Genomic DNA, 144179 nt, shown 5'->3' on the forward strand with positions numbered 1-144179 from the left:
TTTGCTTACTCTAATGTAGCATTGTAAGCATTGACAAGGTTCATACTATCCTTAAGTTGTATTCCTTGCATCCATCTTAGCATCTTCAAAAGGATAATTTTTTAACTTAATAAGATACTGTCGGATAATCTTACCATGTCGTAGTACCTTGTCTTCATGCTGAAGGATAGCTTCGGGTTGTAGCATCTCTTCTTGGTCTTCAACCTTGGAAGGGTCTTCAATAATTGATTCACTTGGTGGCTCTCCTTTGTAGGATTTAAGTAGGCTCACATGAAAAGCATTGTGTATGAGCAATGGGTGGGCAACTTGAGTTGGTAAGCCATCTCATTAATGGGCTTCAAGATCTGGAAAGGACCATAATATCTTTTTGCTATCTTAGAATAATACTTTTGATGGCCCGTAGGATTTTTGCCCGTCGTTTTCCTCAATCGAGCCTTAGGAAACTTAAGTAAGACCCAATCATTCTCTTTGAATGTTAAGGCCCTTCTGTGCTTGTCAGCAACAACTTTTTGCCTTTGTTGAGAGATGGATATAGCCTCCTTAATCTTTTGAAAAGATTCTTGTAGGTCACGACTATACTCATCTGTAGTAAAGATCTTCCCATGTACTTTAAGTAGCAAGGGACTTTTAGGTCTTCCCTCAATTATTTCAAAAGATGCCTTTCCCGTAGAAGTATGTACAGTATTATTGTAGGTATACTCTACAAGAGGTAAGTACTTTTCCCATTGTGAGCGTTAATCTACTTGTGTAACATAAGTCTTTAGTAGATCAAGTATCGTAAGATTGGCTATCTCACTTTGGCCATCCCTTTGTGGGTGATAGGCCGAGAAGAAATTCAATCTTGTTCTTAGATTTTCAAAGAGACCTTTCCAAAAATTACTAGTCATTCTAGGATCTCTATCTGACACGATCGATGTTGGTAATCCATGGTGTTTGAAAATCTGTGATATGAAGAGAGTTGCCATTTGGTGTGCCTTAATAGTCTTTTTGACAGGAAAAAAATGTGCTTGCTTACTAAACCTATCGACTATTGTCTATATTCCCATATTCCCATGGATAGACTTGGGTAATCCATGGATATACTCTCCCATGGTGAATTTGGGATAGTCAATGGCTGGAGTAATCCAAGTTGCTTCCCTCTATCATACTTGGTCTTTTGGCATACTGCACATTTTGAAATATACTCTTATATGTCCACTTTCATGGTAGGCCAATAGAAGTATGTTTCTACTCCTCGGAGAGTAGGTTGAATGCCTCTATGCCTCGCATAGGGAGGAGCATGGGATTCATACATGACTTTCTCACGAAGGAAGTGGGTAACACATAGCCTATTGTCGTGGAGAAGATAACCATCCTGCAAGGTGAATGGTTCCTCTTTCTTCCCAAAAGTAAGGATTGACATTATGTCTCTATAGTCAAGGTCAATAGCATACTCATCTATCATAGAAGATAGATAATTGTGAGTAGTTATAGACACCGCATTAACTTTTGGTCATCATGAAAGTGCATCGGCCACTTGATTGCGCTTACCAACAATGTGAGCAATATGAAAATTAAATTGCGAAAGAAAATTTGGCCGCCTCATTTGTTTGTTAGAAAGCTTGGTTTGTGTCATGAGGTACTTGAGACTTTGGTGGTCAGTTCGTAGAATAAATGGAGTCCCCAGTAAATAATGCTTCCGTGTGTTTAGGACATGTAGAACAACTAATAGCTCTTTCTCATAAATGCCTAAGACACGTTCATCTGTATTTAGCCTTCGGCTCTCATATGCTATGGCCTACCCTTCTTGAAGTAAGACTACTCCAAGGCAATCACCACAAGCATCACATTGAACCTCAAATGGCTTTGAGAGATCCGGAATCATGAGGATTGGTTGGGAGGTAAGATTCTCTTCGAGCTTGTCAAAAGCATTCTGCTCCTTAGCAATCCATAAACTCTTATCATTTTTCTTAGTTAAGTCATGTAATGGTCCTGCTATTTGAATTTTTTTTGCTATGAAGCATCTATAGTATGCACACATACCAATAAAGCTTCTTAGCTCATGTAGATTCCTTGGATTAGGCCATGCTTTTATTACCTCTAACTTTGATGGATCCATACGGATACCATCTTGAGAGATAATATGACCCAGGTATTAAATCTCTTCAAGAAAAAATTCATATTTCTTTTGGTTGAGAAAAAGCTTGTTCTCCCTCAATGCTTGAAAAATCACTTGGAGATGTTGCTTATGTTCCTCCAAAGACTTGGAGTAGATGATGATATCATCAAAGAACACTCCACCAGTGAATTTGCGGTAGGGTCTAATATTTTCTCCATTAGACGATTGAACGTGGCCAGTGCATTAGTCAGCCAAAAGGCATGACTAGATATTCATAAAGGTCAAACGTTTTCCAAAACACGGTCTTTAGAATATCTTCATCCACTATCCTTATTTGATGAACGCCACTTTTAAGGTCAATCCTGCTAAAGTAGGCAGAGCCTTGTAGCTTATCAAACAAATATTCTACCTGATGCACGGATTTTATTTTTTTAATATTGATATGGTTTAGTGCTCGATAGTCCACACACATACGGTATGTACCATCTTTCTTTTGTACTAAAAGGACTGGAGAACAAAAGGGAAAGGAGCGAGGCCTCACCATCCCTTTGTCAACCATTTGTTGTAATTGCCTCATGATCTCCTCTTGTTGAGCTTGAGAAACTCGATAAGGAGGCTTGTTAGGCGGTGAGCTTCCTGGAAGGAGCTCAATGCGATGGTCATCATCCCCTCGTTTTGGAGGTAAGTCCATAGGGATTTCATCGATGAACACATCTTGGAATCCTGTTAGAAAATTAGACAAGTCTAACTCTTCTTTATTCCTACCATTTACATTTGATGAAACATTAGGATCTTTTAGGGACTCTTTGAGAAAAAAATGTGCACGCAAAAATTGAGCTCTTCATTGATTTATCAAAAGCAGGAGGATTTACAAGTGGTATACTACGACCACACTCACTAACATCTATATACATGTTATTTCCCTTGTAGGTGAAGTAGATAACCACCCATGACGCCCCTAGGATAGCATCCTCATGTTGGAGAGGAGAGATGTAAAAGTCTTCTTTGTCGACATAGCTTTGGGACATGAAGCCTCAACTTCCCAATCAAGGGAGTAACGGAGGCTTGCTATCCCTTGAAAGTCGTGTCAACCTTTACAATATCTCCCATCTTGAAAGCTTGAATGCCCAACTTGGTGTCCAACTCTGTTGATATGAAGTTGTGAGTAGAGCCAGGGTCAAATAGGATGAAGGCATCATGCTCCCTTACCTTTCCCCAAGCATAGGAGAGAGATAATCCTTTGCAATGAGCATCCTCTTTTGGAGCTTCGATGGTGGAAGCCCTAGGAGTCTCATTGCGAGCATTTTTCTTGGGGCAAGAACGATAGCCATGTCCTTGCTCCCCACACTTAAAACACTTATGGTCCTTGCGAAAAGCTTCGAGCTCTTCAGGAGAGAGTTTGTTTTTGCCTTTGTAAACTCCCTTCTCCTTGGACCGATTGTTGTTGTTGGAAAAGCCTTGGGAAGAATTTTGGGCATTGGTTTTCCCCTTTGCATCATTTTTGTCTTTGTTTTTCATGGGCTTGACATTCAATCTAGCCCCTTGTTGGAAATTGATGCGTGAAGCAACCATGATGTGATGGATTACTTCAGTGATAGAACCAGGCCGTTGAGAGTTGACGTATTCGGCCATCTCTTTAGGTAATCCCGCATAGAATTGTTCCTTTTGCTCGGCGAAGTCTATCTTTTGGAAGACAGTAGCCTTGAGATGTAAATCCCAAAACTTGTCTACATATTTTTGGATAGACTCATGAGAGAGAAGCTTCAAAGTGCGCCATTCGGTTAGCACTTTGTCCTTTGTATCGCTTGCAAGGAATTGCTTCATGATGGAAACTCATAGAGTTTTCCACATCTTTGGGACTTCCGCCTTGCCATGAAGGCTAGCCCACCATTGACGAGCCGCTTTTGGTCTGGGACCAATGTTATCGAAATGGCCTATTAACTTAGAGAGTAGCGGAAATTAGAGAAGTACTTTTATGCAATTACTTTGTGAGCATAGCGGGTGAACTTAATTGATGGTAGCAACATAAACATATCATTTAGTTAACTTGGCATGAACAATACTTTTGCAAGGGAGAGTTTAGAGAACATGACAACAGTTGAGGACCGGATTTATATGGAGCAAGTCCCCCCTCCAATCGGCATTTGTATTATAGTTTCTCCCATCAAGAGAGACTTGTTACAATACAATCTTTGAGTTCCTTGTGAACTAGGTGATGCAATGAAGATGGAAAGATTCATGCATCACAAGCATAACATAAACTTTGTTGAAAGCATTAACTATCCCAAGCCTTAGTCCCAAGACCTCAAACACCTTCGAAGGTGGAGAGAGCTAGCAGGGAATGAGGGTAGGGAAGAGGAAGAAGAAACATTTCATAGGAGAAAGAATTAGTTCCTCACTTATCATCACTCTTCTTGCTAGCATACATAATAGCATAGTAATGAAGATGGCAAGCTTAAGCATTGAAGCATGGCTCTTGGTTGGATTTGCATTCCATAGCCAAGAGTGCTGGTGTAGGATCTCAACCTCTCTACTTGCTTAGAGAAGGAGAGGGAGCTCTTGCACAATACACAATGAGTGTGTGTGTGTGTGTGTGGGAGAGTATACCCCCCAAGCATGCCCCTAGCTTCCTTGGTCAACCCTCCCTTGTAGCTCATGCTTGAAGCTCATTGGACCCCTCCATGCCTAGCCAATCACAAGCAGGAGGCATTACAAGCAACAAGGGTAGTCTTGGGAAAAGTGTCCCCCTTTCCTCTTTGAGAGAGAGGACTTGATAAATGCAAAAACAATTAATTAAATCTACCAATTTATTATTGGACCCCTTGGGTGGCCAACCAATAGGCTTTAGGCACACCATGAGGGCAACCTGATGAGGAGCTTGACAAGTGTCCCTTTTGCTTTCTTTGTACCAAGCTTGCCTCTTTTGTGAGGGTGTGTGTGTTCTCTCTCTAGCCCCCTCTTGTAGGGCTCGCCCCCTCCTTGTAGGGGACTTTTGCACACCTTACCTCAAGCACCTTAGTCAGCAAGCATGACAAAGCACCTCAAGCTTGGATTGTGTTCCCACAAGCACCTCAAGCTCCCTAGTCGGCAAGCACGACAAGCACCTTAGTCATCAAGCACGACAAGCACCTCAAGCACCTTAAGCTTGGGCCGAGTTCCCACCTCAAGCACAACCCTAGCTTACCTAAGGTCAAATGACTTTTAACACTAACTATTGGAGGTCTTCAATGAAGCTAACCCTAAGTTCTTTAAGCTCCATTTGTTAGCCTTGCTTTTGACATACTATCTCTCATTTGGGCCCCTTTATCATTGGCCCCGTGTTGAGATACATCTATAAGCACATGTCTATATCATAACCCTTGTTCCCGTTTATTCTCCCACATTAAATGATCAGTTAAATATGAGAGAATCATTTGGGTTGGTTAGATATTAGATTTTATAACAAAGATAGTCCGACTGTCAAGAGCGAATTAGCTCAAGCCATAGTGATCGTCAAAATGGCACTTTTAGATAGCTGTTCCAAGTTGGTAGTTAGAGTTAGTTCAAACCAGTCATAAGACTTCAAATCAGACCAGACAATAATTGAAAGATGAGATTGGAACTGAAAAGAGATTGACACTGAAACTGAGAAGTGAAACTGGAGTTGTATTGTTCAAATTAGACAATTGTATACAAGTGTATTCAATGAGACAAGTAAGCCTTCAACTTAATGAGAATTACAAAGCATGAACAACTCTTGGCTAAGAAGTAATGAGCCCTATTTATAGCTCTCTACTGGCTCTCTGACTGATTGTTCCTTGTGCTAGTTACCCTAGTAGCCGATTCTGGTAATTACCAGCCTAGACACCCCAGTTTGGTAGTCGTTCCCACCATTTACACATTCCATAAACCACAAAAAGTGCTTGAGGAGCATCCTCTCTGGGATGTCTTCTCTTTGAAGTAGTGATTGCGGGATATGCCCAACTTGGGCAGGGCCAAGAAGATGTGGGCTGTTTTTGACAAATGCAAAGCGAGGGTGTCTCTCTAGATTCAATCGTATACACTTGCATCTTGAAGGCAAGGGTCAAGAAGCTCTGGGCTATTTTTAGCAGATGCATAGAGAGGGCATTCTCCAAATGCAATCACATACACTTGCACCTTGAAAACATGTGGCATTACACAAGATGCTGTGATATGGGCAAAATAATTCACGATCATATTGTTGAAAGAAAATTCACAGAGCATCAACGGAGGTGGCGGTATCGTACTGTCTCTAAATATAAACGTAAGAATTAACATGGGCTATTGTACCCTCTATATAGAAAGGAAAAAGAACATGAGGTCACCTATAAACAAGGAGAAAAATGAGAAGTATATTTTGATTGGTTTAAATATTCTATGTAGCTAAGGCGGTATTGATTGTATTACTATTTTCTTGGGACGTGTCTCACTAGCCTTAGTAAAGCAGTAATGTTAATGTGTGACATATATATAAGAATTTTGGCTTAACACCACAAATCTCACTAGAGCATAGCGAGACACAACTCTAAGGCTGGGTTGAGACAGGGAGGCGACAAAACACCTGGTAGGGGCGTTAAGCTTCTGTGGCGAGAAGGAATTGGCTGAAACTTGACAATGTCTATCCGGACCCACCTTGGGAACATGTGATACCCCCCCCCCCCGAAAGAACGCCTTGGGCGCCCTGCTCAACTTGAAAAAGGGGCGGGAGTGTTGACCGCAGGCCAGTGTGCAGGTCCACTGCTCTGCAAGTCTACACGTCGAGCCTTTTATTGGATGCAAGTGTTCGAGTCGATGCTTTATTTCATTGTTGTCGCCTGCTGTGAAGAGGGGAGAGGAGTGGATTTCCACCGTTCCCGTCTGAAACTCAGGAGTTCCGTGAGGTGTTGGGTTCAAACTTCAACCTCTATTTCCAGATTGCAGCGCGCGAGCTGTCTAGATCGGTTTTGTGACGTCAGCGGCCTTCCTTTTGGCACACGTCCGAGCGGGTATGAATTGAGCGTCGGTCGTGGACAGCCTACCGGACACAGAGAGATCCCAGGCAACCATAAGCGAGCGCTCCAATGGATCTACCTGGGCTCGCCTTGATGGTGGTTCGCGTCTTGCATTCTGCCCGCTACGCTTCTGCATTGTGCTAACTCGTGAGGGAGAGCCAGGTGCATCCATCTCTCTCTCTCTCTCTCTCTCCTCTCCTCTCTCTCTCTGCGCGCGCGCGCGCTTTCATTGCCTGCCTCGATTGAACTCTCTCTCTCACACACACACACACACACACACACTCATGGAGGTATAGATCTTTGGGAGATGTTACTACCTCTCACAAGTCCCCCTTGTTTTTTTTGGAGCTCACTTGCAGACAAAGCATTGGATCTGTGTAGTGAAGTGAACCGATTATGCTGTGCTTGAGATGGTCAGAGGATCCGACATGTGTCTCACTTCGACTACATTGAGTTGTGTGCACCGAGCTCAACATCTGTATGCACCTTGGCTACCGCATCAGCTGGTTCCTGCATTTGGATCTTTCTGCTCTCTCACTGACGTCACATTCCAATCAATGGTGCAACAATGCTTCTTTTGCAGGGATATCATCCAGATGGATCCTGGACCTCGTGGCCATTTATTTAACTGAATTTTGGGCCGTAGTGGAATAGATGAGGGTACCTGGGTAGGTGTGTAAGCCTATTCTACATCCTCATCATCATCAGCATCACATAATACATCATCTCAAAACAAAACATGAGGGCCAATGAGGTGTACAATGGAGAAAGTGGCCATTGATGATAATACAATAGTTAGTTGGCAGGGTCGGATCTCCAGACTTGAGTGGTGGTACAATCGTAAACGTACTCTAAGTCTGAGGAAATCCCTCACACATGCCCTATTGAACATGAAGGCCAACAAACCATCAATATAATCGCGTGGCACTAAAAAAGTGTCTTTCGACCAAACTTAGATACAGGCTGCCATCGTAAATATCATCCAGTAAAGTTCTGTTAGAGGGCACCCCCATAGACCCTCCAAAGGGGTGGGGAGTTCAACACCAAAGGCCCTCAGGATTTGACGTAGAGGCCCATATTCCACAGTGAGGGGAAAGGCACATCTACTGTGGGTCATGAAGCTCTATATATTTGGAAGAAGAAATCACAACATGATTTATACAACCTGCTCCTTTCAGTTAAAAAAGCTTGTGAGATGTATGGAGTGCTTAAACGAGCCCCCATTGAAAATTCAGGGCAACCTCCCAAGCTCTGCGCAGTAGCTCACCCCAAAAACGTATGGGGCTGCCACTATTTAATCTGAGGACCCTGCATCATGATCATTAGTGGGCCTCTAAGGGAGAGCCTCATTTGATGCCCGTATAAGGCGCTATGAGTTCCTTTCTCTCTCTCTCTTACCCTGTCGAATCTTCTCTGCATGCCATAGCTTGGGTTTTTAGAGCTCTTTACACACATAGTGCCCTTTAGGGGTTAATTAGGCGCCTTTATTTTGGCCATCCTCTCCAAGGGGGCATATTCACACGCAACAGGGATCTGAAAGGCTTCCGTAGCTCCGATCGATTGAGGCTCGAGGGATAATTGTTTTCTAGAGGCATCCCAAGATCAGTAAGAAAGTCAAAATTCAGCGAATTTAATCTTAGGACTGTTAAATTTTGCAGAGAATCCACTTTTCAAGCACAGCGAGATGTCATCGGATCAACCGCTTCTGGCAAGTCATAGATTTGATTTTGAGACTAGAGGAGCAGCCCGAAGTAGAGGAGACAAAGGAGATTCTCATATTAGAACAGGTTCTGTCTCACAAGGAAAGGAAAGTGCAAATTAAGTTGACACGATGGTATTGAGTCAAGTTCACGAACTATCTGGCTTTGGATGCCAAGTGGATGGAGGAGGAGGACCTAGCAAATACTCGTCATATTTTACAGCTTTACCTTGAAGCTTTTGGGTCAGCACCGACTATTCCAAGAGTTACCGATGAATCGGCAGGTTGAATGTCACAAAGTGATGGTGTGGCATGGCCTAAAGGGTAGATTGCCACAAAGTGATGACGTGGCAGGACCACCTAGCAGATGAAAAATGACTTTATAAGTTGTCCCAACTTATGGTCCCTTTTCGACGGGGTCCAAGGGACACAAGGCTATTAAAAATAAGCCAAAAAGATGAAAATCGTGTAGGAAGTGTTGACGTGGCAGTTGTACGGACGTTCCACGTTTTGCATTGAGTGATGATGTGGCAGCTGTATGGGTTTCCGCGATTTGTGCTGCCAGCTTTTGGGAGCGCTAATTTTGGGACAAGATGCTTTTGAGTTTGAAGCTTTTCATGTACTGCTTTTGAGAGGCCATGGGCCTTTAAATACCTAGGGCCTCTCTTCCTCTCAGGCTTGCTGAAGAGGACTGAGTAGAGAGGACCCTCGGACTTTGTAACTTTGCTCAAGCATTAATATAAAAATAAATGTTGAAAGGGGCGCTAGACTTTGGGGCCAATACCTTTGGGCACGGAACTACGCCGAGCCGTGTCGACTCTTTTGAATTGTGATAGTTTGTGTAGTGTTTCTCTCGTGTGTCGTGCCAGATTCCGGACTTGGGGTGTCCAAGTCTGTTACAGTGGTATCAGAGCTCAATCGATTTTCCTCCTACGAAGAATCCGATCCCTTTAGTGGCGACACGTGGATTTAGTCGACGAATCCTGCAAAGCCCAAAGCAATCTTCTTGACAATTCAGGGTTGGGTGAGTGTAACAGGCTTGGACACTCCAAGCGAGAAATCAATAGCAACACACGAACAAAAACTTCATAATCACCGAACTTCAATAGAGAGAGAGAGAGAGAGAGAGAGAGAGAGAGAGAGAGAGAGAGAGAGAGAGAGAGAGAGAGAGAGAGAGATTGATTATCGTCCTTGGAGGTCAGATATGACCTATGGGACCAAATGGAAAACATTACAAAGTGGCTCATCATATGATTGATACAAATCAGTTGGGTGAAATATATACTGGAAAATCTAGCTTTTGGGAGACTAACACAAAACGGGAATAAGGAGGGGTAAAGTAAGAGAGAGAAACCTAAGGGGTATCTTTAGCCAATTGCGGTGCGGTCTTCTTAGAAGTTCGAAAATCTTGGATGATGGCTTGTTCATCTCGATAGACTGCCCATTTGCCTTGTTTGTGGGCGTCCTGCATCTTCTTGAGCTCGCTTCCTTTGAGTTTGAGTTGATTAGTTGTCAATTCCTCGGCAATCCAGAACTTTGTTCCCTTGAGGAAGCGTGATTGGCGTAATAGCTTCAGACGCTTTTCTTTGTCCTTGAGGGTAAGGGTGCATTGCCCATGTTGCAAGCGCCTATTTGTATCATTGATCCAGGAGATTGCGTTGGGCTCGATATTGACTGGTTGAAGTATTTCATTAAGCTTGATAATTCCTTCTTCAAGAGTGTCCTCGTCGGTACACCAAGGTGATGGGAGCCCCCCAATCCTAACCTTAAGGCGGAGGGATTCCCGCAACTGACGTTCCGTAAGGGCTGCTTGTAGCTTGATGTCGATCCTCTTTGTGATACCATGTGTAACTTCATATACTCCTATGTGACAGACTCGGTAAGGGAGGCTTTAACTTCTCGTGCTTTCGCAATAAAAGCTTGACTTTCTATTTCCTGCGTGTTCTCAAGCTTCTGCAGCGTTGCTTGAGAGCCACATTTTTTGCCATGAGCTCATGAATTTGGGCCTCAAGGGCCGAGATCCGTGCTTCCTGACGGGCAACATGATCCTTCTTGGGTGCGGCTGCCACGGCAAGAAAGCTCTTTCGTGGGCGAAGAGCTGGTGTGCTAGGGGTGGACATGGCATCGGGTTAAGAAAACTGTCGGCAACCAATCACTTCGAGAAAGACCAACAAGTTTGTGTGAATAGCCTCTTGTAGGCTTGTCAAAATGTGAAGCCAGTGAGCATCTCGATGATGTGTACCACAGAAACCTCGACAATCTGACTCTGTCGAGGGGTGAGGTAACTGCAGGTAGGGGCGAGACAGGTAATGGCGAGACAACTGCGAGACTGGTAACGGCGAGACAGTAGGACTGCGCGCGGACCTGTACTGTTGCGTTTCTGTCACAAAACGTGGGCCTCTACTGCTGTGGACCTGCTCCCGGACAGGTCATGACCTGTAGCTGCTGAAAATCTGTGGGGCGACTGACGCGGACGTGCTTGTCTAGGGCAGGGCAAGGCAGGGCTAGATCCTAACGCCCTCCCACAGGGCCGCCCTTCACCAGGGGAGGACCACTTCGACGCTGCTCGTAAACCCTACATATATATATATATATATATATATATATATATAGAGAGAGAGAGAGAGAGAGAGAGAGAGAGAGAGAGAGAGAGAGAGAGAGAGAGAGAGAGAGAGAGAGAGAGAGAGAGAGAGAGAGAGAGAGAGAGAGAGAGAGTCGACACGGCCCGACGTAGTTCCGTGCCTAGAGGTATTGGCCCCAAAGTCTACCGCCCTTTCGGTATTTCTTTATCATTAATCATTGCAAAGCACAACTCCCAAGGGACCTTTGCTCTCAGACTCTGCGTCTAGATGCCCTGGAGAGTGAGGCCCTTAGGGCTTATTTATTCTTACAAGGGATGCCCTAAAAGCAGAGCCCCAGAAACAGTTGAACTCAAAAGCAAATTATCCCAAAAGCTTTTAGGCCCAAAAACTGCAAAAAAGTAGTCAACGTAATTTGCAGAATTCCGTACAGTATGCCACGTCAGCACCTGTCAATGCAAAACTCGAAAATCCGTACTACCTACCACGTCAGCATGTCATTGCATTTTCTGGAGTTTTCGTATTGTTGCCAGCATAAATCGCAGGTCTATTGTATAGCTGCCACATCATCAGCTGTTTGCATTCGGGTAGTGCTGCCACGTCGTCATTTTGTGACATACCCCCTTCTTGAAAGAATTGTAATTGCCCTCGATTATGCCTGCAAAATAGACAAAGTCCATAAACCAATTGAGTAGACACTGACTCTAAGTGGCGATGCACTAGACACAGTCACTGAACATTCACATCTCATTCAAATCAAATCAATCACAGAAAATTTCATTCCAAATCTCAGACCATGACTGCCAGCAATGTATTTAGTAATCGCATCTAGATCCATCCCGAACCTCGCTCATGTCGGATTTAATAATTCTTATTGCGATTATGTCTATAGAGATTCTCAAGACCATGATTTTCTTGCAACATATTTAGCAATCGCATCTAGATCCACATAGGACCTCACTGATGTCGGATTAACTAATCCTAATTGCGATCATGTCCATAGTCTCGCAAGACCGAAATGCTACAGCCATTCCGTCTCGCAAACCTGCACTCAGATACAATCACATGAGTGAGCACAAAAAAGTAAATTCATTCTCTGAAATTTCCATTTCGAAGTACTTCTTTCATAAAGTCATCTAGCAGAATACTGTCAGCCCATCAGTATCCCTGAAATCCAAAGGAAAATCAGTGACTTCCATTCAGTTAATCTGTGACAAAGGAGCGGAGTGACTCCCCTCTTGTGCAGTCCCGTTTGCACCAAATTCAACCTTGCTGATCCACGAGATCTCTCAGAATAGTCGAAGCTGAACCGAAAATCTCAAGGTAAAGTTCCAAATCTGAGGAGTATTTGCTAGGTGCTTCTCCTCTATCCACTTCGCAGTTAATGCGAGATAGTTCTTGACTAAGAATCACCGTTCACTTTCCTTTCCTTCTGAGCCAGTATCTGTTCCGAAACGAGTATCTCCTCGCTCTCTTCTACTTTAGGTTGCTCCTCTGGCTCCTTGTCGAGTGCACCTCACCCTTGAAAGGTTTCAAAACACTCACATGAAAAGCATTGTGTGTTGCTAAATTGGCTTTATCTTTATCTGACAGAAAAATAATTCTAAATGAATTATTGGATTTATAAGTGAGATGGTTTTCTCGCTTGGTTACACCAAGGAAAAATAATTCTGAATGAATTATTGGAATTGTAAGTGAGAGGGTTTTTCTCACTGGAGACATCCGATGCTAGGTGCAGCGGAATGATTGTTTGCGCTTTGCTCAAGATGAGTGCTTCGAACTTTGCTCAAGGTTCCTTTTAGTTCTTATGGAAGGGAGAGCCTTCCGTTCTTAATGGAAAGTGCTATGATCACAAACAAAGTAAATGGACACTATGCGTGCAAGTGTTTGAGACTGAGAGATAGAGAGAGAAGAGAGATACGACACCAGAGATGTTGTAAAACCCTCCTTCGAAGGCCCCACTCTCGTCGGCGAGAGTGGTCTACTTATGATTGCACAAAGTGGTACAATGCGGATGCAATGGACTGATGCAACTTGGGACTATGCTGATGACAACGACGGTGATGACGACGACGACTTTAGGGCTGAAATCTGTGGTCTTCTATCTGCTGAAGTTCGGGACTGTTTTAGTGGCTGAAAATGACTGTTTTGGTTGCGTTTTTGTGGGCTGAAATTGGGGGTCTTCTGCAATGCTTCTAGGGCTGAATTTGCTACAGATCTGAAGGCTGAAAACGCTGCTGCATTTGCTTCAAAACAGGCTGAAAATGAAAACGCTGAACTGATCTGCTAGCGTTAGTAAAAACGCTAGGCTGCTTGGTAAATCTGCTGGTGATTTCCCTTGATAAGGCAAACGCTAGGGATGCTGGTGATGGCGGGAAGATGCTGGTGCAAAAACGCCAATGATCTGGTACTGCTGGCGATGATCCAAGCTGAAAACGCTAAGGCTGATGTGTAGCAAGGATGGGACCAAAAACGCTAGGGGTTCCTGCTGGGTTCTGCTGAGAAGGTGCATGTTGAGCATGTGCTCCTGCTACCTCTTCTACCAAAAAGTGCTAACTTGGGTTTGCTTATATATTAACTTAGCAAAATTACCCTACCTACTTTTGTTGGGAAGTCACTTAAAAATAATAAGTGAAAATACCAAAAATAGGGAAAATAGGTTAAATGCATTGGAAAATTCACCTGACTGATTCTGATGGGAATGCTTATGATCATGCTATGTGCAACCAGAGGATATGCATCTACACTAAGTGACTGGGCATGCACGGTCTACGAATAGACTCACAAAAGTGCCAGATCACTGCTAATCTAGACTTGATTGGATTGATTGAACCTTGATCATGCTGTAGCTTGTCCACGTACACATAGGGTTGGATGTGTCACGTGACATCCCCTCCTTTTCAAAGTGAGGTACTGGTACCGAATTGTATGGCGTCGAGGGAGATCGCCAATAGCATCCAAAATCTTGGAAGGGACTCTTCGCCGGCCCACTCTGTCGTGTGGGTCGTGCGGTACTTGAACTTCATAAAGGTTTGCAACGCTTGCTTCTTTGGGCCGCGCCGAAAGCGACACAAAGTCTTCTGTGGCTCCTTCGATGCTTCAACGTCGTTTCGAGTCCTGCTTCTTCCTTCTTCAAGAATCTCCATGGCTGAAAATTCCTGAAACCACTTTTAACACAAAACCATGAACATACCTATTCCATGTAAAGTGAGTGGAAAAAATCTTGTCTTCCTCAAAGACTGTGTATGCAATGTAGATGAACATAGAGACGGAGTGACAACCCGTTCATCAAACACATGCAAACAATGAGATTGAATCATTCTCTTATGATCTAAAGCAATCAACTGTGGCAATTCTCAACGGAAATGCCCATGCTTGGTGCTCATACTTTCATGTGCTCGTTCGGAAACTGTGTCATGCCAAGGAAGAGACATGGAATGTGACTTCCTGACATACATACTTTTCAGCTTTTCATGAAAAATCCGCATACATTTGAATTTCGTGCTCATCCATGAGAGAAACGTGCTCAACATACAATATGGCATGCCTAGGAAAAGGGATCACATAACGATGCTGACTAAAATATAGGAAATGATCACGAATGAAACATTCGAACAATGTGTGCATATCAATCATGCGAACACATAATACTTCCTGTGAGGGTTCTTGAGACCGAGGCTCGAGAGCCAAAATCGCTTCGTCGTGATTGATCGAATCTGCAACGAGGTTAGCTTCGCTAGAAAAAGCATCCACTAACACATCATCCTTGTGAACAATCACATCTTCTTCATGCAACTCATCATGCTTGTGAGAAATCACATCTTGATCATGGAAATCATCATACTTGTCATTATCATCCAAATCATCATGCAAATCATTGTCAATCAAATCATCATGCTTCTCATAATCATGCAAATTCTGTGTCATGCTGTGGAAAAAAAAAGACAGAGAGTCTCTTTCTCTTGAATCCTTGCAATCTTGTCCTGCATATTAGCAACGAGAGATGGAGAATGAGCAATGTCCTCTCCATGAATGACAATTGGAGAACCACTTGTGGCATTGAGAGTTATAGTGTTAGTCTTAAAATCCATGAGAGCGTCATTATCACGAAACCGTCGAATGCCCAAAATCATATCACATCCTGAGAGAGGAGAAACAACAAATCTTCTAGTGAAGGCAGTTTGTTGAATTGCGAACAACACATCAAGGCACTCCTCGGTGATGAGAGCGTCCATACCGGGACGAAAGCCAGAGATCTCGATAGGAGATCTCAGACTAACTTCGAGGCGGGCTCTCTCAACAAGAGAGGAACGGATCACACCATGCATACTACCTGGGTCAAACAATATGACAAAACGGTGCCCCGACGTACGACCATAACATTTAATGAGAGAATCATCAATGGGAGGGTCCTGAGAAACTTGGGGCACACTCGTGTTATCATTCATTGCATTGACAGAGGAAGTGGGTGCTGTAGGTTCTGTAGATTCATTCGATTCAAGCTTAGGATATGCTCTTTTTATGTGACCCTTAATGTGACAATGAAAACAACGACCTTCTTTAGAATAAGTGCTTTGCTCTTCCGACGTGATGTATCCTCCTACAATTCCTTGTGCTACCTTTTCATATGGAGTAAGCTTAGGTTTAGCAATTGTGTTAGCCTTACCCTTAGATTCATTGGAAGAATTCTTTGCTAAGAGACTGTTGGAAGATTGGTTAGAAGAGTTATCATTCCTACCATTCTTACTGTTCTTACCGTTCTGAGGATTCTGAGAAGTCTGCGAGGTACTTGTGGAAGTCTTGTTCTCCTTAGGCTTTCCCTTGTTGCGCTTCATCTCCTGTGCGAGAGCAATCGCTATCGCCTTGTTGAGATCGATTGGATCGAGAACCTCGACATCATACTTGATATACTCGTCCAATCCAAAGAGAAAAGCCTCTTTGCGCTCATCTACCGATTTTCGTAATTGAGTGCCTAGCTGCGAAACACGATTAGAAAAAGACATGATTGGCATACCATTTTGCTTGAGAGAGCGCCAATCGTCCTTCAATCGTGCGAGGTACTAAGGTGGCATAAACCACGCCTTGAGCTTGTCTTGGAAATCAGCCCAATTGAAGGAAAGGGGCGTGAATCCGTCGGCTTCCTTTAGGTGCGCGGCTAGCTATGCCTCTTGCCATGCGTGGTACCAATTGATGGCATCACCGGCAAGGTACATAGCTGCCGTCAAAACTTTGCTAATTCTTGTCTTCTTAGTTGTTGCAAAATAAGCGTTAAATTGATGCAACCAAGAATGAATAACCGTAGCATCCATCTTACCGTTATACTTACTGAAGGGCAACTTCTCTGTGACCGGGTTGTTGGAGTCCAAATCGTGGCTTGCGCCACTTGATGAACTCCCACGATCTTTGGGTAGCTCGGACTTTGAAGCAAGTACTTCCCGAATCAATTCTTGAGTGCGGCGTTCTCGTTGAGCTTCACGCTCAATCTTCAAAGCCACTCTTTGAGCTGCACGCTCGGCCTCAATGGCTGCGCTTCGTGCCGCCTCTTCTGTCTTTCTTTGTTGTTTTCGTTCTTTGCGTTCGCCGCGCTCGCGTTCTAAAGCAAGGCGAGTTGCTTCTTGTCAATCCATCATGGCCATCATTTGCTGGACCATTGTCTCCATAGGGTTTGGTGCACTTGGTGGCGTAGATGGCGAAGGGGGAGGGTTGAAGAAATCATCTCCTGGTGGGGAAACGTCTTCGTCGCCTCTCTCATGCTCATCACCTGTATGCGAAGTATCCATTCCGCTGCGCGTGACGACCATGCACTATGATCTTGGGTTCTTAAGTTCGCGAGAACTTGGGTTCTTGAGGGTCTTGAGGTTCTTGAGGTTTTCTTTCGCTTGCAAACCGCGTTTGAGAAGGATCTTCTCTTCACCCGAGTTCTACTCCTTTCTGCGGGTGCACCCCTTGGCAACCTTGCGCTCACACCAAGGTTGCTTTTTCCCACCTCACGTTGATTGGCCGGCCGCTAAGTGCACGGTCCGCTTTCAACGAGTGAAAAGAGACACAAGGGGAGGCTGGACAAGCCCTTCTTTCTTGGGATTCTTGTCACTCTTCAAGAAAACACGATTAGGAATCGACACGCCCAAGCGAACTTGGGTTCGTGCGACCTCAACAAGCAAAAACAAATTCTTGTGGTTCTTCCCTTGAGTAGTACAGAACACTTCCAAAGCTTTGATACCAATGTTAGGTGCAGCGGAATGATTGTTTGCGCTTTGCTCAAGATGAGTGCTCCGAACTGTGCTCAAGGTTCCTTTTAGTTCTTATGGAAGGGAGAGCCTTCCGTTCTAAATGGAAAGTGCTATGATCACAAACAAAGTGAATGGACACTATGCGTGCAAGTGTATGAGACTGAGAGATAGAGAGAGAAGAGAGATACGACACCAGAGACGTAAAACCCTCCTCCGAAGGCCCCACTCTCGTCGGCGAGAGTGGTCTACTTATGATTGCACAAAGTGGTACAATGCGGATGCAATGGACTGATGCAACTTGAGACTATGCCGATGAGGACGACGGTGATGACGACGACGACTTTAGGGCTGAAATCTGTGGTCTTCTATCTGCTGAATTTCGGGACTGTTTCGGTGGCTTAAATTGACTGTTTTGGCTGCGTTTTTATGGGCTGAAATTGGGGGTCTTCTGCAATGCTTCTAGGGCTGAATCTACTACCGATCTGAAGGCTGAAAACGCTGCTGCATTTGCTTCAAAACAGGCTGAAAATGAAAACGCTGAACTGATCTGCTAGCGTTAGTAAAAACGCTAGGCTGTCTGGTAAATCTGCTGGTGATTTCCCTTGATAAGGCAAATGCTAGGGATGCTGGTGATGGCGGGGAGATGCTGGTGCAAAAACGCCAATGATCTTGTACTGCTGGCGATGATCCAAGCTGAAAACGCTAAGGTTGATGTGTGGCGAGGATGGGGACCAGAAACGCTAGGGGTTCCTGCTGGGGTTCTACTGAGAAGGTGCTTGTTGAGCATGTGCTCCTGCTGCCTCTTCTGCTAGAAAGTGCTAACTTGGGTTTGCTTATATATTAACTTAGCAAAATTGCCCTACCTACTTTTGTTGGGAAGTCACTTAAAAATAATAAGTGAAAATACCAAAAATAGGGAAAATAGGCTAAATGCATTGGAAAATTCCCCTGACTGATTCTGATGGGAATGCTTATGATCATGTTGTGTGCAACCAGAGGATATGCATCTACACTAAGTGACTGGGCATGCACGGTCTACGAATAGACTCACAAAAGTGCCAGATCATTGCTAATCTAGACTTGATTGGATTGACTGAACCCTGATCATGCTGTGGCTTGTCCATGGACACATAGGGTTGGATGTGTCACGTGACATCCGAGTACATAGTATTCCTAGTGCGTCATTCAAAGTAACGACGGGAGCACTGAGAAAGGGAATATCTGTAAGGCCACCAAGAACGGGTACTTCCGATGCGTCACATTGGATGGGTGACAGGGAGCATCGGGAAGAAGTATCCGACCATCCGGGAACGGACATCTCTGATGCGTCATAGAATGGGTGACATAGAGCATCGCGAAGGAGATTGTACGGTAAGTTCGGTAGGAAGTGACTAGGTGATGGGTATTCCTGATGCGTCACAAGGTGGGTGACGGGTGCATCGGAAAGGGGATATCCATAGTCGAGAGGAAATTCAAACTGTGTTAGAATTGTGCACAAGAAAAAGCAAGCACTTGAATGACGATGTGTTCAGAGGAAACTTTGAGGAAAAACAGATGCTTTTTTGAGAAAGCGGGATTGCCTTTCGGGAAGCAGATGCTTTCCCGCGAGGAAGTCTATGTCTGCATTGCAACTGTGCATGTGATTGCATCCAGGGACGCCTGGGAAGTGCTGTGAAAGCATTGTTTTTAACGTATAAGGTTTTATTGAGTTTTTGGGTAGATTCAGACTATTTTTAAAAATACGCCGGCCGTCCACCTAATAAGTGGGCAGCCATTTGATAAATAAGGCAACAAATCAGCTAGCGTTTTCTCTCTCTCTTTTTGTGGCAGAACAACGCAAAAAAAAAAAGAAAAGAAAGGCAACGATCTCTACGCGAGCAGCTATTTGTGCCCGTGGCCAAGAGCTATAAAAGCATCATATGCCCTCACTCAGAGAGGAGGATCAGCTTTTGCAAGAAGGAGATGCTACTACAGAGTTCATCCGCAAAGAAGACGTTTACTACAGATCCGCAAAGAAGACGTTTGCCGGTGATGCCCATGACTGTCCCAAGTGTACCCGATGTCGCCAAGACGAGTTCCCTCGCAAAGAGGTGCCTACGGAGCGTGTTTCCATCGCGACAAGCTGCTGTTTTTTTCTCTGTTTTCAGCCCATAAATGTCGTAGACGGGGCTGATTTACGAGAAGGAACCCGAGAACACACCTCTTTTGTGTGTAGGATTGGAAGAGAGGATTTTCTATGTAGAAATCTCTTTCGGGAAATTGCTTTTTCAAGAACCGAGTTGCGTTTCGAGCGTCGAGACTTTGAAGGTAATGATTTTCATGTTATGAACTCTGAGTATTTGTTTGCAGGTGTACTTCCTCTTAATGAGGGAGTAGGAGCAGAGGAGGCAGGAGCCTTTGTAGGAGAAAGCGCTCTGAGGAACCAGAGCCAGATCAGCCCAAGGGTTTCGTACCCAAGTTTGGGAAGTAGATCCACGGATCGGAGAGAGGTAGTCTCTCGAGTTGTGATCCGGAAGTTGAGATTCTCAAGGCAGGGCTTCGTGTCCGGGAAAGCAGAGTTGTTCTACGGGAAGAGGACTCTGGAACAAAGTCGGAAAAGAGTTGCAGGGATGCCATGCCCTGAGTCTGGAAGGTGAGATCTAGAGGCGAGAACCTTGATTCTTGAGAATTTGGAATAAGGAACGGAAGTTCCTTGGAATAGGGCTTTGCCTTAGGAATAGGAAGCCGAGGCTGTCGGGAACCATCAAGTCTTATTCTAGGTCGAACGTGGTAATATGTTCGGTTCAAGTGCTTGTATAGACTTCTCCTCAGTAATAAAGATACTATTACGGGTGGGGACCAACCCATCTTCTGGTCCCCAATATTGTGTCAATCTTCTCACTATCTATCTCTCTCTTTATCTATTTCTCTCTATATCCTCTGGCTTCAGTATTAAGTGGTAAATTCTATTTATCCGAGTATATTTTATATTGTTATGCGCTCTCGTTTGTGATATTGTGAATCTTCCAAGTATCTGGCAACTTCAGTCTGAAGGACACATCACTTATCTTTTCTTGAATCTGGAAACAGCCAAAGTACCACATTTTTAGCTTTGGAAAAAGCTACTCCTTTCCCTTCCATTTTCTTAGGCGTGCCTTCTCAAACCATAAGAGCACGCGGTCTTCTCCCTTCAGTTGCAAGTCGCGTCGAAACTTGTCGGCTCCCTTCTTATGCCGTGCTTGAGACTTCGCAAGAGGCGAGCACCTTGGCAATAGAAGTATCGAGATCTAGATCATACTGATCCGCTTCAAAAATTTTATCGTGGGTTTGGGGAATTCTATGATCTACGAGCTAATTCTCATTTTTCTTTCTTTCCTTGTGCCCTGGGACCTTTGGGTAGCTTTGCTAGCTTCCCCTGTCCATTGACACGTCAGTCTCAATCATCGGAACCCTGAGACGCATTATCATCTGATCCCCTTTCTCCGGAATCCTCTGATGAACTTGCATGTGGCTCCCTTAGTTCGTCGAAACCTTCGGATGTGCTACCATCTGATTCTCCAGAATCCTGCGAGTTGTCATCCGGTTCCCCTGATTCATTCTTTTCGCTGGCAGACTCTTGCCCTGTTGAGGTGGATACTATTCTGTCCGTAGGATAAGTCAATCAGCCGGCATGCGTTCCAAATTGTTCCTTAGCATGTTGCATAAGTCTTTGAATAGAGTCAAACTTTTGGTTTAGACAACAGTCTCGAATCCCTTTTAGAAAATCACAGCAAAACCTCTCAATCTGGTCTTTCGAAGTAATCTTCCGAATGAAGACACTAACAAATAAGTATCCCAAAACCTATGGCAGTAGTCATCCAATGTATTTTTATTAATCATTTTCAAGTGATGCCAAGCCGTAATGACATCTTGTGCATATTCATCTAATATCCAAGTTGACGTGAAAATTGTCTTGAAATTTTAATCACGTCGCAGGTGCTTCTCTGCGTAACAACAGAGTAGACCACCATGTTTGTACAGTCCTTTCAAGTAAGATGCCGCCTTTTGCATCCTAGAGTGTTCTGTGAACCGTCCTTCAGAGAAGGCGATGTCAAACGGTTGTAGAAACTCAAGGGCTCGATGGGTGTCCTGGTAGCGAAAATGTCTCAAACCTGACGGCCTGACTCCCTTCCTTGAACTCCTTGGTTTTCTTGTTGATTTGGTCATTGTCAAAAGAGGACGAGCTCTCCTCCTTTGAATTATCAGATGGCCTTCCATGCCTTCTAGACTTTGTCAAAAATCTTCTTCAAAAAGAATCTTGTATTTGGTGCTTAGAAATTTAGGAATCTTAGCACCCTCGAATACTTCAAATGGATCCTTCCCCGTTTGTTGTTGTAGGCAAACTCCACCAAGGGAAAATACTTTTCCCTGTTAAGTCTTCTGATCCGAAGTATAAATCCAAAACCATTGAATTGGCTATCTGAAATTGCCCATCTGTCTGTGGGTGGAATGAGGAGGAGAAGTGCATCCGCGTGCCAATGTTCTCCCAGATTGCCCTCCAATACAAACTAGTAAACCGGGGATCTCTCTCCAAAGCAATGGACTTAGGCATGCCATATATTCGAAAAATCTGTGAGACAAACAGTTTCGCCAAATGATCAGGCTTAACTGTGTTCTTTACTGGAATGAAGTGGGCCTGTTTGCTGAATCTATTGATGACTGTCCAAATGCCAGCATGCCCACTTTGAGTCTTGGGAAGATCGAAAAATAAAATACATAGCAATGCTTTGCCAAGGACGGCAGGATATGGGTACAGGCTGTAGAAAACCTGGTGCCTCATGCCTGTCAAACTTGACCTTTTGGCATACTAAGCAACTGCCAACAAACTCGTCCACATCCTTTTTGAGCCTCGACCAGTAAAAGTAACGGTCAACACCCTTCAAGGTGGTATCTATGCCGCAGTGGCCGGAAAAAGGTGGACAATGGCACTTTGTCAAAACCTTTTCCCTCAAAGGTTGCGTAACGCACATTGTTTCCACATCAAATAGCCGTCCCGTATGGCTTAGCCTGCAACTATCTCTCCACTCTGTATCTGGTGAAAGATATCTGCAAAATCAGGATCTGTGGCGTACTATCCTCGAAGCTTCGATGATGTATCGCGGAAATAGCCAGAACCAAGGGGTTCCGAGACAATACATCTGTCACAAAGTTGTTCTATCCCTGAACATGGACTATCTGAAACTGTGACAAGATGTTAGCCCATTGCATCTGCTTTTCCGAAGGTTGCTTCCGCAACAAAAAGTAGCGTAAACTTTGATGATCTGTAAAGACTGTAAAATCAGCTCCGAGTAAATAGTGTCGCCATTGAGTAAGACTACTATTAGCTATTTTTTTCATAAATCTGTGCAACCATGACGTAAAAACATCCTGCTCTCGTAAGCAGATGGCCTTCTTGCATCAAGGCTGCTCCTAAACTGCGACCATAAACATCAGAATAAACTTCGAAATGCCAACACGAGTCCAGTAGGCAACGTAACATTTCTTTGAGAGTCTCAAAGGCTGCAATCTCTGTCGTCCCTGTAAAAGGAACTCCTTTTTGAGTCAGCAAAGGTGAAGCTATCTCTGCAAACTGTTAGGGTTACACCACCGTTGCTTCGCCATTTTGTACGGCTAGTGATTGTCCCGGGCTGGCCACCCGTTGCACACCACGTAGGTTGCACAGGCGGACACTTTAGCACGTGTTCGGCTGGTCATTTTTGAGCCTGGCTGGGTGTACACACATCTTTAGCCATTTTTGGGCTTTTATGTTTTTTTGTATCAGTTACACATTTTTGCCCTACCTTAACCCAACATTCTGTAAAAGCAATGCTTGGGGTCTTGTAGTCATCATTGTGTACTGAGAGCATCATTTGCAGAGCACTTGTGTTTCTAGTGTTCTCTCTCTCTCTCTCTCTCTCTCTCTCTCTCTCTCTCTCTCCAGCGTTTCCGGAGCGCCTGGCTCTCACCCTCTCCGCTGGTCACTCTCACATGGTATCAGTCGCCAGCAAGTGAAGACACCATCGATCTCAGCAACCAAGGCTAGTGCTAGCAGTTCTTCACACTTTTGTCGTGGGAACACTGAAAATTCAGCCTAGCGTTCTTTTGCATCAACCTGTGTTTTCTGCAACCATCAGCATTTTTGCAGTTTTGCCTTGCATTTGTGCTCTTGCGGCCTTGATCTGCATCCCTTGCAAGTAGCACTCTCTCCTCAGCCACAAATCGCATCAGATTCGCCCCAGATCAGCCCTACGTTTTTGCTGGCCAGATTTGCGTTTTTTGGTCAGTTGGCGTTTTTGGTGTCTTGCTGCTTTTTATGTAAAACTCTGCCCTTGTGCACCCGAGGGAGTGGCCTCTACCTGCCTGATCTGCCCTTGCATCGGCAGACACTTGCAGTCTTGCAGATCTACACCACGGTCAGGTACCTACATGAGATCGGCATTTTTTGGCATCTTTTACCTGCTGTTTTTTCTCTGTTTTAAGCCCCTCGACGGCTGCAAACTGCAAGAATCCCCTCATCTGAACCTCTACGAAGCTCCCTTACCGATCGGTGGCGTACAGGCACGCTGAAATCTCTGTTATAGCAGTGTTTTCAGCACCCTTTGCAGCATTTTTTGGGCGGATAGCAGGCTGATTTTTTTGCCTATTGCGTGGTCGATCACTCCATTGCTCGTTAGGACACCATCCGGTGGTTGCCCGAGCGGTTATTGTGGACTGCTACAGCTTTGGAGACGGTACCTTCTACGGCGACATGAGATCCTATCCCTTGATCCTTGGGACCACTCTTTGAGCACGCAACATGTCGGCTCCGAAGCAGAAGGGACAACAACAACAATCCCAGAAGGGGTCCAACACGTCTTCTACGACTAGGCCACTTCCACTCCTGCGACTACGTAGTCATCTGCCAATGCAACATCCAAGAATTATTCCCTCACACAGTTTGCTGAGGAGAAGAAGTTGGATTTACACAACTATGCTGTGTGGAGGACACGAGTCCGCACAATCATTGCCTACGATTGACTTGGGGAGTGGTTGAATGATTTCACTCATTCGGCTACCAAGCCTACTCTTCCCACCGCCACTTAGACCAGATCGACGAGTGGGTGGATCGGCACATACGAGTCTTCACCTTTCTTATGATGAACCTCTCGGACCGCATCACGAAGGAAGTTTCCAAAGAGGAGCATGCACATCCATTGTGGAGACAGATTCTTGACGAGTTTGAGGAGACCTCGTTTGCCAGACAATTCACACTTGAACAGGAGTTGTACAACGTTCAGTTCAAGGATTTCAACTCACTCGATGAGTTGACCCGGCGCATGCAGGAACTCTGGGACGACCTTGTCTCTGTCGGAGGCGAAAACACCTCGGCACGTATGACTGGCCTCTTACTAGTCAAGCTTCCCCCACACTTTTATCCCTACTTTCAGAGTTTGCTCACATCTGGACGTACCTCTTTTCCCACCTGGGACGAGATTCTCCCTTCCCTCAGACAGATCGAGGGGCACTCCGCATTCAAAGCGGGAGGTGCTGTTGATGCAGAAGGAGCTTTGATAGCTCAAGGAGGCAACAAGAAAGGCAAAGGTAAGAAGAAGAAGAAGAAGAAGGACATTGAATGTCACCATTGCCGCAAGAAAGGGCACAAAGAATCGGAATGCAGAAAGAAGAAGCGAGAAGAGGCCAACAAGGAGAAACAGACAGCCTTGACTGTAGTTGTGGCCTCTCACGAGACGGCGGGGACCGCTCTTGCTACATCGCAGTCACGTACTTGGATTCTTGACAGTGGAGCCACCACTCACATGACTCCCCAACAATCTTGGTTTAGCTCTCTCAGGGAGACTCATGGGTAGACCGTAGACTGTCACTATGGGTGACAAGCACGAGGTTCAAGTGCCCCCCGCAAATAACCATCTTGAGCTGTTCAACGACTCCCTCATCACTCCTCCCGCAAATAACCTAAAAAGGTCCGGGCCATGAGATATAGAGGTCTTTTACAACCGAACGTCCCCCAGACCCCAGCTTGCGTCGTTTGGAGGTCGTGAGAGTAACCACTGCTCAGACTTCTGAATACTCCCTTCGCAAATAACCATCCAGGTCCGGGCCATGAGTAACAACAATACTCCCCCCGTAAATAACCACAAGGGTCCGGGCCATGAGTAAAAACAACATTGTTCACACATTTTAATACTCCCCCCGCAAATAACCACAAGGGTCCGGGCCATGAGTATGAACAAGTATTCTCAAACATCATTTCTCAGTATTCCACCCGGAAGTAAAATCACCAATCATTGAGACCAGTATTAAAACCTGAGTCAAACAATTCAAATCGGCACCAAGACAGGTTTAAAACAAATACCATCCATTTCAAACAAATTCCAACATGATCATCAAACAAGTTCTCAAACAAAACTCAACTTAAAAAAACAAGCTTCACATTAGCCAAGCTCGAAAAGTCAACTGACTTTCCATCCCGAAACCTGCACCAAATTTTTTTTTAGGGTTAGGTTCCTTCCATAAGGTCGTAGCTGACCGCACCATGGTCGAGAAGCTCTTGGACAGACAGTGTTCCTGTGGCGGTGATGGTAGTCTCAAGACATAGCAGTCACACCGGACCTTCGAGGTTATCTACAAGAGACACCTGGTGAGAAATGTCTAGAAATTTCAAGTTATAATCTGCTAGGGTTTCCATGGCAAGCATTTCAGGATACCCCACTCTACCAGAAGTTGCACTCCGAAGAAAGATGTCAGAAGCCATATAATTTTGGGAAAATTTTTTCTTGAAAGCTTGCCAAGTCCTTGGAGTGTGCGGCTTGGTAGCTATAGACATCAACATTTGCATGGCACTGCTTTTGAGAAAGACAGTGACTCGAACAAATATTGGATCCTTCTCTTGCAAGTGATCTTTTTGGCTTATGCCCTGCAAGACATAAGCGGTGAAGACGGGAGCGCGCCTGATGCGCGATGAAGTAAGGGTGGGAGTCGCTAAAAAGTCTGGGGTCGGGGCACAAAGATTCTTTAAATGAAATTCCAGTAGTCTCTTGTTTGCTCTGTCTGCTATTTTGTAGGACCGGTATGCTTTCAGAAAAGCACACACGTGATGCCTGATACCACTGTCAAAAGACGGGCACCATGTGCCAATAGTAAAGAACAGACTGAACAGACTTTTAGCACTTCAATAACAACTGAATTGAGAGAGGGACAACACGCGACATGGAATGATGGAATTCCACCCCAGAGAGTATTGGCCCAAACCTTGGCGCCCCTTTCAGTATTTCTTTATATTGCATCAACACAGTACAAGCCGGTACTCCACACTCTGCACCTTCTCTAGGAAGCATGCCAGAGAATGAGCCCATGGCCTCATATTGAAAGGCCCTAGGCCCCAAAAGCAGTTTACAGGAAAAGCCTTCAAACTCAAAAGCATCTAGTCCAAAAGCAATGCCAAAAAGCTGCCAACGTAAATCACGAAAATTTGTACAATTGCCACGTCAGCAATCAGCGCAAAACGTGGAAATCTGTAGAGTCTGTCACGTCATCATGTCAATGCAAAATCAGGGTTTTTCGTACAACTGCCACGCCATCAGATTCTATGTTGTGTGTGAGGGTCCAACTTTATTTCAATTCCTTTATGTCACTCGGCCCCATCGGATTGGTTCCCATAAGTTGGTAGGACTTCTTCCGCTTTTGCTTGTTCTTCTTAGGGTTTAGGCCCCTCGGCAAACACAAGGCCAGACTTGTTACTTGGGGTTTCACACAGCGACCATGCGTGGACTTTGACGAGACTTTTGCTCCCACCGATCGCATGACTACCATACGCACAGTGTTTGCTCTTGCAGCCAACTTTGGTTGTCCTATCTTCCAGATGGATGTCAAAAGTGCTTTTCTGAACGGAGATTTGGATAAAGAAGTTTATGTGGAGCAACCTTCTGGGTTTCGTATACCAGGCAAGGAGGACTGACCTTCGACTCATCTGTGTTGTCTCAGCATCCGGTGCTGAGAGGGGAGGGGGTATTAGAGTTACATCACCGTTTCTTTGCCATTTTGTATGGCTAGTGATTGTCCCGGGTTGGCCACCCATTGCACAACACATAGGTTGCACAGGCGGACACTTTCGCACGTGTTCGGCCGGTCATTTTTGAGCCTGGCTGGGTGCACACACATTTTTAGCCATTTTTGTTTTTTGCACCAGTTACACATTTTTGCCCTACGTCAACCCAACATTCTATAAAAGCAATGCTTGGGGTCTTGTAGTCATCATTGTGTATTGAGAGCATCATTTGTAGAGCACTTGTGTTTCTAGTGTTCTCTCTCTCTCTCTCTCTCTCTCTCTCTCTCTCTCTCTCTCTCTCTCTCCTGCATTTCCGATGCGCGTGGCTCTCACCCTCTCCGCTACTCACTCTCACACGAACTTCCAATTGAACCACCAATAATAGGAGTAGAAGCCGAGATAAGCTTTGATCCTCATGAACATTCTTCAAATCAGGCCAATAGTCTGAATTTTAAGCGGGTCCACATTTATTTTTTCTGCTGAGACAATGTGTCCCAAGAAATGTATCGTAGGGAAGAAAAACTCGCTCTTTTTCACATTTAGAACCATTTTATGCTTCCACATTGTCTAGAAAACTCTAAAAATCCTATCCATCAAGCGATTGAATGTAGCAGGAGCATTCGTAAGACCATAAGGTATCACCAAATATTCATGCAAACCATAAGTCGTTTTGAAAGCTGTCTTGTAGACGTCTTCCAGAAGCAATTCGGATTTGATGATAACCACTCCTTAGATCGATTCTGCTAAAGCAAGTAGACCTCTGAAGTCTGTCGAGTATATCATCGATCCATGGGATAGGGAATTCGTTCTTCATAGTGATTTTATTGAGAGCTCTATAATCAATGCTCATTCTCCAAGATCCATCTTTCGGGTTCATTGTTTCTTTATTGTGGGCTCGGCTAACTGTGTAAGGTGGCTGGTTCGGTGGTGTACTATCGGGAATGAATCATGTGATCTTCAAGACTTGAAGGAGGCAACTCGCCTGGTAAGCCCTCAAAGAAACAGTCAGCCTGAGCTGCAGAAAATTTTGGGGTTCTTCTTTGAGGTATGACATATTCGACCTTTGATCATCATTTAGATCTTTCGGGTAAACAAAAAAGAAGTGGATTTCATCAAGTGGGATGGACTTGCCGTTCAGTTTCCATCAAGTACAATCTCTTTGCCCTTCTCATTCTTCAAGATGGCTTTCGTGGCCCTATAATTGACCACGACACTGTTCTTGGGGAACCAAGGGATTCCTGGGAGGACGTCACACCCTTTCAAAGGCATGATGTAAAAGTCTGCGTGCCCTAAATACCCTTGACAATGCAAATGTAGTTTGCCAATACAGGTGTAATGGCAACATCCCGTGCGGGTTCTGCTAGAACAGCCTCGGCCTGTGGTCCCATTTCCTTGGGCGTAATTCCAAATAGAGCTGCCAATTCGGTTGAAGTTGGCCTTGGCTTCTCCATCAAAGAATATAAGGGTTTCGTGGTTTCGCACTTTGCCCCATGCTGTGCAAAGTTTGGTATTTTTGTTCATCTGATCAAGGTCGGCGGTCTCCACAAAATCTGGCACCAGTCCTGTCCTACTTTCATCTTTCCTTTTCTTCCACGCTCGGCTGCTGCTTTGTAACTCTCTGCTTATCTTTTGGTGGTCCTTTGGTTCTTCTTTTCAAGAATACTGTCCAACTTCCTGCAAGTATAGGTTCCGCTTTTTTTGCACTCGTATGTCCTTTCAGCTTTCCTCCCTACGTGAGAGGAGAATCAATGGCCGAGAGTTTCGCCATCTTGAGTCAATCTCATCAATCGGGTAATTCTTCAAGTGTTTCGCAAATCTTGGATCTCTTGAGTACTTGATCAATCTTTTCATACATGTATCAATCTGCAGTTGCCGTTTGTACTCCGTTCTGGCAAACTTTTCTGCAAAGAGTTTGTCCAAATCTTCATTCTTTTCTTCAGTACCCACACCGGATTTCAAATTTTCTCTGCCTACCGACTGAGAAGTGTTATCTCTGTCAGATTCTTCACGAAAACCCATGTGTAATGTGGAATTCTTTATGGCTTATGCCCTGTAAGACAGAGCAATGAAGAGGGGAGCACGCCGAATGCGCGATGTACGAAGGGTGGGGCTGGCTTATAAGTCCGGGGTTGCGGCACGAAGATTTTCTTTCAGAAAAACCTGTTGTGTTGCAAAAAGGATCACATCCTCCGTAGAAGAAGATTTTTTCTGAGCTCTGATACCACTGTAACATGCTTGAACACTCCAAGCGAGAAATCAATAGCAACACACGAACAAAAACTTCATAATCACCGAATTTCAATAAAAAGAGAGAGATAGAGAGTCGACACGGCCTTGCGTAGTTCCGTGCCCAGAGGTATCGGCCCCAAAGTCTGGAGCCCCTTTCTGTATTTCTTTATCATTAATCATTACAAAGTACAACTCTCGAGGGACCTCTGCTCTCAGACTCTACGTCCAGATGCCCTAAAGAGTGAGGCCCTTAGGGCTTATTTATTCTTACAAGGGATGCCCTAAAAGCAGATGTCCCAAAAGTTTTTAGGCCCAAAAACTGCCAAAAAGCAGTGAGTGTAATTTGCTGAATTCCGTACAGTATGCCACGTCAGCACCTGCCAATGCAAAACTCGAAAATCCGTACTACTTGCCACGTCAACGCTTTTGCAAGGACTTCCGAACTGCTGTCAGCGTAAATCGCGGGTCTGTCGTACAACTGCCACTTCATCAGTTGTTTGCGTCCGGGCAGTGCTGCCATCATCCATGTCATCATTTTGTGACAGTCATGTGGTTTGCCGAGGCAAGAGCCTCTTGCATAGGTATTGGATTAGCTAATTGCTAATTCCCCGCAGGTACAAGTGAACACCGAGAGATTTCACGCGAAAAATCTTGTCCGATTCAAAGGGCAAGTAGCCCTATAGGTGCGGGAGCTCGAGGGCTTGCTACGGATGCGACGTGCATGCGAAACGGAGCGTGAAACAGATTACAGCCTGCTGTGTATTTTTGCAGGTTTAGGGTTTTGACCTTAATTGATCCCTAATATCCCCAAGAGCTTCGGGAAAGCGAGGGGATCAATGTGTAGGTGTTATGGTGCATTTTCGGGGCATAAAACAGAGAATTCAGCGTGCTGCAGATTCTCGCCAGCTTTGAAAAAGTGCTCAAATGTGCTGGGAAAGTCACCTTTTGCACGGGGATTTTGTCTGTGAAGCCTTCTGCTGCAATTATGCTGCTGAAATCGGGCTAGAGTATGCCATTTTCAACCCGGTAAAAAAGGGACAGCTCGTAGGAACTTGCAAGTTTTCTCCCAAGTTTAATAAGAATAAAGAAATACCCAAAGGGGCGCTAGTCTTTGGGGCCTACAGGGTGTCACCATTTTCTTGGAAGCACTCTAGCTTCCAGGCCATGCTTTGTTTGAAGTGTTAATTCCAGTCATAGGTTTATTCATGAAGTTTCTCTATGTTGCAAAGTTCAAGTAAAGAATTGGGTGAAAGCTAAAGTCTACCGCCCTACGGGCCGGTTTCACTCTGATGCATCTGAATAGAGAATGACGTCTGTCCCTCTGAAGGAATCCTCAAATGTTTCCAATCGCAACGAGCCATAGCAATTCCACAAGATTGGTGACCCTGTTCTCTCTCTCTCTCTCTCTCTCTCTCTCTCTCTCTCTCTCTCTCTCTCTCTCTCTCTCTCTCTCTCTCTCTCTCTCTGAGGTGTATTTGGCTACTTAGTCGGACGTTCCTACGCTCGGGTTAAAATCTGAGAGTGGCGAACGGGTTGTTTAGCCACTGCGAATGAAGGCTAAGTGGAGGACATCATCTTGTTAGATAGAGGTACTTTCATTGCTATTTTCTCATCATAGGAGTTGCCTCTATAGTTGCGAGTTGCTTTCCTCACCTTAGGACATAAATTGATTTTTGTTTGCGTCTAGGGTACGAAGATTGTGACATTAGCGCTTTTGAAGACAAATGTCAGGTCTCGAAATATCGTGTAAAAATTAGTTTGGTTACCTGACATGTTGAGGCAGATCGGGTCCATATTTGGTATACCTTTTATGTGCGGAGTTCAGACCCGGACATTTGTGCCATTTATTAAGGTGGCTACCACCCCTTCCACAGAGTTCCCAAACACTCACTTTTGAGTGGAAATCCGTATTACACTCGCGAAGGATTGTGGTTACAGGCAGATTTTGGTACCTTCCATTGGCTTTTTGTGATGGAGGACAAATGGGTCCCATCTTCCTCTGATCTTATTTTGGGGTGCCACATCTAGACATGATGGAATGGATGCGGATGATTTTAGAGGCACAACATGGGGGTTTTACAGTTCCTTAGCATTTTTGAGCTTCAACAGGAGGTTTCTTTGAGTGGATACTTTATATCATTTTAGTAGCTAGCATTGGTTTCGCTACATTGCCAGAGGTGGAGAGAGCTTTTGGTGGATTTGTGTAGACTTCCTACAGCGAGATAGAGCTTCGTCACCACTTAATGATTTAAGTATCTAATCCTTTGATGCATCGTGTGGTTGTATGTCTATTTTCTATGGCGGAGAGCTTTTGGTGGATTTGTGTAGACTTCCTACAATGAGATAGAGCTTCTTCACCACTTCATGATTTGAGTATCTTATCCTTTGATGTACCTTGTCGTTGTATGAGTTTTCTTCCCCATGATCTCGTTGTATATCTTTGAGGGTTTTTCCCATATCTCTTGTATATAGACCTTTGGTTGATTGTATGTGATGATGCAAAAGGTCACAAGCCCCGCTTTTTACTGAGTCAAAACTTTGGCGTCATACTTTGGTTCGAGCCATGTAGACGAGAAGAGTTTCTGAAACCCCACCAAATTGCAAGGTGATTTGTTGCGCAACACTAGAATTGACTGAGCATTCCCCTTAAGATGCGAAGCTGTTTTCGGCACTTTGAAAGCTTCTATACAATTGCCTTTGGAGAAAGCGGTGTCAGACTGCTTGATAAAAGTCAATGTCTTGTTCGTATCTTAAAATCTGGAGAAAGTATCAGACTTGACACTTTCATCGCTATTCTTAAATTCTTTCTTAGGCTTATGAGGCTCTATATCATCATACATAGTCGGCCGAAGTATGTGGCTCAGTTTAGGCCCAAAAGTAGATCCAAGGGTAGCGTCCTATCATCCTCTTCCACATCCTCATTAGAAGAATCATAATGCCTTTTGTGCCTGTGAGGCTCAGGTATTCTATGCTTTCTTTTGCAAGACTACCATAGTTTCCTGAAACCCCTTCCAAAACGGCAAAACATTTTGGGCTATTTTGGAGTTTTCGAAACGTGTTTCAAGACGCTTATTTTCCCTCTTACCTGACAATTTGCAGCTTGTAGTAAACTTTGAAATACAAATGGTCTTATGTATATAATGGTTATTGAGAAATGTTAGTGGTTTATGAGAAATGTGTGTGTGTGTGTGTATATCTCTATATCTATCCATATATATATATATATATATATATACATAGAGAGAGAGAGAGAGAGAGAGAGAGAGAGAGAGAGAGAGAGAGAGAGAGAGAGAGAGAGAGAGAGAGAGAGAGAGATATATATATATATATATATATATATATATATATATATATATATATATATATATATATATATATATATACACAGAGAGAGAGAGAGAGAGAGAGAGAGAGAGAGAGAGAGAGAGAGAGAGAGAGAGAGAGAGAGAGAGAGAGAGAGAGAGAGAGAGAGAGAGATGAAAATGAAATGTTATATTTAACGTCTTCAAAAGGCGAAAATGACCTATTAGGCCAAACTGATACAATCTTGGTGGATCTAATACAATGTCTGGGTACAAAAATAAAATGAAGTAAAGTGAAAAACTAAAATCTTAACTGCTAGATGTGAACTAAGCAGATAGCTGGAATTGTGTAGGATACGAGTAGGGAGGTGAAAGTAGTGACTGGGGGACTAATACAACACAATGTGGGTGTGCGCGTGGGAATATAATGGGTGAGAGCTGTTACAAAGGCTGATACAAGATGAGCAGGGTGTACAATCCACAAAAGAGCTAAATAATAGGAGACACATCATCGGTCACTGGCGGATCTCATCAATCTCCTCCATGGTCAATAGTTTGACCGTGCGTCGTGCATGTCGGGCCAAAGTGATTCGAATCCTCTGATGTAGCCTCTGTTGATGCTGTGTAGTCCTCCGTAGTCGTGGGCGTCTAGATCTCCCTAGCTCGTTCGCTCGATCGATCAACGTGCCTTTGTTGTGAGGAGAATGTGAGCTCTGTTGTGGTAGCTGCTCCTCTGGCTGCCCAGTGTCCTCTCTAAAGAAGTCTGTGATTCGTCTTTGAGACTGGCTAGCCTCACCTCTCATCAGGCTCTCTCTGTGTCTGCGCAGCTCGAGCAAAAACGGACCCAGACATCTCTGGTCTTCATACCCCATGACTCTAGAGAGTGGTCCAAAGCCCTCTTTGAACAGCCAATGAAAGTGGCCTCGTATCTCATAGTGAACTGGGCAGTGGCATGTGTAGTGCAACTCTGTCTCAGGCTCCATGTGACATAGGGGACATGTCGTGGCCTCTGTTGGTACTCCGCTGTATCTACCAGTCTCTATCCGAAGCTGGTGTGAAGATGTGCGTATCTGGCCAATAGCACATAGTATCCCATGAGATAAGTGGGTGTCCATGTATCTGGGCCTCGTCACAAAACCATCCTTGGTAAGCTGGAGAAGATGCTCTCTATAGAAAGCCATCTTCGTGCCCAACTCTTGTGCTGAGTGGATCCAAGTCCTCCTAGTATCTAGCTGAGTCAGGTCGTCGCAGATGAGCCTGGTGATCTCAGACTGTGTAAGAGTCAGAGATGGTGCATCCAATGAGTACTGGAAGGGGGGCAATCTGTCCATGTTGAACCCATGTACCTAAAACAATGATGTCATCTCTCCATGCCACCTGTGTCTTCCTGCAAAGCTAAATGTTGAGAGGACTCAAGTGCTAGGCGGGCATACTGTCTCTGGGGAAATCCCACAAGCGGTGTAAAACAGAGACTGATCTGGTAAGCACCTCAACCACTAGTGGGGGGGCAGCTAGCTCTGCTTGAATAATGTCATGGGGTACTAAAGCCTTGACTCTAATAAGCCGCGAGGTCATAGAGACTAGAGGCTTCTCCATGTCTCCCCATCCATCAGTGAAACCCGACCTCTCGTGATGGTTTAATGAAGGCCCCCATATCTGAACTCCATAGAGCAATGCGGAAGCCACCAATGTGTCAAAAAGCCAGAGCTTCGTCCGAGGCTCCTGAAACTGAATCTGTGAACACATCCTCTCCAATCCACCCAATGCTACATGTGCTCTAGTCAGTCTAGTGTCTGCTGCTCTCCTCAATGAAAATGCTGGTCCACTAAAGACCACCCCAAGGTAGGTGTGAGCATCTGTATACTCCACTGTCTCATGGCCGTATGTGAAAGTGGGTGCCGATCTCCTGGTCTATTGTGCGGTGGTGTTGAACACCATAACCTTGGTTTTACCAAGGTTGACAAACATACCACTATCGTGAGCAAACCTATGCAAAGCATCCAAGTGACGTTGCATCCCCTCCGGAGAGTCGGAGATCAACACAATATCATCAGCATATAACAATAGTGGAATCCATGTCCCTACCAATTGTGCACCTCTATCACCCTCTCTCTCAATATAGTTAGAAACCTCATCCACATACATACCAAATAGAGTAGGAGAGAGCGGGCAGCCCTGCTTCACCCCGATAGTGGAGTGAACTAATGTAGATAACCCCTTTGGAGTGCGTACATGCCCCACTACAGACCTGTTTAATGCCATAATCCCCCAAATCAGCTCTGTGGGTACTCCCATCTCTTGTAGTATGCGCATCAATCTACCTCTAGGCACTGTGTCAAATGCTTTGCGGAAGTCCACAAAGCTACAATAGATCCGTCTCCCATGTGATCTGCCCTCCTCAATAATGGCTCTGAGTGTCAGAATGTGGTTAAGAGTAGAAAAACCTCTCCTGATCCCTGCATGCCCGGCTGCGCGTATACCCTCCCCTCCCTCTTTGCCCATCTACTCAGCTGTTGCTCAAGAATGGATGCGTACAACCGTGCCGATGTGTGTCCAATCAGGATAGTGCGATAATCCCCAAGCTCCATAGGGTCTCCTGACTTGAAGATAGGTACAATAGTAGATAAACTCCAAGTATCAGGCAAACCTTCACCCATGGCATGGTTGAACCGTTGAACATCACTGCTAGAAGCTCTGCAAGCAGATCCCTGGCATGTATAAAATGCTCAGCCACTAAGCCATCATGATCATATGCTCTCCCGGTCCTCATGCTATCAATGGCCTTCTTCACCATCTTAGCGGTGAAAAAAGCACATGTATGTGGGGGGGGGGGGGGGGGGGGGGGGGTTTCGGGAAGAGGCAGATGTCGAGCCAAAAATGCCCTCTTCTTCCGCCGCACTAGGCGTCTGAAGGCAATCTGTGACTGTCTATGAGCGATTTCCCCCAAAAGCACCTCCCTCTCAAACCTGGCTCGCTTCTCACGGCACTCCTCATCATACCAGCCGTTTTGGGGCATGCTCCCAAAACGTAGTCTTTGCTCAAGCTAGGTGTGTGGGTATGCCTCTTGTCACATATTGATGATGTGGCAGTGCTCGAACACACACTCAGAAAGTGATGACGTGGTTGACAGTATGGACGTGCTGGCGTGGTATGACTGTACAAACGCCCCGAATATGTGCTGACAGACAATACGGATGCCCAAAAAACGTGCTGACTGGCTGACGTGGCAGCATATGGATTTTCCACGTTTTACGCTCGCTGCTAACGTGGCCTAGCTGTACGGATTTCCGCAAACAACGCTGACTGCTTTTACTAGCAGATTTTACCCAAGATGCTTTTGGGAGCTCATTGCTTTTGATTTAGTGCTTTTGGGGGCTCTGCTTTCGGCATCCCTTTGCAACCCTTTATAAGTGACCCAAGGGGCTCACTCTACAGAGCATCTGGACGCAGAGTCTGAGAGCGAGCACCCACGGGCAGTTGTACTTTCCTCAAAGGTTAATATAAAAGAAATACCGAAAGGGGCGCCAGTCTTTGGGGCTTATCTCTCTTGGCACAGAACTACGCCGGGCCGTGTCTACTCTTAAATTTGTGAAGTGTTTTGAAGTGAATCTCTACTGTGTCGTGACAGAATCTTGACTTGGGGTGTCCAAGTTTGTTACACCTTTGTTGCTGCTACTGCATTATGCAATGTTTGTGTCAATAAAGTAGTAAGCTCTTCCAGAGGTCGCTCTGGCTCCTCAATGCACAAGCGTCTGTAGATCCCATCCATGTAGATAGAGTCCGTCTCCCATGTAAAGGTGTAGTGAGTAGGGGCTGCTATCCGTGGTATGTGTGCTACACTAAATTGGAAAGAGATGGTCATTGACACAAGGGCATGATCTACTGCCACACCAACAGGTCTAGGTCTAACTCTGAGGTCCTGATTACTAGAGATAAAGCTCGGAAGTTCTTCTAGCTCTTCCGACTCGAGTGAGGAGGACAAAAAGGGCAAGAAGTGAAACAAAACGCAAAGCTTTGGAAAGAACAAGAAAAAGGCAATGAAACTCAAAATCCGACCAGTTTCTGATAGCTTTACAGAGGAGTCATCCTTTGACAGTTCAGACTCCGACGACCACATGTTTTACGCGAAGAAAAAGCACTTTTATAGAGCCAACCAATACGAATTCCTCGAAGATAAGAGTAAGAAGAATAAGGAATTTAAAATTTGAATCCTTTTCTGGATTTTGAGATGCTGTGAGATGCTCCGAGAGCCTTGGCCTTCATCCAGCAATTTGACATAGCCTTCTCTTGAGGGCATTACTCAGAGCATTCCAAGATCAAGAGGGCTACATCTTTTTCTAAAAGGAAATTCTCGAACATGGTGGTCCACTCTTCTTCGGAGGAAAGAAGCCCCAGTCAAGTGGTTAAAATTCAAACTGCTCTTTATTTCTTCTTGGCTGATCCGGGAGTACGAACGAGATGTAAGAACCGCTTGGAACCATCATCGGATGACCAAGGGAGAAGTTTCGTTATAGAAGTTTCGAGGATATGGTTGATCAGTAGGCCACCGATCCGGATTTTTCCGATGTGTTTACCCTGATACAGAATGGGGAGATAGTGCCAAGGTATTCCATACGCAATGTCTACTTGATGAAGAAAACAATGTTGTGTGCTACACAACCGTTGAGGGAAAAGGTTTTGACTGAGTGCCATTGTCTACCTTTTAGGGGCCATGACACCACCTTGAAAGGTGTGGAGCGTTGTTTCTTTTGGCCGAGACTCAAGAGGGATGTGGACGACTTTGTTCGCAGTTGTTTAGGATGCTAGAAGGTCAAGTTTGACAAGCATAAAGCACAGGGATTATTACAGCCTTTACCCATTCCCACCCGCCCCTGGGAAAGTATTGCAATGGGTTTCATCTTGGATCTCCCGAAGACACAGAGTGGGCACGATGGCATTTGGACTGTCATTGACAGATTTAGCAAGCAAGCTCACTTCATTCCAGTGAAGAAAACAGTCAAGCCGGATCATTTAGCAAGACTGTTCATTGCACAGATATTTCGATTACATGGCATGCTTGAGACAATAGTCTTTGACAGAGATCCCCGATTCACGAGTTTGTTTTGGAGGGCTATTTGGGAGAACATTGGCATATGGTTGCAGTTCTCGTCATCATTCCACCCGCAGACAGATGGGCAATCTGAGATTGCAAATTGAGTTGTTCTGGATTTATTGAAGTCTTACATCTTTGATCAAGAGACTCAATGGGAATTTTTTTGCCTTTGGTGGAATTTGCCTACAACAACACGGTTCACTCTTCGACAGGGAAGGCGCTATTTGAGATAATTGAAGGTGCTTAGAAGGTTCCACCCTTTCTCAGCACTAAAGACAAGATTTTTGAAGCCGACCAGTACACGAGGGACTTGGACATTGCTTTTGCCAAGGTCCGGGAGGCTCTAGAGAAATCTCAAGAACGACATAAGAAGGAAGCAGATCAACATCGACGAGATTTGAAATTAAAGGAAGACGATTGGGTGCTCTTACGTTTTGAGAAGGTCCACCTAAGGAAACGAAAGGGAAAGGAGCGGCTTTTTCCAAAGCTTAGCATGAGGTAATATGCCCCTTTCCAGATTAAAAAATAAATAAATGATGTCTCCTTTAGACTCAAGCTGCTCGATACTTGGAAGATCAACAATGCATTCCATGCGAGTTTCTTGAAACCTTGTAAAGGTGATGTGCCAGTTGATGGGGAGCCTGATCAGCAACCCGAAGTGAAAGAAAGCGAGGAGATACTCGTTCTTGAACAGATTTTGGCACACAAGAAAGAAAGATGAAAGGTAAAGTGTTTCATGGGTTCTTGGTTAAATTCAAGAACTATCCGACATTGGATGCAAAGTGGATGGAAGAGGAGGACTTGGCAGATACTCAGATTTTGGAACTTTACCTTGAAGCATTTGGTTTAACATAGTCTACTCCGATAGAACCCCGAACTCAGTAAGGGTGAATCTGGTGCAGCGGGTTTGCACAAGAGGGGAGTCACTCCGATCCTTTGTCAACAGATTACCTCGATTTGAATAAGGTCAATGATGTTTCCTTTGGGTTTCAGGGATACTAATGGACTGACAAGTATTATGCTGTATGACTTTATGAAACGGAATTCCCGACATTGAATATGATTGATTTGTACTCTCTTACTTGACTTGTTTGAGTGCAGGAATTGAAAGACGAAATGATTGCAGCATTTTTCGGTCTCATAAATCTCTATAGACATGATCGCAATAAGGATTAGTTAATCGGGCATCAGTGAGGTTTGAAATGGATCTAGATGCGATTACTAAATACGTTGTCGGCAGTCATAGTGTGAAATTTGGAATGAATTTTTTTGTGATTTGTCATGTGATATCCTGTAATGTGACTATCGTTTTTGTATAAGTGCTAGATGTGTCGTGTCTAGTACATCGGTACTAATAGTCAGTGTCTACTAAGACAATTTATGGCCTTTGTCTGTTTTGTAGGCGTAATCGAGGGCGATTACAATTCTTTCAAGAGGGGGGTATGTCACAAATTGATGACGTGGCAGTGCCCGGACACACACTCACAAAGTGATGACATTGCTGACAGTACGGACGTGTTGACGTGGCCTAATTGTACGGACAATTGGAATATGTGTTGGCAGACAGTACATACGCCAAGAGAACGAGCTGACTGGCTGACGTGGCAACGTACAACTTTTCCGCGTTTCACGTTGGCTGCTGATGTGGCCTGGCTGTACGGATTTCCGCAAACAGGGTTGAATGCTTTGGCAAATTTTGGGAGCTCATTGCTTTTGATTTACTGCTTTTGGGGGCTCTGCTTTTGGCATCCCTTTGTAACCCTTTACAAGTGACCCAAGGGGCTCACTGATCCAAGGGGCTCACTTTGCAGAGCATCTGGACGCAGAGTCTGAGAGCGAGCACCCGCGGGTAGGTATACTTTGCTCAAAGATTAATATAAAAGAAATACTGAAAGGGGTGCGAGTCTTTGGGGCCTATCTCTCTTGGCACAGAACTACGCCGGGCCATGAAGTGTTTTGAAGTGAATCTCTGCTATGTCGTGACAGAATCTTGACTTGGGGTGTCCAAGTTTGTTACACCTCTGTTGCTGCATTATGCAATGTTTGTGTCAGTAAAGTAGTAAGCTCCTCCAGAGGTCGCCCTGTTCCTAAGTGCACAGGTGTGTGTAGATCCCATCCATGTAGGTAGAGTCCGTCTCCCGTGTAAAGGTGTAGCGAGTAGAGGCTGCTATCCGTGGTAAGTGTGCTACACTAAAGTGGAAAGAGATGGTCATTGACACAAGGGCATGATCTACTGCCACACCAACAGGTCTAGGTCTAAATGTGAGGTCTTGGATACTAGAGATAAAGTTCGGCTATGCCATGACATAATCCATTGTGGTGGCTCCATGTCTATGTGGAAAGCATGTAAAACCTCTCGCAACAGAAAATCTTTGAAGGCCATTCAAAATGGCCAATCCATGTGCAGCCCCATTTCTATCAAGTGCCGTCCATACTCAGTATGCTCCATCTTTGCAACATCCAGCTTCCTCAGCATCTCCTCTGAAGTATCATAAAATACTGTCTGGTTATGGGTCCTCCAGGATGATAATGTCACCGTCCTCAGAGAACTCCCATATGTCATCATTCAAAATAGAAAAGGGGGGGATTGTCTTTTAGGTGGTGCATATACTGACGTACTCGGAGGAAAGTAGCAAATAACAATGTATAGTGTCTTTGCCCTCAATCTCACCCATATGTACCTAGCCTGCTCATCCCTGCAGGCTATAGTATCAATGGCTGCAACTCCTCCCCTCCCTGAATAAGACTGCCCTCCCCCTGAGCCTCGTCCTCTGTGCTTTGATCGAGTTTCCTGTCTGCAAGCTGTCTCCCATTTGTATCCATTGACATGTGGCATAGACTGTCCAGGGGCCTGATGTGTCTTAGGATAGAAGATGATGTCCCTTCCAGTGAAACTATCCGCAAAAGCACCCACATCAAGGCATAGAGATCCATTACAATTCCAAGTAGCAACTTTGAGTGTGGTCCCATAGGTCTCACGCCGTCATTTGGAGCGCCTCTCCATAGTAACAATTCATAGAAGGCCAATTTCCCTTTCTCTCGGGCTGTCCTTATCTCAGGCATAACTTCTTGCACATGAGCAAGCTCTGAGAGTGTGAGGTCGTCCCCAAGGAATATCCCGCTGTTGGTTATTTCCCTTTCGCTTTCTTGGCGGTTTCTATCCATTTCTCGGCCTCATCTACCTTCTTCTGTGTTTTCGTGATTACATCTACCCACGATGACGTCTTCGCCTCATGTTGCTCCTCTTCTTCTTTGATCTTCTGCACTTGTTCTTTGATGACTTTGAGTTCCTCATCGAGGGCTGGATTTCTCCTTCTTCAAGTCCACTCCCCGCTCTAGTTTCATAGAGAGAGAGAGAGAGAGAGAGAGAGAGAGAGAGAGAGAGAGAGAGAGAGAGAGAGAGAGAGAGAGAGAGAGAGAGAGAGAGAGAGTCATTTTGTATGCCATTTTTAGGCATGAAAATTGGAACCATGAAGATTTTTCTAGTACTCCTGCTATGCATGCTTGCAGCACCGCAATGGTTTTCATGTGAAGCTTCAAGAAAAATTCTCATGGTAAGAATGGAGGCAGAGGATGATGAAGCCCTATTTTCTGTTCCGACTAAGATGTTATTGGAGACTGTTGATGAAGGGATTGGGATGGAAACAGAGCTTATGTTGCCAGATGAGAGTGATGATGAAAAACCAGAAATCATGATTGAGGTAGAAAAAAAAATGACCAAGCAGCGGGAATATTTAAGGATGGACGCCTTTCAAGAGCAAACATCTGAGGAATCGAAGCAGGAGAAGCATCCAGAGGATGAGCCAAGTCTATCAGGAATAGGCGAGGGTGATCTGCTATTGGAGGAAAGCAAGGAAGAGAAGTGGGTGGGAGACAAACCAGGGAAAAAGAAAGAAAAGTACAATGCAAGAGAAGCTTCTGCAGACAATAACTCAGTTTCATTGACAGAAGAGACATGGCAAGAAGAGGGGGAAATGAACGTGACGAAAGAAAAAGCTGTTATGGATGAGAAGATTTCAGGTCAGCGAACAGAAGACAAAACACCTGCTAATTCAGATGATGAAGAGTTGGTTGAAGGTTTGTCAGGGGAAGCCTCTCTGACAGACGCAGCAATGGAAACTGGCTTTCTATTGGAGACTACAAAAGAGCAAGATGGAAGTTCTAGCATTGAAGAGGAAATTCAAAATGATAGTGCCAAAGTAAAAGCCACTATAAGACCAGAAAAGCTGGAAAATAAGGGATCCAACAGCAAAACATCGGATGATGAAACCTCAGAAGCTAAGGAAAACAAAGTGGAAGGAGCTGTAATAGAAAAAGAAGGGGAAAAGGGAGGCATGTTTAAGATGTCTAAGAGAAAAAGTTCAGACGAGAAAGATTCGATAGGGGAGGCTATGGTTGAGGAAACCCCAGCAGACTTTATTGAAAAGCAAATGCAGGGAGAGGTGGAAGATTCAGATATCAGCACCAGTAAAGCGAGGAATGGCAAGGGGAAGAAACAGGAGCGCACAGAGAAATATGTCGGTGCAAACGAGAATGGAGACAAAGAGAAGCCCACAAAAAAATTGAAAAAAACAAAAAAACCCAAGTTAGAGGTCTTGCAAGAGGCTGATTCTGAACCCAAGGGGTCAGATGCCAATGAGAAAAAAATAAAAACGAAGGTTAAGAAGAAGAAGGATTCTCAGTCAGAGTCAGAAAAAGGGTCAGATGTAATGAGTGCAAAGGCTAAGCAAGACGGCATGGAAGATACAGCTAAATCACTGGCAAAAAAGAAGAAGAAAGTCATCAAGGAGGAGCATGTGAAAGATAAGGAGGAAGAGGAGTTTCTTAACAAAGCAAACGAGAAGTATTCCAGCAAGAAAGAGAAGTCTCCACAGAAAGAGGAAGATAAGTCTTTCAAGAAAGTTGAGAAAATGGGGAAACAAAGCACTGATGAGAGAACAGAGCGCTATGAAAACAGCAAGTTTTCTGATGATAGCGGTGGGGAGGATACACAGGAATTGAAAATATTAGAGGTTGTAGACCACAATATTGCTGAGGAAAAACGCAAGGAAAAGGGTCATCCAGATAACAAACACCTTAAAAGAAGCAAAGAAGAGCTTCCGAACACTGAAAAACAGGAAGAAAAGCTCGAGATAGAGGTTCAAGGCATTGCAAAGGAGGCCCAGGAAAAAGCTGAAGGATCCAATAGTGTGTCAACGTCAGCGGCATCATCAACTGAAGGAGCTGACGAGGAAGAGGATGAGCACAGTGACTTTATGCAAGACTTCTCTGACTTGTCCACAAAATTCCAAGATACTGCATACAAGGTGGCTGACCACCTCGGCCCCAACATACAAAAGCTCACCGACACCTCTAAAACTTACTTCAACAAAGCCAACCAGCAGATCACGAAAAGCTTTTCTCCTTTGGTAGGAAAGCAGTTCGCCCCTTTTTTTGCATCTCTCGTGTCATATGGGCTTCTTCTCGTACCCCTTGCTGTGGTTATAGTACTGGTCGAACACATACGGGCAATTCTGTCTTTACAAAAAGTTGTCCTTTTTGTGAACATCTATCTTGCAGCCTATTTTGCCACCCTTCTCTTGGCAACATTTATCATGGGAGAGCCAATGACTTTCTTTTACAGAAGCTCTGCAAGTGGCTACGTCCATTTGCAGCTTTTGCAAGCTTTGGGCTACATCATCTACCTCATCTTACAGACTATTGATTTGGTTTCCGCTTGCTCGTCAGAAGCATGGTCCACAAAGGTAACTGTGGTTTTGCAATGGTTTGTAGCGGTGACAATTGGCTTTCACTATTACGTCACCATTTTTCATCGAGCAATGGCCTTGAAAGGCCCCCACACCAACTGGAAGATTTATGGGATCTACAGTTGTGCTTTCTTGGTTCTTTGTCTTTTTGCGAGGATTAAAAGAGTCAAGAAGGGCTATGTGCAGGTTGGGCAGGCAGATACAGACAAGAAGCATTAGAGATAACAGTGAGAAAAGAAGTTAAGGGGCCTTAATTTTGTCCAAAGGAGCTGCAAAGCTTGTTCAGCGTGTAAGCACTTATGTATTCAGCTCGTTGGCAAGTTTATTTTTTCCAAATTTCCCTACGTAATGTATCTTTACTATATTGTATGAGGGTGACATCTCTTGCATTCTGTATAAGCTGCTCCTCTTGACTTAAGCCAATTGGCTTCTATTGTTATGTTTGCGTTACAACTGGTGTGACTTCATGTCCGTCCTGTTTCTCTTAATGCCGTTGTTGATTACAGGTGCTTATTTGGCGTTGCTTATAAATTGAAGAGCCTTGTGTGAAATGCTACAATCGTTAACTGAAACAAGCTTGCATTTCGGCGTTCTTCCTGCACTGACATCGGATTACAATTTAAGATATTTCATTCAACAGCTTGGGCCAGCTTGTGTCAGTTTTCTCCGAGTTTGAGTCCTTAGATGTCTTCTGTAATGGGTCTGCGGAAAAAATAAATAGTGGCCTATAGATGCTGCATTCATGCCAATTATTTGTCGTCCATCAGAATAGAGTTTGCCTTTAAACATTGTGAAAGGGAATGGATATCCACATTGGAAGTGGCAACTTGTTTCCTGTTTCACCTTTCATGTCTCTACATATTGACAAGACTTTCCTAACATTTGCCGCTCCCATTCCATGTGTCGGATATGTGTTGTCTTGTTACTATGGTTTTAGGTTAAGCTTTTGCTCATAGAATCAGCAAAGCATTCATTGCCTTGGCCTCATTTTGTGTTGCTGTCCTTGTTGAGGCGCATGTTCAAGTAGCCACTTTCCAAATGCTATTTTGACGAGTCCCGAGTGCGGTAAGATTCTAGCTACTCAATGGACTTAATAGCAATGGAATTTGGTGATGCTTTTGACCATTTTTGGGATTATTGACGAGGCAACCTAGGAGGTCACCAGCCTATGTCGTCAAGGACTTTTATCATTTAATCTTTAAGGCAGCTACTTTAACCTCAACATTTGTATGTGTCAAAGAATGTGCCTTAATTGATTGGTACGTGACTTAGCCGGCTGGTTCGTTGCTCTTAGTTGTTGTCTGCAAGAGTTGTCTTGTGCCTTGTGCCTCAAGATTCCTTGAATTGCTAAGATCGATGACTGATTGTGAGGATTCGTGACGCAGCTCTGAGAATATGTGAGCGCTCATATATGCAAGACTCTCTATCTTAGCTTAGGATCAGAGAAGCATTCCAGCGCATACGAGGACATGGCAACTGAAAGATGGTCTATGATTCCACGTATCTGAGATGTCATTGACACAGACGAAGAGGGCTCTCTCTTGCTCTTTTTCTATTATGGGAGCCATGCCAACGAATAAGTATGGGTGCGCGATTTTAAAGAAGGCGAGAACTGAAGTTAAACTTCACAAGGGCCTGCCATGTGTCAATGGCAAGACAAAGAAAGTGATGGAATGATCAGACCAATAGCAATAGTTTGTCCCACATGAGAATTCGTTTACGCTTGAGTTGATCCAAATGTGATCCAATGTTGAGTAATTTATTGTTGTTGGTTCTTTGATTATCTGTTTAAATCCATACAACATTGTGTAATGTTGTAGAGGGATATAACAACTATTGCTGCTGTTTGCGTCTATGTTGAAATCTCTTGTGATTATGGTTTCCATGATCATGTTTCTTCAGTGCTTCGTAAAAGGATGAGAGTTTCGATGAAGGATGTCTGTATAATGAAATAATGTTAATTTCTTGTTGCTCATACTTAACATGTTCGACGAAACAATTTCGATTCCATCTGATATTAATCTATTTGTGTTAATAAAGTGAGACTTATTCTTGTGCAGTATAAGAATACCTATTGATCCTTTGGAGAATTTATAATCAAATATGGAAAATGGATTTCTTAATTTTTGTGTGTGTGTGTTTCTTGGATGCACAGGATGTTAGATGACATAAGGCTCGTGTCTTTTATAATATCAGAGTAATGCACAAATATGGACACTGTGTTTATAGATTGAATAATGATATTTTTTCTTGTGAAGTCTTAAGTTTTTTCCATGTTGCTTCTTGCTTATGGCGTTCTATTTCTTGTAGCACTATCTTATCTGTTTTTATTTGGTTTGGATCAATTTTGGAGAGGAGAAATAGGTTTTGGGGATTTTTAATTCGTGCCAATGCTGTATATTTCAATCCATGACTTTTTATTTTTGAAGGGTTGAAAATTGATGTGTGAAGTGTCAATCCTTGAGATCTATGAATAGTTCGAGCTGATGCATGTTGGAGAGGATATTGTGTTCTTGATACTACATTCAATAAATTTCTTTCGACTTGAAACTCTCTTATGATTTTTCTTATGGGAGTCCACTCTTTTGGTATAGATTCTGTGTAGAGATGTTGGTTTTCAAATCTTGTTCAATCTAAATTATTTTTTCGTTTGATGTCTGTGAATGGTTCTTGTAAAGTCCATCAGCTCCATTTACGAATCCGTTTGTAATGTTTAAGTTTTTCAGCACATAGTTCTACGACTAAGCTTGGTTTCAAATGCAAGGTTTTTTGTAGGCCTCCACATTGTTTCGGATCTTCTGGAATCTTTATATATTTGTGACAACTTTTGGATTTTTTGTCAGTAGCTTCAAATATATACGGTATTCTTGGTGTGATTTCAAATATATACTTGTTATACGCGTCTTTGCTTTTATTGTCGTAAAACAAATAAGAATAGTTACTGCGGTTCACGGCAATAAGAATTGTTCAAGTGTTTGATATCTTCCTTTGTGTGTTCATTTTTACATATTCGATTTAAAATTTCAATGAGTTTTATATTTTCTTGTCGCATTGGTTGTGTTAATTCATATCGTTTGATATGTGATTGCCAAAATGAAACTAGTAATGTATCGAGTATGTTCTTGTGGTATGAGAAGATCAAGGTATCACGAACATAACTCGCTTGATAAAGATTTTCACAGAGGATAACGTCCATGTTTGCAAATGGTTTATCATGTATTCTTTTGATTGTGCGGAGTCGTGCATCATCTTGTTGGAAAATATTTCGTCCAACGAGGGAGACCTCATCGATAATCACTAATTATAAATTCGCATAGTGTGAAGAGAGTTCATTTAATTTTTCTGTGCTCAATGAGGTTTGGTCACTCGCTATCAGTGGGAGACGGAGAGCAGAATGTATTGTGGTTCCACCAATAGTAAATGCTGCTTTTTCAGTGTACGTCATTAGCAAAATTTTAGGAGATTCAATGTTTGTGGGCAATTTAAAATTGTAGTATCGCAACAAGCCTTGAACCAACAGTAAGAACAAAAACATTTTACCAATTCCAGCACCTCCAGTAAGAAATAGGTGTATTGCTTTGTCTTGATTTATTCGTTTTCTCAACATGATATAATCGAACAAAAGACGTTGCTGAGTATCTAACATTCGTAAGCCTTCGTGAAATTGTTTATTTGAAATCACGATTATCTTTGTTATTGTTAGCATTCTATTGTTGACAATGTTTAAGTTTGGGAGATTTGAAGCGATGTTGTCGTACTTTTTTTCAATTAAAGAAGCAGAGGAAGGTGATGTCGATGTTGTTGCAGTTTGTGAGATACTGTTTTCGTCTACAATATCTTTGTTGAATTTTTTCTCATTGTAGGACACAAAATCTAGATGATGTTTATATATATATTTCCATGTTTCGAGGTAATAAAGGTGCTGGTTCTCGTCGTTGTGCCAAGGTAAATATAACAGACATTGTTCTCGCGGTTAAAGTTGTTAGGATCTTTATGCTTGTTGTATCGGATATAACGAATGATTGGTTGTCTCTTAATGAAATAATTTTGCTTTCACAATGCTTGTAGCACGAACAAAATTTTGCCAAGCAAAAATATTATGCAAGTACGTTTGTCTTTTGCTATATTTGTCGACGATGTTCTCGAAGAATATGTCTATTGTTTGGATCTAATTGTTTGAATGTTTTTTTTCTTTTCAAGATGAGTGAACGTTGGTTCAAAGGATTTGTGTTGATCAAAATAAATTCTCTAGTAGAAATGTGCAAAGGTGAAGATAAAACAATATAAGTAGCTTGTTGTGCACTTAATTGTTGCATATTCAAAATTGTGTTTCCAATGCGTCGTAATCTTTTTACAATGTTGGCATTATTGACAATACAAATATCGATCTCAACTTTAATATCTGTTATCAATGTGCTATCCATTTTTGTTATGTATGATGAGTAGTATGCAGCAGCTCCGTACGCGTTCATTATGTATTGGATGTCAGTGTTAGCGTTCCATAATTATGAAAATTTTGGATCAAAATTGTTTGTTAAAATGTCTTCTGTTTGTGGTCTCATCAACACGGTCGGTGTTACAATTTTTGATCGAATTGCTAATATATAATTGTCGAAAGGAAGATCTAATTTTTTGAGTCAATCCTTAAAATAAGTTGGTAACTCTTCAGCTTTGGTTGTTTCGAAGAATTCTTTGATTTTCTTAAGATTTTTTTTTTTTTTTTTTTTTTTGTGTTGTTTGTTATGCTTCTCTTATTCTTGTAATGGTCTAAGTATACAAGTATAAGGCATCAGGTATCGAAAAAAATCAAAATGACATGTTTTCTTTTGTCAAACAAGTTTTTCGATGTGCGTGTTGTTGAATGTCTCTTAAATCTTCCCGAAGAAGGTTCTTGTCAGTGCTAATGCACTTGTCAATGAATGTTGTTACACTGTTTGCTTCCGTATCAATTAGTTGAGACGCATTTTCAATCCATATTAGACCGTGATCATGTTGACTACCACAACTTTGGAACTCGTTCACAAAACAATAGTCTCTCATTTTTTCTCCTAGTATGTTACTGTCTTTATTGAGTAGTTTTAAAAGCTTCAAAATTTGTGTAAATATTATCTAGAACATGTGATTGGGTCTGATCGCACAAGACATCTACTGTAAGAACTGTTTTATTGTCATCTTTGGTTATAAGAGAGAGTTTTTCTAAACAGTTGATTAATTCTTTCCAACGACACTCTGCGGATGAGAAAGTGACAAAGAAGGTAGGAGGACTTAACTGTCTTATCATCGCGAATATATTTTTCTTTATTTTTTGTTTGTAATATGGAGAAGTTCTCAAAACTTGGTTATCTTTGTAATCTATCTTTGATCGAATAATTTTGTTGACGTTTGTATCGTCCATCACATCTCGTGCGTAAAGAATGGTCTCTTCGAGCTTAACCTTTCTCAGACGAATCCATATAGACGAAATAATTTGTTGGGTCATTATTTTCAGTGAGTTAAAGAATAAGTTTTCTATATCCAATACAAATCGTCTATCGCTATGAAGTAATTCTCATTTTGTAATTTTCTAATAGTTTTTAATTGCTAGATCGTGATACTTACGTGGTTCGCCAAAGAATAACCTTGCAAAACCTAGTTTCTCACAAAACGTGTCTTTCAATAAACCAAGTGGATGATTTCTTTCACAAGGTGCAATGTGTAGGATCTTATCATTGTAGTCAATGATTTGTTGCCCGGATGTGAACTGGTGAATGAGAATATCGTGATAATTCTCGTCGTCTTCGTCACTGTCATTGTGCGTTGCAAGATGAATGGAATGTGCCTTTTACAAGAGGGTGATATGTCGTAACCAATCTTGATTTAAACTTATGTTTTCTTTTGCGTAAAGATCGGAATGTAGAAGCTCTTTTAGTGCCCAATGGACCCACTAGTCCGCTCAAATAACAATCGTTATATTTTAGTTTTCTCTTTAAACCTATAAGAATCAAGTTTTCCTCATTGATAAATCGTGGTAAACTTCTTTGTGTTTCGGTAACATTCGCTAGTACATCATAATGCTTCCACGTAAATTGTATTGTCTGTCGTATGTATTTTTGAGAACAGTATTCGAGGGGCTATCAGTCTTTCTTCTAACTTGTTTAGTTTTTGTACAATTTCGTTCTTGTCATTTAATTCAATTTCTTGTAAAAATTTGTAAATTATCATTAGTTTTCTTCTCTTTTCTTTGCAAGCTTCACAGATTTGCACAACACGGTCGCTAGCTTTCTTTTTTTTCGTTAACGTTATTTGGTAACTGAAAAGCATTCTATTGCAGTGCTCGCATAAGATCGAAGGAGTATTTCCTTTAAATATGTTTTTGTAGGTGTATCACTAAAATGTAATCTCTTTCGCGAGTATGGTTCATTTTAATATTTTGACGTGACTTTCTTAAGCGTTTTACTTTTGTTATTATCGCTATTTTTGTACAAATTGTGTTAGTTTTTTGACACAAATACTCTTTGGCGATACATTTGTTACTATCATTAGGATACGAAATTAGCAATCTGTGAAGTTTTGAAATCCCCGAAGGTGTCCATATTTCAAATTTTTTCGAGCCTAATGCAGGTTCGCGCATTGGATACATGTATAAAGTTCCATCAATGTCTGTGACTAGTATTCGTTGTTCCATACAAGCATTGCTACATACACCGACAATGAATTTCTTTTGCTTCTTACACCATCCACTTTGTAATGTCACCTTAATGCACAAGTGATTTGCTACACAAAAAAACTCAATAATCTGAATAGTTAGTGCCAATGAATTGTGAGGTGTTTTTAGCAAACTGTAGACTCCATCGTAAGTTGTTTTGTTTGTGCCAGTGTTGTTTTCTAAGAGAGTGTCTATTAGGTTTGTTGATGTGATTTGTAGTCCCATTTGGAAGAGGGTATAAGCAGCTAAGTTTGTCAGAAGATCTGTTGGTGCAAGCGTTGTTATGTATTGAAAAACAGTAAATATATCAACATTCAGACCGTATGTATGCAAGAAATATTCATCGACACCAAGATTTTTCAAATCGTCCAGAATGAAAGTAGGCATTGTTTGAGTGAATTTAGAGAGAGAGAGAGAGAGAGAGAGAGAGAGAGAGAGAGAGAGAGAGAGAGAGAGAGAGAGAGAGAGAGAGAGGGATGGGGGGGGGGGGGGGAGGAGAGGCCAATCCAGATAGTAAAACACGAGTTTCTTATCCTGCTGCAGTTAAGGGAAAGGGTAGTGGGAGGAAGATGTGGATAACCGAAAAGAGAGAGAGAGAGAGAGAGAGAGAGAGAGAGAGAGAGAGAGAGAGAGAGAGAGAGAGAGGAGAGACAGAGAGTGGACACCGGGAGAAATGGAACTCTATACACAATGCTCAGTGCGAGAGAGCGAATAAGCGAGGAAGAAGGAGAAGCCAACCAAAAGGAAGCACGATATTTTTTATTTTTCCTCCCCAATGTCGCATCCGAGGGATAGGCAGAGGGAGGGAATGCCAGGAAGGGAAAAATGAATTGATGACTACAGGGAGTCTTCATGGACAATATTGAAATAGAGAGAGTCGAGAGAGAGAGAGAGAGAGAGAGAGAGAGAGAGAGAGAGAGAGAGAGGAGAAAAGAAAAGACAAACGAGTCACTGACGACACTAGAGCTCTATGCACAACACTCAAAGAGAGAAAGAGGGAAAAGAGTAGAGAGAGAGAGAGAGAGAGAGAGAGAGAGAGAGAGAGAGAGAGAGAGAGAGATGAAATGCGAGAAGGAAACCTTTAAAAGCTTATGACAATCCATTTGTTAAAATCAACTAGTTTGACTCTTTAATTATGCTTGGCCTTGCTCTCCTAACTAGTGGTCCTCTCTCTTGCAACTACTGCACTTTTAGAGTACAAGCTTTGAAAATTCTTGCCCAAAGCCAAGACCTCATCAACAATGAGACCAACCAATTGTGCAGAAATGAGAGGGCCTTCGCTTGGCTTGATCTTCACATGAAGCTTAAAAATCTCGTAGCTTGTAGTCGTCTTTTGGTAAGTAATACAGAATAAACTCTGTGGTTTTATGAACCTTATTTGATTTGCAAATGGCACATAATGTCTCCAAGAGCACCATTTATGTTAGAGAAATGCAAGACACCGAACACCTAAAGGTCAAAAGAGAGGATTGAGAATCACAAAGAAAGTCAACAACACAGTTTCTAGGCAACGAAATTATCCAACATTACCTGTTTCCAATAAGCGAGACTTTCAACATGTGTCTTGTAAGTCTGTAAGAGATCAGATTGGAGACGCTTGCTCTGGCCAGGTACCAAGATTGTGAGATCCAAGACAGACAACGTATTCTCATGACCTAAGAAAGCCCCGATATTCCTTGCAACAAAAGTTTTCACTTCTCCATTGTCAATATTCCTTTTGATAGATGTGTACTCTTCTTTGCAATCATTGACAAAAGTCAACTAAAACAAGCACATGTTAATGTTTTGAAATCTTTTTTGACTAGAAAAGCATAAAGAATTTTAATATATGAGACTTACAGTTGCTCGATCCTTGGGAGTGGAACCGTCAGCCACCAGTAGCTCTCTATGAGTGAAGTTGGAGTAGATTTCAAAATTCTCACTCTTAATAACAACAAAAGCAAGCGTACCCAAGTAATTTTTTGCACCACATAGCCCCACACTTGCCGCCTCATCTAACAAAAATCTTATTTTCGTTCTCGGGTAAAAGCTCAAGCGGATTGGAAATGAAGCAATGCAATTGACGATCGAGGTAGCATACAAGTAAAGAGAGAAAGGTGATGTTCCACCATCTGCCTTGTTCTTTGTTTTGATTGCAGAACCCTCTATCCGCACAAGACTACCAACACTTAGCAAGGAATCAAATTGGCTTATTAGAGATGAATCGACGACGACAGTGACCGTGTTGAAGTTGTGCGAATCCACAAGATCAGCCTTGAAAAACTTCACAATTTTTGGGTCAAAAAGCTTGTATGTACCATAATTGTTTAGCACATAACCCTTGATTGCAAATCTAGGAGTGATGTCAGAGAGGTCCATTATATGAAAAAAAGGCACAATATGTTCTTCAGTAGGAGGTTATTGTTGCAAAAAAGGGTTAACTTTCACTTCATCGTCTTCGATGTCAATTACAACATCTACAAAACAATATACAAGAACATGGCAACTTATTACAAGACAAAGGTAGACAATTAGTGTTTTTGGTTTTATATATACCGTGCCTCTCGATCTTAACGATAGCCATCTTTGCTTTTTGCGCTTTTGAGCATCCAACTTGTGCACCTATTGAAAAAGATGGGACATTTCAAAATACAAAAGATGAACCGGCTTTGTGTAGGCTTTCTTTAAAAGAAGGTAGAAATTAACGTATTGAAAACTTGCCCTTTGCCTTTTGAGAGAGATGGTTGGATAGTGAAGTTCGGTTCACTATATACACTACGCTTGCGGGAAGTTGTCGGAGTGTCTGCAAATGACTCACTCACATCAATACGTACACATTCACGTTTGGAAGTTCCACTTTTTGGATGTACGGTACGTGCAAAGCTAACATTTTTTCTTGGCTCTACAAAACGAATATGTTTAAGTAAGAACACCAAAAGTACGAATAACACCATAATATCCGTACTCCATACTGTCAATCTCCATGCTTTGTACGCCCCCATGGCTGTAGGCCATAATTTAGCACATTAATTTGCTTTGCGTACATGACACAAACAAATATAAAGACTGAGAACACTTTGCAATTGTAATTCTATCACCAATCATCCAAACTAAATCTACAAGGAAGAGGGGGTTAGAAAAGCCCGGGGAAGGGGGGGGAGGGGACTGTATCTTTTTCATAGCACATCTCGCAAATAAACCACTATTTTTTGGAGGGGCACAAAAAAGAGTGAAGAAAGGTGACAGCCACACCAAACAAATAGAAGTGGAGAGAGCAAGGAAAACGACCAATGGAATTTTTGAGCAGTAACAAACTTTATTACACTACCAATCTAAGATAGAGTAGTGCCACATGAGACGAATAGGAATGGAGAGAGCAGGGAAAGTGAATGTCATTTTTTTAGTAGTGACAGACTATATTGCACCACCAACCCATCGTAAAGCACGAGACCATAAAGAAAATGAATCCAATTTTTTCATGTATATTGTTTGAGTACTTTATTAATGTGCCCAATATTCTCGTAGGTGGAAGTTATTTTAGCTTTTGATATGTTCCATGGATAATTATGAATGTAAGGGTAAGGGCCCAAAGGGACCTAAGAAACACATACTTAGTGGCAGTAATGAGTGTGTCTATGTAAAGTTTGATGGTAGGAAGAATAGAGAAAACATTAACAACTTTGAAATTGCAACACACACACCCAATCCCTGTAGGTGGACCTTAAGGTGAGTGTCCCCGGTTGGATAAGGTTGACCAAACCACATGGGAACCGCCCCTAAGGGCTAGAACATGTCTTTGAGCAGTCAAGGGGTGTTGAACCCATAGAGTCATAGGCTATGACTCTTCCAATTGAGCAGCTTTTTTTAACCTCATTCTATGTCTACAAAATAAAATTATGAGATAAAATAATCATATGGTGTGATCACTGACCCACTAAAGTTTGTGGAACAAACTATCTCACAGTTAAAAAAAATCCCTAGCCTTCTTGATATGAAACACACCATAAGAAATTGCTGTTTTTAGCAAAATAAAGTAATACATCAACTTTGGAGACTGACCATGACCATGACCAAAAGGGTGAGACATTTTCAAGGTTACTTGTGTTTTACATAAAAAGTTGTCTCAAAAATCTATGCCCAAGAAAGAAGAACATAGCTCTTATGAGAATGGAAGTATTTTTTTCAAAACCCTGAAAAAACCTGCTGGCTTCTTGAAATCTTCTCAATACTTTCAACACAACTTTGATTCATTCAATCAAAATAAATTCAGCAAAACAATCCATTGAATAATCACAACACACAAAGGGAGCGACATAAAAAAATCTCAAAACACAAGATGCCATACTGGGTACCAACCATCCCTCTCAATCAAGATGATTGAGTATTTGCCTTCACCTCTTTATTTATCTAATGAAGCATGAATTACAATAGTATAAATACGTAAACAAGAGATACGCAATGGAGAGTGTATGCCATGATTAAGTGAGAAATTAGCATAAAAGAGGGCAAAAGTGCATCTTCTGCATCTTTGCTTTGATGGAGATTCTGATGGGTAAAACACCTAGTTACATGATCAAGATGATCTCGAAGCGCTCATCTTCCTCGTGAAGAAGCCGATTCCTGTTGAAAAAGTGCGGTGCACGACGCGAATACGTGATTTTAGGATTCCCTTTTTCTCTTCATGCATCTACTAAAAAATAGAAGTGATTTCTTTTTACATAAACTCTAAGAATAGCAGGTAAATGAGAGCTCTATTTACATTGCTTCTTTTGAATAATTTTTTGAGAATAAAACATAAGAAAAATTGATAAAATGTCCAAAAGTAGTAATAGCGATAACAATCCTCCCCGATAGCTTGAAGCAACTGTCCTCAGTTGCGAAAAATAGAAAAAACTAAGAATCTTCAAAATTTGTGTGAAAACAAAGCAGATCTCCACACTATATATATGGGATAAAGTACTCAAAGGGAACTTCCCATTGCTCATCATAATATCTTGTAAAGAGGAAATAAAAAAGGTAAGTACAATCCATGTATCCAAGTATCTATGAAATTGAAGGAGATCTTTGTTAGCGAGACTTCTAACAAAGACAAGAAGAGCACGACAACAGCGAAAAGCAATCACCTTTTACATTGTTCAAAAGGCGAACCTCAATCAAGTATTCCTCTAAATGATGCAGTGAATAATTATCAAAGGATGAACCTCAGGTATCAAATATCACAGACTAACAATCAAAGAGCGAACATCAACATTTGAATGAATTGTCAAAGGATGAACCTCACATAAAGAATCAAAACTTTCAGCTTCTAAAAGTTTGATATGCTTCCAAGATACTAGGATGAGAGTGAAAAAACCTCTTTGGTATCTATGCGATGCTTTCAAGGCCATGATTCTTATACTTAAGAAAATACTTTCTATGCAACCTACCACTGCGTGTCATATGATGGTCTCACGTACAAGGATTTCAGAATCTTCTTCTAAAAAGGGTGGATCATCTATATAGGGAGTGATGGTCGAGAATCTTTAAAAGGACAAAGAATACTTATATTCATTAGGAGGTTTTGGAGGTCTTTTAGAAGGCCTTATTAAAGAGAGAGAAAAGGAGGAGTGTCCAATGAGCATCAAGGCAATGTAACATAGAAAATAGAAGGAAAAAAAAGGACCAAATGTGAGGTAACATCTCGTTTTTATAGGCTTTACGACATCCATATGTGGATCCGTTGTAAATGGAGTCTGATAGTCGTAAAGGTACTGAAAGATAGCAACAAAAATCTATCATACTCCCGCCACCAAAAGCTCTTGCTCCATTACAAAATCGTTCAAAATTGAAATTTCCTCCATTGCAAGTAAGTTCAAGCTTTCTTTTTTCACTCAAAAAGAGCCATGGCTTCTTCTTCTTCTTCGCACCCTAATAGCTCAAGGGGTTGTTGTACTCTCTCCCCAACTAGCCTCACAATTGATCTGCCAAGGAGACCAAGTAGCACCATATGCTCTATCACCATCTCAAACTCCATCAATATAGATAGTCAATGGAAACAACAGACGATATCCATAGGTTCTTGGGTTCTTATGCAACCAAGAAGGAGGAAAAGATCCTCTACAACAAATCTATTTCATTCAACATGGAAAGCACGAGTGCAAGATATCAAAGTGGAGGTTGGCAAGAAATCTGTTAATGAAGTTTTGGTTCAAATGTTTACAGTCATTCTGACGTGATTGCAAATGGCAGAGATGTCGCACTAGTTTATCATCCACGATGCAACTGTAAGTGCTTTCTTAGCCGTCCTTTTGTATTATTCCTTTTAGTCCTTGTTGGTCTCTTACTTTATTTTCTTTTTGAAGAGATAGAACTATATTAAACAGGGTAGATCTAGTTCTCTAAAGTATTCCTAAATTCTATTCAATTGTCAGACTAAGTGGTCTCTTACTATTGGTTATTGCAGTTGCAGATGTCTATCCTTCATCATACGCGGAATGTGAGCTAGTTGAGTGTATTGTAGGTCTCATATCTATAATCCATGCCGACATTGGTGCTTTACAGTATGTTGGAAGAACTAGCAAGAGTCTTGCAGATGAGGGCATTTTCTTTTATGAGCACTTTGGTTAAACTCCCTCTCCCTACCAATTGGAGCTATATTGACTGCCCAATCCCGGACACAATAGTGTGTGAAGCTCTCCAAACTAAGTTGTTTAGGGATGTGTAGAAGTCCCTACAAAATTTTCTACTCACCAAATTTGTGAAGATTGCTAATTTTTTCCTTTAAGTTTATTTGTGAAACCATTTCACACCTGTCGTATACATGTTGCAAAGACAATGCTAGTATGTAAATCTCTAGATACTTGTTTTTGTGGCAAGATTCTTGATAGAGGGTGGTATGTTAAAGAGGTGGACGACATACATTGCGAGGTTGCACTGGACAATTTGGTGGCCAAGTACATGATCGGCACACAATCACTTCTCATCTCCCTCTGGTACAATCGCTCTCAATTTGTTGCAGGATGCTTTCAGTTCGTGCCTATTGATCAAGAGTCGGCTGTCCTGGAGAACAATGTTGTCATAGATGTGGAGGTATTGGACAAAGAGCTCAACCTTACGACAGTGGCCACAATAAGGGAGCAATGCAACTTTTGCAACTCCAGCACGACATAGTGAATGAGGCCGCGAACAACGAGCCCTTAAAGTTCTATTTCTTACTAGGTGGATGCAAAGTAATGCAACAAAGGAAAAAAGAGATTGCCTGTAGAGAGCTAACTGGCCATGTTCAAATTGTACCAATGTAACTTGGAGAAATTCCAATAGACGTAACTTCTTCTTTAATTAAAATTTATATTCATGACTTGCATTGCAACGTTTCTCTCAATTGAAATCTTTTATTTCATGTATGAGATGATTCTAACCATTTGATTGTAAGATGAAATTGTCTGTCTATTTCTCTCCCTTTGTGAAAGTATTTGTCATTTCTTTACATTTTGTACAACATATGTAGAGTTCTCTCTCTCTCTCTCTCTCTCTCTCTCTCTCTCTCTCTCTCTCTCTCTCTCTCTCTCTCACACACACACACACACACACACACACACACACACACACACACACACACACACACACACACACACACACTTTCTTAAGAAGAGAGTAGCACTATGGTGCGCGGACAGCTTCTTGCCATCGATACAGTTTTCCCGCGCGCCATAGTGCTACTTTCCCCCCTCCTCCTTCCAAGCTCCTTTTTCCCTCCCTTAGATTATCCACATCTCTCTCCCTCTCTCTCTCTCTCTCTCTCTCTCTCTCTCTCTCTCTCTCATACCTGCAAGTATATGTAGCTTCTGAGTTACTATCAAGGATATCCTCTCTGAACAGTCTAATGTCATTGAATGAAGTTCTGACCCTCTTTGGGATGGAGCTGTGGTCTGTGAGAGAGTTACTCTCTCTCTCTCTCTCTCTCTGGCGCTCGCGATGAAGGATAGCTTGTCTCCCTCTCCCTTTTTCTCTCTCTGTTGTGGTACACTAAGCATGCCACCGGAATGTAGTTGTACATGCATTAAAGTAAAAAAATGATTTATCTATTAAAATTGTATGGCACATTAAATGCCCACTATACATAATTAGACTTTTCACACGTGTGAGACATATATTCCTTAGAATACCATGCATGGTGGCAACGGTTATATGATTGTTTAGATTATGAGAGAGAGGGAGAGAGAAAGATAGATAGATAGATAGAGAGAGAGAGAGAGAGAGAGAGAGAGAGAGAGAGAGAGAGAGAGAGAGAGAGAGAGAGAGAGAGAGAGAGAGAGAGAGAGAGAGAGAGAGAAGCTTGATTAGAGGTGCTTCCTGCAGGGAAAATATCTGAGATTTTCTTTTTACCCCACGGCACGCCTGGACGTACATAGTGTTGCTATATTCTCCTGCGCCTGCTGTTGGCCAAAATATTGAGATATAGAGGAAGTTTTTTTTTTCTTCCCATGGAGTGCATCAATTCCTTTACAAACCTTTGGTTTTCTTGTGCGCACTGTAGAGCATAGGGGAGAGAGAGAGAGAGAGAGAGAGAGAGAGAGAGAGAGAGAGAGAGAGAGAGAGAGAGAGAGAGAGAGAGAGAGAGAGAGATTGAATTATCTTCCACGAAGGTCATATATGACCCATGGGACCAAAAATCACAACATTACAACAATTCCTTCTTAGTCGAGATGATACATATCAGCTAGGGACTGAGGGTCCATCAAGAGGGTAGAGTAGGGAAAAAAACGGGGGAACAAAAACCTAAGAGGGGTCGGCTGAGGGGAGAGTCAGTTTGGGATTTTGAAACTCCTGGATGACCACTTTGCCACCTTGGTAGACTGCCCATTTGCCTTGCTTACGTGCTTCATGCATCTTCTTGAGCTCGCTCACTTTACTCTTAAGTTGATTCATGGGCAATTCTTCAACAATCCAAAGCTTTTTTCCCTTGAGAAGTCGAGATTGACATAGCAGCTTCATACGCTCATCTTTGTCCTTGAAAGTGAGTATGCAATGCTTGGGTGGCACATGTCTATGTGTATCGTTGATTTAAGAAACAATTTCGGGCTTGATGTAGACAAGTTGAAGAATGTCATTGAGCTTGGTGATTGCTTCCTCAAGGGTGTCCTCCGTGGTATACCACGGTGAGTGTAGCCTTCCAATCCTAACCTTGAAGCCAAGAGATTCTTATAGCCCGGATTCTTGTAGGGCCGCCTGTATCTTGGTGTCAATCTTCTTATGTGTTGCTTCATGTGACTCTTTCTGCGCTGCCATGACAGTTTTGGTGAGCGAGGCTTTGATTGCGTGTGTTTTTTCAAGAAGATCTTGGCTCTCTACTTCCTTCACATCTTCAAGCTTCCATAGACGTTCTTTGAGCCTCTCATTCTCCTTGACGAGTTCTTGAATATGAGCCTCAAGGGCTGTGATTCGTGCTTCTTGGTGGGCGGCGGTATCCTTCCTTGGTGCCGCTTCCAGTGCAAGAAATCTCTTGCTCTTAGTAGGGGTACCAAAAGACAACATCGGGCTAAAAAGGGGATTTTTGTTGAAACTGCGTGAGATCGAGGGTTTACTTGGGTTTAATTCTTGAAATAGGAGCCATAATCCAAGCTCTATGTAGGCGGGATTCAACGAGCTCAGAGAGATGGGGAGAGAGAGGGATTTGACCAGCTGAGAGAGATGGGGGAGAGAGAGAGAGAGAGAGTCTCTTGAACTAGAGCCCTTGGTGTGTTGGACGAGTAGGCAGCAAGAGGTTGCAGCAAAAACGCAGCCAGAAATGGAGAAAATTCAGAGTAGAAGTGCAACAGAGTCAGGCTGGGCAAGGGGGCATGGCTTGTGTGTTAATGCCCCCCACAGGGCCACCCTCGCCCAGGGGGGACACACAAAAATGAATCTAAGGCTAGGGCAAAAACGTTGCCGAGAGAGAGAGAGAGAGAGAGAGAGAGAGAGAGAGAGAGAGAGAGAGAGAGAGAGAGAGAGAGAGAGAGAGAGAGAGATTATGTTTTTGTCAGGATTAAGATGTCACAAAAGGAAGAGGCAAAGAAAAGATCCAGAGACTGTGCTTGGTCAACAAGAAGCACAAGAGACACCATATCAGTTGCTGAGAGGTTCCTTAAAGAGAAATGTGGACCAATGCTACCATAAAATGCAAAAGAAGTTATCCTCGTCGACAAATTTATTGTGAGAGAATGTTTTGGATACTGTCGGGGTACACAGGTGGTCGTGCCGCTTATCATTAATCATTACTCATACACAACAATGGCACTCTCTTTTGGGAAAGTAAACCCAAATGAACTCTTGGATTATGGTTAACATTTAATGCTCTGATACAAGGGTGATGTGCCAAAAGATATCCCTAATCATCAAGTTGAGGTACTTGTGACTTGTACTGGATCTGTTAAATCATTAGGTATCTCTTGTACATGTTGTGACGTAAAATCAAATTCTCTTGGTCCACCTATGGTTAACATATTCCATTGTCTCGCTCCACTTTCTTTGCCCTTAACGACCACTTGAGCTCTTGAATGCCTCTACTTGTTTTTTTTCCCTTTTTTGCAAATGCCTAATTGCTGTGCTGTTGATGAACTGTCCAATGTATGTTTTTGCTACAGACGGTGAAGGATTCTGTGATAAAACCATTGAAACAACTCTTTCAAACTATTTGCCTTGTCTCGAGAGCGGCCATGCTGTGTGTGTTTGAAATATGCATTCCTAGCCATGTAATGAGACTGCCAAGCCTTGGGTGTTCTATACTTTTTAATGAAGTATGGTAAGTGATTGAAAATGATGTGCTGCAAATAAAGCAAGCTTTCAAGAATTTTAAACATCCTCTTAGTCCTTTTTATTTAAAAGGGTGCTTTAGCAATACCATGTAATGAGTAATCTAAGTTTCAATCCATGCTCTCTTAAACGATTTCTTCAGTAGTAGCTGAAGGTTCTCCTTAAACTTCTTGAGATAATTTTGTGACCAATTATATTTGTCAACATCTAAAATAGCACATCGAGTGAATGTCACACATCACTCTTGGCATTGCAACTTGTTGGTTCGTGGTCCTTCACTGCCATATGCAAAATTTTCCATTGTTGAAACTCAATTTTGCTAACATAGGTGGACTGATATATCCTTCCATGCTTGGTTAGCTTCCTATCTTTCATGTATGTTGGTTTAGATAAGAAACCACGTGCCTTGACCCCACCAATGGATGGTTTGCATGGTACATCATTAGCATTGGTTGACTTTTTCTTGTCTCGCTGGATTTTCACATTGCCCCTCTAGAGACCCATATCTGACAAAACTAGTTCAAGGGCCTGCAACAACTTGCCGTTCAGTTGACTTATTGATTTTCCAAGCAAACCCAATGTACAAATATAGCAACTTCTCCACGATTCTGCAAAGAGCATGCATTGTACAAATGTGGACATTAACAAGTGGAATATCCAAAATTGGGCAAAATTTAGGATTTTCTTTGTGATGAGTAGGAGCCTTTTTCCACCACTTTGGGTCCATCATCTTTGCAGGCTCCATGAAAAACAAACATGGAGACTTTGCCATGGCACCCATTCCACAATTAACATACACTTCAGTGCTTTGAGGTTACCTGCAAGATGCCATTGGACTTGAAAGTCTCCCGTGCCATCTACAACAAGCACCTGTCCTTGATTCAGTTGTCTTTCAATGATATCAGAAATAGGAGTTTGATAGAAGACCCAATATAAAATGTCATGGTCTTCTTTCTTTACCTGCAAGATTAAATCCTTATGATATGTGAAATTAAATCTAAAATAAAATTAAAAGGGGGCTCGCCGGAGCTGAAGAATAAATGAAAATGGATTACCTAAAAAGAACCAAGCCACTATATGTTTGTTTCTGATTGTACACTAAAGTATGAAGGATCATCAATAGGGCATTTCAAAAGAGCTCTATTCATCAATGTTATTGTGACTTTCTCTAGATTTTTACCTTTAAGAATATCACACTCATTTAGCTTCAAAACAAAATGCAGAACTCCACCAATCTCTTCAAATGTTACATTATAGAACTCAACCATTCTAGTTTGCAACAAAGTGAGGTCCATGAAGATATTGTTGTACTCATCGTAGGTTGCAATTGTTTCTTGAGATCTTTAAATACCATCAATATGAAATGGAGATCCAATGAAGTCTGTCTGTACATTGTTGAGTTGAAGTCTCTCTTTCTAGACACTTGCTGCCGATGGTAAAAGTTTAGACTTTATTCCCTTCTTAACAAACATGGAGGAGATAGACTGCTGAATAGCTGAGTCCCTCTCTGACTCACATCAAGGGATTCAAGTGTGCCATGTATTTCATTTTGGTAGGACTACATTCTTAGAAATAAAATGGTTAACAATACCCTGCTGCAAAACCTTAAACTTTTTATCATGGATTATATCCTTTGCAAGAACACTAGTTATCAATGGCTTCAATTGCTTTCCTACATTGGCCTTCAGATCTATGTTTTCTTTGTTTGGGTATATAGAATGTCTACAAAGAAAGCATAACTACCATAAGAAAAAACCACGTATAGGTGAAAATAAATTAGAAGGTTCACAATTCTCACCTCAATGCTTGGATTCTTTTTTTAAGAAGACTGCCAGATCCAACCTTCAAGGTTCAAGATTTCCTAGCTTCTTCTTTCACACACAAGTACCTAAGCTTGTATCTTTCATTTGGTAGGTCCGCGCCTTTTCTTGCAAGACCTTTACTTCCTATTTGCACTGCAAAATGGTTTTCTCATCCTCATAATGCAAATTAGAAATTCGTAGAGTCTCATTTTCTTGATGATGTATTATGATTTTTTGAATTTTTGAATTTCCAATCAAAGATTTGCAATAGCCAAGAAAGCCATTCTCTCCATCACTTGCAAAGGTCAATAAAGTAGTGGGATTTGCAAATGCGGTGGAGGAATTGGTCATAGGATTCAAAGGATAGAGTGAGTCATTTGTCTATATATCTACAAGTTTTGCTCCCTCTACTTTGAGTCTTTCTTTTTTGGTGGGTGTTACTATTGTGTTTGTTTTACTCCGCTTGCATAATGGCTCATGATATTCAAGATCCAGGTCAATGTGTAGATGATATTTATGTTGTTTGGTGAGGAGATTTGAGGGGGTGGAGGAAGAAGCCATGAATACACAATGCAAGAAAATCAAGAAACAAAAGAGAAGAATGCCATTAGTTCCTAGTGCATACATCGTTTGGAGAAGAAAATCCCTCCAATATGACGAGGTGCATTCAATGTAAGTGAAAAGAGACATTCCCTCAATCATCACGACCGTTATGACTCTGTCCAAGGAATACACTTGGAAGTACACTTTTTGAACGGTTGAAAATGACACCTTCTCTTTTACCACACCAATTTTCTAGAGAGAGAACGCAAAAAATATATTTTCTTAGAAGGCCCTCCAAATGACCTCCAAAATTTCCTAATGAAACGTGTTTTGAAATTTTTAGGAGTCAAGGAGAGCTAATAAAAAGGTAATTAGCATTAATACAATGAGTAATATTAAAGGACCATAATATCATGGTGCTAGCTTAACAACATGACTGGTCTCTACGCTTTGAAGACGTCTCTTTTCAATGCAAAGCATCACAAAATCTCCCTCTTTGAGTTCTATGAATTGTCTCTTTTTATTTGCTTGTTTCATGTATGCATGTTGTGCTTTGTGAAATTTTTGTTTTGCTTGCTTCAAGATTTGGATGTATTATCGAGCAATTTCATCAGCATGTGGTACTGCATCCATTTAATAGTGATTATTCTACCCACACACATAGTCTAGCACTCTACACTCCTCGCATGTGCGTGCACACACATAGTCTATCACTCTACACTCCTCGCATGTGCGTGCACACACACACACACACACACACACACACACACACACACACACACACACACACACACACACACACACACACACACACACACACACACACACACACACACACACACACACACATGCCCGCACTACACATCTTTCGTGCTGGTGTGCAAAGCATAGGGGGAGTGGTGATGGACTTGACATTGTAACTCAGAGAGCAGAGAAAAATCAAGAACAAGGATTTTTAAAGCTCGTTTTTGCCATTTTTTGGGCTTCAAAACTTTATTTCTTACATATCTCCGTTACACAAAGTTGGATGGATATGATTCACAAGTTTAGGTTGGGGTTTTTGCATGGTTTGGATACAATGGTATTTTTATTTTTTGAAATTCTATTTAGAATAATAGCAGATGCTCAATATGTTAATTATAGTGTGCCATGTTTGCCTCTATCATTCCTCATGCTTACATGTGACATGTTTGCCTCTATCATTGCTTGACGGATACGCCGCGACGGACGTCAGCACAACGAGAACTCACCTAACATGTAATGTCAGCTAAGGATGAAGCTCGATCCGCAGGCGCGTGGAACCAAGCATAAGGTGTCAACCTACACTCGACCGACTCCTAACCAATTCCTACAGAGGTCTCTACCAATTGTCTAAGTCACAGCCTTCAAGAGTGCAAGAGAGGAAACTTCCTACAACGCTTTCTAGAGCCGAACACCCATCAAACAATCTCAAAACACCATAGAACTTGAAGGAGACCCTACTAATACCAATAGGTCACTCTCCCTAAGGTCTATGAACCAAAATCCCGACCCAAAACACCCGGTGCAGAAACACGTAGGATGTCTGGCCGAAATCTGCAGGTCTTCATTTTCGAAAGCTAAAGTGCCTAATGTGTAGTTCTACTCAATGTGAACGCGTGGATATGCTGCAATGAAAAATCGGACAACGTATGCTCACCCAAACAACCGATGAAGCTCGTAGAAGGAGCTCACAAAGCCGGACCGTACACGCGCAATGTTGGTATCGGCGCGTAGCTCTTGTCGGGGGCAACACAACACATTGCGCGTAGCTCTTGTCGGGGGCAACACATTGCACTTCTCCGCACTTGATTCCGACCACCGGAGCACACGTAGTGTCAAGATGAAGCTCACACTCTCTCTCTCGTACACAGTACGCTCACTCACAGACTTCAAAACTGTTTTAAAATGACAAAAGGTTTTCCATTAAGGTCAAAAAGTGGTATATATACCTTACAATGTCTCAAACCCTAAAGCTCCAAAATCAACCATCTACTCAATCTAACTAAGGTGAAAAATCGGGTTTTTCTTAATGAATGAATAATTACAAAAATAATAGTCCTCCGAGTAGTTAGATGCCGTGGGGTGTGTCCAGCTTCTAACACTCCCCCCCTCCTTGCTCATGTCGTCCCCGACATGGCCTTGATCTGCTGCTTCATCTGATCGTTTTCCGCATCTTTAGTAGTGATTCGTTCCTGGCATGTAGGTTCACCATTGTTGGGCCAAAGATATCTGTATTCATGGTGAAGAACCCCGGATAGAATGCTTCTTCAAAAGCCTGGAGGTGATAGGATGGTAGAAACATGATTCTTTGATACAACGCATGTATCACCTCCTTGGAAGGCTGATCGACAGATCATAAGCACATCTGTATGTATCTTGGAAGAAGAATATGCTGTCGGTCACCTGGCCTGGCTTGAAGGTCTCGAACACTGCTAAGATGGTTCTGCAAATCTTATTCATCATAATGCATGTAAGGTCAGGTGAGCCAATGAACAACTTTATGGTGCCCGTTAGGGTTTTCATCATGTATTGGACACTTATTCTCTCACCTGCCTTTACGCCTGACAGCTTTGGGTAGTTCAACCAAGTGGGTTGGCTTCTTTGCAAAATTTTCCGTGCCTTCCACGTCCTAACCCTTGGTAGGGGACAGAAGCTGAGATTGTCTCTGATATCTTTAGGTGCCTCTACCAGGTGTATTAGGTATTGTGGGTACTTTGTAAGCCAAGCCTTCCTCCACTTTGGTTGAGAATCTACTATAAGCTTAACTCCTTCTGGCTTCGAGGTGTCTGCATTGTAGAGAGGTACCGTTGGCTCTTCTTTGATCCGCTTGTTTATTGTAGCTGTCTCATATTTCAGCAATGGATATGGGAGAGCGGGTTGAAGCCACTCGCGCCTGAGAGTGCTAGAGTCGATCTTTTGGATTGTCATAGATTTGAAGACCCTCTGCTCCCATTCCAAGGCTTCCTTCGTGCTTTCTCTTAGCTCTTCCTCTATTGCCTTACACAATTTTTCCTCCTCTTCTTGTGTTAGATCCTGTGGCTCTTGAGAGGATCCTGCTATGCTTTCCTCTTGCATGTGTGTGTCCACAGGATCTGCCACATTTTTGAGATCGATGCCCTCATTGGCGGCTGGCCCTGAGCTTTCTGCTTCTCCTCCTTGCTGGCCTTTCAACTCCTCAATTTGCCTGAGGAGTGTTTGATTTTCTGCTTCAGCTTCTCCGCCCATATTCACGAGGAGGTCATTATGTTGAGCGTTTACTCTTTTCGCCTCCTCGAGCTTTTTCTTTATGTTTTCCACTTCTTCTTGCAGGGCTTTTTGGCCCTCCTCCATTCTTGTTTGCATTACGATAGAACCTTCAGCCATCATTAACCTCTGCTTTTTCTCGAGAGTCAGCTCCTTCTGAAGTTCCTGCATTTGCTCTTCATATAGTTGACTCTCGGAAATGATTTGAGTCGAGCTCGTAGCTCTGACTCTAGCAGGTGATGCTCGCAGCCTCTGGATGGTTTGATCTTTGACTTTTAGTTGGTCCTTGAGCTTAAGGACCTCATCCAGGCTTGCTTCTTGTTCTATCTCTGCTTTTTCTTTGGCATTTCTCATGGCCTCTACTTCTTTCGATTCTTCGGCCAACTGTAGTGTCAGATTATCCCTTTCTCTTTCGGCATCTCGCAATGACTTGCTGAGCTGCAGACACTCTTCTTCAACTGCTTGTATTCTTTTTGCTGCTGCCTCATTTGCTTCTTCCATTGCTTGGCAGTTTTGTAGAGCCGTTGCCAAACTGTCCTGCAGGTCATCTTCTCTCTCTTTTTGCCTTTGGCTTTGTGTTTGTAGAGAATCTACTTCCTTTTTGATCTGTTCTTCAGTGGCCTTGAGAGTTGTCATTTCTTTCTCTGAAGCCATGGATTGTGCTCGCAGTCCAGCTAGCTTTGTCATCACCACGTCCCAGTCATTGGAGGGCGGGTGCAGGTCTACCGTGTCGATAGCAATTTCTTTTAGCTCCATTGGCCGGATGCCTTGCATCTGTTCTTTATGCCCTGTCCTCGCCAAGTCGAATGCGACTGTGGCTGTTTCTTCCTTTGTATAGCCTGCAGCTAGCAGGTCCAAAAATGCATAATAGGCCTCATCTAATCCTTTTTGCTGAGATTCAGGCTTGGCCTCTTCTTTTGGCTCAGGTTCCTGCCTTTGCTCTTGCTCCTCTGCTTGCCTTTCGTCTTGTTTGTCCTCAGCTACATTATCTTCTTGTGGAGGGCTGCTAGGAGGTGGTGAGGGCGGTGGAGATGGCTGTGGGTTGGGTTTAGGGCTATCTGGTAAAGCTGCCGGTTTGCCCTTTAAGTCCTTGTCTGCTTTTGTTTTTCTTTCTCTTTCTTGGCTTTCTTGTTCATCTAGCAGTGTCTGCCTTATCTGCTCCACTTCCTCCTCGATGAAAGGGACATGGGGAATGTTTTTTGCTACAACATCAAGAATCTCGAAATTCTTGATATAATCTTCAAAACGGTCCCTTTGCACTCTTCTGGATGATCCGGACATAGACTCGAGAGATGGATTCCAGAGTTCGTTTAAATCACCCTTGAGGGCTCTTTCTGCTCGGAAACTCTCCATCAGCCTCTCGAGTCTTGCCGCTTTCTGAGACTTGGTTTCTTTGGCCGACACTTGAGAAAACTCTTTCTTTCCTTTTTTCTGCTTGCGTTGCTCCTCTTTAATTGGCTCTAGTCATCTTTTCAACCTCGTAGCCACCCTTGTGCCCTTTGCGGCTCATCTTCCTTGTCTTCTTTTACTCTTAGCCAATCATTCTGAGATGGGGGGTCAGGCCACCTTCCTTTAGCGTGTAGTGCCCCATAAACCACCTTGGTGATCAGCTCTCCTGACACTATGTATGTTGGCTTTTTGTTGCCCATCTTTACTAAGCTGTCATGTATGTATGCCGCATAGTTGATTATCTTTGGGGTGCCTTTTGTCATCGCCCAAGTGAACGTTGTGGCAATTGCACCTGGCGGCATCCTGTACTTCTGTGGCCTCTTAGTGCACATGTGGAAGTACTGGTTGTACAACTGGCTCAGAATTGCCACCTTTGGGTTGGCAATGTCTTCAAAGGTGTAATTTTCCTTTTTCTCTTTGTACACTTTGACTTCATCCCTTCTTTTTGTCACACTGTCTCCCTCATTGGAGAGGTCTAGTGCATGGGCTACCACCCGCCGCTTCATGATTATGATCTCTGTATCTGGTCTGCCTTGTAAATCTCTTTCCTTGGCCCCTCCATCCTCTTTGATGCTTGTTACAAACTCCCAGACTCTTTTGATGTCCACCCCCGCCGGTATTGCTTGAAGTAGTTGTGGAGGTCAATTTTCTCCAAGTAGCCGGCCATTTTGCTTCGTACAAATTCATTGAGCTCTCTCGGCAGCATTGGTAGCTCTATGACATTGCCTTCATTGTCTTTGAACACTCCCTGGTAGATTTTTAGGTCATTGGACTCTAACAGATTCTCTTGTATCCAAGTGCTGGTGGGCTTTAGTGTTCCCTCTGGAAGGACAAAGGGCTCCACTTCGTCCAGATAATCCTTGATGGTCATTCTTTTCTTTTTTGCCAGTGACTTCAAGGCCGCCATAGATCCTATTGCACTCAGTAATCCGAAGTTAGCGTTTTTTTTCCATATTAGCTGCAAAACTGAGTTTTACTTATCCAAATGACTTGAAAATTGAAAATAAAGCTTAAAAGGAACTTGTGAAGCTGTGCATGTGCTCACTTTGCAAATCTGGCAAAAAATTTCCATCTAGACATCCTACACGTAGGATGTCTTTTTCATCAGAATTGGTTCATACTTGACATGCAGGTAGTGTAAGGCTCATAGAACATGGCTGTATGCTTGGATTTGAATTTGGATATCAAAAAGTGGATTTTTGGGGCTTATTAAGGCTTTAGGTCACAATTTGGGTAGAATGTCCATCATAGGTAGCAATTGGTGTCCAAATGGGTTAAAAATTGGTATATGGGCTCTATGCACCATGGTATTGGCTCCCATGATGTCATTCTTTGCACAGAAGGCTAAATTTATGCTGAAGACATCCTCCGCGTAGGATGTCTTTTTCATCAGAATGACATGAAACTTGTTCTGTGGGTTGTCCTTGGCCTATGGAACATGGCCATGTTCTTGGATTTGAATTTGGACAAGATTTGATGCTTGTAAGGCTCTGTGAGGTGTTTTTGGGCTCAAAAAATGTATCTTGAAGGTGTTGGGGGTCAAAAGTGATTAGAATGGCTTCAAACTTGACATATGGGCTCTTGATGATGAGGTAATTGGATCTGGAATGATAAAACATCCCTTGCATGCCAAAAAGGTTAATTAGACATCCTACGCGTAGGATGTCTATTTCATCATTTTTTCTCCCTGACCACACCAATTGTTTGCTGATGTGTTGGTGAATGTGTTGTGCAAGTTTCATGGGATTTGGACAAGATTTGGTAGGTCTTTGGCCCATTATTGCCTCTATGCCGTAACTTTGCGTTTTTCCATGCATATGAGGTCAAACTTGGTCCAAATGTGATGAAACTTGGTGTATGGCTTGTAAATGTCATTCAGAACATGTGCATGATAAAAAATATTGGAGTCTGTTCCAAAAAGTGCCCTTGAGACATCATATGCGTAGGATGTCTCCTGGTGATTTTTTCAGTGCTAGTGCTCCCAGTGCTTGCCCTTTGCTTCCCTAAGTCCCTTTTGAGCCTAATTTCAACAAAAAAGTCAAATGAATAGAGTATAACTCCCTGTGTGGACTTCAAAGCCTCCGAGCCGTTTTCTGACTTTTGGAGTGCATTTTGGCGATGAAATTTCTCGATATTGATCTCCATAGCTTCTGTAAGGTCTCTGACCCCGATAAAAAAGAACACCATTGTACCTTGAAATGAACATAATGGAAAAAGTTACTATTTTTAGCAGTTTTCCAAATTCTTTCAGTGCCATGATGTTTAGAATGTTTTAAAGCTTCAAAATGTGAATTAAAATAATTTTTGTAAGAAAATTCCAAAAATAGTAAGTTTTTAGTCACCCATCTGTCTAGTTTTAATCGTCTCGAAAAATTGCATCCGTACCCCGAATTTGAAAAAAATGCATTTTCGGACCCCGGGGGCTGCTAAAATGGCAGGTACTCGGGCCAGTAAGTCTTAGTTAGAGCTTCGTATAGCAATTTACGACATCAAAATCCGACTCATATGACCCGTTTTAGCCTAAAATCAAATTTTCCAAAAATTGAGCGGGGAGGCACTGGAGCCCGGGACTGTGAGGGAACAGGTCCCAGGCCACTCCAGATCTGCTTTAGCAGCTAGGGGGCGCCCTTTGTCCTTGTGGGAGTCCTGGGAAAGCTGCCAAGCCAGAAACTAAGTCTCGGAGCCAGTTAACTTAGCCAACCTGACACTTGGTGGGTAGGGGAACTGGACTTGCCAATGCAGAGACTGAGTGCTCCTCCAGATGCTTATAGCAGGGCTGGTCGATTTTCAACCTGTAGGAGCCTATTTAAAGGCCAGTGCACACACACACACACACACACACACACACACACACACACACACACACACACACACACACGCATGCTCACACACTCACTCAGTACACACACAAATACCTACACCCACCTTGCGGAGGTGTTGCCGGTACACACACCTTTTGAAGGAGAAGCAAGGAGGGAGGTGCTGTCGAATTCTCGCCTCAAGAAGCTCGATTAGATCAGAGAATCGAGAAGATTATCAGCCCTTAATCACGGTAACCACGATTTAATTAATGCCTTCTGTAAATTCTTTTCATTACCATCTAAATTCCTCGTCTATTATTCTTATTCCTAGTCTTAATTCTCTTTAATTACTCTCTAATTTCCACTTAACCATATTTTGTTATGTAATCATCATCCCATAGCTGAATTATCAGCCCTTCATCACTCTTGATTAATGATTAGTGCATGATTATTAGAATTTTCTCTCTCTAGGTAGCATAGTAATTAATCGGTAAGCTGGTAATTGTGTAGATTGATGAGAATCACTCTTTCTATCACGCATTAATATTGTAGCTGAATTAGATTCATTTCTCTTGTGCATTAAGATATAATTAAGGTAAGATTAATCTGTCATTAAGTCTCTAAGAGGTGGTTTTGTCTCACACCTATGCATGCGGTGATTCTTCACCCTCTAATTGCTAGGAAAGAGATTAATCGTACTTAATTCATCTCTCTGGTAATTCCATTAGTGAAATTCTATTATCTAAGCCGAGTAATTATCTTTAGAACCGGTTCCCATAGGATTATGTGTCATCCATAATGAATTGCTATATGGAAAAATCTAGACCTCTCATATAGGAGGGATTAATTAATGTTGCTAATCTATCTATTGGGTTGTTGTGACTCTTGCGAACCTTAGCTTTTTCTCCAAGCTAACTATTTAAAGCAGTGAGTAAAATGGCCCCGGTTAAGAGAACTCGCTTCGGTGGTGCCCACGACCGCGAGGCAGGAACAAGCAATGTCAATAGAAAGGGAAAAGCTCCCATGGAGGAACAAATACCGGCCATCTCACGGGCCATTGACGAAGAAATGGAAGAGGTAAGTCATAATTTTATTTAAGTCGTTTGAATTAACATTGCACACGTTTAGTTAGGAATGAACATATCCCCAAACATGTTGGAGAAATCCGACGGAAACCTCGGCATTGAATTCATTGTACATTAAGTTCTAAAAGTAGGAAGGAAATGATTGATGGGTATGCTGTTTGCAAGAGAAAAGAATGTCTGCTAGGGAAAATTTAGCTCGACATGTTCATTTTACTTCCAATGTTAAATCAGTCCTGACCCCCCTACTGATCACAGGGGGTAGAGTTCCTTGTTAAGGGATCTTGAATCCACGACTTGTTTTCTATGCGGTGGATACCCACGACTTGCTTTCTATGCGGTGGGAACCCACTTCTTACTTTTTATGCGGTGGGAGTGTCCATGATGTGCTTTCTATGCGGTGGACATACCTAGTTGTATGGGAAGCTAGGCGACAACGGGAGGAGTGAACACTCGCTGGAGGGGGATGTTGTACCTCCAAAACATTGGAATTTTAATGAATAAGTTTGAGTAGAATTTTTACTAGAATTCTTTCTTGGTGTTGTTTGCAATATTGATTGAAGGGCTGTCTTAACGAACAATGTGCTTCGAAATTAAACAAGGAATGTTTATGTTGAGCAACCTTTGTGGTAGTAATTAGGTCACACAAGGAAGTGTGAGTATGGGGGTGGAAAGTGGGGGCTTGGCTCAGGTTGCCAATGCCTACGAGATGGGTGGTGCCGATTGGTCGGGAAGTCTCTGTCCTCATAGTGCTTACTTCGATATTAGTAATACTCATTGCCCCTAGAGCGGTGAAATCTCGAGAGTAGATGCCTTTGATACATGGGGAAAAAGGCACTCGGGTTTCTCTCCTCTTGGGAGGTGGGTCTTAGGATCGCTAGATAGTTTAAGTACGCTTCCCCTGCGAGGTGGAGCTAGATTTCCTTGCTATTAGGCTCGATCTCGACTCACTTTGTGATGAGAGATCGTCCGCTAGTCGAACCCTGAACCATTTTGTTTGCTTCCGCAATAGATCTAGTGGCCACCAGGTTCACCATCAAATCCGCTGGTTGATACGGCGGGGTGGGGACCTCACACCTGGTATCAGAGCCTAGGTTAGGCTGGGAAATAAAGTCGTACTATTTGAATATTTAAGAAGGAACTGAAAGTATATAGGTAGCTGATTCGAATTCCTTGCATTGGTGTTGCAGGAAGACCCCGTGCTCGAATATCGGAAGTTCCAAGTGTTTGAGCTTATTTATGAGCAAGCTCAAAGATCCCCAGTTTACCAGTTCAGGCGAGATGTCATGGAGATACTGATGAAGGCTCATATGCCACACTCCACTCGCATTGATAGAGGATGGGAACTTGATTGGACATTTCCAGGAGGGGTTTACTACATCAACGCTCGGAAGCTAGGATGCCTGGCTACCGATTTGAAGAAGATACATTGTGGAGAAGAGTTGAGGGTAGTAGAGATATTCTACTTGGTGCCTACACGATTGGACCAGACTGTCTCAGACGACACCAATCAAACCCTCAACGACTGGCTCTTGGAGAAGGTCACCAATGTGATCCCAGCAAACAGAGTCAAAACCTTTGGAGTACCAAAAGAGGAATTCCGGTTTGATATCTTAGTTTATTATCCACTCAAGAATGAGTACAGGAACTATTTCACGAACGAAGTAGTGCATCATGTGAATACCATCTCCTAGGCGTATGTCATACACAATCCATAAAGCCATGTAATAAGCTGCTCATCAGTTATCTTAAACCTTGAGGAGTTTCAATTGTAATAAATTTTCTTCAATAAAGTGCTTTTTGTTTCTGAATCTTTGTCTCTTGATAAAGTGGAATTTTGAAATTTTATTAAAGTCTCGTGTCTATTTTGAAATCCAAGTAATGGTATCAAGAATTTCGTATAACCCATGTAGGCACCGCATGTTGCTCTGTACTCGGCAGCGCAAGAGAAGAAGCTCCTCCTTAAGAAAGCCCAACCTCCGATCTTTAAGGGCGAGGAGGCAAATGTGGAGAGAGATGCGGAAGTGTGGATGGAAGCCATGGACGACTACTTTGAAGCTGCAGGGACCCAACCCGTAAATCAGACCATGCTTGCGATGTTCCTCTTGACTGGCGATGCCAAGATATGGTGGAAGCAACATTGCAGGGACATGGATATTAAGGGATATTCCCAGTCCTGGGAAGACATCAAAGCTGCGATGATGGGGCGTTATTTACAACCTGCCTATAGAACCTTGAGGATGAATGAATTCTTTTCACTTCGGCAGCTGAATTCATCTGTCGAAGACCTTGGAACAACAGGTGGCGAAGTTTTGCCAAGGACTAATCGATCCCTTGAATACTCGGTTGGAAGCTCTCAGGCCGACAACACTACAGGATGCCTTGTTGAGGGCCAAACCTCTAGCTCTCGAAGTAAAAAAGGTTAATCAGAATAGGAGGAATCATTGGGCAAAGATGGCAAGCACAACTGCTTGGAATAACATACCAGCCAACCAAGCATATGACTAGCACCCTATTGTGGCTACTACCACAACCATGGAGTTCCCTGATGTTCGATGCTATGGTTGCGGCGAGCATGGACATTACAGATCCAATTGCCCCAGGAACATTCAGGCAACCAACGCCAATGCCATACCCTTGAATACCCGTGGGCGTGGCCAAGCTAATGGAAGAGGAGGACGAGGAAGGATGAACAGAGGGCGAGGGCGTGGATCCACCGCTAGAGTGAATGCCGCAGTGGTACAACGAACTGTGGGTGATGAAGCAGTGGAGAGAGCAACCCTACATGCTGCAATTGACAATCCCAATGGTTGCGAGCAATACGCAGTCATTCATACGCCAGGATCTCTCAGAGGTGAAAAAGTTAACTTCCTTATAGATTGTGGTAGTACTCTTTCATTTCTTTCACCCAGATGCATGAGGAAGCTAAAGCTAGATAAGTATCCAACAAGCAAGCTAGTTGTAGAGTTCGCAAATGGCAAGGAAGTAGTATCTCAACATTCTGCAGGAAAAATTGACTTTGATTTAGGGGGACACCCAACTTCTGCCCAATTTCAAACCCTACCCTTAGGATTCTTTGATGGGATACTAGGGATGGACTGGCTAAAGCAAAATAGGGCCCACATACATTGTGCACAAGGGAATTTTACCTTTACAGATAACTTGGGTAATGAAGCCTTAATCCAGGGGGAAAATGGGAGACCTAGGGCTACTCTAGTTAAGGCCAATAGACTTTTGAAGGGACTAAGGAAGGGTCAACAAATTTATGCGGTTAAGCTCAACAAAGTGGACCGATCAGATACCTCACTTCGACCAAACTGGTTGAGGGAATATGATGATGTGTTCCCAGAAGACCTTACGAATCTTCCACCACACAGAGAGGTAGATCATGAGATTGAGACTATCCCTGGATGTGAACCTATCTCAAAAAGACCTTATAAGATGTCACTTCCAGAGGCCATCGAACTCAAGGAACAAGTTAGGCAACTCATTGAGCAAGGATTCATTCGACCCAGTACTTCTCCTTGGGGTGCTCCAGTTCTTTTTCAGAAGAAGAAGGATGGAACCTTAAGGTTATGCATAGATTACCGTGGACTAAACCACGTAACTGTCAAGAACAAGTATCCAATTCCAAGGATTGACGAACTCTTGGACAGGCTCCACGGTGCCAAAATGTTTACAAAGATCGATCTAAGGTTAGGATATTAGCAAATCAGGATCAAGGAATTGGATATTCCAAAGAAGGCTTTCAACACTAGGTATGGACACTACGAATTCACAGTAATGTCTTTTGGTCTAACAAATGCTCCTGCAAGCTTCAATCGACTTATGCAGGATATTTTCAGACCTTACCTGGATGATTTTGTCTTGGTTTTCTTTGATGACATTCTGATCTATTCTAAGAACGAGCCACATCACGAAGGACATGCTCGCAAAGTACTTAATCTTCTTTGGGAGCACCAACTTTACGCTAAAGAGAGCAAGTGCACTTTTTGCTCACCAAAGGTCAACTATCTTGGATTTGTCATATCGGCTGAAGGGATTTCAATGGACCGAGACAAGGTCAAGGATATCGTTGATTGGCCTCAACCATCCACTGTCAGCGAAGTAAGAGGATTTCTCGGAATAACGGGACGGTATAGGATTTTTGTCAAGGACTATGCACGTATTGCTGCACCTTTGACGGAACTCCTGAAGAAAGGAATGAGGATCGAATGGAAGACCGAGCACGAGTCTAGCTTTGCTAAGCTAAAATAATTCTTGGTCTCAGCTCCTGTTCTAAAGCTCCAGACTTCAGTAAGGAATTTGAAGTAGCGATCGATGCTAGCAAATATGCTCTAGGCGGGGTTCTTACTCAAGAAGGAAGACCAGTGGCGTATACTTCGCGAAAGCCGAGAGATCACGAGAAGAATTATCCTACTCATGATTTGGAACTTTTAGCAGTTATACATGCGCTAAAATTATGGAGACATTATCTTCTCGGGCGCATGTTTCAGCTGGTTACAGACCACAAGAGCTTAAAATGGATTTTTAATCAACCTATTCTCAACATGCGACAACGGCGATGGATAGAGCTATTACAAGAATATGACCTTGACATAAAGTATAGACCAGGAAAGGAAAATGTAGTTGCAGATGGTCTTAGCCCAAAATCCTTTCTCGGAGCTAACTCTATTCCAAATAACCCTATCTGGGATAGAATCAAGGAAGCATCCTTTGTGGATCCAGATTACCAGCGTATAATATCACTAGTTCAACAGAATAAGATGCCTCAAGCTAAAGATTACTCTCTTATGGGAGGATGCCTTTACTACAGACATAGACTCTATGTACCCAGAGACCTTGCTCTAAAGAAGGCTATTTTGTATGAAGCACACGATAGACCTACATCCGGACATCCAGGCTATGCTAAGACTCTTCATGCGGTCAGGAGGAGTTACTTTTGTTCTGGAATGAAAGGAGACATACTTCTCTATGTGAGGTAGTGTCTTTCTTGTCAGCGGATAAAGGCCGAAATAATCAAGTTACCAGGGCAACTTCAACCTCTTGACATACCCCAGATGAAATGGGAATGCATCAGTATGGATTTTGTTACAGGATTACCTTCTACAGGAGGTTATGATTCTGTTTTCGTGGTTGTTGATATGCGCACAAAAGTGGCTCATCTAATACCCGTAAAGACAACCTTTACTGCTTCAGATATTAGTCGGGTATTCATCAAGAAAATTTTTAGGCTACATGGTCTACCCAAGCGTATCATCAGTGATAGAGATGCCAAGTTTACATCAAAATTTTGGACTTCTCTTTTCCAATCTATTGGGTCACAATTAGCCTTCAGTACAGCGTATCATCCCCAGAAAGATGGGCAAACTGAAAGAGTTAATCAAGTCATCCAGGACATTCTCAGAGCCTATTGTTTGCAAGAGCCAAAGAAGTGGTTACAGTATCTACCTTTGGTGGAGTATGCTTATAACTCTTCTGAACACAGAAGCATTGGAATGTCACCTTTCAAAGCTCTTTATGGACAGGAATGTTTAGCACCACTGAACTTCTCAGATCCAACTATCAGGGTAGAAGCATCTAGGAATATGCTAGAAGATATGGAAGCACAGACTAGAGCTATTTGCTGGACATTCAGGCCGCTCAGGATAGACAGAAGCACTATGCAGATAAGAACCGTTCGGAAAGAACTTTCAAAGAAGGGGATAAGGTTTTTTTGTGAGTCCGACCAAAGAAAAACAACTTATCTCTAGGCAGATATAAGAAGCTAAGCCCAAGGTATTGTGGACCATTCGAGATCATTAAGGTTGTGAGTGACCAAGCTTACAAGCTAAAGTTACCTGCAAACTTGAAGATTCATGATGTGTTCCACGTCAGCTTACTCAAACCCTATATTCCTAACCCTGATCAATTCTTGGACTCAGATCAGATAGTCATGCCAGCACAAGGAGTTCTCGAGCTCCAACTTGACTATGTACTTGAAACAAGGGAAAGGAAGTTACGCAACAGAACTATCATGGAGCATCTGGTGAAGTGGAAGGATTACCCTGAAGAAGATGCAACTTGGGAGGACGAACCAACGCTCATAAAAGATTACCCAAACACATTCTTGAGATGAGGACATCTCAAATTTTTCACGTTGGGGAGGTTGTAAGGTCTCTGACCCCGATCGAAAAGAACACCATTGTACCTTGAAATGAACATAATGGAAAAAGTTACTATTTTTAGTAGTTTTCCAAATTCTGTCAATGCCATGATGTTTAGAATGTTTTAAAGCTTCGAAATGTGAATTAAAACAATTTTTGTAAAAAAATTCCAAAAATAGTAAGTTTTTTATCACCCGATCATCTAATTTTAATCGTCTCGAAAAACTGCACCCGTACCCCGAATTTGAAAAAAATGCATTTTCGGACCCCAGGGTTTCCAAAATGGCAGGTACTCGGGCCAGTACGTCTTAGTTAGTGCTCCGTATAACAATTTACGGCATCAAAATCCGACTCGTATGACCCGTTTTAGCCTAAAATCAATTTTTCCAAAAATTGAGCGGGGAGGCACTGGAGCTCGGGACAGTGTGGGAACAGATCCAAGCCACTCCAGATCAGCTTTAGCAGCTAGGGGGTGCCCTTTGTCCTTGTGGGAGTCCTGGGAAAGCTGCCAAGCCAGAAACTAAGTCTCAGAGCCAGTTAACCTAGCCAACCTGACACTTGGTGGGTAGGGGAACTGGACTTGCCAATGCAAAGACTAAGTGCTCCCAGATGCTTATAGCAGGGCTGGTCGATTTTCAGCCTGTAGGAGCCTATTTAAAGGCCAATGCACACATACACAGACACACATGCTCACACACTCGCTCAGTACACACACACATACCTACACCCACCTTGGGGAGGTGCTGCCGGTACACACACCTTTTGAAGGAGAAGCAAGGAGGGAGGTGTTGTCGAATTCTCGCCTCAAGAAGCTCGATTACATCAGAGAATCGAGAAGATTATCAGCCCTTAATCACGGTAACCACGATTTAATTAATGCCTTCTGTAAATTCTTTTCATTACCATCTAAATTCCTCGTCTATTATTCTTATTCCTAGTCGTAATTCTCTTTAATTACTCTCTAATTTCTCCTTAACCATATTTTGTTATGTAATCATCATCCCATAGCTGAATTATCATCCCTTCATCACTCTTGATTAATGATTAGTGCATGATTATTAGAATTTTCTCTCTCTAGGTAGCATAGTAATTAATCGATAAGCTGGTAATTGTGTAGATTGATGAGAATCACTCTTTCTATCACGCATTAATATTGTAGCTAAATTAGATTCATTTCTCTTATGCATTAAGATATAATTAAGGTAAGATTAATCTGTCATTAAGTCTCTAAGAGGTGGTTTTGTCTCACACCTATGTATGCGGTGATTCTGCACCCTCTAATTGCTAGGAAAGAGATTAATCGTACTTAATTCATCTCTCTGGTAATTCCATTAGTGAAATTCTATTATCTAAGCCGAGTAATTATCTTTAGAACCGGTTCCCATAGGATTATGTGTCATCCATAATGAATTGCTATATGGAAAAATCTAGACCTCTCATATAGGAGGAATTAATTAATGTTGCTAATCTATCTATTGGGTTGTTGTGACTCTTGCGAACCTTAACTTTTTCTCCAAGCTAACTATTTAAAGTAGTGTGTAAAATGGCCCCGGTTAAGAGAACTCGCTTCGGTGGTGCCCACGACCGCGAGGCAGGAACATGCAATGTCAATAGAAAGGGAAAAGCTCCCATGGAGGAACAAATACCGGCCATCTCACGGGCCATTGACGAAGAAATGGAAGAGGTAGGTCATAATTTTATTTAAGTCGTTTGGATTAACATTGCACACGTTTAGTTAGGAATGAACATATCCCCAAACATGTTGGAGAAATCCGACGGAAACCTCGGCATTGAATTCATTGTACATTAAGTTCTAAAAGTAGGAAGGAAATGATTGATGGGTATGCTGTTTGCAAGAGGAAAGAATGTCTGCTAGGGAAAATTTAGCTCGACATGTTCATTTTACTTCCAATGTTGAATCAATACTGACCCCCCTACTGATCACTGGGGGCAGAGTTCCTCGTTAAGTGCTCTTGAATCCACGACTTGCTTTCTATGCGGTGGATAGCCACGACTTGCTTTCTATGCGGTGGGAACCCACGTCTTGCTTTTTATGCGGTGGGAGTGTCCATGACGTGCTTTCTATGCGGTGGACATATCTAATTGTATGGGCAGCTAGGCGACAACGGGAGGAGTGAACTCTCGCTGGAGGGGGGATGTTGTACCTCCAGAACATTGGAATTTTAATGAATAAGTTTGAGTATAATTTTTACTAGAATTCTGTCTTGGTGTTGTTTGCAATACTGGTTGAAGGGCTGTCTTAACGAACAATGTCCTTCAGAATTAAAACAAGGAATGTTTATGTTGAACAACCTTTGTGGTAGTAATTAGGTCACACAAGGAAGTGTGGGTATGGGGGTGGAAAGTGGGGGCTTGGCTCAGGTTGCGAATGCCTACGAGATGGGTGGTCCCGATTGGTCGGGAACTCTCTGTCCCCATAGTGCTTACTTCGATATTAGTAATACTCATTGCCCCTAGAGCGGTGAAATCTCGAGAGTAGATGCCTTTGATACATGGGGAAAAAGGCACTCGGGTTTCTCTCCTCTTGGAATGTGGGTCTTAGGATCGCTAGATAGTTTAAGTACGCTTCCCCTGCGGGGTGGAGCTAGATTTCCTTGCTAGTAGGCTCGATCTCGACTCACTTTGTGATGAGAGATCGTCCGCTAGTCGAACCCTGAACCATTTTGTTTGCTTCCATGATAGATCTAGTGGCCACCAGGTTCACCATCAAATCCGTTGGTTGATACGGCGGGGTGGGGACCTCACAGCTTCCCAATCCCTTGGGGATGCTTGTCATATGGTGTCCGTCGACTTTGGCTTCATTGGAGCTCCATTTGGCAATTTGTCGCTCTAGAAGCACCCGTGGTTGCGTTTACATACCTTTGATGATTTGTGGTGGTCTACCACCATAGGATTTGGTTGTTGATGGTTTAGGAAAGCCGCTAGTGAAGTTTGGTGGCAAACGGACTTGCGGTTTGGCCGCAAGTGCAATTTGACGCTTTGTGTGTCTGATGCCGTTTCTGAAGTTTAGTGCCGCTTCGGGTCACTTTTTGGTCATGCGGATCATATAGACTTGTCGAGCATGTCGAGATGCTCCTACCCATGAATTTTGATAGCATTTGGTCGTCGTTTCGTCGATTTCCCTGGCCTCTTGCGGGTTTCTGGGAATTAGGGTTTTTCCTGATGGTTTCCTACTGCTTTTGGACATCCAGGACTGGTCTCCTAGACTAGGGTAAGGTGCCGATGAAGTCTTGTTGCTTTCGGGTTAGCCGTTAGGCCGCCGTCTCTACTTGTAGGTCTCTACTGCTTGCTTTGTGTGTGACCCCTACGCTAGTTTTCGCGACATAATGACAAACATGCGCGAAAAACTCAAGGTGGTGAGCCTACCTCTCTTGTGTGGATCTCGTCGGGTAGTCGTGCGCGTCGTAGAAGCTGCTGGAAGGTCGATCCGCTCTAGGTGGCAGAAGCTCTCTCCACAAAGTCAATAGTGAGAATGAGCTAAAAATGGGGTGAAAATTTCTTATAATGGAGGTCCCCGAACCACTTTTCATGAAATTTGACATGTGCTCCTATCTTCTTGCGAGATGCGGTTTAGGCTCAAAAGTTTCTTGATTTGGACTCCATTTGCTCTGTTTACCAGAAATTTGGCATTTCGGTCAAAACCTGGCCAAAACACACTTTCCGCTCCAGTCTCATAATTGCACCCCCACTGTACCATAGGTTGTCCTATAGTCACTGATCATTACCATATTTTTTATTTTCAATTACGACTGTTTTTCACCTGCTTTTTGTAATTTTGAAGTTTTTTTTGCCGAAAATTAGCAAAATTAAAATAAAAATAGCAAATCAAACCCATAAAATCCCCAAAAATCATAATAAATCACAAACATCACCGCAACACATTATATACACTCACATGAAATTTTTATGGCCAGATTTCTTCGTTTTACCAATATTTTGCCTGAAAAATGGCTATTTCTACTTATATACACACACCTAGGGGCTTGATTTGGCGTTTGGCCCCATATACTTGTAGATTCATGTTGTATAAGGGCATATGTACTTGGGTTACTCCAGAAAATTTCGCAATCAAACAACAACCCTTAAAATAGTCGAAAATCATGCGCTTTTTTGCTGTTTCTGTCATTGGTTCCACATTTGAGAGTGCCTCTAGAATGCCTCCCCCCCTCCTAGCTGGAGTTCTCCCGGACGACAAGGTTTCGCCTCGGAGTATGTGCCGTGCATAGGTTAAAAAAGTTGTGCTAATGCCTGGACGATTAATGTGGCCCTACTTTATGCATACTCTGTCAATGCATGGAAAAATTAATGTTGTGCAAGAGAAGGGATTAAGCAAGATGCTTATTGGCATTCGCCATCGAGGTTTCCTGCTTTCTTTGCAAGTAACAGCTGTAACTCTGCTGCTCTCTGTTTAATTGTATTTTTTGCAAAAGGCAATTGCTTTGCCGACAATGTTGATGGAGTCGTAGCTGTTTCTAAGGATAGAATTGGCTGGGATGTAATGGCTATGGGCCTTATGACCTTGGCTTTCCATTCGTATTTTGTTGCTGCCAATTTTTGTAGATGGTTTGACTCTTTCTTGTTTTCCACTGGTTTGTCTTTCATCGGCATCCGTATATGTCGGTTTACCTTTTTGAAATGCCGCTGTCTGCTTTCCATTGTTGCTTGTACTGAAGGTAATTCCTTTGGCTTTTGTTTTGGTATCCAAATGTGAGTGACATTTGGGTTCTGGCTAAGCATTTTCTTTGGGATCCACATCTATTTTATGACCTTGGTTTGTGGTTTAACCGTCTGCTTTGTTCGAATCCTTTTGTTATATTGTTGTTTGTCTGCCATGTCATTTCTATCTTTCCGCATCCATACTTGTTTCCCGGGTTTTGGTAGCCTAGATCTTTGCATTGCGGCCGGTGACTTCATATGTCTGTAATTAGCATGGTTGGCTTTTACTTGATTGTTTGTCGTGGGTATCATGTTCTTTAATGGCATTTGTGCTTTGGGCTTTGTTTCCAGTGATTGCATGGCTTGTAGTTGATCATGCTTGTATTGCTGAGCAAAAGCTATCACCTGTTGTTCATGTTCATGTTGAATTTTGACCGCCTTTGCTTTCCAATCTATCTGCACATTGTATGCTTTTTGCCAAGGTTTCCCCAACATCATTTGGTGTTGTGTGCTTTCATCTGTCACCACATAGAATTTGTGTGGGTAAATATATTGATGTATCTGTACATGCAATATAGTCCATCCCAATGTTTTCAATGGGTGTGATGTGCTACTTTCTAGCACTTGGGGAGTAGGATTAAGTTGACCTGTGACTTTGAGCTGTTGGTATAATCCGTAAGAGATCAAATTTGCTTGAGCTCCCAAATCAAGCAATGCTGTTGATTCAACTTGATTGCTGCCCATTTTTACCGTAATTATTGGCTCCACTGTTTCCTCCTCCAACTTCGTCAGTCAAATGGCATTGATTCTCAATGGTGGTCCACTTTGTTGTTGTTGTCGCAGAAGCCGTCTTTTTGCAATTCGTTCTTGTGCTTCGGCTTGAGATTCCTCTCGTACTCTCTGTTTTTCTTTTATTCTCTGTTTTCCTTGATGAATTTGTTGGAGCATCTCCTGTGTGAGTGGTAGATGATCACTTGCTAATGTAGCAAGCTTGATAGCTCCACTTTGTGATGGATCACTAATCACAAATGGTCCCATCCCTCGCTTTTTAAGTTTCTTGGCATGTTGCTTCAAGGTACAAACAAGTACGTAATCACCTGTTTTAAACTCTTTGGTACGCACATGTTTGTCAAAAAATTCCTTTTGTCTTCTCTTTTTAGCATAGATTGAAGCGACAACTCGTAAGCGGAGTTCATCTAGCTTTTCAAGATCATCAATCATTGAAGAGAGCTCATGCCTTGTCCATTCCAAGCTTTTTGCTACTCGCAGAGTTGGGATTAAAAACTCTATGGGTAGTATAGCATTTAGGCCAAATACCATGTTGTATGGTGTTGTTCCTATTGATGTTTTGTAAGCTACCCTGTATGCCCATAGTGTTGAGTGTAGCTGCTGATCCCAATCTGTTCTTGATTCTGACACTATTTTAGTGAGAACCGTGCATAGTGTTTTATTTGTGGCCTCAGCTTGCCCATTGGCCTGTGGATGGTATGGTGCGCATTTCCTATGTATGACCATGAATTCCTCTAGCAGATATTCAATGACTTCATTGAGAAAATGTGTTCCACGGCCACTGACAATTTCTATTGGTAACCCATAACGTATAAAAACATTCTCATACAAAAATTATGCCGTGGTGCGTGCTTCAGCTTTTTGTGTTGCTTTGGCTTCAACCCATTTTGTGAGATAGTCCGTAGCCAGAATGATATATTGGGTATGGGTGCAATATGCAGGGGGTGATATAGGTCCCACAAAATCAATGCCCCATTTTGCAAATGCTCTTGCTCCCATCATTGTCCGTAATGGCATCTCATCTCTTTTTATTGGCATCTTGGTGCGTTGACATGCGTCACAACGCTTTACGAACTCTTCAGCATCCATGTGCAATGTAGGCCACCAAATTCTTGCGGTTAAGATAATTTTTGCCGTCTTATCGCTCGAAAAATGGCTTCCACTTATTCCGCTATGTGCATGTTCTAAAATCAACAGGTATTCGCTTTCACTTACACAGATTCTAAGTTGATTTTCCTTTCTCCGCTTATAGAGTTGATTCCCAATTAACTGAAAGTCATGTGCTTCCAGCTCTATAGCTTTTTTCCGTGCTCTTGTGATGTTCTCAGGGAACGTCCTGGTGGTTAAGAAGTCAATGATATATTGACTCCATGCAGGTGCTATGTTTACTTTAAACAAAGTTGCGTGATCCACTGGTCGATTGGCACTACATATAGTACAATTGGTAACATAGGAATGTGTGTCCACATACATAGTTGGCCAATAGACCCCTAACTGTTTCAGTCTCTGGTGCGTCTTCACTATTGAACAATGAAATGCACAACCCTGGACATGTGCCTCTTCAAGGTAGCACTCAAATTCTTTCGGATTAGGTCAAATCCAAGATGATACCGCCCTCCTGCTATCAAATGGAAGTTTTTTGTTCGTCGAATTGTTTGCTGTTTGAATCCGCATTCCGTATTATCAAACTCACTTCCGAAGGAGAGAATGCTAACAATTCCTGAGACCATTTGGGTACCATTTCAATGTTGAAAAGATAAGCATCTGGTATGTCATCATCTACTCCTTCAGAAGCTTCCCCGTTGTGTATCCTTGAAAGATGATCCGCTCATAGATGGGATTTACCCTTTTTGACCACCATTGTGAAGTCAAATTCTAGTAATATAATAAACCAACGTACGATTCTCCCTGTATTGCAAGGTTTATTTACTAGGTACAAAAGAGCTTGATGATCTGTGAAGAACACAAATTTGTTGTAAGCAAATAATGCCGAAATTTCTTTACAGCATAAATCATTCCTAACCCTTCCCTCTTGGTGGTTGTGTAGTTCTTTTCTGCACTATTTAACTGTTGGCTCGTATAGCAAACTGGAAAATCCATTGTTCCGTCTCTAGGTTGAGCTAGAATACTTCCAATGGCATATGCTGAAGCATCAATGTACACATGGAATATCTTTTCCCAATCTGGTGCCTTTAGTACAGGTGCTCATATAAGGTTTTCTTTCAGCTTTTGGAATGAAGTTTCACACTCCTCGGTCCACTCGAAATTGACTAGAAAATGATACAGAGGTTGTGCGATAACCGCATACATGTATATGAATCTTCGATAATATCCGTAGTGCCCCATGAAGGATTGCACTTGTTTTGCATTAGTAGGCATGGGCAGGTCTACAATGACTTTGACTTTGTCTAGGTCTGTGGTTATGCAATTGCTTGAGACAATGTGTCCTAAGATTCGTCCTTGCTTAACCATAAATACACACTGTTCCGGGTTAAGACAGATTCGATATGTCCTGCACTTTTCAAAGAACTTTTGCAAATGGTCCATATGTTCCTCTCGTAGAAGAGAGTGTACACATAGGTCATCCATGTAAATTTCTAAGAATATTCTTAGGTATTCCTTGAATGCGTGAGTCATTAACCTTTGGAAAGTGGCTGGTGCATTAGTTAAGCCAAATGACATAACTCGATACGCATAAATCCCCCATTCTATGGCAAACACTGTTTTGTGTTGATCCTCCCTTGCTATTGCCAGTTGGTTGTATCCTGAAAACCCATCCAGAAAGGAATAAGCCCGTTTCCCGGCCACTCACTCAAGTACATGTTCTGTAATTGGCAAGGGATAATTATCACTTATGGTTGCTGCATTCACCTTCTTGAGGTTTACACACACGCGCAATTTTTCATTCTTTTTGGGAACTACCACAATTGGTGACACACAATCTGTATGTTCAATCTCATAGATGAATTCAGCTTCCATCAGTTTATCAATCTCTTCTTTGATTCGTTTAGCAAATGTGTCATTATATGTATAAGGACGTTGTTTGCTAGGTTTTGCATCCGATTTCAAAAGAATTGTGTGTTGGCATATCAATGGATCAACTCCTTTGAGGTCTTTATAGGACCAAGCGAACACATCTTTCTAAGAGTCCTAAAGGCTTCTCCATGAACCCATCTGCCAATTGCAGTTTCATTCTGGTAGCCCTCAAAGCTGGTTTTTCCCATTTTTTCCAGATTTCCTTGGTACCCCCGCTCCACTGTCAAGAATAGCCTTGGAAACTACTCCTTGGAATTCTACCGGTAGCATGGTGTTTCCGTCTTCTTTCTCACAATATTCTCCAACCTTATTCAATGGTACTGGCCTAGTGTTTAGTTGAGGCTTGTCCAACTCTTTGATCCCTTCTTGTAGCTTCAAGGTGGGGTCTTTCACTCTAATTTTTTCTAGCCTTTTTCCTACTGTGGTCCACATGTTTGGCCTTAACCTTAGGAGTTATGCTAACGTGATTGTGCATGCCACCGGAGTGGATAACAACTCAATCAATCCTTGCGAATCCATCACCTTGTTAGAAGAAAGTCTTTGAGATGGGATTGCTCTCACTTTCGACTTAGCTTCGTACTCTTCCAGGTAAGAGGGTAAAGTTCTCAAAGAGTCCAGTTGGCTGTGCCCCGAACTAATTGATCCTTGATCTCTCCCTTGTGAATGTATCTCAAAGTTCATTTGAGATCTTGCCTCAAATTCTTCAATAGGAGGTACAATCACATTCTTTTCTTTTCTCGTGCTAGTCATGTGGTTACTCATCCTATTAGCCTCGTTGGCGTCACGGATTTGCTTCCACAATTCATCTAGACCGTTACAATCCTTACCCATTTCTGCCAATATTTTAGGCTGGAACCCGTCACTTGCCCCATCGGTGGTATTTGGCACTATGATAGGCTCTCCTCTAGACTCATAGTCATTAGTGAGTCTTTCCTTTGTTTCCTCATGTTTCTCTAATGTTGGTTGGCTAGGGGTTGGAGCTGGTGCTTCATGACAATTTGCCGATTTACCCAACGGTCTTCCATCAATGATTGAGCCGTCTCGATCATCTTTGTACACATATCCAATCTCTGTTTTTCTATTTCTGCATATGGATAAGTCATCCACCTTTGCTCCTGGGTTTGTGTAAGGTCTCTGACCCCGATAAAAAAGAACACCATTGTACCTTGAAATGAATATAATCATGGAATAAGTTACTATTTTTAGCAGTTTTCCAGATTCTGTCAGTGCCATGATGTTTAGAATGTTATAAAGCTTCAAAATGTGAATTAAAATAATTTTTGTGAAAAATTTCCAAAAATAGTAAGTTTTTGGTCACTTGACCCGTCCAGTTTTGATCGTCTCGAAAAACTGCACCCGTACCCCGAATTTCAAAAAAATGCATTTTCGGACCTCGAGGGCTGCTAAATATGGTAGGTACTCGGTCCAGTACGTCTTAGTTAGAGATCCGTATAGCAATTTACGGCATCAAAATCCGACTCGTATGAACCGTTTTAGCCAAAAATCAATTTTTCCAAAAATTGAGCGGGGAGGCACCGTGGGCCCGATGCTGTATGGGAACAGGTTCCAGCCCACTCCAGACTAGCTTTAGCAGCTAGAGGGCGCCCTCTTGCCTTGTGGGAGTCTTTGGGAAGTTTCTAAGCCAGTAACTAAGTCTCAGAGCCAGTTAACCAAGCCAACCTGACGCTTGGTGGGTAGGGGAACTGGACTTGCCAATGCAGAGACTGAGTGCTCCTGCAGTTGCATTTAGCAAGGCTGGTCGATTTTCAGCCTGTAGGAGCCTATTTAAAGGCCGGCACACACATACACACACACACACACACATATGCTCACACACACACACAGTGCACACACACACACACACACACACACACACACACACACACACACACACACTCTGGGAAGGTGCTGCCGGAACACACACCTTTTGAAGGAGAAGCAAGGAGGGAGGTGCTGTCGAATTCTCGCCTCAAGAAGCTCGATTAGATCAGAGAATCGAGAGGATTATCAACCCTTAATCAAGGTAACCACGGTTTAATTAATGCTTTCTGCAAATCCTTTTCATTACCACCTAAATTTCTCGTCTATTATGCTTATTCCTAGTCGTAATTCTCTATAATTACTCCCTAAATTCTCTTTAACCATATTCTATTAAGTAATCATCATTCCAAAGCTGAATTATCAACCATTCATCATCCTCGATTAATGATTAGTGCATGATTAACAGAATTTTCTCTCTCTAGGTAGCATAGTGATTAATCGATAAGCCGGTAACTGTGTAGATTGATGAAAATCACTTTTCTACTAACAATGTAGCTAAATTAGATCCATTCTCTTATGAATTAAGATGTAATTAAGGAATAATTAATCTGTCATTAAGTCTCTACGAGTCGACTTTCCTCACACATACGCATAAGATAAATCTACATCGTCTAGTTGCTAGGAAAGAGATTAATCATACTGGTAATTCCATAGTGAAATCATATTATTCTTAATCATGTAAGCCGAGTAATTATCATTTAGAGCCGGTTCCCATAGGATTACGTGTCATCCATAATGATTACTATATGGAAAATTCTAAACCTCGCATATAGGAGGGATTAATTTATGTTGCTAATCTACCTATTGAATTGTTATGACACTTGCGAACCTTAGTTCTTTCTCCGAGCTAATCATTTAAAGTAGTGAGTTTAAAATGGCCCCGGTTAAGAGGACTCGCTTTGGTGGAGCACACGACCACGAGGCAGGAACGAGCAAGGTGAACGGAAAGGGAAAAGCTCCCATGGAGGAACAAATATCGGCCATCTCACGGTCCAACGACGAAGAAATGGAAGAGGTAGATCATAATTTCATTCAAGTTGTTTAATTTAACATTGCACACGTTTAGTGAGGAATGAAAATATCCTCAGACATGTTGGAGAAATCCGACGAAAACCTCGGCATTGAATTCATTGTACATTAAGTTCTAAAGTAGGAAGGAAATGATTGGTGGGTATGTTGGTTGCAATTAGGAAAGAATGTCTGCTAGGGAAGATTTAGCTCGACATGTTCATTTTATTTCCAATGTTGAATCAGTCCTGACCGCCCTACTGATCACAGGGGACAGAGTTCCTCGTTAAGGGCTCCTGAATCCACGACTTGCTTTTTATGCGGTGGATACCCACGACTTGCTTTCTATGCGGTGGGAACCCACGTCTTGCTTTATATGTGGTGGGAGTGTCCATGACGTGCTTTCTATGCGGTGGACATACCTAGTTAGTTGTATGGGCAGCTAGGCGACAACGGGAGGAGTGAACTCTCGCTGGAGGGGGGATGTTGTACCTCCAGAGCATGGGAATTTTAATGAATAAGTTTGAGTAGAATTTTTACTAGAATACTGTCTTGGTGTTGTTTGCAATACTGGTTGAAGGGCTGTCTTAATGAACAATGTGCTTCGGAATCAAAACAAGGAATGTTTATGTTGAACAACGTTTGTGGTAGTAATTAGGTCACACAAGGAAGTGTGAGTATGGGGGTGGAATGTGGGGGCTTGGCTCAGGTTGCCAATGCCTACGAGATGGGTGGTGCCGATTGGTCGGGAAGTCTCTGTCCTCATAGTGCTTACTTCAATATTAGTAATACTCATTGCACCTAGAGCCGTGAAATCACGAGAGTACATGCCTCTGAAACATGGGGAAAAAGGCACTCGGGGTTTCTCTCCTCTTGGAAGGTGGGTCTTAGGATCGCTAGATAGTTTAAGTACGCTTTCCCTGCGAGGTGGAGCTAGATCTCCCTGCTAGTAGGCTCGAACTCGACTCACCTTGTGATGAGAGATCGTCCGCTAGTCGAACCCTGAACCATTTTGTTTGCTTCCGCAATAGATCTAGTGGCCACTATATACACCATCAAATACGCTGGTTGATACGGCGGGGTGGGGACCTCACAGTTTGGTTCTTTTTAAGTCGAGCTTCATAAGCTTTTAGAAGCGCGTCCAACTGCTCGTTTACCTTGTCTGCCAGTACAGATCCTCCTGATCCTGCACTTTTGGGCTTTGCTATTTCCTTGGGTGCTATGGCTGTTGTGGTGTGTGAGCTTAAGCTAGTTAAATCCTCTAGCCGCTACAATCTATCCTTGGTATGTTTCAACTCCTCGGATAGGGTTGTTTGCTCTCGTTCTTTCCTGGCTTTCCTACGCGCCTTTCTAGCTTTCCAAGTGCTTCTCTGATTTTTTGTTTCTGAACTTTGGGCATCGGTTTTTGGTTCTTCAACTATGGGTTCATTCGTCCTTCCTTGGGCTTGGGCCTATGTTACCGCCTGAATAGGTATGATTGTTTCATTTTCCGATCCTCCATTGGAAGGTACTGTTTCTAACATGTTCAAGGTGGTTTTTGCTCCTTTGCTCGGGTTTTTAGGGCAATCGGGAATCAAATGAGTAATTCTGCATTTTGGGCAATACACATTGACTCTAATGATTTCATCATGAGGGCAGTCTCTCAACCAATGGTCTCCTCCACACTTGTAGCAGGGTCCCTTGCGTTGTTGAGGTGCTCCTTGAGCTCCTCTTTGTTGGTAAGCATGTCTCTGTCCGCCCATGCCTCCATTGGCTATGAACATCATTTTTCGTTCATCTAGGCTATATCTTCCTTCTCCCGTGGCCTGTGCAGCAGTTGGTGGTCCTTGATTCCCTATCATGCTCCATGGTTCTGGTGTCGAGGGTTCTTCTGGTGGATAATAGACAGGGTTTGCCGCATATCCATTGGGATCTTGATAATATGCATGCATAAGCACCAAAGCCTTTTCTTCTGATTCAGTTACTGTTGGTGTGTATCTTATACCAATTGGTCATAATCCTGGTAGGGGTGGTTGTTGTCCCAACACCGGTTGTGGTCTTTCTACACCTACAGGTCCTGGTAAGTTGCCTGCTTGATATCTAGGCATCGGTGGAACTTGAGGGGAAGCTACTGGAGCTTGGGGAGCGTAAGGTCTCTCTCTCACATATCCCTTGTTATAATAACATTCCTCGGTCCCATGGTTTGTCCATTTTTGTTCAATAGCACACCACTTGGGCTGTTTAGCCTGGGGTTTGGTGTACAAGTTGATCTTTTTTAGCACTTCATCTATGAGCTGCTCCTGGTTTACCGCTACTTCTTCTTTCGGGGCTGTCTTAGAAGAAACCTGCTTCCACTTTGCTGTGAAGAAGAATCGTCATCAAGGTCCTTGAACTCCCCTTCTTTGTAGACCGCACAATTGTCCACAAGGTACGGAGCCTCCTTGGTCAACTCATTCAACGTCGTGCTCCTCTTCATATGTAAGTCTTTCTGGGGATCTGCATTCCTTAGTCCTTGGATGAATATCAGCATAAGTCTGGACTGAGTTGGTAGTTCTTTAACAGGACAGAACTTAACATATCTTTTTAGTCTTAGGACTGCCTTTCGTACAGATTCTCCATCTTTCTGTTTGAATTTATGGATCTGTGAGATGGTATTATGAGCTATTCCTCTTTGAGAGAATTCCTCCATAAACTCGTCAAACACTTCCTCCATCAACTCAAAGTCTCCACGCTCTACAGAGTCAAACCAAGTGGCACCATCATCCTCTAGGGTTAGTCCAAACCCTGCAAATTGGGTGGGAAAATCTAACACCTCTTCGGCTCTAATTACACTCACAAAGGCTGCTACATGATCTCTTGGGTCTCTCCTTCCTGTGTATTTCTTGTTTACCCATTTTTGCACTTGAGAAGGTCTAATTCTTCGATGGTCCAAAAACCTCATCATTGGATCCCCCCGTCCTAGTTGATACACCTCCTCAGGCCTTCTGTAATAGGCTGGTTCCTCTCCCAATGGTGCTTCTAAGCCATAATTTCTAACGGTTCTCGCTGGAGGTGGTTCTTCTCTTCGAACTCGTTCCATGGGTGGTCCTCCAGGCTCTGTTGACCCTTGAGTCTTTGGCTTACTCTCTGCCTGATACCTTGAATAGAGTGGTGGTTCTTGAAAATCCCTGAGCCCTCGTGCGGCTTGATAACCATCTCGGTTTTAGTCTGGTTCCATTGTTGCACTCTGTCGAAGCCATGTCTGCAATGATGGCTGGTTTGCTGGTTGGTCTTGGTTGTTGAATGCTTGTGGTCGGGTGGAATGTGAGGTAGTGTCATACTCATCTGAAAATAGATTCGTTGACTTGCTTGGGGTGTGGGCGGCTCTTGGCACTTCCTCAGGGGAATATGCTGATGCTCCTGGACCTGCTGCTCTTTCTAATTCCTCTGGGAGAATACGTTGGTATTCTCGCCCGTATTTATCAACAAAAACTATGTCCTTCCCCGTAGTAGTTTCATAAGAGAATAAGTAAAGAACCTTGTCTTTGCTTAATTCTTTTACGTATGGTTCTTTGCTGAGAAAGTAAGAGACTATACCCTCGCTCTCATGTTTGTAGATTCCCACATTCTCGTTATAAGTTGGAATCCTGATTGTTTTCTTATCATACATAAAAATAGCTCCGGGCTGATCAATGTTTGGTGGCGGTTCTTGAGTTTCTAAAACCATTTTCCCTTTAGCCATGTTATCTCCATATCTGTTGTAATCTTCAGGGTTACTAACTATTAAATAGTGGTTCCCCTTTTTGTCTCGGAATCTATCTCCATCATCATACACTCGGATTATCTCCAATCTTTGAGCTGGCCTCTCTTCGATACAAATGCACTTGCGGCCTCGATAGTCTGAATAGACTAGGGCTCCTCTCGAGTTTGTTCCCTCCAAGAAGATAACCGTGAGCTTGGAATCATTCAAAGGATTTTGGGAGGTGCTTCCTCCTCGCATAGGTCCATCATAGGTGAAACCTCCTGGCTGTTGACTACCCATCATGAAGAAAGATTTGTCTGACGAAGTGTCAGTATCACTACCTTCCTCAATAATCGGTGCTAGCGGATCTAGCCTTGCCTGAGTTACACTCTCTTCTGTGGACACTAAGCTACCTTGGTCACCTGCCACTTTCTGGTCTCTAACAATGTATCTTCCTGATCTTAAATTCATCAAACTTATCAATGCAATTTATCACAAATTCAACCACTCACCTGGAAATGGGTCAGTTTGCTGCACAACTTCTTGCTCTGTTGATTGCTGAATATACCTGTACACAAGTGTTTTAATTTCGGCAATCGAATCAAAGCATTTATCTGCTAGAGGTTATCTTAGTAATGATTGGTAAAGCTGGAGAGTTAATCTCAACCACTACTGTATTTTATACACTGCTGATGTTCTGGATTAGGTTTGCTTATCTGAAACTGTACTACCCTCAGTTGTTGGTCAATTTACGTGAAAAAGTCTGAATTCAGTCTTTTGCTTCGTCAAATGGGCAAACAAGGTCCAAATTCACTTATGAAACCCTTAAGCCAAATGGGACCTCATTGTCTATGCCAGGTCAAATTTTCTTTGCAGTATGCCCCAATAGACATCCTACGCGTAGGATGTCTCCTGCTGTGTTTTGCCTGGATTTTTGCACTGTTGTTCCCTCTTGTTGTGCTAAGCTTACAGTGGCTTTTACCTTTTGATTTGGACACCTATTAGCTGGTCAATGAGTAAGAAATATGTTCCGACGGCCTGTTGATGGTATTGATCAGTTTAATCAACTCCAAATTGGACCAAAATTGACCAGGAGGCTTGCCTTAGGCTATATAACACCTTACTATGCTCAAAGTCAAAGTTTGGCTTCATTTTCTTGTATTAGACATCCTACGCGTAGGATGTCTTTTTCATCAGAATGGCTTCAAACTCAAAGCCCAGGCTCCCCTTGAGTTGCTGATCACTTTCGTATACTCAAAATTCAGTTTGGAGTCCCAAATCACTCAGAAGACATCCTACGCGTAGGATGTCTTTTTGGCCTGTTTGACCCCAGATTTGTCCCACAGCTTCCCCTTGATGTCAGTAACCCAGTGGTATGCTTAGATTTTGGTTTGGATGTCAAAAAGTCCCAAATTTCAGATGTTTTTGCTTTTTCAGTCAAAAGTGCTAGAGTCCGCTTTGAATCCAATTTTCTTACCCAAATGAGCTGAAACCCCTTTCAGTCACTCAATATATCATGCAAGACATGCTCATGCAGCCATCTTATGGTTTTGGTCTCAAAATAATGTTTTGGCTCTATTTGGGTAGGATGTCTAGGAATTTCAGTCTATCTGGCCTTATCCTGTCAAGATATGGCCAAATTTTCACTTTCTAGTTGAAATTAGGGTAAACCCTACCTCCTGAACACACTAGTCAACTCAAAATCCCAAAATTCCTCCCAGATTGGCCTGTAGACATCCTACGCGTAGGATGTCTGCTGGATTAAAATTAAAGTTTTTTCCTGACAGGAATGCTCCTGATGCTCTGTAGATCTACCAGAAACACTCACAGTAACTTTTGGACTTCAATTAGGCTTTCAAACACACTTTTGCGTCTTTTACAAACTTGTAATGATTCTACCAAGCAAGTGTACATGCATGAAATGCTCTAGATCCTGAATCATGATGTCCTACTTACTCTACTCCCATCTATAGTGTGAAATGGTGATAATGGTGTTTTTGGTTGCTTTTTGGCCTCTCCGGACTCTCAAGCTCTCCTCTCACTGCTTCTACCACTCCAACTCCTACTCTAGGAATCGACTACTACCTAAAACTACCTAAGTCAACCTCGTCCACCTAAGTCGAAGGATCTAGACCAGACACACGCTTCCTAGACTCCCTCTAAGACCTAGAGAGTCCTCCACCCTCTGATCCTATCTAAATGTAAAGCGAGACTCTTGGCAAGCCAAAAATCCCAATCCTCAAGGATTAGTCTCGGTCACCTACCTAAGGTTTTCGTCCCCTACAACGGCGCCAATGTTTGACGGATACGCCGCGACGGACGTCAACACAGCGAGAACTCACCTAACATGTAATGTCAGCTAAGGACGAAGCTCGACCCGCAGGTGCGTGGAAGCAAGCATAAGGTGTCAACCTACACTCCTAACCAATTCCTACAGAGGTCTCTACCAATTGTCTAAGTCACAGCCTTCAAGAGTGCAAGAGAGGAAACTTCCTACAACGCTTTCTAGAGCCGAACACCCATCAAACAATCTCGAAACACCATAGAACTTGAAGGAGACCCTACTGTTACCAATAGGTCACTCTCCCTAAGGTCTATGAACCAAAATCCCGACCCAAAACACCCGGTGTAGAAACATGTAGGATGTCTGGCCAAAATCTGCAGGTCTTCGTTTTCGAAATCTAAAGTGCCTAATGTGTAGTTCTACTCAATGTGAATGCGTGGATATGCTGCAATGCAAAATTGGACAACGTATGCTCACCCAAACAACCGATGAAGCTCGTAAAAGGAGCTCACAAAGCCGGACCGTACACGCGCAATGTTGGTATCGACGCATAGCTCTTGTCGGGGACAACACGCTGCACTTCTCCACACTTGATTCCGACCACCGGAGCACACGTAGCATCAAGATGAAGCTCTCTCTCTCTCGTACACAATATGCTCACTCACAAACTTCAAAAGTGTTTTAAAATGACAAAAGGTTTTCCATTAAGGTCAAAAAGTGGTATATATACCTTACAATGTCTCAAACCCTAAAGTTCCAAAATCAACCATCTACTCAATCTAACTATCAAAACTGGGATACAATCTGGAAACTTCTGTAAGTCCCAATAATTACAAGGTGAAAAATCGGGTTTTTCTTAATGAATGAATAATTACAAAAATAATAGTCCTTCGAGTAGTTAGATGCCGTGGGGTGTGTCCAGCTTCTGAAGACTGACGAAATGATAAAAGAAGGAAATCCTATGTAGTCATTCCCTGATTAAGAAAACTTGTAATTTCACTTGTAAATACTTGGGGCTTGCAGAAGTTTCCAATTTTGTATATTATTTTGCCACTAGACTAAGTAGGATTTCACTTTGGAACATGAGGTTTTTTATTTGGAAGGTATATATACCAACTTTCTAACCTTAATAAGAACCCCCCCCCCCCCTTTTGTTCATGCTATGAAGTGTCTGTGAGAAGCATATTTTGTGTACGAGAGAGAGTGAGAGCTTATCTTGATGCTACGTGCACACTGGTGGTCGGAATTGAGTACGGAGAAGTGCAGTGTGTTAACCCCGGAGAGAGCTATGTGGCAATACCCACACTACGCGTGTTAGATCGGATTCACGAGATTGACCCGCGAGCTATTTCTAGGGATTCGGTAAGCAAACGGTGTCTGTTTTTTCATTTCAGCATATCCACGCATTCGTATTGAGTAGAGCTACACATTAGGCACCTTAGTTTTCAGGATCATCGACCTGCAAAAACCTGTCATATGTCCTACGTGATTCTGCACTGGGTGTTTATGGGTAGGGTTTTGGGTCGCGGACCTTAGGGAGAGTGGCCTATTGGTGCTAATAGGATATCCCTCAAGTTTCATAGCGTTTCGAGAACGTCTAGTGGGTATTTGGCTCATGGAAGCATTGTAGGAAATCTCCTCCTGTGCACAATAGTAGGCTGTAACTTAGACATTGGGTAGAGACCTTTGTAGGAAGTAGTCAATAGCCCGTCCAGTGTAGGTTGACACCCTATGCTTGCTTCCATGCGCGTGCGGGTCGAGATTCGTCCTTAGCTGACAATTCTTGTTAGGTGAGTTCTCGCTGTGCTGACGCCCATCGCGGCGTATTCGTCAACATTGGCACCGCTGTCGAGGACGAAAACCCTAGGTAGGTGACCGAGACTAGTCCTTGAGGATAGGGATTCTCTGGCTTGCCAGAGTCTTATTTTACATTTAGATAGGATCAGAGGGTGGTGGACTCTCTAGGTCTTAGGAGGAGTCTAGGGAGCGTATGGCTGGCCTGGATCATCCGTCTTAGGTAGTGTTAGATAGGAGTTAGTTTGTGGTGTGGAGAGTAGGAGTTGGAGTGGTAGATACGGTGCAAAGATAGCTTGAGAGTCCGTGCGAGGCTAGGATGCAATCGAGACACCAAAATCACCATCTTACATGATGAGTAGGAATAGGGTAAGTAGGACATCATGATTTATGATCTGGAGCACTTCATGCATGTTATATTTTCTGTTAGGCTCATTGAAGAAATATAAAAGACGGTAAATTGTGTTTAGAAGCTGAATTAAAGTCCAAAAGTTTCTGTGATTATTGCTGAGAGGTCTATAGAGCATAGAGAAGTCCACTGGCAGAAAAAAAATTTAAATCTAAGAGAGTAGACATCCTACACATAGGATGTCTACAGGGTGATCTGGCAATAATTTTGAGAATCTAAGTTGACCATAGTGTTTAGAAGGTAGGTTTTACCCTATTTTCACATGGAAAGTGGAAGATTGACCATATCTTGATAGATTGTGGCCAAAAGACAGGAATTGCCAGACATCCTACCCAAATTGTGCCAAGGTATAATTTTGAGACCAAAACCATAGGATGTCTTCATGTGCATGATCTACATGATTTATTGAGTGCATGTGAAAGGTTTCATCTCAATTGGGTGAGAAAATTGGGGTTAAAGCAGACTTTAGCGTTTTTTTTTTGACGGAAAAAAGGCCAGAATAGCTAAGGTTGGGGTCTTTTGACATTCAAGTTCACAAATCTAAACACACCAGGGTGATCAGCACATCAAGGAAAAGCTGTGGGCCAAGTTGGGTTAAATTCTGATGCAAAAGACATCCTACGCGTAGGATGTCTAATGCATGATTAAAAGGCCAAAATTATATTTAAGACATACCAGGCTCTCATATATAGCCTTAGACAAACCTCCTAGTTAAGTTTGGTCCAATTTGGAGTTGATTTGATTGGTGAATTCATCAGAACGGACATTAGGCTTCTGGAACAGTTTTTTGATCAGTTGACCAGCTTATAGGTGTCCAAACCAAAAAGTGAGAATAGCTATGAGCTCAGCACATCAAGGGAAAGCTACAGTGCAAATTTTATCTGAAACAGAGCAACTAGACATCCTACGCATAGGATGTCTACAGGATCATTTTTAGGACAATATTATACTGTGGACATACAAAGAGGTTCTAGTTGACTTAAGGGTTCCAGAACTTCTTTCTTAAGTGAAATTGGACTTTGTTTGACCTCTTGACGGAGCAAAGACGAGAATTAAGACGTTACCTCTAGACTGACAAACACATAGGTGGTGTACACAGTTCAAGATTAGTGGACCTAATCAAGAACATCAAAAGTGTATAGAGTACAGTAGTGGTTGGGATTAACCCTCCAGTTATACCAATCATTACTAAGACCACCTCTAGCGGCGGTTAAATTCTTTGATTCAATTGCCGAAATTAAACGCTTGTGTACATGTATATTCAGCACAGCAAAGCAAGAAGTTCTGTAGAAACTGATCCCTTGCCAGGTGAGTGGTTGGATTTGTGATACATTGCATTGCTAAAATTTAAGATCAAGAAGACACATTCCAAGAGACCAAAAAGTGGCATGGATTAGAGTAGCTTAGTATCCATTGAGGAGAGTGTAACTCAAGCAAGGCTAGATCCATTAGCCCCAATCATTGAGGAAGGTAGTGATACTGACACTTCATCAGACAAGTCCTTCTTCATGATGGCTAGTCAACAACCAACAGGCTTCTCTGGTGAAGGACCAATGCTAGGAGGAAGTACCTCCCAAAACCCGTTGAACAAGGCCAAGTTCACTATAATCTTCTTAGAAGGAACAAACTCTCGGGGAGCCCTAGTTTATTCTGAATATCGGGGACGCAAGTGTATTTGTATAGAGGAACGGCCTTCTCAGAGACTGGAGATAATTCAAGTCTATGATGATGGAGATAGATTCTGAGATGAAAGGGGGAACCACTATCTGATACTTAGGAACCCTGAGGATTACAACAGGTATGGAGATAATGTGGAAAAAGGAAAAATGGTCTCAGAAACTCAAGAGCCGCTTCCTAAACTTGATCAACCTGGAGCTCTTTTTATGTATGATAAAAAAACAACCAGAGTCTCTACCTATAATGAGAATGTGGAAATTTACAAGCATAAGAGCGAGGGAGTAGTCTCTTATTCTCAATGCAAAGAACCCTACCCAAATGAATTAAGCGATGACAAGGTTCTTTACTTGTTCTCTTATGAAATTGCTATTGGGAAAGATATCATTTTTGTTGACAGGTACGAGCAAGAATACAAATGAAGTCTTCCAGAGGAGTAGATAAGGAAACAATTCTAGAAACATCAACATATGCCCCCAAAGAAGTACCAAGGTCCACCTATACCCCTAGCAAGTCTACAAATCCATTTTTAGAAGAGTATGACGCAAAATCACATTCTAACCGGTAGCAAACATTCAACTATCAGAACCAACAGGCAACCCAACCATCATTGCAGGCATGGCTTCAACAAAATGCAACATCCGAACAAGACCTAAACCGAGGTGGTTATCCAGCCGCACGAGGGCTAAGATATTTACAAGAACCACCACTCCATTCACATTACCAAGGCGAGAGTAAGCCGAATACTCAAGAGTCGACAGAGCCCGGAAGACAACCCATAGAACGAGAACAAATAGAATGAGTTCGGAGAGATGAACCACCTCTTGCAAGAACCGTCAAAAATTATGGCTTAGGAGCACCTTTGGGAGAGGAACCCTCCCACTACCGAAGGCTAGAAGAGGCATATCGAGGAGGACGAGGAGAACCAATGATGAGATTTGTAGACCATCGTAGAATTAGACCTTCTCAGGTGCAAAAATGGGTAAACAAGAAATACTCGGGAAACAGAGATCCTAGGGATCATGTAGCAACCTTCGTGCGTGTAATTAGAGCTGAAGAAGTTTTGGATTTTCCTACTCAATTTGCAGGGTTTGGACTTACCCTAGAAGAGGATGCAACCACTTGGTTTGATTCTGTGGAGCGTAGAGATTTTGAGTCTATGGAGGAGGTTTTTGACGAGTTTATTGAGGAATTCTCACAAAGGGGGATAGCTCATAATATAGTCTCACAAATCCATAAATTCAAACAGAAGGAAGGGGAATCTGTGCGAAAGGCAGCCCTACGACTAAAGAGATATGTGAAGTTATGTACTGTGGAAGAACTACTAACCCGGTCCAGACTTATGCTTATATTTATTGAAGGACTGAGAAAGGCAGATCTCCAGAAGGACTTACATATGAAGAGGAGCACAATGTTAAATGAGTTAACTAAGGAAGATCTTTACCTTGTAGACAATTGTGCGCTCTACAAGGAGGGTGAATTCAAGGATCTTGATGACGATGCATCCTCACAACAAAGTGGAAGCAAGTCCACTAAGTCAGCATAGAAAGGAGAAGTAGCTGTAAGCCAGGAGCAGCTGGTGGAAGAAGTGCTAAAAAAAATTAAATTGTATGCCAAGCCTCAGGCTAAGCAGCCGAAGTGGTGTGCAATTGAACAAAAATGGACAAACCATGTGACGGAGGAATGTTATTATAGCAAGGGATATGTGAGAGAGCGACCTTATGCTCCCCAAGCTCAAGTAGCATCTCCTCAAATCCTACCGATGCCTAGATATCAAGCAGGTAACCTACCAGGACCTGTAGGAGTTGAAAGACCACAACCAGTATTGGAGCAACAACCACCCCTACCAGGAGTAAGATCGGTCGACATAAGGTATGCATCGACGGTAAAGGAACCAGAAGAGAAGGCTTTGGTACCCATGCATGCATATTACGAAGATTCCAATGGATATACAACAGATCCTGTTTATTATCCACCTGAAGAACCTAAGACGTAAGAACCTTGGAGCATGATTAGAAGTACGGGACCACCAACAGCTGCCCAGGCTGTAGGAGAAGGAAGATACAACTTGGATGAACGAACACTGTTGTTCATAGCCAACCGAGGCATGGGAGGGTAGAGGCATGCTTACCAACAGAGAGGAGCTCAAGGAGCACCTCAACAGCCTAAGGGACCCTGCTACAAGTGTGGCGGAGATCACTGGCTAAGGTATTTTCCTCACGATGAAATCATTAGAGTCGATGCGTATTGCACCGAATGTGGAATTACTCACTTGATTCCTAAATGCCCTAAGAACCCGAGCAAAGGAGCAAAAACTACTTTAAACATGCTGGAAGCAGTGCCATCCAGTGGGGGGTCAGAAAATGAAACAGTAATACCTATTCAGGTAGTCACACGGGCACAAGTTCAAAGAAGGACAAACAGACCCATTATTGAAGAGCCAAAGACCGATGCCCCTACTGCAAAAATGAAAAATCAGCAAAGAACTTGGAAAGCTAGAAAGGCTCGTATGAAAGCCGGGAAGGAACGAGAGCAAACGGCTCTATCGAGCTAAAACACACAAAGGATAGATTGGAGCGATTACAGGATCTAACTAGTTTAAGTTCACACACTGCTGAACCATAGGGCCCAAGAAAATAGTGGAACCCAAAAGTGCAGGATCGGGAGGATCAGTACTGGTAGAAAAAGTAAATGAGCAGCTTGACGCACTTTAAAAAGCATACAAAGCCAGACTAAAAAACAACCAAAACCAAGAGCAAATATGGATGACTTATCCATATGCGGAACTAGAAAAACAGAGGTTGGAAATGTGTCGAAAGATGATTGAAACAACCCAATCCTTGATAGAAAACCCACCTAGTAAACCTGCAAGTTGGCACGAGGTGCCAGCTCCAACCCCTATCACATCAACTCTAGAGAAATAAGCAGACACAAAGGAGGGACTCATGACTGCCTCAGAGTCTAAGCGGGAACCTATCATAGTGTTAAATACAACAGATGAGACATTTGATGGTTTCGAATGCAAAGCATCAGCGGGGACGGGTAAAGAGTGTGACAATCTAGATGACCTGTGGAAGCAAATCCAGGAATCAAATGAAGCTAATGGGGTAAATTACTAACTAAATCGTGCTGAGAAGGAGAAAAATGAGATCTTACCTCCCATTGAAGAATTTGAGGCAAGATCACAAATGAACTTTGATATGCATTCACAAGGGGGGGGGGACCATGGTCAATTAGCTCGGGGCACAGTCAACCTGACTCGCTAAAAACTCTACCCTCTTACCCAGGGGAGTATGAAGCTAAGTCTGAAGTGAGAGCAATATCATCTCAAAGACTTTCTCCCAATAGAGTAATGGATTCACAAGGGTTGATTGAGTTATTGTCCACCTCTATGGCATGCACAATCACATTAGCCGAACTCTTGAGGTTACAACCAAATATGTGGACCACTGTAGGCAAATGCTTAGAAAAATTTGGAGTAAAAGACCCTACCTCGAGGATTCAAGAAGGGATCAGAGAATTGGACAAGCCTCAACTGAATACTAGGCATGTACCTTTAAACAAGGTTGGAGAATATTGTGAAGGAGAAGATGGAAATACCACACTACCAGTAGAATTCCAGGGAGCAGTATCTAAGGCTATTCTTGACATTGGAGCGGGAGTCGCTATCGCCACCAAAGAAATCTGGAAAAAATGGGGAAAACCGGCTTTGAGAGCAACTAGAATGAAATTACAACTAGCAGATGGGTTCATGGAAAAGCCTCTAGGACTTTTAGAAAAAGTAATCATCACCTCTTGCGGAATTGAGTATGAGCATACATTTGCAATAGTTGATTTTGGCAAAAAGAACAATTACGAGATCATCTTGGGAAGACCGTTCATGATACAATTAAAGATGGTACATGATTGGGGTTATGACCATATACCTCAGGCGTGGGGAGACTACAACCAAAATATACCTAAAAGACCATAGTTACAAAGATGTTGTAAGGTCTCCGACCCCAAGCTAAAAGAGCACCATTGTACCATGAAATGAATATAATGGAAAAAGTTACTATTTTTAGCAGTTTTCCGAATTCTGTCAGTGCCATGATGTTTAGAATGTTTTAAAGCTTCGAAATGTGAATTAAAATAATTTTTGTAAAAAAAATCCAAAAAATAGTAAGTTTTTGGTCACCAATCCGTCCAGGTTTGACCGTCTCGAAAAACTGTACCCGTACCTCGAATTTGAAAAAAAAAAGCATTTTCGGACCGCGGGGGCTGCTAAATATGGTAGGTACTCGGACCAGTACGCCTTAATTAGAGTTTAGTATAGCAATTTACGGCATTAAATTCCGGCTCGTATGGGCCGTTTTAGCCTAAAACCAATTTTTCCTAAAGTTGTGCGCGGAGACACCGGGGCTCGAGGCTATGTGGGAGCAGGGTTCAGGCCACTCTGAGCCAGCTTTATCAGCTAGGGGGCGCCCTCTTGTCTTGTGGGAGAGTTTCCAAGCTAGAGAGTGGGTGTGAGAGCCAGTTAGACTAGCTAACTGGACACTTGGTGGGAAGGTAACTAGACTTGCCAATGCATGAAGTGAGTGCTCACTCAGATGCTTATAGCAGCTAGGATCAATTTTCAGCTTGGAGGAGCCTATTTAAAGGTGTGCTTACACACACACACACATGCTCACACACACACCCAATACACACACACACACACACCTACACACACACCTTGGGGAGGTGCTGCCGGCACACATAGTTTTTGGAGGAGAAGCAAAGGAGGGAAGTGCTGCCGGATTCTCATCTTGAGAACTCCATTGGATCAGAAAATCGAGAGGATTTCAGCCCCTAATCACGCTCTTTTCTCCAAGTTTATCATTTAAAGTAGCGAGTATAAAATGGCCCCGATTAACAGAACTCGCTTTGGTGGTGCCCACGACCGCGAGGTGGGAACGAGCAATGTGAATGGAAAAGGAAAAACTCCCATGGACGAACAAGCACCGGCCATCTCACGGGCCATCGACGAAGAAATGGAAGAGGTAGGTCACAATTTTATTCAAGTTGTTTAATTTAACATTGCACACGTTTAGCTAGGAAAGAACATACCCCTGAACATGTTGGAGAAATCCGACGGAAACCTCGGAATTTGAGTTCATTAAGTCCAAAGTAGGAAAGAAATGATTGATGGATATACTGTTTGCAATAGGAAAGAATGTCTGCTAGGGAAAATTTAGCTCGACATGTTCATTCTATTTCCAATGTTGAATTAGTCCTGAACCCCCTCCTGATCACAGGGGGCAGAGTTCCTGGTTAAGGGCTCTTGAATCCACGACTTTCTTTCTATGCGGTGGATACCCACGACTTTCTTTCTATGTGGTGGGAACCCACGTCTTGCTTTCTATGCGGTGGGAATGTCCATGTCGTGCTTTCTATGCGGTGGACATACCTAGTTGTATGGGCAGCTAGGCGACAACGGGAGGAGTAAACTCTCGCTGGAGGGGGGATGTTGTACCTCCAGAACATTGGAATTTTAATGAATAAGTTTGAGTAGAATTTTTACTAGAGTACTGTCTTGGTGCCGCTTGCAATACTGGTTGAAGGGCTGTCTTAACGAACATTGTGATTCGGAATCTAATCAAGGAACGTTTATGTTGAACAATCATTGTGGTAGTAATTAGGACACACAAGGAAGTGTGAGTGTGGGGGTGGAAAGTGGGGGCTTGGCTCAGGTTTCCAATGCCTATGAGAAGGGTGGTCCCGATTGGTCGGGAACTCTCTGTCCCCATAGTGTTTAAATCGATACTAGTAATACTCATTGCCCCTAGAGCGGCGAAGTCTCAAGTGTACGTGCCTCTGAAACATGGGGAAAAGGCACTCGGGATTTCTCTCCTCTTGGAAGGTGGGTCTTAGGATCGCTAGATAGTTTAAGTACGCTTCCCCTCTGAGGTGGAGCTAGATCTCATTGCTAGTATGCTCGAACTCGACTCACTTTGTGATGAGAGATCGTCCTCTATAGTTGAACCCTGAACCACTTTGTTTGCTTCTGTTATAGATCTAGTGGCCACCAGGTTCACCATCAGATCCGCCGTTTGATACAGCGGGGTGGGGACCTCACAGATGTGAACCAGACACTAGTGGAAGAGTTTGATTCGGCTACGTTGGCAGGGTCCGAACTCTCAGCATGGTTAAGGCAGAAAAAAGAGCTATGGATGTGTGGAGATTCACATTGTGGGAGCTTGAAAAGAGAGGAATGCATCTTAGAAAGAGCTATTGAAGAAAATGATTATATTCTGGAACCTTTTCCCGAAGATGCATTAGAACCTATGGAATGGGAACACATACTAGCAACGTTGGACGTCTGTACCATTATAGATAGTCCAACGACAAAATTTTGTGATAAGGAAATCATACACCATTAACACACATAAGTTTGAAAGACAAGAGAATCCCCTTTCACATCTTGTGAATTGACTTATATACAAGGGCTTTTAAAAATGGGCGGCCGACCAAAAAATGTATAACATGTTGCAGGTATCTAGGCTCATCTAATCATCAATGTACAACTTGGAACCCACTATGGAGCCCGTAAATACAAAAAATATATGCATACACATATGTGTACACACCAATGGAAGCATAATGCATGTCGTTGGCGCTCTCCCGTCAACACTCTCCCCTCCCAAAGCTTTGTCATCCCCGACAAAGCCATGTCGTGGTAGATGCTTGAGAAAGAACGTTCCTGCAAAAAGAAAAAGGTGGATGAGGTAGCAAGCTCAAATATATGGTGATAAGGCATAAGGAAAAGGCAAAGCACATATAGTAATGAGTAAATGCAAAGAATTATGAAATGTTACACTGCCATTAAGGAAAAATAAATTGCACTTGCTGAAATTAACTAATCAAGAGTTTTGGGCTTATGAATGAGTCTATCAATTAGTTAGCTATGACTAAGGGTTAAAACATTTACTCTAGTACTAGCTAAGTTAGTAAATTTATCCCAATGCAAGATTCCCTAATTATGTCTGTCATAGATTAGATAACTAACTCTCACAACTCGAAACAAAAGCTTGATTTTTTTTTACTTGAAGCTCAATGGAAGTCTTTCTCATTTCATTTTTCTTGCTTTTCATTTGTTATTTTTCATATTTTGCAAAATTATTTGACGTGTGTGCTTATTTGTATACGCGGGGCTTTTTGCTTCTCAAAGAAAAGCACCCACACTGGGAACCTCTAGGGCTCTAGTACCATAGGCAATACATGTGCGTGAAGCACCAAATCAAGCCAGGATTTCTCTTCCAGCTTAAGCTTTTACACTTGTGGCACTTTTGTTTTTCTTCCATTTCCTTTGTAATCTCACTAGTTTTTTTTGTTGTTTGGGTGAGAAAGCCTCTCTATGCTTAAAACACTCCTAAGGTTTCAAACACTCAAATAATTTTACCAACTAGGATTAGTAGTCAAGTAAATGAGTTAACCTAAAGTCACGGCCTCGATCCTAACCTCAAGGCTCATCAATAAAACTAAACTCTAAGTCAATTAACTAAAGAAAGGACAAGTTTATACATCTTTAATGGCAGATAACAAAACATAATTGAATGCACTTAGTCAAACCAAGAAGAAGCCACAATCAACAAATATAAATGTACAAAACCATATAGCATAGGAAGGAGTACACCTGTGCATGGGCTCGATGAAGAGGTCGATGTCATGGAAGCTCCTCGTGTCTGGAGATACATCATGTCTACATGGTCGTCCAATCTCCATCGGCAAGCTAATGTCTGTCTACGTGCTGCATCAAAAGATCAACAAAAGCACTGTACCTCCAAGAGGTATGTCAACAACAAGATAAAATAACAAAAGTAACAGAATAATAAAATAAAACATCTAAGCTAGGGTCTAAAACCTGGATATCCAGAGGGAAAAAACCCCAAAGGAAAAAAAGTGCCTCTGGTATATGCACATAAATCTAGTGCACATATCAATATGTACAAATCTCAAATCTCGTGCAACTAGGAGTCAAGAGAGAGCTCTCACCATGAAGCATGATCTGCAATCTCTTAGCTCGATCTCTAATAGTCAAGGGCTGGCTAACACCTAGCTCCATATGTAAAGTCTGCTCAACAGCACAAGGAATGGTCGTGGGGTGGGCATCAGCCTCTACTTGAATAGTCTGTGGAAGGCTCTTTGGTAGCCAAATGTGCAATGCTCGCACTCTCGTAGGGATGTCAGTCTGAGCTCTCCTAGCGTGTCTACATGTGCATCTAGCTCTAGGACATACTATCTGATGTGAAGGTACCGACCTCTCTAGGGGTAGTCTCATCTCTCAACATCTGGCTCGTGGAGGTCTCGCTCTAGGGTATGATCTTGTATGCGCTGGGTGTGCTACCGCTCGTGGCCTAGGTACCCAAACATGTCTTTGTCCCTCAAAGTAATCCTGTGCCTCAAGTGACCGTCTAGATGTGATCCAACCATGTGAAAGTCCGTCGTCGGTCATATGGCTCTTTAGAAATATTATCGTGTCATCACAAGGTAAAAATCTAGCATGTATCTCATCACAGGGAACAAATACCTATTGGGTTGTCCTGGAAGCTCTACGTGGAGAGCTACATGCATGATCTATCGTGTGTCGCTCCTCAGTGGCACTACTCATCATTGTAGAGCCTCTGCCTAGAGAAGGCTCTACACATGGCTGAGATGCCTGTGTACGTGGTCTCCAAAAAAGTCTAGCAGGATCTATCGTATCCCTACATAGGGTGTCAGTAGAGGTCACTCTAGTCCGTGTACGTCCATGTATCTATGGTGTAACCTCTATCTTTGTGGTGTCAGTAATGTGGTCTCTAGGAACCTGATCTAGAAAGTATGGCTCGTGGATGGTCTCCGCTCAATCGGGTGATCTGATCGTGAATCGGCACTCGTAGATGGCACTAGGGCAACATCTATATGTGGTGGCTACTCTCTCTGTGACTCATTGGCTATGACACCGCTATGCAAGATAAAAGAGTGGGATAGCGATGTTGTCGGCTCTGCATCTTCTCTCATAGGGGGATATACTCTCATAGATGGCTCTAGCTCGACAACTATCTCTAAGGGCCTCTGTGAGGTCATCAGATCTAAACAAGGATGCTCAAGGGCAACTAGAATCTGTGGAGTGGTCTCATCTATAACAAAGCCATCAGAGTTACTCACTCTATTACTCTGTGAGATCTCTCGCTGTGTGCTGGAAGTCTCGTGGATAAGTGTGGTAGGTGGTGTAGGCTCCCTAACAATACTCTGACTGGCCTCTAGTCTCAGGGGCTCTACCTGTGGTGGTAGGCTAGGTGCTGGATCTATCTCTTGTGGCACACTATCATCCTCATCTGGCATCTCCCAAGGTGGTAGAATACGACGTGACAAAAGAAGCCTAGGAGGTGATCTCTCTAGTGGTGTCTCTCGAGGACTCGGAGCTCTCGGTAGCTGTGGAGCTAGCGTGGTCGTCGTGGGTAAACATAAATCATCATGTCTAAGTCGAGGGCAGTAGGGTAGACCTATAGTCAAAACATATACTGCATGATTGACATCCCTATAAACTCGCTCATGTGGATCTCCTATCAAATATGCAAGAAGGAGGGCTGAAGTATCTCTGGATCCACCACTCGTCAGGCGTCTCTACCTACGACCAAGCTCATCTAGATAGGTCACGGTCTGCTCAACTCTCTCAAGCTCCACTAGCCTAGGATGTGTCTGTGTGTCTAGGCTGTCGTCTGGGTGTGCTCGCTCAATGTCATCAAAATCAAGGGTCTCAATCAAGAGATACTGCTCTCCGAGCTCATCAATAAAATATGCTCTATCGGCCTGTGGGTAGGCTCTCACAATCTGCCTAGGTGTAGACATCATGCGTTGCAGGGTCACAAAGGGGTGATCATAAGTGTCAACATAATATGCAACCCCTCGTGGAGATCGGCCTACTATATGCAAGATCTGACCGTCTATATCTCTCATGCTATCCCTAGTCTCTCTGGTCTCGGGGACAGTGTCTGAAGGGTGGGGGTCAGTGGTCTAGGGGCACATATCTACAATGGGTGATCTACCAGGCCCTACCTCTGGTGCTCTCAACTGGGGTGATGTGGTCATCATAGACTCTCTCGTATGCTCTCTAATCTGTGTCATCAAAGGCTGGCATGGGTCTCTAAATGGTGCAAGGTGTCGAGGTTGAGACTCTCTAAAGTACGTGTCTCGAAGGCTCTGGGTATCTATCTGTGGCTCACTCTAAGTGGTACGCAAAGTGCTAGCAATCGCCGTGTACATCACTCTAGACTCGTGATAGCTCGAAACGCTTGGCGGAAAATCAAGTCTAGGTGAGGAGAATCATGGCGGTGGTTTCCTGAGTGATGTGGGTGGTGGCACTGTGTCTAAAGGAGGTAAGGCACTCCTACTCGAAGTAGGGCGCTCGGTCGGTCGAGGATTGTACGGCAATCCACAAGTCAAAAAGTAAAGCTCAGTGTCTGTGGTGCTCATGTAGCATCTGTCTTTAGGCTCGCCAACTAGTGTCACAACATCTGTGGATAGGCGTCTACTAGAAGTGCGACACTCTAATCGATATATGCGCTGAGCACTATCTATATAGATCACTCGAGGACCTACCCCCACTGTAATGTAACCTGCACATGATGGTCAAAAGCCTCAAGGCAATCATCTGCGTGTACTAGCTCTATCTCCTCTAGCCTAATCAAATGGTCGACCACATACGTGGTGCGATAGTCATCTCCAAATGTGCCATCCCACGTGTCGTCGGGAAGGACTTGAACCACCTGGAGGGTCTGTGTGGGGCCAAAGGAGGCGCGGCACTGGACAAAGAAATGTCCATATGTGTCCGTGTAAAAGGGCCGGCCTCTGTGCTCGCATACAAGTGTGAGCAATGTGTACTCACAGCACGAAGTGGTCATGGCCATCATATGTGCGCTCTCGGCGTGTGATAGGCCTCTAAACCTCGTCAACTCGTCGAATGTAGACTAAAATCAAAATATGCACTATATCGAGGTTTATGCGTACAATCGGACTAAAATCTGGCAAAACCTTACTCTCAGACGTATCCGCTCTAAATGTGTCTAATCGTGTGTACATGCGCGCGAGCGTCGAGTATGTGGGCGTGTGATGCATGTGGAATATGTGTGAGAAGCAAAAAAAGAAGAAAAAAAATCATTTTTTTGGGTTTTTTATAAATTTGGACGCCCATGTACACACTCTTTTTATTATCTTTGTTGACTTTGTTTCTCTTTCTCTCACCTAGATTCTTTTCTCACATGCCTTGTCTTAGGTTGACTTTACTCCCTTTCCACACACCTAAAAACAAGCATGCACATGTGCTTGACCCCCCACCCCCTTTGTTTGCTTGTGCACTACACTTTACACACACCCAAATTGAGGATGGCACACACCCCTCTTAAATGATGCACACACCTAAATCAAGTAAGTGGACACACACAACCAATTTAAGTAAATGCACACACACCTAAATCAAGTAAGTGCACACACACACACCCAATTCAAGTAAATGCACACACACCTAAATCAAGTAAGTGCACACATTGTTCCGAGAAGTGAGACCTATGCGCATGCAAAGCTAAAAATAGGTCGTGAAGTGTGTACGCTCTCAATTTGGTGAATATTTTTTTGCAATTAACACTTCAAAATCACACCCCAAAATCAAATTTTTATGCATTTTGCATCCAAATTAGGTTAATTTTTGCTTCTCTTTTTGCCTAATTTTGACTAAATTAGCATAATTAGCAATAGAATTAAGCAAAATTAAGCATATACAATTGATCATCACACTTTGAACTTTGCAATTCATCCAGTTTCACATCAATTTGCAATCAATTACAAGCCCAATTAAGTGTGCAGACACAAGCATAATCAAGCACTAATCGCTAATCAATGCACACACATTCTACAAAAAATTCGACAGCATTTCGGTGCAAAATTGGCAATCAAAAACCATAAACCATATCAACATAATGACCATAATCAATCGATGGTTTTGCATCAAACACATTAGCATCAAAATTGCCAAAAAACAAGCACCAATTTATACACATTTGTCCTCACGTTGGCATACACTAGTGCACATAGATTTTCACTGATTAAGTGCACCTAATCAATTCTCAAACCTGCACTTTAATTTCAAATTTTAAAGTGGGTTAATGCACTCACATTACAGCAAGAATCGCGTCGATTTCTTCACTCCAATTGACGATTACACACGTGTGTGTGTGTAGGCAACCGCTTCACCGCATCTCCACCTACAAGCACCAATCACAAAGCATCATGTGTAGCATCATTTCTCTTCAAATCAAACACATAATAATGAAGGCAAAACATCCAATTAGAGATACATTCATGTATAGCACCAAAAACACACAAGATTAGTGAGTAATTAGACATCAAAATTAGCATAAATCACCCATACTTACACACTTTCTAATCACTCAAATCATGCAAAATTGATGAAATTTCAACCTGTAAGAGTGATGCACAAGCCTCTAATTAGGCACATAAACATGTAAAACACTCCAATTGTTAGCGGATTAGTAGTAAATTAGTGATCAATTAGTGAAATTGAAGAGAAAACATGAAAATTACACACAACTTTTTTAACAAAATCTCATCACACAAATCAACCATTCACCATTACCAATACCTAATCCTAATGAAAATTAGAAACTCAAACCATCACACGGGTGATCCTCTAACTTAGGCGCTCGATCCCCGGGAACGGCGCCAATGTTGGCGGTCATAGCACAACGCACAACCCACCGACATAATGTCAATCCGATGGATCGGAACCCGGCTAGTGCATGGAGGCATGGATGCCCCTAATGTGACAGAATGAGGATTGTAGGAAGAGGGGTAAAGCATGAGAGGAGAAGAGGGAAAGCTGATGAAGCAAGATCCATGCACACACACTCTCAATCTACACTCTAACTCTCTAATCATGCAGACAATGGTGTATCCCTTTGCTCTAATCTCAAGCACACACACTCTAATCACACATTAAGCATATACAAAGAAGCCTAATGACAGAAATGTATGCAGTCCACGTACACACACACACACTCTAATTGAGCACACATGTGAAGCAAGAATGCTCAAACAAGAGGGAAAAATTGAGAGAGAAGAGAAGATTAACACTAATCATACACCATTAACACACCTAAGTTTGAAAGACAAGAGAAAGTAGAGAGAACTTAGCTTCCATTAATCCCAATGACGACTACATATGATGTGGAAGATCCAAGCTCCATAGCCACTCCTCTTCTTCTTCTCCACACTCCCTCACACTCTCTTCTCTAAGAATGCCCTTTCACATCTTGTGAATTGACTTATATACAAGGGCTTTTAAAAATGGGCTGCAGGCCAAAAAATGTATAATATGCTGCAAGTATCTAGGCTCATCTAATCATCAATGTACAACTTGGAACCCACTATGGAGCCCGTAAATACAAAAAATATATGCATACACACCAATGGAAGCATAATGCATGTCATTGACGCTCGCCCGTCAACACCACACGAGGTGAGAATTACTTTTTCTAAAAGTCCTAGAGGTTCTTCCATGAACCCATCTGCCAGTTGCAATTTCATTCTGGTGGCTCTCAAAGCCGATTTTTCCCATTTTTTCCAGATTTCTTTGGTGGCGATAGCGACTCCTGCTCCACTGTCAAGAATAGCTTTGGAAACTACTCCTTGAAATTCTACTGGTAATGTGGTATTTCCATCTTCTCCCTCGCAATATTCTCCAACCTTGTTTAAAGGTCTAGTGTTTAGTTGAGGCCTGTCCAATTCTCTGATCCCTTCTTGAAGCTTCGAGGTGGGGTCTTTTACTCCAAATGTTTCTAAACATTTGCCTACGGCGGTCCACATGTTTGGCCGTAGCCTTAGGAGTTCGGCTAAAGTGATTGTGCATACCACCGCGGTGGACAATAACTCAATCAACCCTTGTGAATCCATCACTCTATTAGAAGAAAGTCTTTGAGATGGGATTGCTCTCACCTCAGACTTGGATTCATACTCCCCTAGATAAGAAGGTAGAGTTCTTAGCGAGTCTGGTTGGCTATGCCCCGAACTAATTGATCCCTAGTCTCCCCCTTGTGAATGCATATCAAAGTTCATTTGTGATCTTGCCTCAAATTCTTCAATAGGAGGTAAGATATCATTTTTCTCTTTTCTCGTGCTATTCATTTGGTAGCTTACCCTGTTAGCTTCATTGGCATCACGGATTTGCTTCCACAGTTCATCTAGACCGTTACAATCCTTACCCATTTCTACCAATGTTTTAGGATGAAAACCATCAATCGTCTTATCTGTTGTATTTGGCACTATGATAGGTTCTCTCCTATACTCAGAGGCAGTAGTGAGTCTCTCCTTCGTGTCTACTTGTTTCTCTAAAGTTAGTTTGATAGGTGTTGGAGCTCGTACCTCATGCTAACTAGCAGGTTTACCAAGCGGGTTTTCTATCAATTGATTGGGCTATTTCAATCATCTTTCGACACAGTTCCAACCTCTGTTTTTCTATTTCTGCATATGGATAAGTCATCCATCTTTGCTCTTGGGTTTGGTTGTTTTTGAGTCTGGCTTCGTATGCTTTTAAAAGTGCATCTAACTGCTCATTTACCTTTTCTACCAGCACTGATCCTCCTGATCTTGCACTTTTGGGTTCTGCTATTTCCTTGGGTGCTATGGTTGCCGCAGTGTGTGAGCTTAGGCTAGCTAGATCCTCTAACCGCTCTAATCTATCCTACGCACTCCTCGGATAGAGCTGTTTGCTCTCGTTCTCTCCTAGCTTTCATATGCGCCTTTCTAGCTTTCCAAGTGCTTCTCTGATTTTTCGTTTCTGAACTTGGGGCATCGATTTTTGTCTCTTCAATTATGGGTTCATTCGTCATTCTTTGAGCTTGGGCTCGTGTCACTGCGTGAATAGGTATTACTGTCTCGTTTTCTGACCTTCCACTGGAAGGCACTGCTTTCAGTATGTTGAAGGTAGTTTTTGCTCCTTTGTTCGGGTTCTTAGGGAAATTAGGAATCAAATGAGTAATTCCACACTCGGTGCAATATGTGTTGACTCTAATGATTTCATCATCAGGACAGTGTCTTAGCCAATGGTCTCCACCACACTTGTAGCAGGGTCCCTTAGGCTGTTGAGGTTCTCGTTGAGCTCCTCTTTGTTGGTATGCATATCTCTGCTCGCCCATGTCTCCATTGGCTATGAACAACACTGTTCATTCATCCAAGCTATATCTTCCTTCTCCTGCTGCCTGTGCAGCTGTTGGAGCTGCACTTCTTATCATGCTTCAAGGTTCTGGCGTTGGGGTTTCTTCCGGTGGATAATAGACACGATTTGCAGCATATCCATTGGAATGTTCGTAATATGCATGCATAGGTACCAAAGCCTTCTCTTCTGGTTTGTTTACTGTTGGTGTGTATCTTATGCCAACTGGTCGTAATCCTGGTAGGGGTGGTTGCTGACCCAACAATGGTTGTGGTCTTTCTACACCTACAGATCCTGGTAGGTTGCCTGCTTGATACCTAGGCATCGGTGGAAGTTGAGGAGATGCTACCTGAGCCTGGGGAGCATAAGGTCGTTCTCTCACATATCCCTTGTTATAATAACATTCCTCCGTCACATGGTTTGTCCATTTCTGTTCAATAGCACACCACTTTGGCTGTTTAGCCTGAGGTTTGGCATACATGTTAATCTTTTTTAGCACTTCCTCCACAAGCTGCTCTTGGCTTACAACTACTTCTCCTTTCGGTGCTGTCTTAGCGGACTTGCTTCCACTTTGTGGTGAGGATGAATCGTCATCAAGATCCTTGAATTCACCCTCCTTGTAGACCGCACAATTGTCTACAAGGTAAAGAGCCTCCTTAGTTAACTCATTTAACGTTGTGCTCCTCTTCATATGTAAGTCCTTCTGGAGGTCTGCATTCCTTAGTCGTTCAATAAATATAAGCATAAGTCTGGACTGAGTTGGCAGTTCTTCCACAGGGCAGAACTTCACATATCTTTTTAGTTGTAGGGCTGCCTTTCGCACAAATTCCCCTTCTTTTTGTTTGAATTTATGGATTTGTGAGACTGTATTATGAGCTATCTCCCTTTGTGAGAATTCCTCATTAAACTCGTCAAACACCTCCTCCATAGACTCAAAGTCTCTACGCTCCACATAGTCAAACCAAGTGGCAGCATCCTCCTCTAGGGTTAGTCCAAACCCTGGAAATTGGGTAGGGAAGTCTAACACCTCTTCATCTCTAATTACATGCACAAAGGCTGCTACATGATCCCTAGGATCTCTGTTTCCTGTGTATTTCTTGTTTACCCATTTTTGCACCTGAGAAGATCTAATTCTACGATGGTCTACAAATCTCATCATTGGTTCTCCTCGTCCCATTCGATATACCTCCTCTGGCCTTCGGTAGTGGGAGTGTTCCTCTCCTAGAGGTTCTTCTAAGCCATAATTTCTAACGGTTTTTGCAAGAGATGGTTCATCTCTTTGAACTCGTTCTATGTGTTGTCTTCTAGGCTCTGTTAACCCTTGAGTTTTTGGCTTACTCTTGCCTTGATACCGTGTTTTGATTTGGACACCTATAAGCTGGTCAAGTGATCAGAAATATGTTCCAGCAGCTTGATGTTGGTCTGACCAGTCAAATCAACTCCAATTTGGACCAAAATTGATTAGGAGAGTTGCCTCAGGCTATACAGCACCTTGTTATGCCTACAGTCACATTTTGACTTCAATATCATGCAGTAGACATCCTACGTGTAGGATGTCTAACTGCTCAAAATTTCTTCCAATGTAAACCACAGACTCCCCTTAAGGTGCTGATCACTCTGGTATGCTCACATTTGGATTTGGAGTGCTAAATCACTGTGAACACATCCTACATGTAGGATGTCTAAGTGATTTGTTTGACCCCAAACTTGAGCCACAGCTTCCCCTGGATGTCAGCAACCCCATGATATGCTTAGATTTTAGTTTGGATTTCAAAAGACCCCAATTTTAGCTATCCTAGCCTTTTTTTAGTCAAAATTTCTAAAGTCTGCTTAAAACCCAATTTTCTCACCCAATTGAGATGAAACCTTTCTCATGCACTCAATAAATCATGTAGATCATGCTCATGAAGCCATCCTATGGTTTTGGTCTTAAAATAATGCCTTGGCACAATTTGGATAGGATGTCTGGCAATTTTCTTTCTTTTGGTCTTATACTGTCAAGATATGGTCAAACTTCCACTTTCCACGTGAAAATAGGGTAAAACCTACCTTCTAAACACACTGGTCAACTCAGATTTTCAAAATTCTCACCAGAACACCCTATAGACATCCTACACGTAGCATGTCTACTTGCTTAAAATTTAACTTTTTCCTGACAGAAGTACTCCCTATGCTCTGCAGCTCTCTCAGAAATACTCACAGAAACTTTTGAACTTCAACTCAGCTTCTAAACACTCTTTTCCATATTTTATTTGATGAGCCTAACAACAAATATAACATGCATGAAGTGCTCCAGATCATAAATCATGATGTCCTGCTTACCCTACTCCTACTCATCATGTGAGATGGTGATTTTGGTGTCTCGGTTGCCTCCTGGCCTCTCCGGACTCTCAAGCTATCCTTTCACCGCCTCTACCACTCCAACTCCTACTCTCTACACCACAACTTAACTAATACCTAAAACTACCTAAGTCTACCTAAGTCGAAGGATCTAGACCAGACACTCGCTCCCTAGACTCCTCCTAAGACCTAGAGAGTCACCCGCCCTCTGATTCTATCTAAATGTAAAACAAGACTTTGGCAAGCCAGAGAATCCCTATCCTCAAGGACTAGTATTGGTCATCTACCTAGGGTTTTCGTCCCCTGCAGCGGCGCCAATGTTGGCGGATACGACGCGACGGACGTCAGCACAGTGAGAACTCACCTAACAAGATTTGTCAGCTAAGGACGAAGCTCGACCCGCAGGCACATGGAAGCAAGCATAGGGTGTCAACCTACGCTCGATCGACTATTGACTACTTCCTATAGAGGTCTCTACCCAATGTCTAAGCTACAGCCTTCAAGAGTAGACAAGAGGAGATTTCCTACAACGCTTTCAGGAGCCAAATACCCATCAAACGTTCTCAAAACGCTACGGAACTTGAGGGAAATCCGATCAACACCAATAGGTTGCTCTCCCTAAGGTTCAAAAACCAAAACTCTAATCCTAAACACCGGGTGCAAAATCACGTAGGATGTCTGGTCGAAATTTACAGGTTGATGTTTTTGAAAACTAAATTGCCTAATGTGTAGCTCTACTCATTGCGAACGCGTGGATATGCTGAAATGCAAAAACGGATAACGTATGCTCACCAAATCACCAGATATAGCTCGTGGATCGAGCTCGCAAAGCCGGGCCGTACACCTGCAAGGTAGGTGTTGGAGCATAGCTCTCTTCGGGGGCAACACGCTGCACTTCTCCGCACTTGATTCCGACCACCTGTGCGCGCGTAGCGTCAAGATAAAACTCTCACTCTCTCTCGTACACAGAGTACGCTCAAATCACACAAACAACAACTTATAAAAAATGACAAAGGTTCTCTGCATTAAGGTCAAAAGTGGTATAAATACCTTACAATCTCAAATCCTAATGTTCCAATTTAACCATTTACTCAGTCTAAATGTCAAAAATGGGATACAATTTGGAAGCTTCTCCAAGCCCCACTATTTACAAAGGTGAAATGACAGTTTCTTCTCAATTAAAGAATAATTACAAAGGAAATTAATATCCCGCCGGGCAATCATCCTCATTTGGGTGTGTCCAGCTGCTAACAAAAGGTGCATCCAATTTATTGTCACACAAAGTATGCAACAACCATTTTGGCATACCTCTAGCCTGCTCATTCTCATCCCTTTCTTCATCAAGTACATCATATACCTCTATATCAGTAGTAGATTGATTTGTAACATTTTCAAAAACCCCCATAGGCTGTACATTTGCCTCATTGGATTTTACATTTGAACTTCCACCACTGAAAAGAGGCAACTAAGTTTCATAAATGTCCTGTGAGCTTACTTTAACGTCTCTAGTATATGACAACAAGGGCTGAACAAAATCTTCCACAAACACAACATCCTGTGAGACCAAGATACACTTTGTTTGCAGATGATACAACATATAACCTTTGCTTTCAACACTATAACCAACAAAAATACATTTGACAACCTTATCATCCAGTTTTCTGCTCTATGTTTGTGGCACCAAAGCATATGCCAAACATCCAAAAATGTGCATGTGCTCAATAGAAGAATTTCTATCATGCCATGCTTCATATGGAGTCATAGACTGCAAAGATTTTTTAGGAAACATGCTAAGTACATAAGTGTCATCATTGCTACTGCTCTCATCAAGCCAATTGGCTGCCATCATTGCTCAAGATGAAGGCCCGCCTATTTAAAGACCCCCTATTTAGAAGTCTAGCCTTGAAAGCGATGAGCAAGATCCAAAAAGATGTACATGTGGCAAGCCCTAGGGCTTGGGGAATCTTTGCCAATAATTTTTAGAAAGCAATCAAAATTGCAAGTCCTATAAGAAAGAAATACCATGAGGGGCACCTGAAGAAACTCGTGGCCAAAGTTAATCTACTAAATTCTAAAAAACAAGAAGGGTCTACCTTAGAACTGGATCATAGAAGGTGCTTGGAAGCCAAGGGAGACCTGACCGACTACCAATTGGAGGAGGTGAGAAAGACCAGAATATTGTCTAAAGAAACCTTCTTCCAACTGGAGGAGGCTAATCAAAATCACCTTTACAGAGCCCTCAAAGTCAAGAGAAATGGGGATATAGTCCACTCTCTCACCGATGGAGAAGTGAAAGTGATCAACTTGTTCATGCTCCCGTATATACCTTTCAATGGTCCACTATTGAAGCTTGCCAAATGCAATTGGAAAGACTTCCTTAAGCCGGTAAAAATATTCCTATGGATTAACAACACCAAAGACTCAAAGGCTTGGCAGTGCGCTAGCTGGGAAACAGTTGTCAGACCGGTCGAGCAAGGCGGTCGTGGGATTCTTAACCCTAGTGTCCACGCGGAGGCCCAATGTGCTAAGTTTGTGGCTGTACTCGTGAAGCAAGACCAATCTTGGGCTACTATGGAAAATGCCAAGCTATACTCACAAGGTGGTTACTGGAACGGGCTCAAGGTACACGACAAACTATTTGCCCCTCAGTGGGGGCTAGCCTAAAACTTGAGAATGTGATGAGCAAGCTCATTAGGAAATGCAAAAGAGTAGTGGAAACTTTGGGGTGGGGAGAACTTAGAAGGTATTTTTAAAACTTTGCATCTCATTGGTCCCTGTGAGACTGACTAAGGTGGGAAGCATCTCTCTGAACCCATTTTAGAGGGAATCTGCTAGAAAGATCAATAACAAAGGCATCCGACGTCTGGACCAATGTGGGATTGTAGTAGTAACCGACGAAAAATAATAGACCAAATAATTCTCCACTACAACCTGGATGGGATTGAAAGGCTTTTGATGAACAGAGCCATGGAACGGATGGAGAGCTGGTGCCTACCTAGCTGTGAGTCTTAGTTTGAAAGGAAAGCATGGCAATGGCCTAAGAATAGACACTTTGTTAAGCCTCAAACCAAAGAAGTATACCGTGACACACTTATGGATTTGATGGATTGGTTCTTTCCATTGAACAAATAGTGGTGCATGAAGTGGCCAGAGTCAAGATGGGAGGAAGTCACCAAGAACATTTGATGCCCACAGTGGCCACTCAATATGAAGGTCTTTCTCTAGAAGGTACTGTGAGAAGCCTTGCATACTTCGGTAAAGGCTCTAGCTAGGGGAATTGGCCCGGATAGATGCTCTCAATGTAGAATGGCTAGCAAAGACCTCTCCCGCCTTTTCAAGGAATGCCCTGCGATCAAGGGCCTTGCGGGTAAGATATGAACTTTGCACCTGGAAGATAGGCTTCTATAAGAACGATATATTCTTAGGAGGGAAGGTTATTAAAATCCACAATCTGCTTATTGCAACACCACCCAATGCCTCTATTCCACACCGCAAATTCACACAAACCTCTCTCTCTCTCTCTCTCTCTCTCTCTCTCTCTCTCTCTCTCTCTCTCTCTCTCTTGGCATACACAAACTTCAGTTCAAGATTGCACCAACCACACCGCAACTGGTAACACAAGAAAAGTACATGAGTAGAAGAAGGGAGGAGTGGGGAATCAACACCGACAGGGGGGAAAAGGGCAAGCTTCTTCTTGCACAAGCTTACAAGAGTTCCATGCTCTACATAGAGGAAAGCTCCTCTCACTTTCTCTCCAAAAATCTCCCTAGCCAAAGCCCTTTACAATGTTTTTAAAAAACCTCTTATAGGTTACATTTTCAAAAAAAATAAAAATAGTGGGTTCTCCTTGCCCGATCAACTCAAGGGCTCCTCCTTTTGAAAGGGGTTGATTTTTTATCCACTTGGGGGCACTATTTTAGCACCCTTGGTGGGCTACCATCACCTCATCATTTCACTCTCTCACACACACTTTGAAAGTTCTCTCCTCATTTCACTTTGTTTATCACGGCACCATGACAACCCATTTGGTGCACAACTGCCTTCAAATCAAAAGTTTTTGGCCATCTATGAGCCCGCAGACACCACTTCTAATAGGACAGACCATGCCATCATCATTCTTGTCCAAGCAATGCCATGCAAAGGGCCACCACCACCACCACCATAGAGTGTCACATCCACTGGCATGCTCACAAACACAGCGCCCACAAAGGCCGCACCACCGACGCGATTTCCACACAAGAGAGGACTCCCTCTCTCTCTTGCTTTGTTGCTCATGGAGGGTGCTCGCCACTGCCCATATAGTCAATGCTCTGAGGCCATGATAGTGCATGTGGGATTATTTAGGGGCCACATGGCGCTCCTTGAAGCCCTCACACTTCCAAGGCCCCCAATACCCCTTATGAACTCTACAAATTTCATTTTTCCTTCCCTTTTGTTGCCCCAACTTTAGGACTTTGCAATCCTCTCCTCACTTGCCCAGATGATAACCTATAAACTCCCATCAAAAGACCACATTTTTGGCTTTGAACTCCCTTTCCTCAGCCCCCTTTTGATCTCAATGGGCCCACCAACCAAGGCCATTAGAAACCGAGAAAATCACCTGACAATTCCCCACCCTCTTCCGGCACCAACTTCTGATTGCAATAACTTGGCGTTCGTTATTCCATTTAGTGAGCCATAAAACTTGGCTAATCCCATACAATGTACATGACACTTGAGGCCCCAGTCGAGGCCCAAAAATTCTTAGCAAGCACGCTTCCCAACGTGGGCATAATGGCCCCCAACAAACATTCAACTAGCCATAACTTGCTCATTAGAGCTCCGATTGACAATCCGAGAAGCTAGACATGCTCCACAACTTGAGATCTTCAATCTTATTTGTTGACACCATCTATGGCCATTTGTCCCCATCTCCCTTTCTCGTTAGGGATCTGCCAAGCTTTCTAACTTTGAACCTCAATATATCTCACACCAGGGCTCTGTTTGAGGAGCCGTTTAGATCGGCTTCTAGAGAACTTTGAACACTACATTCTTGAGCATTAGAATAGACCTTCAAATCGTTGTACTCACCTTGTTAATTGGCCTTGTTTGGAGCCTTTCTAGCCAAAAAATTCACATTCTGCATACATTTTCACCGTCTCTTGCTTGCCCAAACCTCACATACTAGCCTTAACATTTGGCCTCACACATGTAGGCACCCTTTGCACTGCTTGGCACCGCTTGTAATTCGGACTAACTTTGCTTGCAACATCATTGCCGACCCCCTGTTGAACATTTATGTTCAGCCAAAAACAACTTTATTGAACTAGAAACCTGCAATATTTTGTTAGCACTCAAGCACACTTTAAAAAAATCAACCATATGTACAATATGTACAAAATTGTATGTCCATTACCTGTGAGCCTCTTTATGTGGGTTTCCCACTGGCTACAATTTGGTTCACATTGGGTACAAAACTCATGTCGAAGTATAGCTTAAGCCGCACCTCATTTACCTTGTTTCTAAGCAGCTTGCTATCAGTTTGATAGGTCCCATTTGGAAAAGCTTTCTACATTCTATATGGACCCATCCATTTCTTCATGAAATTCTTCGGGAAAGTAAAATCCAAGTAGCTCTCATACTTCTTCACCAGCTCTCCTTCTTCTATCTTCTTATTCGGCAAGCTTTTATTGAACTTAGCAATCTGTATCTTCCGTTGCTGCACGTAATAGTCCCTTGCTACCTCCATGTCCATTTGCAAAGCTTCAAGATTAAAAATTTGATCCTGTAGCATCACTTGCTATGTGGCATTGACTGGCCCCATCCCTTTTAGAGCACCTAGCTATGTATGTACTGGCAACAATCTTACCATAGACCAACTCGAATGGAGTAAAATTGGTTGCCACTTTGTAGGACGTCCTGTATGCCCATAAGAATTTCTCAAGATTCACTTCTCACTCTATTTTCTTCTTATAAACACACTTTGTCAACATCTTTATAATTTGACCATTTGCACTTTCTACCAAACCATTGCATTGAGGATGATAAGGTGAAGAAAACCGATGTTGGATGCCCAGTTTCTCCACCAAATCCTTCATAAGTTTGCTTCTAAATCCCTACCCTCTATTAGATATGAGCACCCATGGTACTCCAAAACAATTGCAAATGTTATAAAAAACAAACTGAGCTACCACATGTGACATGAGCATTCACCTCCTTGATAGCTTTAGCATTGACCCACCTGGTAAGGTAGTCAATAGCCACCACAACGTATTTCTTCCCACTTGTCGGCTTCAAGAGTGGACCGATGGCATCCAAATCCCACTTCTCAAAAGTATTTTGGGCGATGATGCCCCCCTGCAACTCGGCTATCAACCTTCTCTCACCCATAGACTGGCATTCATGGTGGCAGGTTTTGCACCAATAGTGCACATCACATGCTACTCGAGACCACCAAAACCTTGCCCTCAACATTCGAAACAAAACTTGGTCATTACCCTGATGTCCACTCTCCTCATGACATTGTTGCAGTACCATACCAATTTCTTCTTGCAAATCACCCTCTATAGCACTTCATCCCATCCATAGGTCGTAAGATCCTCCCATATCAATGTAAATTTGCGAGACTTTTACACTATCCTTTGCCTTTGCAGCTTGGACAACTTTTTAGAGCATTGATATATGCTCAAAAAGTCCTCAATATCCTTTAAGGTCTCATGACCTGCATAGGTGGCCGGGGCCACATATAAACCTGTAACCTGCACCTGCACTTTGCTGTTTGCAAGCTGATCTGCTTCTTAGTTCAGCTCCCTTTTAACATGCTTGAATTGAATCTCTTCAAAAAACTTCGGTAACTTCTTAATGGCATAGAACCAATGCTTTAACAAATCCTGTTTCACTTGCCATTGGCCTAACAACTACTTGATGACCAATAAAGCATCACCCTTTACCACCAACCTGGAAATTCCAAACTCCACATACTGTTTCAATCCCAAGTGTAAAGTGAGATAATCCGCCTCACTATTGGTACAAACGTCCTCCAAGTCGTAGGCCCCTTAAAAAAATAACTTTTGCTATGTAGATCCCATATCACCACACCTCTGCGTGCCTTTTGTATCACCCTTCTATATGTACCATCAAAACACATGGTAAAAGATCCCACTAAATCAAACTCTTCTTTAGCTTCATCTCATACCACCTTGGGATAGATTGGAAAATCAACGACCTTGCTGACCAAAATATTCGCCAAGTGAGACCAACTCGTATGGTCGACCTTGAACTCAAACTCAAATTTCTATAGCTCTATCACCCATTTCATGATCTGCTTTCTTGGCTTTAAGTGCAACACTACTTTAGGTAACAAATTGTTAGCTGTCAACATAAAACTTTCGCACAAATCTGGTAAGCATAAACCAAGGCCATGACCCACTACTCTGCTTCAGTGTCACCCATAGTGCACTAAGGCCTTTAGCAGGACAAAAAAGAAGGGGGGTTGAGATTTGTATCATTTTTTTTGTTTTTTTTAATGAATAAAGCCACCCTACACACCATCATAGGCTTGTAGCCTAGCGGTTTAGCTTGACCCTTGGACATTCAAATTGATGGGTTCAAATGTGAGTAATGAAAAGTGATATAAAAAGTGGTTTTGTTGTAGCCTTTGAAATGGAGAGTGGGTGGAGATTTTGAGCATCTTGTGACACTTCCATATAATGGAATTAGAGTAGAGTAAATAGAAATGGTTTAACTTGACCCTTGGACATTCAAATTGATGGGTTCAAATGTGAGTAATGAAAAGTGATATAAAAAGTGGTTTTGTTGTGGCTTTTGTAATGGAGAGTGGGTGGAGATTTTGAGCATCTTGTGACACTTCCATATAATGGAATTAGAGTAGAGCAAATAGAAATAGATTCAGGACGGGGCCAATTTTGCATTTGGAGTTTGGAATCTAAGGGAGATTCCACATGTATGCCTCAAGAAAAGGGACGGAAAGGACGTGTGGAGGAGAGAGATACCCCTTTTTCATCGAATAGTTTTTCTTTTGTTTAAGAGTTTTTTTTATTGTTAAAAACTAAATAGGCTACTTCATAAGGGAAGAGTTTTTTTGCTTTAGAGATGGTGGGATGGCACGTGGACGAGCGAGTGAGGGATAGACATTTTGGGCATTGCGAGGGAGAGGTGCCATTGTGTGTTATGGTTTTGAGCCCTTGATTGTTGTGCAAGGAGGACTAGCTGGCCCAAGGTGACAGTAGGAAATGAGAAAATAGGGCCAAGAAATACACGCATGAAGCAAGATGGCACGAACGAATGAAAGGGATGAGTGATTTCTTTTAATGTGAGGCTCAATGCAGTTTGTAAGGACGGGAAGCAGGGCAACTAAAAGTGAGGCCTAGGGGGGGGGGGGGGGGGGAGAGAGAGAGAGAGAGAGAGAGAGAGAGAGAGAGAGAGAGAGAGAGGAAGAAGAAGAAGAAGAAGAGGATTTTAACGTCGTAGGAAACTAACCCAAGAGGCCCTAGAGAGAGAGAGAGAGAGAGAGAGAGAGAGAGAGAGAGAGAGAGAGAGAGAGAGAGAGCTTTGTTTAGGCATGAGGCGACAGAGGGAGAGAGATGCCATATTTTTAGTCGATGACATAGACTAACAGAGAGTTTTTTGTTTATTTGGCCTTGCGTCTTGGCATAAGATAATAAATGGGTTAGAAAGGGTGCCGGGAAAGAAAGAGGAAAGGAAGGAGGGGGGGTGGGGGGTTGTATCATTTTTTGGGCCTGCTAAAGAAAGGCCTTAGTGTTGGGCTAGCTAAGGCATCCTTTCACAGATGGCGTCCACGTGGACGGCCAACACTTTTTGAGGTGAGAAGGCATGCAAAAATATGCTTGGAGCCGTCTGCAGTTGCAGCTGAAGAGAGTAAGCACGCCACGTGACTCACGATGGGAGACTGAAGTCACGAGGTGGAACGCAGAAGACGGGATGGTCAGCACCTGCACATCCTCGATTGCCTGAGAGAGAGAGAGAGACAGATCCTCGATTGCCAGAGAGAGAGAGAGAGAGAGAGAGAGAGAGAGAGAGAGAGAGAGAGAGAGAGAGAGAGAGACTGTGTGGTCACCATCCTTGCTGTGAAGAGAAATTCTTTACGTTAAATCGCTCTTGAAAAGAATACTTATTATTTACATAGGAAGTGGAAGCAGAGGTGGCACTGTAATCGGAGACCCCCAAGCCCCTGCTGCTGCGGGACAATCATCAGCTAATCGCAGGTCCACGTCTTAGCGCCGTCGTGAATGGTGATGAGGATAATACGATGACCATCCCCATGCCCAACATTTCGCCCGCCACCCTGGCCACACTCATCCATTTCTACCGCCACACAGCCTTCCTCTTGCAAACCCTCAATTGCCTCAAAAAGAGAGAGAGAGAGAGAGAGAGAGAGAGAGAGAGAGAGAGAGAGAGAGAGAGAGAGAGAGAGAGAGAGATCATGGTGCGTGCCTACATGAGAGAAAGAGAGAGAGACTATTACCTTTTCCTTTGAATTTCTCATGAGTGTACCTTGCTTATTGCTGCATTAATGAACTCATTTTGTCGTTCAGCTCAAGGAGCAAGCGCAAGCCTATGAGGTGCTAAGTGATCTAGAGAAAAGAGAAATATATGACCAGCATGGTGAGGATGCACTTAAGAGGGAATGGGTGGAGGAGGTGGCCACAATCCTTTTGGAGGTTTGTGCAAGCTATTCTACAATTAGAAGGATGTGAAGTAGTGCCAGGAATTGTTTGAGTTTAATTTTAACGCTATGTGCTTTTTAATATGAAACATTATAGCTAGTACCATGAGTTGTTGTTATAAATTTGTAAATGGGTTACCAAATTGTATTGACTCTTGAGTATGTGGTAGCAGCCGAGGCAGTAGACGTCAAAGGCGCGGAGAGGATGTTGTCCACCCTCTGAAGGTCTCTCTTGAGGACTTGTACAATGGCACATCTAAGAAACTATCTTTGTCGAGAAATGTCCTTTGTCCGAAGTGCAAAGGGTATGGTACCCAGCTGGTACTATTACGTGGTCTTTGTATTTGCTCAATGTGAAAGAATGCCTATGGTTATTCCTTGTTGCAGGAAAGGCTCAAAAAGTGGAGTCTCCATGAAATGTGCTGGTTGTCAAGGGTATGGTATGAATGTTTCTATAAGACAGCTTGGCCCTACTATGATTCAACAGATGCAGCATGTTTATCCTGACTGTAAAGGTTCAGGTATGATCTTTTGGGTTATGCCTTTTTGAAATTTCGAGGAAAAAGAATTGGACTGCTGACCAATATGTGTTGGTGCAAGCAAAACTATAAGTGAGAAGGACAACTGTACACAATGCAAAGGTGAATAAATAGTACATGACAAGAAAATGATGGAAGTGCATGTGGAGAAAGGCATGCAACATGAGAAAAAAATCACATTTCCAAGAGAAGCACATGAGGCGGTAGGTGCCCTTATATGCAAGGTTATCAATCTACTTTGACGCGGTTGGAGCTGAAACTCTATAACTGTTTTTTTTGGCAGCCCGATATTGTCACAAGTGATATTGTCTTTGTTTGGCAACTCAAGGAGAATGCCAAATTCAAAAGAATCATTTTTGGGGGTGACACATTGGAAGCCTGCAAGGTTGGTCTTCTGTGCTCATGTGGCTCATTGTGGATTCACCTTAAGTTATGATGATTAATTGAGATTTTTCTTGCAGTTTTATAAGGATTTCTCCACTGCCCTAAAAGGAATTGTTGGGACAAGCGAGGGGGAGGTGACCGAATCATCGGCGTAGCAATTTTCTGTAAATATGAGAGTTCCATTGGAGTTAATTTATAGCAAATGTAAATACGAGAGTTCCAATTGGAATTCATCATGTATAGAAAATGTCAGCTTTTCACACAGATGGAAAGAGGCTTATCCTCAAGTTTTATAGCGCTGCAATTGGTTACTGCAAAGTTTGTAGGTGTTGTTCCCGAGGCTAACACTTCAAGTTCATTCAAACCATTACTTGTGCCTCATTGGACGATAATATGATGAAATTTGGTCGGGTTTGGACGAGCATTTTTCAAGAATAATGTGAAGAACACTCTCAACCTACCCCATTCTTTAGGAACATGAAGATGATATCTGTCATGGGTGTTTTGCAGCATATGCTCTCTTCCTTGTAATGTATAGTCAAAAGGATATAAAAACACATGCTTAGCAATCTATCAATGCTTTGTAATGAATCAAAGCCTCGTACTTCGGGCTCTTATCATTATATATATGCCTTCCATCCCTTTATTGTGAGAGAAATACATGTTCAAAAGTTCAATCAGAACAATGCCTTTGATGATGTGTTGTGCAAACTTTCTTTTGGCAGAGAATTTCCTTCTGAGAAATGTGAGAAATTCCTATGAAAACTCATTGAAGTGCTAGGAACATGATGACGCTGATAGAAGTAAAGAAATATGCATTCTCGACGACTAAGGCGAGTGGTATATACCCATCTCCAATATATGTCCATCCCTGCCATGTTAATGAAGAAGAATTGCAAACGTGGAAAAAATGTCATTGTGGGTAGGCCCTCGTGATCTCACCTTGTTTTTAATGAATAAGGCCACTCTAATCACCATCAGAGGCTTGTAGCCTAGCGGTTTAGCTTGACCCTTTGACATTCAACGTGATGGGTTCAAATTTGAGTAATGAAAAGTGATACACAAAGTGGTTTTCTTGTGGCCTTTGAAATGGAGATTGGATGGAGATTTTGAGCATCTTGTGAAGATGCCACGTACTTAGGGTGCTCTGTCAAGATTAAATTATACTAATTTGGTCTTATGCTTTAGACATATATAAGGCAATATAGGTGTGCCAAATTTTCAAAGGGATTTAATAATAGGAATCTTTTTTTTTGCAGTAGTACTCACAATATGTGAATGTAGGTTATATTAACCACAAAACGTTAGCATAAAAGGCCATGCCCAAGCAGGGCCATGGCGTCCAAAAGACACACCCATCATCAACCCCTCCAAAGCCAGGATTTTTACAGGGAAGCCAGAGAAACCCATTACAAAAACAACAGCTTAAGAGATGACGCTCTGGCTTTGAGGGGAAAAGGGAGGGGGATGGCATGTTTTGGGGGGTGGGGGGACAAGAAATAATTTTTTTTTGCGATCTGGGCGGCTCTACCGAAAACTGCAACATGAATTAGTCCTCCAGGTCAGGAAGCAATTGATCTGTGATGATTATCGTTGATGAGATGCTTGCTACCTCTCAGAGAATCTAGGGAGCGATCGTGCTACGAAGGTGAGCACAGAGAAGCGAGGGAGAATTTTGCATTAAAGGGAATCTATGAAGATGCTACTTTTGGCATTGAGGGAAAAAACATGAGTGATGGCACATGGACTCTCGTTGAAGAGAGACAGAGACTCAGAGAACGTGGTGTCTGTGTGTCATATGATGGTCGGAGACAAACATAGATTTTTTTGTTTGAGCCTTGTCGTGCGTGGGCGATGAGAAAGTGTATGGGGAATATTTTGCATTTGCAAGAGGAAGTGAGGGAAGGGATAAGTGGTGGAATGTGGGGAGGCAGACCAGCACATTCTGCACAGCAAGTGGGGGATGGGGATGAAACGGCGTCATTGCGCATCTCAGAGAAGGCCAAGGGAATGAACTTGCGCGATGGAGGGAGGCATGAGCAACGCACGCAGACCAAGGCTGCAAGGTGGAGGACTGCAAAGGTGGTGAGAGACAGAGAGATATGGTCTGTGTGAGGGCAAAGAGAGAGAGAGAGAGAGAGAGAGAGAGAGAGAGAGAGAGAGAGAGAGAGAGAGAGAGAGAGACCTTCTCCAAACGTGAGCTCTATTCAAAGCCAACGATGGGGAGGGGTGGTGGTTGCGCAAACAAGATGATAGCGGCATCAAACATGTTTTGCTTCTAGAATTTTTAGATTCCCAAGGAATCTAGAAGACAAATTAATGGGACAAACAATTTGGAGCAATTTGTTATAAGTGTGCCAAACGGTCTCACTAAGAGCAATAGTGAAAGAGCAATACTGAAAGATCCCTTGGCCCTTTAAAAAAAAAAAAGGGAAAAGGAAAGGGGAAACTTTTCCTTTGAAATCAATAGTATGCAGTAGTGATTTTTGGCATGCCAAAGGTCTCAGTAAGAGGAACATTGAAAGATCCCTTGAGCCCTAGGAGAAAGGGAAAAAGGAAAGGGAGATTTTTCCTTCGAAAATCACCTAGGGGAGCCAAATATTTTCATTAACTGGAATCTCACAATATACCTCTCTTTGGGAAAAGGAAAAGGAAAAGGAAAAAGTTTGGATCATAACTCAACCTAAGAAAACTGACGCACGAGGGCGGATGGGCAATTATTTAATGATTTTGAACCTCTTTGGCAAGTGTCTCCTCTCTCTCTCTCTCTCTCTCTCTATGTGTCTGATCTTGGTTGGGAAAACATCAAGTCTTTCCCTCTCTCTATGCTTGGCAAGGCATTGCGACCTTTGTCACTAATTGAGACTAATTGTCAGTAATTGACACCTCCTTAGGGAGGTGGGATCAATGGCCCACATTAGGCGTCATGAGGCAGGTGCAATCCAGGCCGTCCGATCGTTGTTTGAACTAGGTGTGAACTAAGAGTGAATTCGGGAGGTATGTGCATCACACCGAATTTGGTGTGAACTCGGTGTGAACTCGACACGTGAACAAATTGTGAGCTTGATGTGAACTTGGGAGGGTCTGCACACCACATCAAATTTGTTGTGAACTTGGTGTGAAGTAGGTGTGAACTGGATGTAAACTTGTCTGCGACGCCGTGATCTATAAACTTACCACACACATATCTTTTAATGAACGCGCGATAGCCTAGTGGTTAGAGTCAATCCGTGGGGGAGAGTGTAGCAGGTTCAAGCCTAGGATTTTGAAATGTAGGAATCTTTTGCATTCCATAGGCAATCCAACGGTCACAATCAACCAGTGATTGTGAGCCATTGATCCCACCTCCCAAAATGAGGTGTCGATTAGTAACGCGGCATCGTGACGCAAGGCACGCTCTCTTCGTCCTCCAATATCTCTCTCTATCTGGGCATCACAAGGTCCTCCATAGCTCTCTCTCTCTCTCTCTCTCTCTCTCTCTCTCTCTCTCTGTCTCTCTCACCAAAAACTGGAGTTGCCAAGAGAGGTGTTAGAGGGCTGCCGATGGGCGATGCAAAGGGAGTGACTAGACGAGCGTAGGAGTAGGGTGCTATATGAGGATTCAAGCATGAGAGATGCGAATGCCAAGGGAAAGAAGAGGGTCAACAGGTGGATAGCGCTCTCTCTCTTATCTCAGCTGCCGGAGGCGGTGTGTGTTTGTGTATCTGCCAATAGCTCTCTCTCTCTCTCTCATGATTGTGAGGCGGTGTTTGTGTGTGTCCAGACGGGTAGCAGGGATGCTCTCTCTCTCTCTCTCTCTCTCTCTCTCAGAGTAAGGGTGGCGATCACTCTATTGAACTCCTTGCTGGTATACATGTTGGACAAACCCACATAGAAACAAAGGGGCACAAGGGGGGTGTTGCGGCTCTCGATTAGCATGGTAGCTCTAGGCCTAGAGCTCGCAATGGTGTGTAGCAGGCGATGACGAGAGCGAGGGGAGGTGCTATAGAGGTCTTCAATTCGAATAGCGCATGTGAATTTTTATGCAACGAAGCCAGCTCTAGAAGGAATCTGGTGAGATTCTGTGTATTACAAAGGCAACAACACCGCCTTTATACCCACATGTGCCAATGTGTTGCAAACGGTTTCCATTATCTTTAGCCCCTTTACACCGCTTCATTCCCATCACGCAGAAATTTGCTTCCCCTTCATGCAACTTTCTTGCCTGCCATCACCATGTACGATTGGGTACCTCCACGCATGATGGATGCTACAACCTTAGGCTACAAACAATAGAATCTTTCAAACTACTGAATTTTTCGAAGATATGTAGTAAACTAGGATGTCTCATTCGACGGAATCTGTGAAGATGCTCCTTTGTGATTAAAAAAGAAAGGAAGAGAAAAAATTTCATGTTTTTGAGTCTCTATATTTCTTTCCATGAGCCTGCTAGGGAGATATTTCTTTCTCTGTCTTCCACACATTGGAGCAAAGGCTCAGGTCGCCGGTAGGGGACATATATAATCTCTCTCTCTCTCTCTCTCTCTCTCTCTCTCTCTCTATCTATCTATGTGTATGTGTGTCTGTTGTGGGTGCACATATACTCTCTCGTTGCCCTGAGTGTCCATACACAAAGTGACACCACTCTGTCCCCGCCTCTCTCTCTCTCTCTCTCTCTCTCTCCATATAGAGAGTGTGCACAAGCCTAGTGAACCTAGTAATCTCTGTTTGGCAGACTTGACATCAACCATTGAGGGATTTCAAGAGTGAGAATGGAAGGGGGGGAGACATTCATTAGTGACACGGGGAACCTCACGGCAGGGCGGGGGGGGGGGGGGGGGGGGGGGGGGGGGGGGGGGGGGGGGGGGGGGGGGCTTTAGGCTGTCGGATCCACATGACCAGAGGGGTAGGATTAAGATGCGCATGGCTCGCATCCCTGGCACAGATGCGTGATAAGCGGGGTGGATAGGGCATGGGTGTCTGCTGGAGGCGCTTGTGGGCTCGAGCAGGGAGCGCGATGGAGCGCCTCAAATTTTTATCGCCGCCAGCTGGGATCAACGGTTGATTGCTTCCCCGACGTAGATCCCTCGAGTCCACCCTATGCGCCTTATTAACGAGGGGGGAGACCAGAGATCCAAGAGATGTGTGTAGGTCTTTTTATTCTCTCCATGGTGAAGAAGGGCCTCAAATTTTTTAGGGAAAATTACTAAAATACCCCTCTAATTTGCGGAAATTCCCAAAATACCCTTCAAATTTCAAAAATTCCCAATATGTCCCTCATATTTTGTCAAAAATTCCCAAAATGCCCTTCAAATTTTCCAAAATTCCCAAAATACCCATGGTTGTGAGAGTAAATTTATCCAAAAATTTAAAAAAATTGTAGCTTTTTATAAGAAGACTGATTACAATGATTACAAGATACTAAAACTAGAATTTGAGCTCGTTATGTAGGTTTTGGAGATGAATTGTTACATTATTTTTAGACATAATTGTCTTTTTTTGGGAGGTAATTTATGACAAATTACATGCTAAGCACTAAAAAATGATATACATTGTCAAAGAAGAATAAAGATTAGCAAATCGTGAACAATCCAGCTAAAATAGATACAAGGGTATTTTGGGAATTTTTGAAATTTGAGGGGTATTTTGAGAATTTCCACAAATTAGAGGGGTATTTTGGTAATTTTCCCAATTTTTTATCTCCGCCAGCTGGGATCAAGGGTCGATTGCTTCCCTGTCGTAGATCTTTCGAGTCCACCCTGTGCGCCTTATTAACGAGGGGCGGAGACGGGAGATCCAAGAGATGTGCACAGGTCTTTTTATTCTCTCCATGGTGATGGCCAGTGTGTCGGACACTAGGAAGCCTCTTTGTGTCTCTCTCTTATTGTCGTATACAGAGAAAGGCGTAATAGAGACATTGCAGTGTTGTCACTGAAGTCAAGCAGCCAAGGAAGAGAGAGATATATATCTTTTTCATCTACTTCATAGTGTGTGTAAGCGTTGCCTTGCAGCACTATACGGGAATGTCTGCAGGGCAATGCTCCTCTCTCTCTCTCTCTCTCTCTCTCTCCCCCCCCCCCCAAAAAAAAAAAAAGAAAAGAGAAAAAGAGGGGGACGTCGTACGACGATTGAAGAAGTAGAGGCACAGGAAGGGGTTGGGGACAACTGCAAGGGATCATAAGTCCGAATGGGCAGGGAGGGATGTCGGGGCCAAAACTTGGCATAAAGAGCAATGGGCAGCAATTCAAGGTCGATCTTGGGACCTTTGATCAAGGAGTGAATGCGGTTCTAGAGCGAGCAAGACCTGCTAGGTTATCGACAGATGTATGAGGAGTGCATCGTGCACAGTGAGGGAGTAAGAGACAGCAACGAGGGGATTTTTTGTCTGCGTGCTTTGCACGGTGTCACAAAGCAGAGCATAGAGGAGGAAGAGAGCAGTGCGGAGATCTCTCTCTCTCTCTCTTTGTGTGGACTGGTGATGAGACCTTGGCATGCACAAACGAGGCAAGGCACGAGCAGGCTCTATGCTGTGCAATGCAGACTCTCTCTCCTTTCCTGTCAGGCGGGCTCCTTCCAACTATGAGCACCAGCTGTAGGGAAGCTTCGGCCAAGGAAGCATCACAATGTCTCTCTCTCTCTTTGAGGCCACTAGGGATTGTTTCTACGACATTAAAATATATGTTCCTCTCTTTCTCTCGTTGCACCACATCCCCAGGCGAAAGATCTCTCTCTCTCTCTCTCTCTCTCTCACAGGTGGTGGCATCCATAGCAAGTGAAGCAACGATGGCAACTTGGTCGCGTGCAAGCAGCTATCGTGGCAGGCGAGGGCGACCCGGGGGGGGGGGGGGGGGGGGGGGGGGGTCTGCTTGAGTTTCCTTTTGGAAAAGTTGGGATGGGGAGGGCATCTTATTAGCTTCCATCTAATAAATGTGGACCGAGTAGGTAGGTGTGTTCAATAAGAGAGAGAGACATAGCTGAGAAGATAAATGGAACTAGTAGGAAAGAACATAGTCCTTCTGAGCGATGGTGTAGTCCTTCTCAACGTGAGAGTACAAGAGTGGTCTTGAGTGCAACGAGTGAGTGTGGGAAGGTATCGCCTCCGCCATTCCTTGGTGTGCATACACTTGCTACTGCAGAGTGGACATGCTAAAGAATAGGCTCAAGGGCCCGAGCTTTGGCTCAAGGGTTGCGTTCCTTACTGAATCTGAGTGTGAGGGCTCCTTATTGGGGTAGGGAAAGGTCATTCAGTGACCTTTCCCAGTAAAACTTACGACCCATGGCGATCGACGGGGAGCCGCGAGACATGGCAGGAGCAGTTTTACTGTGGAAAGGTCACTAAATGACCTTTCCCGGCCGTCAAGGTCCAGGGGAGTGGGGCCAAGCACCGATCTCTGTTCACGACATAGTGCAGCCTTGCAGCGTAGGTACAGACAACAATTTTGTGCTTGCTGAGGTGTCGCACAATGATTGCCAATCATTGCCATGCACATTACGTGCACTGACTTGTCTTGCATCTGATGGCGCTAGGCATAAATTACTGTCCATAAGAGATCATAAACAAACAAAAGGAAGACTTATGGGCACTTGCAATGGAGAATGGCATGTTAAGGGTTCTTGTGGTTGAGAATGAGAATTTCAAGAGGACACTTGAGATGCAAACAACACGTTTGATGCAACTTGAAGAGGAAGTCAAGGAATGAAAATGCTCTCTTGTGGACGTGAATGCCTCGAAGGAGCGCATGAGCAAAGTAGCCCATGACCATGTATTGAAAGAGGAGAAATTTGACACCATGAGCCAGGATGTATGCGACATGAAAATGTACGCACAAACAAGTCTTGGGTTGATGTATGTGGTAGCAATGTGGTTCCTAATTCCTTCCTCACGCAAGCTCTGGCTCAAACAAAGAATGTTGAGAATGTGGATGCGGAGGAGTTGAAGGAATGGGAGCAATGTTCCAAGAACATTGTTATTTGTGGAATCCCCAAAGATAAGTTAGAGAGCCTCCTTCTCTTGCCATTGTTATCAAATATTTCTTCAAACCCCACTTTGGCATGTCCGGAGTTATGGTCTATGGAGCACATAGAGTGGGTAAGCAAGGAGATCCTCTTTCAGGAGAACAACCAATCATAGGCACCATGCCGGATGAGACCAAACAAAAGATTATCCTTGATAATAATTGGATCAAGTTTGAGGGATACAATTTTTTTTAAATGTGAAGATTGCACTATTAAGCAACAAAATATGCGTCACAAAGCATATGAGGTAAAGAATAGGAAAAACAAAGGAGATCTCTCACGAAGAAAATGTGCCCAAGGAGAGGCAAGTCTCTCAAGCAAATAGAAATGCACGACATATGAGGCCGAGTTTTATGTGTTTGGAATTGCAATGGATACCTGTAATGGAATATGGCTATAACATTGATTGTAGCGGAAATTAAAATATTAATGTGAGCATTTCCTAAAAGAGAATTCTTAAAGAGCATAAGAAGAGTAATTCACTCAAGATAGAAAAATGAATATTAATCCTAATTAGCTTGGCATGAGAAATACTTGTAAAAGAGAGAGAGATAAAGGGTTAGAGAAATTGACAATAGTTAAGGACCTGACTTATGTGGAGCCTGTCCCCCCTTCAAAAGGCTTTTGTATTATAGTTTCTCCCATAAAGAGAGACTTGGTACAATACAAGATTGTGTTCCTTGAGACCTCGTTCGTGCAATGAAGATGGTAGTCTTCATACACCAAAATGATGCCCTTAATTAGCTTTCAAAAGCATTAACATATCCCCGGACTCAATCCCAAGACCTCAGACACCTTCAAAGGTGGAGGGAGCTAGCAAGGAGTGAGGGAAGGGAAGAGGAAGAAGAAGTATCATATGAGAAAGAAATAGACTTCTCACTTATATTACTCTTGTAGCTTAGCATAGCATAGTAGCATAGTAATGGAGATGAAGAAGATGGCTAAAATAGCATTGAGGCATGGCTCTTGGTTGCATTTGCATTCCATAGCCAAGAGTGTTGGTGTAGGCTCTCAGATTCTCAAGCTTGGAGAAGGAGATGAAATCTTGCACTATCACAAAGTGGAAATGTGAGGAAGTGAGTGTGTGTGAGAGGGAGTATACCCCCCAATCACCCCCCTTTCTTTGTTTGGTTGACCCTCCTTGTAGCTCAATATTGAAGCTCATTGGACCCCTCAAAGCCTAGCCAAACACATGCACAATGCATATCAAGAAACATGGGTAGTTTTTGGGACAAGTGTCCTCCTTAGACCTTTGAGAGAGAGGGCTTGATAACATCTAGACAATTAATTAATTCAAATAAATTCTCATTGGACCTCTCTCAAAGCCATCCAATAGGCTTTAGGCACACTATGGGGGCAACCTAGCTAGGGGCTTGACATGTGTCTTATTTGCCTCTTTGAGCAAGGGGTGTCCCTTGGGTGCTGATTTGACTTCAAACACCTTAAGCTTCTTGGCCCCCAAGTACCTCAAGCACTTCAAGCACCTTAATCATCAAGCATGAAAAGAACCTCAAGAACCTTAGTCAGGAAGCACGGCAAGCACCTCAAGCACCTTAGTCAGCAAGCATGACAAGCTTGGGCCAGGTTCCCACCTTAATCTCAGCCCTATCTTGCCTAAGGTCCTAGGTCTAAGGAATTTTAACATTAACTTTGGAGGTCTTTAATGAATTTAACCCTAAGGTCTTTTAAGCTCCATTAACAGGCATTGCTCTTTGCTAGACCATCTCCCATTTGGACCCATTGCCGTTGCTCCTGTGCTGAGGTAAATCTAAAAGCACATGTCTATATTCTAACTCTTGTTCTCGTTTATTTTCCCACATTAAATGATCAATTCAATATGAGAAAATCATTTGGGTTATTAGATATTAAATTTTATGACATTACCTCTCTCTTGAAATCATAGTCGTCCTTGACTATGAGGTAGAGAAGATAAAGCTTAGTCATTAGTCTATGTTTTTTAGCGGGTAGAGGATCCCTTTTTACCCTTTTTACCCTATAACATCATTCCAAAATAGATGAACATGCTCATCTGTCATGAAAGATAGATCGGACACTGCATTTGCCCTTGGTCATTGTGATATTGCATCAGCTACTTGATTGTGCTTGCCATCAATGTGAGCAATATGAAAATTGAATTGTGAAAGAAAATTTTCCCACCTCATTTGTTTGTCAAAGAGCTTGGTTTGCGTCATGAAGTACTTAAGACTTTGGTGATCCATTCGTAGGATAAATGGAGTCCCCGATAGATAGTGCTTCCATGTGTCAAGGGCATGTAGGATAGCTAGTAGCTTTGTTTTGTAGATACCCAATACTTTCTCATTGAAATTAAGTCTCCGACTCTCATATGCTATAGCATGCCCTTCTTGAAGCAAAACTACTCCAAGGCAATCTCCACAAGCATCACATTGGACCTGAGATGGTTTTGAGAGATCTGGTAATGTAAGCACGGGTTGAGAGGTAAGCTTTTCTTTAAGCTTCTCAAAATCACTTTTCTCTTTAACAATCCATATGTACTTAAGATTCTTCTCGGTCAAGGCCCTGCTATTTGGGAGAACTTAGCTATGAAGCATCTATAGTATGCACACATACCAGTAAAGCTTCATAGCTCATGTAGATTCTTTGGGTTAGGCCATCCTTTTATTACCTCAAGCTTGGTTGGATCCATATGGATACCATCTTGAGAGATAATATGACCTAAGTATTGAATCTCTTGGAGGAAAAATTCACTCTTCTTTTGGTTAGTGAAAAGTTTATTCTCCCTCATAGCTTGAAAAACTACCTGGAGATGTTGCTTATGCTCCTCCAAATATTTGGAGCAGATTGATAATGTCATCAAAGAACACTTGCGGTAGGGTCTAAAGATTTTCTCCATCAGGCGGTTGAATGTGGCTGGAGCACTTGTCAAACCAAAAGGCATGATGTTTTAGGGCAAAACTACTCCCCTGTTCATGCTCACAAGCACGACATAGACAACATACTTATCATCCAATGACACGACTAACCAGTAGGTGCACGTAGGCAATCTCGTTAGCTTGTCAGGCTGAGACAAATCTACACATACACACTTTTATGATGCATCAATCACTAACCCTGGTAGAATGCAACCCACTCTATCCCTAAACGCTCACTACACCGTTTACATCTCAAATGAACTCGGAATCGCATCAAACTTACTAGGCACCATCCTCTCAATAGGATATGCTTACCTATAAGTCTAATCTCACTAGATTTGAACCCTAGTTATCTCGATTACAGTCACGATAGACTCACAGGTCATAATCCAAAAGTGGGAGAAACCTAAGTTTATGAATATCTATGTGTAGATAATCTCTTTCTCATTCCATAGAGCACTTGATTGTTGAAAACAGACACTGTTTGTGTTACTTACAAGCAAAACAAGCTCGAGGAAGGATCGATCGCGAACATCTCAAAAATAGGAATGCGTGGCGTGGGCGCGTAGCTCTTGGAGAGGCTACCGCGATGGTGTGGTCATGTCGTGAATCCGGTGAGGGAGAAGCGCGTAGCGAAGAGGATAAGACACACACACTCTCTCTCTCTCTCTCTCTCTCTCTCTCTCTCTCTCTCAGACTCGTACGACACAGGATTAATATTCAAAAAATGTTATCCAAAAATGGTTATAAGGTGACTTTTATACTTTAGTCACCTTAGCTCAAAAATATACATGGGGTTCTCTTCTTCATAATTACAAAGTGAGAACAATTCTGGGTCCTGACTGACTGATTAATCTTTACATAACCCAGACAAGTGGATCAAAATGATAAGACGTCTTTGACATAAAAATGGGAATTTGATAGGCTTTACAAGGTGGGATCATTACAACAGTTGGACAAGTTGGGCTCCAACATCCCCCCCCTCCTAATTCATGTCTACCATGACATGATCGTCTTTGTCTTCAGTGTCGATGTCTTCCTTCTTGGTTGATTTGATGTAGAAACACATCATATCGCATAGACTCGCTTGCCATTAATGGGCCAAAATTTTTGTATTTGTACATGAAGAAGCCTGTGTAAAATGCTTCTTCAAATGTTTGGAGATGGTAGCTTGGCAGAAACATTAGCCGTCTGAAGTAGGCATACAACACTAGCTCTGTAGGCGGCCCACTTAGATCATATGACAGCTCTGAGATGCTTCTTTCTGTATTCATGTACTCTGAAGTCCAGCTTTCTGAAAACACTATGAGACAAGCCAAAAATGTTCAAGCTATTTTACATAGCATCTTGCAGGATAGGTCGGGAGAGCCTCCGAATTCTGCCACGGCGCCCTGAAGGGTTTTAACCATGTAAGAACCGGATATTCTCTCTCCCTCTGCAGGCCCTGGCAATACTGGATAATTCAGCCATGTAGGATTTTTGCTTTGTGCTTTATGTTGGCTGTAAGTGTATGTTTGGGGAGTTGGGCAAAAAGTCCTATCATTCCTCAGCTCAGGCGGTGCGTTGACTAAGTGGATCAGGTTATTAGGGTGATCCAAAAGACATTGACGCCGCCACTTTGGCTGGCTGTCTACTATCCTGTTTTGCTATTCCCGATCCTGACACTGGCACTTGTTCTTCTTTTGCAAGCTGTCATTGATGTGTCAGAGTTTCGTATTTCAGCAGAGCATAGGGTAACATAGGGGCATTCCATTCTTCCCATAGCTATGCTGCTGTCTTGCCTGATCTGGAGAGCCCTTGTAGCATCTCCTTCTCTAGTTGCATGGCCTTGTACCACATCATCTCTGATTGCTTTTCCATTTGTTCGGCCAGCTTCTACTCTTCAAATCTCGTGACTGAATCTTCATCTATTTCTTGGTCTTTGGAGCCAGGTTGTTCAGTCTGTGTATCTGGGGCCTCATGATCATTTGATTCTTCCTTGTAGTCATCTTCACCCCCATATATTTCTGCGAGTCCAGCCAAATCCGTGGCTGCTTGCTCCAGGTGCATTCGTACCTGTCCTTGGTGTTGCCTTGCAGTTTGAAGACTTGCAATTTGCGCAGCCATTGTTCTATTATTGATTTGGAGAGCTTGAAATTCCATCTCTTTTTGAGCTGTAGACTCCTCTAACTCTTTTACCCTGATGTGCAAATTTTCATTTTCCTCCCTGAGGGATTTGGAAACAATGCTTTCTATTTCACTGTCATGAGCTGGTCCTTGTTGCTGTTCACTTTGTAAGTTCAAAATTTTCCTTTGTAATTGATCCTCTGCTCTAAGCGCACTTTCGGTTATCATTAAGCGCTGTTTTCTTTCCAACTCCAGCTCTCTCTTCAGTGCAGCCACTTCTTCTTGCGGGTGGACCACCAGTGTTGTTGGTAGCGACGTTTTTTGTTTCTTTGCTCGTTCTATTTCCCTTGCTTGTATATCTGTTACTTCTCTCAAATCTTTGACTTCAATTTGTAAGTCATCGATTACGACTTGCAAACTTTTGATTGTCTCCAGGGCATCTTGATTTTCTTTTTCCAACCTTTGGATGTGTTCATCTTTGTCACTGACATCTTCAAGAAATACATTGATTGTATCTTCACAAATGGCATTGAAATTTTCAGACTCCTGTAAATTTTCCTTGAGGAGATTTACTCTGCTTTTGAGCCCCAAGATCTCAGCATCTCTGATGCTGATCAGTTTTAGAGTGTCATCTCTTTGCTCCTGCAGTTTTAGAAATTCTTGATGGGTTTTTTCTAACTTCATTTTGTTGGACCTGTTCTGATCGGCTAACCACTGACTGTGCAGTGTTGTTCGGTTTAGTAGGGTCTCCATTGACTGTAAATCCACATCTATAGTAGCTTCCAGCTCAATTTCTTGAGAGGAGGAAGCTTTTTCTTTTGTTTGATCCACCTCTTTTTGCTTGCCTTTATCAATTTGTGATATGGTTCCAGTGTTTGGGTGACCATCTGTTCTTTCTTCTTCTTCTTCATTGGGTGGTGTATGAACTCTCTCATCACGATGTGAGCTCTCTGAATGCGAAGGAGAGTCAGCAGGTGGGGTTGATTGCCTCTCACTTGTCTCTGGCCTTGGAGATGGAGGTGGTGTTTCGTGATCTCGTGAAGTTGGCCTTAACTGATCTCTCAAGGTTTGGAGATCCTCCTCTTCTAGTAGCAATTCTGGTTCGTCCATAGCATTTCTTTCTTGGATGTACCTCTCGAACCAATCCAACTCAAAAGTTGGGTTGTGTTTATTCTTTGTTCTCAATGTGTAAGTGCTACTAGAAGGTTTCCAAGTGGCGCCTACATCGCCTTGTAGAGATCTCTCAAGAACAAATCCTTCTAGCATTCTTTCCATTTTTTCTACCTTCTGCAATTTGGTGTTGTTTTCCATTTCCACTTTCCGCTTCTTTAGTCGGACATCTTCTTCTTCAGTTTTTCTTTCTTCTTCCATCTTTTCTTGTGTACTTCTGGTTACTCTTTCCAGCCTGCGTCCTCCAATGGGGTTAATGGAGGCCGGTACTCGCCTTTGTGATCTGTCTTCGATATTCTCTCTTAATACCAACGAGTCGTTCTGATGAGGAGCAGGTGGCAGCTGATCTGCCACGCCTATGGCTTGGTATATTATTCTGGTGAGGACTTCTCCTCCTGCAATGTAATTTGGTTTGTCCTACCGTAGCTTTGTCACTTCTTCAAACAGATATGATGCGTGATCTATATAGAACTCATGTGTCATTCCCATAGCCCAAGTCAGTGTTGTTGAGATGCTCCTGTGTGGTGTAGTGTATCTACGCGGTCTTTTGTTGTAGCTCAACAAACACTGACTGTATATATGTGTCAGTTCTCTTACTTCCGGGTTTGCTATGAGTTCGAAAGAAGGCAGTTTGGACCTTTGCAGGTAGACTGTGAGGTTCTTCCTTCTTTCTCTCATGTTGGCTTCCTGATCAGAAAATTTCAATGCCTCTTTGATGATCTCCTTGGTGATCTGAATCTCCATCACTTCATTATCCATGCCTGCCACTCTGCAAGTTCCATCTTCTTGGATAGTCTCAATTAGGTGTTGTACCCTCTTGAAATCTATCCCCACTAGTGGTAGTGAGACAAAGTTCCACAAGCCAACTTTTTTCAGCCATGACCTTTGCGGTGATCTTTTCAGGTAATTTTCTGCCTCCTTGGGGATCATCACTGTATCCACTAAATTTCCTTTGTCATCCACATATGAACCTTGATAGATTGAAAGGCTGTTGCCTGTTGCACGTGCAAGTATCCAGGTGGCCGTTGGCTTTAGTGAATTGGGTAGAAGTGCGTAGGGTATTGCACCTTCCGTTGCCAGGTTCTTGCCTTTTCTTTTTCCCGGAGAAGCATCCATGGATCCTGGATTCACAAATAACAGTTAATATACAAACATAGTACTTCTCTTCTAAATTGATTATCACTTAATCATGCATCTAGATGAGCCTTCTTAATCCTAAGATGAGTTAAGGTAAAATGTTAGCAGATAGACAAGCTCTTCCATTGTCCGACTCTGACGGCTTCAAATTAATGTTGTTGGTGAAGGAGAACAAGTCCAAATGCCTTGAAATTTTGTGTGGTGTATGTGCATAGGGCATGTAAGGTCACCCTATAGTCACAAACTGAAAATCAGTTCATTTGCAATTTCTGCCCACTCTATCACGATAGATTGGCTATCTTTTGATAAGGGACATATTTTGCACTTGTGACTCCACCAGTTGGTTTCTCATGTCTTGCACATGATATGATCCCATTTCCACCTCAAATGAATGTCAAGTGACCCCTTTTTGGATCAACTTCCATTTTTCCCGATTCCTTCCAAGGAGATGCTGGTTTATCTCCTTCATTTTGTGTTGTTTTGGGCTCAAACTTAGTGGGTAGTCCTCTTGCATCATGCTGAAGCCAACTGTTGGTTCCAATTTTTGATAAGATTGCGTAGTATCACTCTGCTTAGTCTATCGCGATAGAGTGGGACTTGGTGTCATTTTGTCATATTTTGGTTGTGTGATCATGTGTCTACCTTCTCCTAGTTGATGTAAGGTTGCTTGACCTCTCACCTATGAATTTTAACTGTCTGCCCTTGAGATGCCCTGTTATGACTCTGAGTTGCTGTCAAGTCTATCTCAGCTTTCCATATGAGTCCATCTTGTCACCAATTTGGTGTACTACCTCCATATGCTTCCCCAAGTCTATCTTATGAAAAAGCCTTCCCCCCCCAAAGATAAAAATAGCAAGTCTATCGCAATAGACTGGGTTACTTGGCCAAGAGAGATCAATTTTGCACTTTGATTTGATATTTGTGGTCTTTATTCCTTGTTAGTACCCCTCATGAAGTCAAAATCAAAATTCTACTTGTCTAAGTGTA

The 144179-nt window shown here is 42.9% G+C and overlaps 2 protein-coding genes and 3 pseudogenes across 4 annotated transcripts; 3 read left to right on the forward strand and 2 right to left on the reverse strand.

Moving 5' to 3' along the window:
* Positions 1–7086: 7086 nt before the first annotated feature.
* LOC147433535 (uncharacterized) lies at positions 7087–44520 on the forward strand. Of its 3 annotated transcripts, XM_086490211.1 has the most exons (4): positions 7087–7251; positions 7449–7567; positions 7673–7761; positions 41716–44520. In XM_086490211.1, exon 4 carries the CDS (start codon positions 41718–41720, stop codon positions 44226–44228), a length of 2511 nt encoding a protein of 836 aa, XP_086346337.1. In that variant the 5' UTR covers positions 7087–7251; positions 7449–7567; positions 7673–7761; positions 41716–41717; the 3' UTR covers positions 44229–44520. The 3 variants fall into 3 exon arrangements, with proteins under 3 accessions (XP_086346337.1, XP_086346336.1, XP_086346335.1); XM_086490210.1 differs by lacking the exon at positions 7673–7761; XM_086490209.1 differs by lacking the exons at positions 7449–7567; positions 7673–7761.
* LOC147433536 (uncharacterized) lies at positions 24731–25441 on the forward strand. Its single transcript, XM_086489515.1, has one exon. The coding sequence runs from the start codon at positions 24731–24733 to the stop codon at positions 25439–25441; it is 711 nt and encodes a 236-aa protein (XP_086345641.1).
* A 7327-nt stretch (positions 44521–51847) lies between the features above and the next one.
* On the reverse strand, positions 51848–53688 carry LOC147433537 (uncharacterized; annotated as a pseudogene).
* Positions 53689–110031: 56343 nt separating this feature from the next.
* On the reverse strand, positions 110032–110629 carry LOC147433538 (uncharacterized; annotated as a pseudogene).
* A 16198-nt stretch (positions 110630–126827) lies between these two features.
* Positions 126828–128092, forward strand: LOC147433539 (dnaJ protein homolog; annotated as a pseudogene).
* The last annotated feature ends 16087 nt before the right edge of the window (positions 128093–144179 follow it).

Source organism: Adiantum capillus-veneris, chromosome 19, assembly GCF_014529385.1.
Source record: "Adiantum capillus-veneris isolate H3 chromosome 19, ASM1452938v2, whole genome shotgun sequence".
Lineage (NCBI taxonomy): Eukaryota > Viridiplantae > Streptophyta > Polypodiopsida > Polypodiales > Pteridaceae > Adiantum > Adiantum capillus-veneris.

Excerpts from the sequence above, each read along its gene's own strand:
- LOC147433536 (XM_086489515.1), top strand. The coding sequence starts at position 24,731 with ATGAACCTCTCGGACCGCATCACGAAGGAAGTTTCCAAAGAGGAGCAT.
- LOC147433535 (XM_086490211.1), top strand. The coding sequence starts at position 41,718 with ATGAAAATTGGAACCATGAAGATTTTTCTAGTACTCCTGCTATGCATG.